The sequence below is a fragment of the Xiphophorus maculatus genome, chromosome 13 (genome assembly GCF_002775205.1).
Source record: "Xiphophorus maculatus strain JP 163 A chromosome 13, X_maculatus-5.0-male, whole genome shotgun sequence".
Classification (NCBI taxonomy): domain Eukaryota; kingdom Metazoa; phylum Chordata; class Actinopteri; order Cyprinodontiformes; family Poeciliidae; genus Xiphophorus; species Xiphophorus maculatus.
Window position 1 is genome coordinate 14,743,885 of NC_036455.1, and position 107,941 is coordinate 14,851,825.

Consider the following 107,941-nt stretch of genomic DNA (forward strand, 5'->3'; position numbering starts at 1 on the left):
CTTCAAAATAAAATAAATTGAACAAGCAAAAATGAAAGTCAATCATAAGAACAATCCGTAGTTTTGTCTAAACTTAAAAACAGAATCAAAATTTAATTTACTTTGGAAAGTAAACTGTGGAGGTCTGGAGAAAATTCCTCGGCATTAACAGGAGAGATTTATTGCATTAATTCAAAGAGCCGTTCTGTTTCACATCATTTTAAAACATTATGTCAAATGTTTCAAGATTATTAAAGTTATCGACTGTTTAACTTTTATTTAGTTTGTGTTTTCAATTTTACTTAATCATTAATTCAATTTTTCTTTTTTAATTTGATCATATTTTTTAAATTTATACATTAAATAATTTTTCAGTGGTAATTAAACTCACAAAATTACATTGTAGGTCATTTATTGATATAGATTTAATTTAGTTTCATGCTTTTTTATTTTGTCTACTTTATTATCTACTTTACTTTGTTTTACCGTTTTATTTTTATTCTATTTGATTTAATTTTGTTTCGTTTATTTTACTTTGATTTGCTTAATTGAATTATTATTAGTAATAATAATAATAATAATAGTGGCATTTGTTTTATTTTGAAGTCTGTGACCGGAAGTGTGACCTTCCTCATGGGAACTTGACCTCCTCGGTTTTCAGTCTCTCCGTGTAGATTCCTCAGTGTAGACCCTCACACCGCAGAACCGAACCGAACCGAACCTCTGTGTTTCAGAACTTACCTCGCGGTTCCGGTTCGGAGACGAGATTTGAACACTTTTTAGATTCCCGGCGTTGGTTCTATTCGGAACCGGTTCTTTCCCCCGCACCGTCCGTGGTTCCGTTCCTTCCTCTGTAGCTGGGTGTGTTAGGTAGAATTGGACCGGAGTTCGGCTCGTGTACCGCGCTGGTTCTGAGGAATGAACCCGTCTGGACCAGGTCTGGACCGACACCATGGATTTTAAAGAGCTGGGGGTTCGTCTGGAGGAGAAGCTGACCCTGACAGAGAAGAGTGAGTAACCAGAACCCGTCCTGACCCGGTCCGGTCCGCGGCACCGGTCCGGTTATCACGTCCATCAGCTGCAGAGAGTCAGCCAATCAGATCAGCCCGGTTGGAAGCTGCTCAGAGGCACTCCGGCAGCTCTGCTGGTTCTGCCCAGGGCGGTTCGGCTGGTCCAGAAGGAAAGTTCTGGTTCTGGTGGTCCAATTGAGGTAGATGGTGGTTGCAAGTTTGGTTCTGATGTTGTGGAGAATCTCCAGATGTTTCTGCTGGGTTCTGAGGTGGAACCGTCTCTGTGCGGGTCAGAACCTCCTGCTGGTTCTTCTGGATGTGTGATGGAGGCAGAGGACTGGACCAGCTGCAGGGGAAGGTTCTGTTCGCTGCATCAGAGGTTGGTACCGACGGTACCGCCATGATCTGGGTCAGAAGCCCGTTCTGAGTGGTTCTGCTGCAGAGGCGGGCCAAAGTTCATCTTCTGGACCGGGTTGGTTCTGAGATCTGCTGGGTTCTGGTTCTGGTCCAGCGGTCTCCAACCTGTGGCTCTTTGGTTCTTAGTAACTTTGGCTAAAAGTGATTTTAATAATTTATAATAATAAAGTTATTTTCTGTTTTATTTCTAAAATAATTAAATAAACAATAAAACATCATCGATCTATGAAGCTCTGGACCTGACTCCGGTTCTGGTTCTGTTGGTCCAGTTGATGACCAGTGGAACCAGCAGTTCACTGGGATTAGCACTTTGACTAGGACGTTCTCTGGTTCTGCTGGTCGGTTTAAACTGGGTCCAGAAACCTCATTCTGGTTCTGTGACAGGTTTATTCTAGAGCTGAATTGATTATTTGTGATTAATTGATTATCATTGTCAACTAATGTTATCGATTAATCGCTAACAGACTCTAAAAGAGAGAACAGAAAAATAAGTAAATATGAACATTTTGCATCTGAGATGAAGAAACTTTCTTCGTTGCTCGTCCTGTTCAGCCAGAGCTGCTCTAGCGGCAGGTTCACCTGGTTCACCTGGTTCACCTGGTTCCTATAAAAATATCCTACTAATCACCTTTATGTCCCGTTATTAATCAGTTAATCAATAATCAATAGAGCGGCTCAGTCTGCAGATTAATTATTTGCCACAAATGATCAAATGTTCACAACAAATCAAAGCTGTTATTGACTTTTATTTTTATATTTAAAAATAATTTATTTATTTGCATGTATATATTTTTTTAACATAGTATAAAATACATTTAAGAAAAATCTGCAGAACTTAAAAACAAACTGATTAATCGATTAATCGTCAGAATAATTGATTACTAAATGGTTTCCAGCTGCAGTTTGTTTGGTTCTGCTCAACTGAGGTCTGAAGTTTGCTGGTTAACCTGAAGCTGTGTGAGATGCTGTGCAGCCAGAACCAGAACCAGAACCAGAACCGGACCTGTGAGGTGAAAGTGGGATTACAGGAAAAGCTTTTTCTTCCTGGCCTCTGTAGCTCCGGTCGCTGAGAGTTTTCCGGAGCCTCTGGAAGGTTTTCGGTGTTCTGGATCTGCAGCCGGTTCAGGAATCGTTCAGGAATCGTTCAGGAATCGTCCGCGATCAGCTGGAATAAAGGCAGATTCCCGAACGGCCGGATGGTCCCAGAGGAGAACGGGCCATAGGCGCCATAACCGGGGGGCCGGGGGGCCACGGGCCCCCCACTTTACGGCCCTGCCCCAGCTGGTCCCAGACATTCACACAGACTGCACACGTCTCTGTGTTTATATACAGACAGAGAAAACCTGCAGCACTGAGCTCTGGACCAAAAGGCTCCAGATCATAACGGTTTACGGACCGGCGCCGCTCCGGGCCGGGTCAGGATCAGGAACCGCTGGGTAATGTCTGGACCAGTTTTGCCCAAAAATGAAATAAGAATTTTGTATTTGTGCCACATCTGGACCACATGCAGTATTTCTAGAACCGTGGCGATGTTTCCTTTCCAACCGGCGTTGGAGCGTTAGCTTCACCTGCAGCGGCGGCCATCTTGGCTCCGGGTGAGGCTGAAAGCTGCCGGACTCGGAGGAAGACGTCTGAGCCCAGCGACTCTTCATCGTCTGTCTGTGATTCACGGAGCAGCTGATGTTTACCAGCAGAGGCTCTGCGGCGTCATCTGACCCGGTTCACTGCTGACTCCCTCCTCTGACCAGACCAGCAGCTGACCTCTCATCTCACCAACACAAACCGGAACCTGCAACTTTTCTCTGTTCAGAAGTGAAACTCATGCAGTCACTTAAAAAAGCCCAACGTTCAGGACGTAACAGAAAATGATCCGCCAAGTCAGAGGAAACCTGCTGCATCCAAGCATATGAATGGAAAGTTGAGTGGATGGAAGAAAATCGGTGAAGAGTGAAGACAGCCAGAATCCACAGCTGCTGAGAGTCTGGTTCTGTTCGCTTTGGTTTGGATCAGTTCTGGGTTTCTGATCCGATTCTCGGCTCTCTGGGTTCTACCGGGTCTCTGGTCCAAATTCCACTGGTTCTGATCCGACTGGTTCCCCCTCAGTTCTGACGGATGCAACAGAATCAAACAGTTCTTCTGGTTCTGGTCCAGACCCAGAGCACCTTTCAGCTCCTCTGTCCTAAACATCTGGACCAGAACCAGAACAGAACCAGAACGAGAACCAGACCAGAACCAGACTGGTACCGCTGTGGGCGGACAGCCTGATCCGTCAGAAGAACCTGTGTGTTTCTGAACCCGGTCCAATTGGGCTCAGCTGGACCAGGTTTGGGTTTGAATGGGTTTAGAATCTGAAGAGTTCAGGAAGTGATGTCACGATGAGATCATGGAAAACAGGAAGTGAAAGTCAAGATGGATGTCTTGATTTCCTCCTTTTTCCCTTTGGCCTCCTTGGGCTGCTGGTTGCCGTGGCGACCAGGGAAGCAGGAAGTCGACTGTAAAGGAATCAGTTCTGGCCCGGTTCTGGTTTGGTTCTGGCTCAGTTTAGACTGGACCTAATCTCTAACTAACTAACTAGTTTCAGTTCAGAAGCAGATTTTTGTTTTGGATCAAACTTCAGTCAGAACCAGAGTCTGGACTTTGTTTTCCTCCCTGAGATCAGGAAAGGTTCTGGTCGGGTTCTGTCAGGATGCGTGCCGTCTGCTCCTCCTCGGTTCTGCTGGCTGTGAGGAGGAGCATGTGGGCCATGCTGCGACACAGACTGCAGCGCTTTGTTCCTGGAATGTGTTTCCTCTGCCGGGCGCCCCGCTGTCCCGCTGCGCTTCCGGCCCTGAGGGAGGCGGAGGAGGAGCGGGGGTCCGCTCCAGGACAAGGGGCTTTTCCAGGACAAATCCTGGGATTTCAGGAGAAATCCAGGTTTCTCCAGGTCTTCCTGTGTTGTCATCCTGCAGCAGCAGCTGGTCTGTGGTGTGTGTGAGGCGTCGGCTGCTCAGAAACATGCCACAGATTCCTGTGTTCGGCCTGACCCAGATCCAACATGTCCGCGCAGCCAGAATGTTTTCCTGTCAGAACCCTGAAAACGGGTCGGCCCGCTTCACTGAAACTCAGAACCCTTTCTGCTTTTTCTGACCTGTATATAATCTGATCCCAGTTAGATCATAATAAATCTTCAGTGGGACAGAAAGTGAAGTCTGAGCTGATTCGCTCTGTAAACAGACTTCCTGCTGCAGACGCTCTGCGGTCGGGTCGCCTCCCTGAGGAGCCCCGACAGCAGCCAGAACCTTTTATGGGCCACATTTTCTCCAGCTAATAATATCCTGCCGCAGGCGGAGGAGCTTTCTGGGAAATGGAGGCGTCATTAATGGCAGCATCGTGTGATGCTGCAGCCTGGAGGCCGTTAGCATCAGGCATCTGGCATATCTTCCATCCTCATTCATTTATTAACACTGGACTCTGCAGAGGGTCCAGCAGCTGCAGCTTCCAGGAGATTCATGAACCGGACCGGATCCAGAATGTCTCTAAACTGAAACACAGAACGGCCAGAGGATCTTCAGAGTCCTCCTGCTGCAAACCAGAACCGCAGCCCGACGTTCATTTACTGAAACATTAATCTGAGGACTAATCAGTTGTAAAATACATTCTGCAGTTTTTTTATTTAACCACGAAAGCCTTTCTTGAGAGAAATTTGGAGTCTTCAGCTAGCTCTGCGGCTAACTCTGTGGCTAACTCCGCGGCTAGCTCTGCGGCTAACTCTGTGGCTAACTCTGCGGCTAACTTTGTGGCTAACTCCGCGGCTAGCTCTGCGGCTAACTCTGTGGCTAACTCTGCGGCTAACTCCGCGGCTAGCTCTGCGGCTAACTCCGCGGCTAGCTCTGCGGCTAACTCCGCGGCTAACTCTGTGGCTAGCTCCACGGCTAACTCCGCGGCTAACTCTGTGACTAGTTCTGCGGCTAACTCTGCGGCAGCTTTTCCCTGCAGCAGCTTTTCCAAATCGAAACTGAATCTGCAGGAAAGATTCAGCAGGCTGCCAAGGTATTAGGTTTTATTTTAGTGTAATAATTTACATTTTGTACCAAGTTTCAAATACAAGACATTAAACTTGTTAATTTGTTTATAGTAACTTCAGCAGTTAAAATATGCCACAAATGTAAATTAAAGCATTTTGTTTGTTTGCTGTTCCTGTAAGATTAAAATCAACAACCATATTAACGTCAGGCTGATGGAAGCTAACCACAACTGACCATCAGAACCACAGACTCCATCAGAACCACATCAGAACCACAGACCCCATCAGAACCACATCAGAACCACAGACCCCATCGGACCTCAGAGTTAAATGAAATGATGAACGGTGTTCCAGAAACCAGCAGAGTGTTTTCGTTCCTCTGCAGGTTCTTCAGCTGCAGCTAGTTAAACTTTAAAGGCACCAACCCTGCAGTCTGGTCTCCTCTGCTTTCAGTGCATGTCAAGTTTTACCTCTGACCTGTCTTCTGTCCTGCAGCCCTGTCTCTGCCGTCAGACTCTCCGTCCCTCCAGAACCGAGACCAGAACCCAGAGAAAGACTTGCTGAGCCCGGACGACTCGGCCGTGTCAGATCTGTCCCCTAAAACAGACTCCAGGACAGAGGCCTCCCTGAAGACGGACGGCAGACCTCTGACCCCGGCCTCCAGCAGCTGCAGCCCGCAGCCCAAGAAAGGTACGGCGAGCGCTGCATGCTCCTGGGAAACCGTCCTGATGGTGGGTCAGCTTAAATAAAGATGAACTTAGTTTATGAAGCAAAATAAAGTAAAACTAGACAGAAAAACATCTGAAATGTGTTTCAGTCTGCTAAACACACACACACAGAGACACACTGAAACACACACACACCAACACACACACGCAATCACACTGAAACACTCTGAAACACACACACAATAACACACACAGGCAAACACACACCAACACACACACAGACACTCGCCCACACACAAACACACACATTCATTAGCCTCAGTTTACATAAACACATTAGTGCTACTCTCTTCCATATTTCTATGTATTGTAAAATTGACCTTTTGTTTTCTTTTAAATTGTATTAAATTTTGACTTTATCTCCTCATTTAACTTGTTCCATAATTTTACGCCGTGAATTGAAATACAAAAATTCGTTCTAGTTATTTAAGTACTTTCTTCCATCATCACTGTTATTGTTTTTATTTCTTATCAAAACAATAACAATGATGATCAAACTCTTTTAGGCGACGCCATGGTAACACGCCGCGGGTGTAACCATGGAAACAACATCTTTATCTGTTATCTATTCTTATATATTCTGTATAATCTGTGCATATAGCTCCCATATTTATATTTATACACAATATCTATATCTCTTGCTATAACCCCTTATAGTCCATACATACATAGTCTTGTACATCTGTAAATAAATATCTATATCTCGTAGAGCACTTCTGGATAGATGCAAACTACATCTTGTTGCTTGTACTTGTGACAGTGCAATGACAATAAAGTTGAATTCTATTCTATTCTATTCTATCTGCTGATGGAGTTAGGAGATGTTTTCATGTCCTGCTTCATACAATGGCTACCGGGTCAAACCGGGTCGCTCAGCCAGAACCAGGGTTCTTAATGAGCTACTGGTCCACTAAATATTAGTTTGAATTTTTTAAAGTTTTTGAAGGTTTCTGACGTTTCATGATGTTTTCGGGGCGTTTAGCTGCAGATAGCAGTGGCGTGTCAGAAGAAGGTTAAGCCACTTTAATGAGCAGAACCAGGACCGTCTGATCCGCTCTCAGCTGGGTTTCCTGCTGCAGACGGACCGGGACCAGTCTGTCCCTCCCAGTACCTGCTGCTACTGGAACCTGGTCGTTCTCCTGGTTCCTGAGCGACTCGGATGTGGAGACGAGGAGGCGATCTGTGTGGGACGCTCTCTGCAAGGCGGAGGGAGGGAGGGATGCAGGTTGCTATGGAGACAGAGCAGAGAAGTGCTGCATGGAGCTCTGATTGGTCAATAATGTTAACACACATGTACAGGACGAGAGGCCAAGCTCTCTACTTCCATAGATCTGCTGAGCGGGTTCTGGTTCTGGCTCTCCACTAGCAGTCAGTGTTGCAGTGTATCTGAAGAGGCCTCTGGCTGAGGACTGTTGCTGCCTCACATGCTAGCAGCTTAGCATCCAGGCAGCAGAGACGATATTCCACAGTAACTTCCTGGATGAGTGGATCTGCTGATCCACCTCATTTGCTTTTGCTGTTGCTGTTTAAATCTGTCTGTCTGGTTAGAAGGATGTTGGAGTAGGGGACCAAGCGTTCCTTAGAACGATGTAATACTCCAGCAGGGTGTTTGTTTGGACTGGAAGCTCATCCTGTTGGTTTGCCAAAGATCTGCTGCTCATCATGATTTGGGGTCATAGGTCAGGTATTATTGGAGCTTTTGAGATGGTAATCAGCTGAAAACACCTTGTTGCCATGGCTACGTATCAGGGCTGTTGGAAAGTGAAAAAGGTCTTCCAGACCTAGAGGGAATAATTATCTAAATCATTCAACCAGAAAATGATGAACTAAACGTCTGGAAACAGAACCAGCCTGCTGCCACCAGGCGGCGCTGTTCTGGATCATTTCAGCTCCAGCCTGCTGCCACCAGGCGGCGCTGTTCTGGATCATTTCAGCTCCAGCCTGCTGCCACCAGGCGGCGCTGTTCTGGATCATTTCAGCTCCAGCCTGCTGCCACCAGGCGGCGCTGTTCTGGATCATTTCAGCTGCAGCTAATTCGTCTTTTCATTGTTTTCCTTTCAGACTCCATGAACTCAGAGCAGCGGCAGAAACTGGCCAAGGAGCGCAGAGAGGAGCGCGCTCGCTACATCGGTAAGAACCGCCATCGCGGTAACCATGGTAACCACAGTAACCACGGTAACCTCCGACTCTCTGATGCATGAAGCCGGGTTCAGTCTGGAACTTACCTCAGTTTCTAACGTTTGTCATTGTTTTCCTGCTGTCAGAGCAACAGACCCAACTGCAAGGTAAGCTGCTACGCTAGCATCCAACCGTCCATCCAACCATCCATCCAACCATCCATCCAACCATCCATCCAACCATCCACTCCTCCTCCCCCTCCGCTTCCCTCTTGTTTCTGTTTAAAGTTCACCAAGGCTGACTCCAGCAGCAGCCAATCAGATCACGGTAAACTGAGGTCTTCAGCCAGACCAGATTGATTATTGATTGGTTAGCAGGTGCTCTGGGATCCGCCCCCTGACCTGATTGGCTGCTCTGGGATCCACCCCCTGACCTGATTGGCTTTCGTTCAGCCTGCATGTGGAATCGTCTCACCTGGCGCTCGGTGGCGGTTTCATGTTGAATATTTCATAATGAGGCAGTGAAGGCCTGACATCACTGGAACTGCAGATTAGCAATCAATTAATCATAATTAGTCAATTATTGAAATAATCATCAACTAATTTAGTAATAAATTAACCGCTAACAGGAGTAAACAGTACTTACTTTTTAGTGAAAGGTCATATTCAGGTCAGCAATGAAGCCAAAACTGAACAAAAACATAAACATTTAAATTAAGATGAAAACAAACATTTTTATCTGAAAATCTGTTTTACCCAGAATTCCTCTAGTGGCAGTTTTATCTTCACCTGAATCTATTAATCACCTTTTTCTATCCATTTATCAATCAGTTGACCAATAATCAATCAGCAGAACAGCCGTTCCCTGTATTGACGTTAGAATGACTTTTTTAAATAAAATGAAGTAAAGAAGGCAGATTGTTTTAGAGCAGAAACAGCAACAGGCTGCAGCATTAATGTTTCCAGTCAGTTACAACATGTTTTATTCTGAAAGGTCCACATTTAGAAGCCACTTCCTGGATGGATTTATGTCTGTGAATCATGGTTCTGGTTCTGCTGAGTCTGAAAAATCCTGCAAAAATTCCCTAAGAATGTAGAAACCAAACCAGATTATTTTAATGTGGAGGACGACAGGCGAGCGGCTCAGATCTGACCCTCAGGTGACTTCCTGTTTGTCATCGGCTGTGTGTGTGTGTGTGTGTGTGTGTGTGTGTGTGTGTGCCGACACTGCAGCTGCCAAGAAGGCCCAGTGGCTGGAGAAGGAGGAGAAGGCGCGGCGGCTGAGGGAGAGCCAGCTGGAGGAGCGGCGCAGGAAGCTGGAGGAGCAGCGGCTGAAGGCGGAGAAACGCCGCGCGCTGCTGGAGGAGAAGCAGCGGCAGAAACTGGAGAAGAACAAGGTGGAAGCTAACGACTCTCCAATAACCACTTAACAATTTCAACAAAGCAGCAACACTCTCAATTCAGAACCTTTTAACTGATAAATGATTGAATCAGAACCCGATAGCATATTTAGACATGTCATCTGTTCTATCCAGAGTTTCTCTGATCAGTCATGGAGCTTCTTTAGACAGTCACATTAGCATTAGCTGCTACATGTTTAGCATTCAGATGCTATTTTAGGCTAGCATAGCTTTGCTCATAGGCTAACTCCTTTTAGCACAACTTAAACACAACAAAAACTAAAAAAGGTTTAAACTGTCTGGCACGTTAAACTGGGCTGCTGGTTTCCATAGGAACGATACGAGGCGGCCATCAAGAGGTCGACGAAGAAAACGTGGGCGGAGATCCGGCAGCAGCGTTGGTCCTGGGCCGGCGGCCTCAACCAGACGTCCCGCAGAGAGAGTGAGTCTCAGAAACCCAACATCCTGCCAGTAACCTGACGCCTGGCGCTGCGGCCGATGCTGCAGCCGATGCTGATGCTGCAGCTGATGCTGCAGCTGATGCTACGCCAGGAAACAGCGCATCATGAGGGCGGTGTGCCAGAGTTGTTTCTCCTGCTAACTCTCAGAATCCCAGAATGTTTTGGGCATCAGCTGGTTGAGTCTGAGGTCAGTAGAGAGCAGAGAAGCCGACCTTCACCAGCTGCTGTCTGTCAGAGACGAATTCAGATTCTGAATTTGGTGAAATCAGGATTTTATACCCAACAACCCCAAACTTTCCCAAACTTTCCTCTAACTTCCATCCCAGCTTCCACAGCAGAGTCCAGAGTGGCTGAAACACGGCTGGGGTATCCGGACCCTGGCTGGAGGTGGGCCAGGTGTTCTGGCCCCGCCCCATGTGAACAGCTGTCTGTGTTGCGTTCTCTCCGGTGCAGGCAGATGCTCGGCCTCCACGGTCAACCTGCCCCGACAGGTGGAGCCTGTCATTAACAACAGGCTGTCCAAGTCCTCTGCCACCCTGTGGAACTCCCCCAACAGAAGTAAGGACGAGCCGACGTCAGCATCCACCAGGCCTTCCTCCTCTCCTCCTCCTCCTCATCCCCACCCTGACCCGGTCTCAGTGCTCGCTGTCGTCTGTGGTGGCCTGCCTGCCTGCCTGTGCTTGGTGACTGGTCATTTACCACCTGCTCCCTCTTGCTGTCACGCTCTCGGTCTCGTGTGCATCGTGGGTTTTACTTTGAGTTGGTGATTTGTCTTGATTTGAGTCCTTTGCATTTTTGATCACCTCTACATCTTTACTGGTGCGTCTGTCTCATGGGTTTATGAGCTCACATCCTGCTGCGCTCTGTGCTGGTGGTGGTGTTCAGTGTTCATACAGCACACTGTTTAACATGGTAGATATCATAATATGTTCCTGTTAGTTACTTCATGAGTTCAACTAACAGAGCATCATGTTTCAAAACAAAATCTAATAAAGATTTTGTTGTTTTATGAAACCCTTCCATTATATTAATGTTAATAGCTGGTGTAGGCTCCACTGTTCTCTGAGCGATGGATCATTTGCTCAAAGCAAAGTTTTACCATTTAAACAGCTGTGAACTTTTTAACTGAATCACTTTGAAAACAACAAGCCGGTTTTTTTCTGAGGTTTTATGGCTCTGGAGTACTTTAAAGTAAATGTTAATTGTTGTGGTATTTTTAACCACAACAAACTTCAAAATATCTTATATTGGCCATGTTTCTCATTCAGTTACGCACTTCATATGAAATGCAATATAACTTGGAATTAAACCAAGAAACGTGGCTTTTGGAGGTTCCTTCTGGCTCCGACTAGGAAAAACATTTTGAGCCAAAGGCCTTTCTAGCATGCTAAAGTAGTAGCATGCTAAGTAGGTATATACAGTTCAACCTTAGGCTCAAAGAAATGTTTTGAGCTTTAAGGTGTTTTAGAGTTAACAGTTTAACCAAATCACTTTAAAAACAAGAGGCTCTGCTACACACTGGAGTAAATGAAAGCATGGCAACATGTTTATTTCAAACCACTGTTGTAACAAAGTTAAACATATTTTACATGGGACATGGTGTGATTTAGGGTCAAAACGAGAGCTGCCTGTTGTAAGTCAGCTGGTAGAAACAACAAGCTTTGAGCTACTGCAGCATGCTAACAGGCTAGCTCTGAAAGCTATGAGCTGAATGTAAGGATCAATTCTTATCTCGTAAAAATTAATAGACGGTTGGTTGCAGTGCAGCTCCAGCAAACTGAGCTGGTACTCCTGACCCAGTGGAGGCCCGGCATCCTGCACACTCCAGTTCTGTCCTGGTTTAACTCACCTGGATCCAATGACGGCTCATTGGAGGAACTTTGACCTGCTGAGGAGGAAGTTACCACCAGCAGGGAGGAACTGGAACATGCAGGACCCAGTGCAGCTCCACTGACCTAAACTAGCATCTTACTACTGTCTATTTTATTTTTAATAGTTTTGAAGCTAATCGAGGATACTTTAAACTTCATAAACTCTGAAGGGCCAAGATGCTAAACCAGATCTGTAGTTCGACTTTAACAATTTTGGAAAAGTAGTCAGATTAAAAACTGAATTGGAAAAATAACATATTTTTATTCTGCAATCATATTATAAAAAGCTGCAAATTTACCATTAAAGCTTCTTCAATTTGGGCCAAAGGGTTTGTTAGTGATCTGTGTTTTAATCCAACTCATGGCAACTTTATGAGAATGATCTAAAACATTTACTCTACAATGTAAAAATGATTGGAATAAACTCATTTAATTATAGTTAAACAAGGGAATAATTACAGCTAAAATCCCATGTACAGTGTCACCTGAACCACACCTGGCTCAGGTGATCATTAACCATCAACCATTAGCTGCTTTGATTAGGCTGCTTCAGTTCAGCACTGGCTGCGTTGTTACCAGTTTTTACACTCAGATTTGTCTCATTTAGTCTCATTTGGCCTGAAATCATTGCTGAGTTTATGGAGCCGTTTGAACAGCACATAGGTCCAGCTACTTCTTCTGACCTTCAGTCTAAAAGCTGTTAAACTGTCAATTAGGCTCATTAATTCAGCACCTGAGTTGCTACATAAATTAGCAGCATCGTTTTTTTTATTTCAGTCTGTTTGGTTCTGACCAGCAGGTTAACGCTCAGTTCATAACTAGCATAGTTAGATCATCAGACGAAAAGGAAGGCGTTTCTCAAGGCCACACATTATCGCTTAATTATCCCTAGTTAATAATAATCAATAATATCAACATAAATCACCGTTAGTTTTACCAGTAGCGATTTTCAGACGTTTGTAAGTAGGGAGGGCTAAATGTTTATACCATATGTTAAAAAATAAAATCCGTTTTGGTTACTGAAATAATGTGAAACTGACGTTTGTAGTAAAAAACAAATAATTATTTTAAAAACAATGTTACTTAACTTGGCCTTGCAACAAAGCACTGTACCCTTCATTCTAATTTTGTGGTTGAACGTTTAAAGCGGCGCCTGCAGATGAGCGATTCTGTCAGATTTCTGCTGCTGCAACTAGTCAATCAGTGTTTGCTGCAGAATCGCCCACCTGGAGTCTGCAGATAAACTTCATCTCAGTACAGCTGCAGCAGAACTAATCACATGAAACAAAGAACCGTTGGTTCTGGAGATCATCAGACACTTCCTGCTATGGATGGATGATGGATGGATGGATGATGGATGGATGTACCTGCAGAAAGGTAAACAGTCGGTCAGCAGCTCTTCCTCGTCCTGCTGCATCGTTAGAGGAAGAGGAGGAGGAAGAGGGAAATGTCTGTATCCTAGCAACAGGAGGTAGTGAGGTCATCGGTTATAAAACCCGATGAAGAGCTGACTGTCGTCCTGCTGAGGCGGCTTGCCGGCTCGTTCTGTGTCTCCGGTTTAAAGACGTTTCCAGATCCTGGAGCTGCAGAGAAGAAAATAATCTGACTGTAAAAATCTCTGACGCGTTTCTGATCCTCAGACAGGAAGCAGCCGTCCATCAGCGCCGTTCTGTTTCCTGTTGCTGCTCTGCAGTCAGAAAAACTTTGAGTCAAGATTAGAACAGCTGATATATTCAACGGGGGTCTGATCATTAATCAGCCTCAGCTGCTCAAGTTTGAAAACTAACAAGATTTTATTCTATGTTCTAAATACTAATTTCAACCTGAAAGGAAACAATAGCAGCAAACAGGCTTACAGGAAAACTAATGGAGCCAGACTCAGAACCCGGCTTGGTTCTGGATTCTGGTTCTGGTCTCATCTGACATTAAGAAAGCAGATTTGATTTTTGGGATGTTTGTGAAAGGATGAATGTTTGGAAGCTGCAGACTCACATCAGAGATTCATCACCAACCTCATCATCCTGCTCAGAGGTTCATGTGTTCATGGACTTATAACACATGAAGGAAGCAGAAGCACATCAGTGTGTGTGTGTTTCTGTGTGTGTTTTTCTGTCTGTGTGTCTGTCATTGTGTGTGTGTGTGGTGCTGAGCAGTCAGTGACGGCGCCCTCTTGTGTCAGCCCGCAGCCTGCGCCTCAGCCCGTGGGAGAGCCGCATCGTGGAGCGGCTCATGACGCCGACGCTCTCCTTCCTGGCCCGCAGCCGCAGCGCCGCCACGCTGCTGAACAGCAGCGACTCTGGTGAGTGGTGAGACGACAGGGTTCTGGTTCTGGTTCTGTTTGTAAGACCTGCCGATTTTTCCCATTTACATCAGAAAAGTAGATATTAAACTAGAAATATTTCACAGTTTGTACTCATTTTAGTCAGAGGAAGAGCTGGGAGTGTGTGTGTTTCAGTGTGTGTGTTTCAGTGTGTGTGTTTCAGTGTCTGACCGTCCCGTTGCCTCCTCCAGCCTCTTTCAGCCCGTTCACCAGTTGCTCCCATCAGCACCGGAGCTCCGCTGAGCGTTGGAGGGTTTCGTCCGCCAGCACGCCGGACATCACGCAGAGGCAGCGGCGACGCAACTCCACGCCGGTGAGCCGGGGGTCAGAGGTCATTTCTGAAATGTTGAAAGTGCCTGTCGCTGCTGCTTGAATAATTAGTAGCTGCAACTTTCTGAGCGATTAACTCAGAACATGTTGAGCCAGCTGTTGCTATGGCCACACACAAATCGCCATTAAACCGCCGCACATTTACATCTGACTTGTCCCAATAAGATATTAATCAATTAACGCATGATAGTTTGAGATCAATCATTTCTATTTAATAGTTTTTGAAGGACATTTTTGCTAACAGAGATTTAATAATCTATTTTATTTCAGTTTGATTTTTATTTCAGTTTAATTTATTAGTTTTTTATTGTTTTATTTTGGATATATTTCAAATTCTTTCAGTATTAAAAGTTTATTTCAAAGTTAAAGTTTATTAGTCATATTTTACTGGAAAGGTTGAACCTGCATTATTATATCATTATCAATATATGAATCAAAAATGATCTCAAAAATCAAAATTATTGTTAATCACAATAATTACTGGGTCAGTTTATCCGTCCTCTCTGTGCGCGCTGCTGCCACCTGCAGGTGGACAAGAAGAAGAAGGAGAAGAAGGACAAGGAGAGAGAGAATGAGAAGGAGAAGAACGCGCTCGCCAAGGAGAGAGTGCAGAAGAAGAGACAGATGACATCATCAGCGAGCGCCAGCGTCTCCAGGTCCAGACCGGAGGCCAGGTACCGACCGGATCCGGAACGTCTTCCTTCATCCTCCTCTCTACTCCGTAGCGCCCCCCGGGCCAGGAACCGGCCCCCATCTCCGGCCCCCAGGAGCCGCCCGCTGTCCCCTCTGGTGCCGACCTCCAAGCTGCCCCCGGGCAAGAAGACGCCCTCGGCCGCCACCAAGCCCCGCCCCAAACGGGCCCAGACACCCGCCAGAGTGCAGCCGCAGGCCGTGGCCGCTGTTACCGTGGAAACCAGGGAGGAGACGCAGCGCACCGATGACTTGGCGGAGAAAAACAGTAGGTTGCCACGGCGATATACACTGTAAACACAGATAAGTTACCAGAACTCAAACTCAGAGTTTCTAAACTTAAAATCATAAGTTTGTTTAAATTAAATATTTTATTAAACATTAACATTTTTATTCCATTTTAAACATATTTCAATTACAACCATTTAAAGTTTTTAGATATATAAACTCAAACATTTTCATCTTTCAAGACTTCAGTTTTTTTCAACAGAACTCAAAAAAGTAATAATGATAAAATGTTTCTGTTGTTATTGTTTTAAGTAAAATATTCTGACTTTAATCAAAGTGCAAAATGTAACATAAAGTAAAAATGACGATTATAAAGACTGAGAAGCCAATCAGGGAGCTTCAGACAGACCCGATCAAAGGCTCACAGAGAGGAGCAGTTTTCCTCTGACATCATTTCCTGTGTTTCTCCTCAGGCTGCAGCGTCGTTCCCGCCATCGTGGTTTCCTCTGCCACGCTCACGCCTCCGTCCCTCGGCCCGCCCGTCGTAGCGCCGCAGCCCGCCGCTGCTGTCGGCGCTGCGTCATCCCCGGCTGCGGCGCCGCCCAGCAAGCCGTCGGCCGGCACCAACGACCCGGAGGAGGCGGCGCGCGCTCTGGCGGAAAAACGGCGTCAGGCGCGGGAGCAGCGGGAGCGGGAGGAGCGGGAACAGCTGGAGCAGGAGCGCCGCAACAGGTGAGGATGACATCACCAGGTCTGGACTGACCTGGGTGACGTTCATGTCTGGCTTCAGAAAACTTTGACTAGGACAGGAAAGGAAAACCATGTTAATGTTAAATTTACTGTTTATTAGCTCATGCTACTTTCAAATAGTTAAGATAATATGACACACTTCAATAACACTCTGCATTTCAAATCCAAATAGTTTTTAAAGTTTGCTGTTCCTGTAAGGTTAAAATCATAACAGCTGATATAATGTAAGCTAATTCCTAATGCTAGCGGCTATGCTACACATGCAGTAGCTCAGTAACGATGAAGCATCTGCTGTTGACTTGCTGTGATGGGGCCCAGATGAAAATCTGCCCAGGGCCCCAGAGCGGTTTGGGCCGGCCCTGTCAGACCGGAGATCAGGTTTTATCCCAGCGTTAGCCTGAAGCCGCTCTCTGCTCCTCAGGCTCCTGCGGGAGGAAGCGGCGGCCCGCGACGCCGAGGAGAGGAGGCGGCGCGAAGAGGAGGCGCGCTTCATGGAGGAGCAGCAGCGCCTCCGGGACGAAGCTCAGCGCGCCGAGGAAGAGGAGGAGGTGCAGAGGAAGGCCAAGGCCGAGCAGGAGGAGAACGAGAAGCTGCAGAGGCAGGTGGGTCACTGCCGAGGTGCTGCCCCCTGCTGGCTGTGGAAGCTAATGGAGTCTTTCAGGATGTTTTCCACCAAGAACCTCTAAAGACACTGAGAGCAACTTCCATCTTCACCAGATGGAAACTAAATGGAGGCGTCAGATTTCAGTGGTTGGAGGATTTCTCTTTAGTCTTTGGCTAAAGACCAGGAGACATTTCTCCTGTTAGCGCTAGGCTAACACGTTAGATGTGGGCAATCCAGGTCCTCAAGTCCTGCAACTCTTGGACGTCTCCCAGGTTGAACCCGCTTCAGTCAAGCAGCTGGATCACCTCCTGAGAGCAGTCAGGTTCTCCAGGTCATGCTAATGGCTCACATCTAAAGGTTGCAGGACTCGAGACCTGGAGTTGCTCACCCCTGAGCAAGCACTAGGCTAGCATGTTGGTTTAGTTGAATTTACCCAGAATGCTGAGGTTCGGAAGACCAGAGTTTGATTTCTCCATTTTAACCCGACTCCAGTCCGTTTGCCCAGAAAGTCCAGTTCGGTTGGTGAGGTGTGAACACTAGTTGACCTCTGACCTCTGGTCCTCCAAACCTCGGTCTGGGTTCAGTTGAAGTGAACTCTGGTTTGGTTTGAATGTGAACGCCAAGAGGACTGGAGACCGCTCCAAAAGCAGCAGGGCATTCTGGGTAAATACAGCCAAAGCTAACGTGCTAGCCTAGCGCTAGACTTTAGCCAAAGACTAAAGAGAAATCCTCCAACACTAAAATCATCAGGCATTGACTGAGGATTTAATCTCAGCAGGTTTTTTTGGGAACTTTTTAGAGTTTGTGTTTCTGACTCTTGTGGCCATTTATTCTAAATTTTTGTGGATTGTAATTTCTACCAATTTAGTTTTCTTCTTTGGGTAGTTAGAATACATCTAAGTTAATTTAGAACCAAAATTTGTAATTAATTTTTATATTTGGAATTATTCAGATTACGTTGTTAATTGTTAGACCCTCCATTGATTAGAGTAATTAAGATCTCCAGTGCTTGGTGGAGGTTTGTGGTTTGGTAAATGTCTGTTGTTTTTGACGGGAGGTTTTGTAAATGATTTTTTGACCACTTTTTAGAGCTTCAAACATCGAATTGAGATTAATTTTCGTTTTCAACTAAGTTGCAAGACATTTTTAGTAATTATTTTGTCTCTACTTTTGCAAGAAATAAATCATAAATATATACATTTTTACAAAACAATCAAGTCAGAAGTGCGTGCAAATCAAACCACCTGTTACCACAGCTACGCTGACCTTCAGCTCAGAGCTGCAGCGTCTGCTGCCCCCTGCTGGCTGCAGGTTGAGCTGGTCAGAGCGTCTCCTCTGGTTTGTGTCTCTGTCCTGCAGAGGGACAAGGCGGAGGCCAAGGCCCGCGAGGAGGCGGAGCGTCAGCGCGAGGAGAGGGAGAAGCACTTCCTGAAGGAGGAGCAGGAGCGGCTGGAGAGGAAGAAGGTGAGGGAAAGTTCATGTAGTCGGCGCGGCGCTGTGAGCGGTTAGCTGATGTGATCTGGTGTTGGCAGCGCCTGGAGGAGATCATGAAGCGGACCCGCAGGAGCGACGCCGGAGAAAAGGTTGGTGTGATCCGCCCCGAGTCGCCGCTTGTTGTTGAGGCGTAAAAACACAACGCTGCTGCTGTTCCGTCCTCAGAAGGACGTCAGAGCGCCGCCGCAGGTCAACGGCTCCGAGCCCAACCAAGGTCACGGTAAGGTCACCGCATGACACCGCGTTGCAGGAAGATTCCTCCTCGTTTGGTTTCCGAAACAAAAAACAACAAAACTGAACAAAGCAAATCAAAATTAACCTGGTAAAGATCAGCAGCTGGATGCAACAGAGCTGAAAGCAAACAGTATCTTACCTCCAAAAACTGGTAACAACTTCTCAGGATTCGATTAAATCCACAATAAAAACAGTAAAAATTATAAAAACGACCAAAAACGAAACACAATCAATCACAATATGTGATAGTTTGACTGAAAACCTAAACTTTAGTCTTAGATTTCCTGGATTTTTAAAAACTCACTAAAATTAACCAAAAACACAACATGCAGTAAATACAGAGAAATACTTTATTTAGTAAAAGTAATGGGAGCAAAATAAGATATTACTAACATAAAGAAACAAACAGTCATTTTATGGCAAGAAAAAAATAGATATATCAGTGTGATGTTTGGCAAGACGAGTTTATTTTTATATCACAGCAAAAATCAAAAACACAAAAACATTACAATAATTTTACAGTTGAAACTTTAAACAAGAAAACAGTGAAATATTCAGTCTGACATCATAAAGCAACTTTATTAAATGTTACACCTCATTTTAGGTGTTTCAGGTCAAATAGGAAATTTTCCGGCGTAAAAATACTTAATCTGAAGCTTTTCTCCTAGTTGTTGATAAAAATACATAAAATGCATATTTTCTATAAGTTTTTCCTTGAACTAAAGAGATTTTACTATTATTTTTTTATTTTAGTATATAAATTAGAGTTAATAATAATAAATGATAAAACATAAAAATAATGTATAAATAATAGTAAGAAATTATTTTATTAATGATAAAAGTATAATTATGAATAATTAATAGTAACAATAATAAATGATGTCTCTACAGCTGCTGCCCCCCTGCTGGGCCCCGGGCCCCCGGCCCCTGGACCCCCTCTGACCGGCCCTGTGACCGTTAATGGCGTCCAGCCCGTCTCGCATCAGAACGGCGTCTCGGCCAACAGCGAGCTGGAGCGCCGTGCCTTTGAGGGGGCGGAGCCTTACCTGAGGAAGGCGGGCGCCATGAAGCCGCAGCATGTGGCAGGTAGCCAATCAGAGCGCAGCTTTCACCAGATGAAAGAAAAAGTGAACAAACTCATCATCCTCTCTGCTGTCTACCTGCAGAGGTTCTGTGAATCACCATGGAGACCGCCTGGAGGCCACGCCCCTCTGAGGCCACACCCCTCAGACCAGCAGAGTGCCAAACATGGAGGAACTCAAACTTTAAAACTTTATGTCACTTCCTGTTCCAGCGCTGAACCCGGAAAGGTTTTCCATCCTGCTGCAGCCAAGACGGAACGGCTGCAGCTGATTGGCCGAAACCCGACTGAACGGCATCAGCTGATTGGCCGAAACCCGACTGAACGGCATCAGCTGATTGGCCGAAACCCGACTGAACGGCTGCAGCTGATTGGCCGGCTTGCCCCTCCTGCTCTGACCCTGGAGCAGCGGCAGTGGCTCCTGTTATTATTCTGCTGTTGTTCCTGTCTTCTTCAGTTCTACCGTGTGTGGGGGGCTGGGGGGAGTGTGTGTGTGTGTGTGCGTATGCGTGTGTGTGTGTTTCTGTTGTTATTTAAGCCGCCCCTGTAAATGTCAAACCGGCGGCTGCTTCCTGTTCGGGACAAATAAAGCTTTGAGGAAACAGAGCCAAGCTGCCTGCTTCTGTTCTCATCACGATGACGTCATCATGATGACGTCATCGTGATGACGTCATCAGGTTCCAGGTGGTTCTGAAGCGGAGCCGCTCGTTATTCTGACGGTCAGCAGGAAGCCCGGCTGGTCGAGGCGCTGCAGATCATGCACAGGGCGACAGTGGAGAGGAAAACAGGAAGAAACCTCCAGCAGAACCAGGATCAGAGTTTAGAGCGGACAGAACCAGAACCACAGAACCAGGTGCAGCTTCTTCAACTGAAGTGTTAAATATAGATATAATAATAAATTGGTTAATTGGCTAATGATGCTTCTTACTAACAAATTTAGCAGTTTTCAGTTTTTGCTGGAATAAATTAGTTGAATTTCCACAACAGAGCGAAGCAGGAAGAATCAGAAATATAACTTCAGATATTTTTATCAGGTTGAAAACAAACTTTTCTTTATTTTAAAACCCAAAAATAGAAATAGATCCAGCGGTTCTGGTCGGTTTTATTCAGCCGGACCAGAGAAGTTTCAGAATCCTGGACCACAGGGAGAACCTGAAGGCAGCAGCAGATCAGCTGATTGGCTCCTCCACGATGACGTCACTCTGATCATAAAACATTTCCCTATTTAAATACTTAAGATCGTTTTACATTCATGCTACTTAGCTGCAGTGTGACGAAACCTCCAGCAGGTGGCAGCACCAGCCTGTGTGTTGACAGTTTTTTCTACAGAGAAATCCTCCAGAACCAGATTGTCTTCAGTCAGAAGCTTCTTCAGAACTGCTGTGATGCAGACTGCTACAGGAGAGGTCCTTCCGTTGTGCAACAAAAACTCTTCACAGAAAATATGAATTACAGCAATATTTCAGTTAATCTCTCTTGGATCAGTTACATTTTTAAAAAATAGAATAGAAATGTGTTTATTGCCCCAGTGTGGGGTATTTCAGGGCAATAAGTGTTCATCAGTGCTTTGACACAAAACGCAAAGTTTGGGGAAGTTTAAGTTATAAAGTTTTATAATGCATTTATTAAGTCATAAATGCAGTAAAGGGTTTAGTTTTTATTGCTGAAATTATAATTTTGTTTGCAGACCAATAGAACCGAAAACATTCGACCCGAAAAGTCCAGAACCTGAATACAATTCTTTATTGAAGCAAAGAACCGAGACTCTGCAGCACCAACGTTAACTTATTTTACTACCGTTAATTTACAAAAATTAAATATTGACAAAGAAATTTGTGTTTTTAATTGACAAATAAAAATGAACGGATCCGACCAGAACCGGAGACGCTGCTTCCTGTTTAAACTGAGCTGTGTTTGCACCGTTCATGGAAATCCGTTGATCCCATCTTCACTCTGACAGGAAATATTTGCATGATTTTCAGGAATACGAGTCAATAAATTCTCAGAGTCCGTTCAGTCCAGAGCAGCTGGAAGAGAACAATTTACCATAAATAAATTCAGTTTATCATAAATAAATTCAGTTTATTATAAATAAATTCAATTTATTATAAATAAATTCAGTTTATTATAAATAAATTCAGGTTATTATGAATAACAAAGCAGTTTTAGTCGCTGATCTGACGTAACACTGGATGCGGTTTGTGATGTTTTCTCCTTTCAGGTTCTTGGTTGTGTACGGTGGCCGACAGGTGCAAATGCGCAGCAAAAGAGAAAACATGCAAACAAAAAAGAAGACACCTTTTTTTTTTTTTTTTTTTTTTTTTATTTTTTATTAAACAAACAGTATACAAAGACTCGTTGAGGTATACGAACATTGCAACATAGGTAGAAAAAATAAACAAAAAAACAAGGGGCTAAAAATAAAGACAAGCACAAACAGTAAGGCAAATGAATAATAATAGAGCAAGATTTTAAAACAAAAGAAAAGTAGAGATACTGGCAGTTACTTTTTTTGCAGAAATAGATTTCAAATGTTTCAATGAGGTGTAATACAATTTAAATTGGTTAAGAAAAAAATCAAAACAAGGTGTAGAACCTCTCCATTTACAGCAGTGTATATGATATTTAACAAGCAAGAAGACAATATTTACCATGTCAGATATTTGACTATCAAGGCCATCAACATAGTATAATATGTGGGTGATGGTTATCTCTGGGATGTCTTCAATTTTAAGGGACAACCAGTTTTTAATGTCTCTCCATAGTTTAAAAGAAAAGGGACAGGAAAAAAAAAGATGATTAAGGGATTCTTCTGGACATTCACAAAAGGCACAACATGTTGAATCAAATTTAAATCTTTTGTGCAAAAATTCAGCCACTGGGTAAAAATTGTGAGAGATTTTGAAGTGAGTTTCTTTAACCTTTGGTGAAATCGGCCATTTTACATACTTGGAGAACGCCTTCTTTACAATAGACAGATTGGTTGTTGTCAAGATACTATTGTTGTAATCATTAAATAATTTAGATTTGAAGGCCGTCACAAGCAGAACATTATTGCACTTTCTATCAGTCACACTATATTCTCCAATTTTCAGTTTGGGTAAAGATGAAATAACATTTGAATATCTTAAGGTGTTTTGGATGAGATGGATCAGAGCTACAGGAATAGCTTTGCATACTTTTAGATATTCATTACAAGTACAGTTCAGATCAAATTTGTTGGTAAAATCTCTATGATTTAACAAAACACCATTACTATCCATTAAGTCAGTTACAAATAAAATACCTTTTTCATACCAGTCAGTTTTAAAAATAGATTTTCTATTTATTAATATTGATCTGTTATTCCACACAACGGATCCATGTGGGGTAAAATTGTGGGTAAATATCATTTTCCAAAAATGTAAAACTTGCTTGTGAAAATTAGACAGTGCAATATTAATCTTGGTTAATTCAAAATCACATTTAAGCAAGAAATCCAAGCCACCGAGTTTATTAAATATAGATTTAGGGATATGAAACCACATTGAGTTGGAATGAGACAAATAGTTTTTCAGCCAATTTATTCTAAATGAACCAATCAGAGCCTCAAAATCCAAGGCTCTAATTCCTCCTTTATCATAATCTTTAATAAGATGAGATCGTCTTAAATAGTGAGTTTTGTTCCTCCAGATAAATTGAAAGATTATTGAATTAGCTTTCTTAATATTCTTGTCAGAGATAAAAGCAGAATGGCATGGATAAATTAACTTGGACACTCCTTCAGCTTTGGACAGAAGAGTTCGTCCAAAAATAGTCAGATCTCTAGTTAACCAAAGACTCTAGGATCTCTTCATGCCATCCAAGCAACTTCCAATGTTTTCCTCCTCTCTTCTAATAGTATTTTTTGAAATCAGTATTCCCAGATATTTAACTTCAGACTTAACTGTAATGGAAGCAATAGACGTCTCAGAGCTGGAATGGATCGGCAGAAGTTCACATTTATCAATATTGAGAGACAGACCAGATGCGCTGGAAAACATTAAAATAGAATTTAGAGCAATGTCTACCATAGTTTTATCTCTTAGAAAAATTGTTGTATCATCCGCAAACTGACTTATCTTGAATTCCTTATCAAAAATTTTGATACCGTGCAAATTAGAATTGTTCATAATTAGTAAGGTAAGCATTTGAGTTGTTAATATAAATAATGTAGGTGAAACTGGGCAGCCCTGCCTGATTCCTCTTGACATAGAGAAACTAGGGGTCATACTCGTTCCCAGGGAAACTGAGCTACTTATGTCAGTATACAATAGACTAATTATGTTACAAAATTTTTCCCCAAAGCCAAAATATTTTAGTGTTTTTATTATAAAGCAGTGTTCCAGTGAGTCAAATGCCATAAAGAAATCCAGGAATAAAATAAAACTGTCACCATCAATAAAGCTACGATAATCAATCATATCAAAAATCAGTCTAGTGTGATGACGGATATTTCTTTCTTTTAAAAACGCTGATTGGCATTCATTAATAATTGCTCCTAATCCACTGTTTAAGCGATTGGCATAAACAAGAGCTAAAATTTTATAATCTGTACATAAAAGAGTGATGGGTCTCCAATTGTTTAGTGATAAAGGATCTTTGTTGGCTTTGGGGATCAGAGTAATCAGACCTCGTTTCATGGTGGGAGAGAGACTATTGTTTGAAATGCAATCCAGCAGGGCCTCAAATAATAGTTTTCGTAAATCTTTCCAAAAGAAAGTATAAAATTCAGTGGTTAACCCATCGAGGCCTGGAGATTTACCCTTTGCCATTTGTTGTATTGCTACGTCCAGCTCTTCGATTCTTAAGTCATCTTCCATAAGGTCTTTAAAATCAAGATTAATTGTTACAACAGATTCCTGAATTTCATCAAAAAAATACTGGCAATTGGATTCTGAATACTTAGAACAATAAAGATCACTATAAAAATTTCTAATTGCTACATGTATTAAATCCAGGTCTTCAGTGATGCTGCCATTAATAATTAGTTTCTGAATCTTCTTTTTGGACTGTCTCTGCTTCTCAAGATTAAAAAAATATGAAGAGTTCTTTTCACCATCTTCAATCCATCGAGCCCTGGAGCGAATGAAAGCCCCCCTTGCTTTATCTAGAAAAACATCATCGAGTTGAGATTTGAAAACATCAAGCTGACTCAGCTCTTCAGACGTCAAAACTGATTTTGAACATAGAGAGTTAATATTGCTTATAATTTGGGATTGTTTCTGTCTCCTGAGCTTTGAAGCACTTTTGCCTGCCTTTATTGCTGTTGTCCTAACATTAAATTTAAACCACTCCCACTTACTTAAGGGCGACAGATCCATTACTGAAATATCTTCAATGAGGTCCAGGACTTCTGAACAGAAAGTTTTGTTATTCAGCAGATTACTATTAAACTTCCAAGCTATGTTTGAAGGTGGTTTAGATTTATTCAGAGAGAGAAACAAGGTAACTGAACAATGATCTGTTAGAGGAGCTGCTGAGATTTCACAACTTGAAATATTATTGACCAGATTATGAGGGATTAACCAGTAATCCAGCCTAGAGCATTGGCCATTTCCAGAAGGGTTGAACCAGGAGTATTGTCTGATATTAGGATTTCTAATTCTCCAGCAGTCTGTCAAATTTGTAGTAGAGATTAAATTTACAAAAATACCATCATAAATATGGTGCTGCCCCCTAGAGGGCAGGCGATCAATCGATCCATCTGGAGTTACATTAAAATCTCCTCCTAAGATAACCTGATCAGTGAAATATTTTATTTTCCATTGTTTTATCTTCACTCCGAGGTCAGTAAAAAATATACTATTCATCGCTTTATTATTATATCCATATAGACACACCAAAATGATCTTATTTCCATCAATCTCCACTATTACAGTTACCCAGTGGCCATTTGTATCACTGATATGCTCCAACAAAGAACCTGGGAATTTATAAAACATAATCATGACCCCAGCTGAATGCGACGTACCATGACTAAAATAAATTTGATCACCCCATTGAAGTTTCCAGAATTTGGCCTCCTCACTTGATGAGTGAGTTTCCTGCAGAAAAAAACAATTAGCCTTTTGCTCCTTGCAATAAAGAAAAGTAGCCTTACGTTTGACAATATTTTTTAAACCCCTAGTATTAAGTGAAAGTAAAGATAACATGAAATAAACACAGTAGTTGTGCAAAAACTAATCTCAGGAACGATGAGCAGGAATGAGATAACGTAGCCAATAACAGCTATATGAAATAGTGCAATAGCCCTTTAAACAAATACAGACATAATATACCGTACCAGTGGGAGTAAAGGAACATGGCGGTGTAATTAGTCAGGGTCCACTCTTCGATTATCGATCAGGGCGAAACCTTCCTTCAGGTATGCGCGTTTGCCTCTGCTCCTGGCTCCCTGAACCAGGGGCCACAGTTTAGCCCGGGCGAGCCTGTCCTCCTTAGAAAAGTCCTCCTTGAAGCTGATGTGCATTTCTTTACAAACTTTAGCATCTTTGGATTTCCTCCAGACCTCATCCCGCAGGGTTCGCATCCCGAACTGAATGATGAGGCTCTGGGACGGTTGTTGGCCGAAGCGGCTCCAGCTTTTTTCCCCAATCTGTGAACGGTGTCGACTGTATCACGCAGCCGATCCACGGAGACAGGAATGATCCTCGTGAGGATCCCGATGATGGATTCCCGTACGTCCTCGTCGTCTTTCTCGGGCAGTCCGGTCACCCTCAGGTTCCAGCGTCTCTTGTAACGAGCCTGGTCTTCACAGGAGATCCTCAGCGCTGCGTTTTCTTTTTTGAGAAGGTTAACCGTAGCTTGGAGCTCTGATATGCCTTTCTTATTTACCTCAATGGCGACAGTATTAGCTTCTATGCGTTTGTCAATGCTTTTTAAAATTTCAGTCTGATTGTCCATCTTTGTGTTAAGTTCTCCTATCGCACGGAGGATGGCGTTCGCTGTGTCCTCGTTACATTCAGACTCTTGTAGCTTCATTTTCTTCTTGCTTTTGTTTTTAATAGGTGTGTGATCCCAGTTCACCTTCTGTTCTTTACAAGAAGGATCAGACGTGGCCCCGACCAACTCAATGTCTTCAATAATATCTTCGTCGCAAGCCTCTTGGAGAGCCGACCGGTTGTAGTCTGACATGCTAACCTCCGTAGATAAATTCCCAGACGGCAAAAAAGAATAAGTAGGCTGAAATGGTTTCAAAAAGTTGTTAAACTAAGAATAAAAAAACCTACGATGTTTTAAAACAGGGGCTAAAGCACAAAATTTGGATTAAATCTAGGCTAAACAATAACTGTATACTAGAGCCTGCAAAAACAACAGCTCTCACTCCGCCATCTTGGGACCTCCATCAAAAAAAAAAAAAAGAAGACACCCCCGAATGAAATGCAGCAAATAAAAAGTGTTGAAAACGGAAGTGCTCCAGACCACTAGGGGGAGTCAAAGAAAATAGTATTCATTTCTATGGGACCAGATGCAAGATTCTTCTTCTTCTTCTTCTTCTTGGTATTTATTGGCGGTTGGCAACAAACTTACAGTAGCATTACCGCCACTTACCAGTATGGAGTGTGGTTCGAGATGGTCTATAAACTTTCACTTTCTACCTTTTCCCTCCATTAACTCCTGATTAAACATACCCCCACACATACACACCTGCTTATATTATCCAACTTGCTTATAACTTTATATATCCCTCTTTGATATTCTTTACACATTCACACCCAACTTGCTCTACTCATATCCTATGAAATAGCTTTGTTTTTTTAAGATACCGAATAATTATTTGAATATGTCTACTCCCGAAATCTCTCCTCAAAAATTCTATTAAATTAAACCTTTCTTTAATACCTACACACTCTCTCAGCATGCATCTTCTCTCTTCTTCATACTTACAACACTCTAAAATAACATGCTCTATTGTTTCAGACTTCTCACAATAATCACACTTTCCAGATGCAAGATTCAGAGAGATACCTTTACTTTCTTTCAAATTTCTTTCTCTGAATCTTGCATCTGGTCCCATAGAAATGAATACTATTTTCTTTGACTCCCCCTAGTGGTCTGGAGCACTTCCGTTTTCAACACTTTTTGTTTGCTGCATTTCATTCGGGGGTGTCTTCTTTTTTGTTTGCATGTTTTCTCTTTTGCTGCGCATTTGCACCTGTCGGCCACCGTAGGTTGTGTTTCCTGAAGCTGCAGCAGCTGCAGGATTCACTCGTCTTCCTCCTCCAGGTGAGGTCATGGTGACCTCTGACCTCATTCAGAACGCTGACGCTGCAGACGATTTAATGCTTGGCGGCAAACAGCTAAAAGCCTCACAGCTTCATTCAACACGGTGCTCAGTGAGGTTTCCCACAGAGGCTGCAGACAGATGTTAGTCATTCATTCAGAAATGTTGCTGTTTTGAACTAAAAGTTTAGTTAGCATGAAACATCTGTAATTTGAAGCTATGTATGTAGCTCCAACATATTTAGCAAGCAAGTTCATGCTAACGTATTATTTAGCTTGCTAGCTGAATATTTAATTAGTAAGCTACAGAGGTGTGACCAAGTCACTGTGTTGCAAGTCTCAAGTAAGTCTCAAGTCTTTGTCCTCAAGTCCGAGTCAAGTCTCAAGTAAAGACAGGCAAAAGTCGAGTCAAGTCTCAAGTCAGGAACCTTTAATTTCAAGTCATTTCGAGTCGTTTTTATTTTATTTTTATAATTTGCAATTATACATAAAATTCAAATAATAGACCATTTGTACGTTTTAAAATATGTATTTATCTCAAATGATAGAACATGTGTAGCTGAACACAAAGTATAAAAAACATTTTTAAATTGGACCACTTTATTGCCCAGTTCTGTTAAACTTGATATTCAATAAAAAAGACGAAAATGCTGACATTTCCACAGCACAATACAAAGAACCATAACAGCAGTTTTTTCCTCTTTTCTCTGACCTGTCAAAACAATATATTGTCAATATAATTTCCCAACGTAGATGTCTTCAAATACACCAACCATCCTTAGATGATACTAGACCCGGCTCATCATCATGATGGGACAGAGAGACTCTGTTCCCTGTGTTCAGGTCCAGAATCTGCTTTCTGTTCCGGAGCCCCGCTCACTATCCACCGGCTTCCTGAGCTAACACGGTGCACATTATTTGTGGAGGCATTTGAAGGACCGGATTTATGGTAAATAATCACCAATTTAACCCGGAGTACACATGCTAACACGAAGTTAGCTAAAGTCAACTATCTTACAGCAAAAGAAAAGCGCCACCTAGCGATCTTTGTGAAGCTTCAAATGCCGGACAAAGTTGGACGTCGTGGCATCTCCATCCGATATTCTCTTCTTGCATGTTTTACAAGTTGCAGTTCGTTTTTTAGTCGAAAGTTCATAACCTACGTAGCCAAAAGAAATTACTCGCGGAAGCATATTCCAGCGGTAATTTCGTATTTCGTTCCCTGAGCTCTGTAGCTTTGCCGCGTTTTTTTAAACGTCCAAATCCTGTTAATTTGATTGGTTGTGCTGCAGCTACGTACACATACATACATAAGGAGAGAGGAAACCATAGTGACGGTCTGCGCATATTGATACGGAATGAGTGACATTAATTAATGACGCAACTTTATAAATAATGTGTTTTAAATTTTAAGACTTTGAGTAAAAAATATCAAGTCTTTTCAAGTAAACAGCTTCAAGTCGAGTCAAGTCCCAAGTCAATGGCATGAAAGTCAAAGTCAAGTCCGAGTCTTTGAGCATTTTTTCAAGTCAAGTCTCAAGTCGTGATTTTAACGACTCGAGTCTGACTCGAGTCCAAGTCATGTGACTCGAGTCCCCACCTCTGGTAAGCTAAATATTTAGCTCCACCTAAATATTAAGTTAGCAAGTTTCAAGATAAATATTTAATTTCAGTATTTAACTTGCTAACTACATTTGTAGTTTGATACCCTGACAGCTGTAAGTGAATGAATATCACTGCGATAAATAAATCATATTGTTTTCTCTTATGACAGACTAAATAACCCAAGTCCTTCTTTAGTTTTTCACTGTAACCAGGCCGTTCCTCCCAGGCTCCAGCAGAGTCTTCCTCTCTGCGTAGTGAACAGACTTCAGACAAAATAAATCAGATCTTTACTTTCCTCCTTGCAGCCTCAGAAACGCTGCGGTGGAGGCGGATTTTCCTGATTTATGCAATGAAACCAGAGCTGGAGGAGATCTGATCATCAGTGTCTTTATTTCCACCGGTTGGAGCTGCGCTGCATTAATGCCTCATAAGATCCGCATGTGGCCTCGCATTGTGCTGGAAGGAGGATCTGCTGCAGTTAATTTAACCTCGGCATGAACAACTGGCTGCAGACGACAGCGGGAGGAGTTAAATGTTTCAGCAGAAGGTCAAAGGGCAGCTGGGGGCCGAGGCGGGACAATCCGGTGACAGATGTTCCTCTAAAGCTGCCACCATGTGAGGAAAGTTAAAGGAACGGGATTATGTGTCTTCCAGGCACACAGAGATATTTTATATTATAATCCAGTAACTATGTTACCTTCAGTTGTTACAAAATGCTATTTATATTAAATCGGACCTAAAAGAAATTTGACTTCCGGATTATTTTTTACCCCTCCAGGGGGTCTTTTGTGGCTCTAGTGTCTCTTATATGATAGCAGACTGACAGGAAACGGAGAAGGAGAGGAGGGAAGACATGCGGCAAATGTTGTCGGGTCTGGGAGTCGAACCCACGACGAAGACTCAAGGCCTCCAAATATGGGTCGCGCTAACCCCTACGCGACCACGGCACGCCCTTGACTTCCTGATTTAACTCCTTGAAATTGAAAGGAAGTGGTCCTAACATGGCTCAGCTATTAAACTTTAAAGTCTCTACCAGCTTTGCTCTGAGCAGCAGCTCCTATAATGAGCTCAGCAGCTTTTTGCTAATTGCTGCTGGCTAGTCTGAAGGAGCTGAGGGGGGAGGAGCTACGCCTCGAAGGCGGGGCTAGGTCCACCCAGGTGAATAGTTCCCATGGAAATTAAAGGATATCTCAAGCATGAAAGAATCAAAACAACACTGCAGGAAAAAACATGATTAAAAAACAGTTTATTTTACATGATACTGGCCCTTTAAAAGAAGGAGTGGGCGGGGCTTAGAGGGAGAACTGAGGAAACAGAAAAATCATTTGGAGGATTTCTTCCATAATCAGCTAAGATTTTCAGAGCAGATCCAGTTTGACATGAAAAGCTTCATCAAAATAATTCAAAGTAAAGATCTTCCTGACATGCAGGAAGATCTTAATAAATGCAATAAAGCTGATTAAAAAAATAAAAAATCAGTTAAATGTGAAATAGAAATCTCAGTATTTCTTTTGTTTTGATCTTTGCATTAATTTTGAGAGAATATGAGTAAACATTCAACTTTTAAATTAAAATTATGATTATATGAGGATAAAACAGAGTTTAAATGGTAAACCTGCAGGAAAATGATGCAGACTGTTTCAGGTGTTTCCATGGAGATGCAGGTCAATAACCTTTACTGTCTGCTTGAACAGAAACAATAATTACACTTTTATAGTTAATTATCAGTATCACTTTCAGAGATTAGCTCTTTTTTCAATATTTTAAATGAAATAATCAGAAATAATTTTAGATAGAAATTAATTTCTAAACGAGCCAAACTGACTGACAAACATTACCAGGCTGGTGAATCCTCCGTGTGTTACAGGTTGAAGCTGATGGAGACGTTGCTGGTGGATTTCTCTGGCATCGTCCTGCAGGTCTGTTGTTGGTTTCAGGATCACTTTAGCTGAAACTCTGAGCTCTCTGCAGGTTTCTGTCACTCTGTTAAAACAGAAAGATATAGTGAAACAGTAGAAAACAGCTTACATACAGTTTTTAAGTTTGTTATAAATGTGAAATAGTTACTCCTGCTGATCTAGGTTTTTGTCTTTGGATCTGAGCTTTTGAAAAACAAAAAGTTTATTCCCTTAATCAGGATTGAACTAAAATGATATTAAACGAGTCTCGGTTATTTTGACCTGTTCCTTTAAGAACAGACTGCTGCATCCCAGGCGCACAAAAGAGATTTATAGAAGATCCTTCCTCCCTGCAGCTGTCAGACTAGTCATCACAGCATTTTCACGACCCATTGTTCTGTTTTTGCTATATTTTTAAAACATAACATCTCTGCTGTTACTGAATATCTTTTTTTTGTAATGATATATTGTACTGTAAATAGCCTGTTGTCTCCTTAATGTTCAGTACACACACATTAAATATTTTAAAGTCACCCCGTCAGGATATTTTTTGTTTCTGTTAACTTAAGGGTATTTTTTCATTTATTATCTTTAACAATATAATTACCATTATTACTGTTAATCTTAATATTTTATCCCGTTTAACATTTTTAACACCTTTTTAATCTTTTGTCTATATATTTTGATGCTGCTGTTAAAGCTGAATTCCCCCAATGTAGAATAATAAAGGTTACGTCTATTCTACTTTAGTTTATTTTGACCTTACTGGCGTTTGTCAGACTAGTTTAGCTATGTGACCTCCGGGGTGTTTGGCACTAAAATGTCTCCGGTCTCTTTCTTCCCGCTCTGTTCGTGTTCCAGGCTGCGCTCACACAAAGTCTCGCGTGAATTGGCCAAACCGCCTGTTACCGTCAGCTAGCGTCAGCTCGCTGGTTCGGAGCCGTTGAACTTCGCTGCTACCAGAACCGAGCTTTTTGCTACAATTTCCCAGCAGAGACAACGTTTGGTTTATGTTTATGGGCCGGAACACAGCAGTGGACCTCCGGGTTTCCTGTTTTTACCTTCTGCTGTTTATTGGGGCTGCCAACGGCTAACCCGACAGCAGCTAGCCTATTAGCATCGTTAGCTTCGGCTGCTGAGGAACCAGGAAGGAGGCGGCGGAGCTGCAGGCGTTTGGGCCCGAACCTTCCGCGGCTCCCCAGAACTCTCATCCGGATCAACAGAACCAGAACATCTGCAGAAGGAGAAAGGTAGGGCGAGTCTATTTTCTAGCCGGGCGAGCAGCTAGTTAAATTCAGAACCTGGTTAACATTGATCGGTTTAACGGTTAAAGGTTTGGCCGCGGAGATGAACAGAACTCCCTGGGGTGGATTTGGTTCATTTAATCTGGATTTGCAGGGATTTCAGTTTTCATTGGGGCACATTTTCCAGACTTTACTTACTGTTTTAATGTGAAAAACTGGAAGTTTTAACTGGTTTCAGGTTCTGGATGATCAGACGTTTTAAAGCTGATTTCTGAGCCAGTTTAGGTTCCTGGATCAGAACCGAAAGTTTTGACCCAAAACTACTTACAAATTCTGGCCTGGGTCTATGAATATTCTGACATTTTTATAGTTGAGAACAAAGTCACTTAATCTGATAATCCTATTGTTCTGCCTAAACTTAATACATTAATGCGTTTTGCTTTATGTGTATGAACCGTTTATATGAAGACTTGCTGCCTTTAGCCTCGCTGGCTTCCAAATATGATCATCTTTGGTTAAAGCTAGTTGTAAATATTGACTTGCGGACTATCTGGTTCTGGTAAATGAAACAGTTTTGACCAAAATCTAAACAATAATCTACATGTCTGTCTGGAATGAAGGAAATAATGTTAAAGCTGATCAGGATCGCCCAACATGATCACAGTTTTATGGATCCCATAATCCAGAACTGGATCAGAATAGAAACAGATTGAAGGCGAGATTATATTTCTAATTCCTGTTCACCATTTGGTTGGATTATCTTAGTTTGATCTGGTTTAAAACTGATCAGAATATGAACATAGACTCTGAATCTGTTTGGAAAAGGAGGCAATTCAAGATGGCTTCCTGCCACAGATCACTGAGTGGAGCTCAGAGAGGCGGTTCTGTTGGTTCTGTTGGGTCGGGTGTCCGTCTGCAGACTCCAGGAGCCGCATGTTCTGATCATGAAGCCGTTTTAGATCCAACATGGCAGATCTGAGGATGAAATAGAAAAATCCTGCAGTGCTGCCTGTAAAACTGTGCAGCACTAACAAAGTCATTAATTTGTAGTTATTTTGTATTTTTAATCATAGAAGCTGACTCTGTTATTAGCAGATGTTTAAATTAGCATCATGTGACCTTTTATTTTCATGAAATTAAAACATCTTCCTTCCTCCTGTGTGCTGTATGTAAATATATGGTCTCAGGACTGATGGACAGAAACCATTATGACCGCCTGCTTGGTACATAGCAACTGTTACTAGGCAGACCTAAAACAGAGAAACAATGGAGGCGGAGGCTGGTTTATGGGTCACTAAGGAAGATGAAGCTGCAGCAGCAGTTTGGTGTCGTTCACAGGAGGAACGCTATTTCCTGTTACTTCCTGTTACTTCCTGCTACTTCCTGCTACTTCCTGTTACTTCCTGCTACTTCCTGTTACTTCCTGCTCTGGGTCGGATGTAGAGAGGTTTCTATTTGGTTTTTAAATATCACTAAAAAATGTTGAATGTGAAATGGCAGCTTGATGATTACATTGATTAAATAATTAATCTCATGAATCGATTATTGAAATTATTGTCAACGAATTGAGTCATTTATTAATTGTTAACTGGAATACACAATTATTTCTTTTACTTGGAAATTTAATTAAATTATTTTAGTTGCATTTTTTAATCTGCATAATGCCACTTTTTTATCCTAATAGATTTTTAATGAACATTTAACTGCAGCCTGAGATGGAAATAATCCTCCTTACTAGGAAATAAAATCATGATTCAGCATGTTTGGACCGGAATCAAACTGCTGATAGGACCAGCATGCAGCGCCGCATGCGGTGCAGCGCAGCATGCGGTGCAGCGCAGCATGCGGTGCAGCGCAGCATGCGGTGCAGCGCAGCATGTGATGCACATGTGCAGCATGCGGTGCAGCGCAGCATGCGGTGCAGCGCAGCATGTGATGCACATGTGCAGCATGCGGTGCAGCGCAGCATGCGGTGCAGCGCAGCATGTGATGCACATGTGCAGCATGCGGTGCAGCGCAGCATGTGATGCAGCATGTGATGCAGTGCAGCATGTGATGCAGCGCAGCATGTGATGCAGCATGTGATGCAGTGCAGCATGTGATGCAGTGCAGCATGTGATGCAGCATGTGATGCAGCAGTGCAGCCTGTGATGCAGCATGTGATGCAGTGCAGCATGTGATGCAGTGCAGCATGTGATGCAGTGCAGCATGTGATGCAGCATGTGATGCAGCAGTGCAGCCTGTGATGCAGCATGTGATGCAGTGCAGCATGTGATGCAGTGCAGCATGTGATGCAGCATGTGATGCAGCATGTGATGCAGCATGTGATGCAGTGCAGCATGTGATGCAGCATGTGATGCAGCAGTGCAGCCTGTGATGCAGCATGTGATGCAGCAGTGCAGCATGTGATGCATCATGTGATGCAGCAGTGCAGCATGTGATGCATCATGTGATGCAGTGCATCATGTGATGCAGTGCAGCATGTGATGCAGCAGTGCAGCCTGTGATGCAGCATGTGATGCAGTGCAGTATACGGTGCAGGTGCCTCTGATTCTCCATCAGCCTCAGATTTCTTTCCCTTCCAGCTCCATCTGAAGGTTCTGCTGTTGGACCGGGTTCTGGTTAAGGTCCACTCTGGTTCCTGCTCTTCTGACCAAGTTGGATCCCCCGGTGCCGGTACCGCCAGTATCGCTCTCACCCTGATGGCTGTGTTTGTGTTCCTCAGGACAGAATCAACCCAGTCTGACTGCAGACATGTCCAAGGTTCTGGATTCTCCGTCCCGACCCAGATCCCGGTCCAGATCCAGATCCAGGTCCTACTCCAGGTCCAGGTCTCGAAGCCACTCCCGCTCCAGATCCAGGAAGCGCCACTACAGGTAGAACCCGTTTACGGACCCGGTCTGAACCTCAGGACGGACCCACTGAGCTCCTACAGGCTCTGTACATGCCTCCATGTTGGCTCTAACGGGTTAAACAGATCTTCCCTCCTGCTGGTCAATGATTGGCCAAACTGCCTAGTTGCCCTTTGCCCTCTTATCTCCCCTGCTGTGGAGGAGGGGGGGTGGTTGGGGCCTTCATTGACCTTGTGACCTCATGTTTTTGGATAGTTTAGCAGTTAAACGTCTTGGTGCCGTCTGACCGGTCCAGCAGAATCGCAGCGGTTCTTTTGGGCCCGGTTGTAATTCTGAAAGCGGTTTAAAACCAGGAACGATGCTGCACTGTAAAACATCCAGCTGGCCAATGACTTTGACTCTTTAAACCAGGGGTCCCCAAACTTTCTCCTGTGAGGGCCACATAACTTGTCCCTTCTCTGATGGGGGCCGGGGTCAGTTTGTAACAGAAAAAGTGTGACGGTTGTAAGAGTGCTAAACATAAAAATGTATTGTTTTTCAGAAAGCACAATCAAATAACCTTTTCTGGATTCTTCAGAGAACAAAAGTTAGGAAATAACACTATTTATGAAATAAATAATAACCAAATAACACTGGGTTCTCCACATAAAAAAAAGGGTTAGGGTCAATTATATGCATGTATAAAATAGTTACTAACTAGTAGTTAATAATAAATAAAGTTCATTACTAAGGAACATTTTATTGCAAAAGTCCAACTTATCAAATAAAAATGCACATATATGAAAATACTCTGGTATTGTTCAGGGGGCCGGACCAAATGTGGAGGCGGGCCGCATCTGGCCCGCGGGCCGTAGTTTGGGGACCACTGGTTTAAACCAAAGAAATCTTCAAGTTTTAGATTTTAAACTTAAACATGAGTTTGTGAAAGATAAACTTACAGTAGTAAATTATTAACTTTTTCCAAATGAACTCCAAATGTTGAGTAAAAGAAGTTTTAATTTGAGTTAAAACTACAGAAAGAAGGACAAGGCTGGAGTAGAACTATTTCCCAGGATGCTTTGCGGCGGTGTTACACGGATCTGAATGTCATTCAATCAAATATTTTTATCATACAGCTGTCAGTGTGCAGATGTATGAATGTTTACTCCATTTTTCTGAACTTAAAATTATGACCTATTATAGCCTGATGAGTGAAAATATTACAGAAACATGATTGTTTATCTCGGTGAGGACTGTTTGACGTTAAGATTAATAACAATCTACAAAAATTTAGACAGATTATCTCTTGTTGTTAAATCAACTTGAACTTTAATTTCTGAGTTAAAATCAAAACCTTTTTCTAGTTGATGTTATTTTAATTTTCCAAGCAGCAGGTGAACCTTCAGTAAGTCAAACCAGATCTTTATTTATTCTTTTATTTGGATTTTTTTGTCTTTAAAATGAATGATTTTATTTTTGTGAGGTGACATTATGTGCCCTGAAAGCACCTTTTAAATAAAATATATAATAATTATTATAATAAATACTTATACTGCTACAAACAAGGCCGTTGCCATGGTTACTGCTTCATGTGGCGGCAGACCTCGGGGTATTTATACTAATTTACATTAAGATGTATTTATGGAGGTGACAGACGGACCAGCATCCGTTCTGCTTCCTGTAAATTAGGATGTATAAAGGAAAGGTGAGCAGCAAGGCTTTATACATTTGGCTTTTTTTGTGCGCCACACTTTTCTAAATTTGTCTGTACGCCAAGTTTTAGTGTGAAAACTGCGCAGTGTTTTATACATGAGGCCCATGATGTTTTACAGTGCACATTGCTGTGGTGGCGCCTCCAGCTGGTCAGAGCGCAGAACGATCAGAGTGATTAATGAGTTCCTCCTGAGCAGGCTGATGAAGGAGCAAAACTCACAGATTTATTTAGGAAGGAATTTTAAAATAAATTAACTTCGATCTTCCACTCAGAAAACGGCAGGAAGGTTTATTGTCCTGACGGGACAAACGTCCCCGCCTCTGCTGGTTGACGGGATTTGACACTTTTGTTCATCAGAGAAACTCTTCTGCCAGCTCTTACCGCCACGATTCGCTCCGCCACCCATTTTAATTTCCGGTTCTTCCGTAAAGCTTCGCCCGCAGTGTTCAGTCTATCGACTCACCTGTATAAATACTCCGCTGCGGTCGTCCCCGCCGTTCGCTCTGAGCACTGGCCACCAGGAAGCAGCTCTCGGCAGAGAAAGGCTGCCGTACTCCAGGCATTGCGCCAGTTATTTTAAGGATGCTTATTGTTCCCCTGAAAAACATGAAAAACCAAGACATTATCATCAATCAGTAAAATCCTCCCAGGCCAAAATTTAAAATTGGACGTTGTGCTGCTAATACTTGGCTTTCGTCAACAACTCATAGGCGGAAGTGGGAGCGCTGCACAAAGGAAATGACGACCCGGCTGGAACACGGTGTGCTAAACAATAAAACATAATTTAACAAAGCTTCGAGGCAGGTAAAGTTTCCTCGAGGTATTTTAATAATAGAGGTACTCGAATCACTTGAGGAATCGTTACAGCTCTACATTTGACCTGCTGGAGGGCTTTGATTGGTCCAATCAGCTGAAGCGTGTCCGGTTGGTCCTGACTGTCCGTCTCTCATCCCATTTCCAGCTCCCGGTCCCGTTCCCGCTCCCACTCCCCGGGCTACAGGAACTACCCGTCCCGGGACTACCAGGGCAACAACAGAGGCTTCCGGGGTTACAACCGCGGCTACCGTCGGCCGTACTACTACCGCGGCCGTAACCGTGGTTACTACCCACGCGGCCACTACCAGAACCGAGGAAGGGGAGGCTATGGCTACAAGTCCAACTGGCAGGGTGGCGGAGGCGGAGGCGGAGGCGGAGGCGGAGGCTGGCATGACCGGCAGGAGCACCACAGCCCCAGGAGGCCCTACTCGCGCTCCCGTACGCCCAAGAAGCGCTCAGGAAGCCGTAGCCGCTCCCGCTACTCCGACCGCTCATCCTCCGGCCGGTCCCGCCAGTCCCGCCACTCCAGCTACTCGTCCCGCTCCCGTTCCCGATCTTCATCCCGACGCCACGACAGCAAAAGTCGGAAGAAGTCCAAGGATTCTAAAGACAAGCAGCCGGAGAGCCAGCCAGAGAAATCGGCAACAGCCGCCGACGGCACCGTCATCGCCAAAACGTCTGGCGGGAAGTGGATCGACTATGATGCCAGCCCCAAGCAGCGCAGTCCGGACTCCAAAAAGGAGGACACCTTGGACCTGGAGGCCAAAGGCAGCGGCGGTCAGATGTGGAAGACTGTCGGCTCCGCCACGCCTCCAGGAAAGAGCCCCTCCAAGTCTGGACAGACGGCCTCCTTCAGCGGCTTCGGCTTCTTCTCCAAGGACGACACCAAACCTGGAGACAGCGCTGGGATCTCCGCAGCTTTTAAAAAGTATGTCCATTTCCAACATATTTTCATCCAATCAACTTCCTCCTGACTGTTGACCTCACCTGAGTCTCTGTTCCAGGTTCCTGGCTGAGAAGCAGCTGAAGAAGCAAGCAGCTGAGAAGGAGAGCAGCCGGGAGAAGGACGCAGACCCTGAGAAAAGCTCCAAGTCCTCCGACATATTCAGCATCTCCGCATCTCCATACGCTGATCCCAAAGACGACAAGACTCTGCCCTTCTTTGACCCGGGGGAGGAGGAGTTCCTGGAGTCGCAGGGCCTGAAGGACCGGATCATCAACGAAAACGCCGATGGCAAACCCGTCCTTACAGAGCGCGACATCTTTGGTAAATGGGGCGACGAGCCGAACTACTCCACATCCTATCAGTCGGCCAAAGAGAAAGGCCGCAGAGATGCAGAAGAAGAAGAGGCTGTTGATGAAGCAGAGGAAGAGCTGTACCGGAGTCGCAAACACTCATCCAAGAAGGAGGAGAAGTCCAAGAAGAAGGAGAAGAAGGAGAAAGAGAAGACCAAGAGGAGCCTGAGTCCTCCAACGACATCCAAGGAGAAGGAGCGGCCGCTGTTCCCCGGCGCGTTCCCCTCTCTGGAGCCATCTCCTCCGCATCGCCTGTCCGCCTCAAGGGAGGAGTTCGAGCTGAAGATGAGCTGCTTAGAGGAGACGGCCAGGTAACCTCTGCTGCCCCTGCAGGAGAACAGCAGCATTACAACACACTGAGACCAGACTCGCATCTAGTTTCCTGTACAGTTGACACAATTTAGAGCAGAAACAAGATAAAAATCACAGAATGCATCAGGGTTATGAAATATTTTATAAAGAACCTTAAAGGACAATCCGAATTACAAATATGTTTTTTTTAAAAAAGAATATTACATAAAAGTACAATATTTCTCTCCAATCATTTCAGAAAGTGACAGGTCATTTTTATAAATTCAACAGAGTAAAAGATTTCAATCTTTTATTTCTTGTAGTTTTGATGATTCCAGGTAAATTCTTAATTCAGTGTCTCACATTGACCACAATTAAAGAATAAATTAGGACAAAATTAAACTTAAATCAAAATCTACTTCCAAAGATGTTAGGTGCAAGCTGTCCAACATCTTCTGGTTTCCTTCTGTTGTCATGGTAACTTGGACCACATCTATTCAACTTGGAGCACCAAAATCTGCTTTTAATTGAATTTTCAGTTGGTTGGATACAGGAAGTGTTTTCAGATGAATACTGACCAACATCCTGTTTTTATTTGTAAGTTTAATCAGTTGGACCAGAATGATAAAAACTGGAAGCCTTTCATTAACACGGACAACCATTTGAAGTTTTGTGGTCCTGTTCCTACAAAACAAATCTGATTATTTAAATAGTTCATGCTTGGTTTATTGTTGAGTAGATAAAAAAAGATTTTGGTGATTTTAGTTTTTGAACATATTTTCTCTACTTGATTTTCCTGGTTTAAAGTTCAGCAGCTGAGGTGAGTTTCCATTAGAGACTCTGAATGTTGACTTTGATTTTCTGTCAACGACATGAAATAAATCACTGTGATGAGTTTCACGCTCTGAGTATGAATATTGTGATGTTTTGTTGTTACTAGTGAATCTGTTTCTTCTCAGCTCGTCTGTGTCGAAGGAGCGCCTGGCGCAGCGCGACCTGCTGCTTTCCTCCAAGAAGGATCCAGAGTTTCGCTCCATCTTCCAGCACATCCAGTCGGCCCAGCTGCGCCGCAGCCCATCCGAGCTTTTCGCCCAGCACATCGTCTCCATCGTTCACTACATCAAAGGTAGCGCTGGCGGCGGCTCGGCGGGGCGCTGGCTGGCGAGGCCCTGCGTCAGTGTGTGTGTGTGTCACTAACTGCTGTGTGTTTGCAGCTCAACACTTCCCCTCCTCAGACATGACTTTAAGTGAGCGCTTTGCCATGTACCAAAGAAAAGCTGCAGAGGCAGAAATGATGAAGCCAAGGAAGAGCCCAGAAATCCACAGGTACGGCTCCGCCCTCTCACCTTTGACCCCACCGCCACCCCCTGCTGACCGCTGCTCTTCCTCTCGCAGGAGAATCGATGTTTCCCCCAGTGCCTTTAAGAGGCACCCTCACCTGTTTGAGGAGGTGGACGAGTCGAGCTACAAGGTGACGAGCGTTTAGAAATTTGCCGTTGTTGGAGTCTGAGGCAGTCCTGAGCAGCAGTGTTCAGCTTTGTGCTTTTCTTTCAAAGGATGCATATTTCTATATCAAAAGAGCCCAAATGTGTTTAATAAGTGCCAAGAAAGCCCCAGCCTATGAGATATGGTAATTGATTGGGTTTAAACGAACCGAGCAAAGGCTTAAAGGAATTATGATCCAGATCAACATCAGTGCCTTTACCTTGTAAGTATTTTTCCTGTCAGAAAAACCATCCAGCCTCAAACTGACAGTGTCACTTTGTTTCCGAGCTACTGCATGTTTCTGCCTGACAACGTTCAGATTTACTGCATTCATGTGATTATCAGTCCCACTGCAGCCGCCGCTAACGGCTAACGGACAGCCTCTAACCGCTCTCCTCCCTGCAGGACAAACGGTTCAAAGGAGACATCATGGACCTGCGGCTGGATATTGAAAGACGAAAGAGGTTTGCTGGGAAGGAGCACGACTACAAACGGGACGGAGGCCGGAGCCCCACAGGCTCCCGGGGGCCCAGCCGCGAGCGCTCCGCCGACAAATCTGGGAAGCACCACAAAAAGTCCAAGTAGGTTCCGCTGCTTTGTTCTGCTGCTCCAGAACCAGAGCAGGATCTGGGTTCAGCTCAGATGCAGCAACCAGGAACGTTTGATTTCAGATCTGAAGATTTTCCAAAGCTTGGACGGTTCGGTCCGACCCAGGATCATCGGTCAGAACCAATCATGAATGTGATGCATTGTGTTTGGAGGGGAGGAGGCGTGTGTGTGTGTGTGTGTGTGTGTGTGTGTGTGTGTGTGTGAGTGAGTGAGTGAGAAAGAGGGATTAAATGTTCATAGTTCAGATTTTATTGTTAGCAGTGTGGTTAGCATTGTTACTATAGAATGGTTAGCATTACAGCAGTTAGCCTGGTTAGCATTCTTATAATAGAATTGTTAGCATTGCAGCAGTTAGCATTGTTAGCATAAAACACTGCGGTTTTATGCTAACTTTAAGGGAACTCTAATATGTCATCAGAAGTCGACCAATCAGCTCAGAGTCTGTTTTTTCAGGACTTTCGTAGAAGCGTTTTGCTCTCGGCGCCGACCCTAACCCAACTGGCCGCGAGTCTGCCGTCCTCCATTTTCATTTAGCGAAGCGTTCTCTCGGGTTTCAACCTCTGGACGTTTTTAGATATTTAATAATCTCTGTAGTTATTTAGGGTAAAGATTCCTCATGTCTCAGAGCGAATGGCACCATTAGAGGAGAAACATTCCTGGATAGAACTTCAAACTGACCAATCACACGACAACGTCAGCGTGAGCCGCCATTACTGCTTCCCGTTTGGATCAGAGGAGACGTCACACTGTGTGAGAGAGAGCTGGGTTTTAATGGATACTATGTTGAACTGGCTTAGATTTTAACACTAGCAGCTAATGTTAGCATCATGACACGGCAGGATGTTGATCCTTACTTTAACTGTTCCAAAGCGTTGCCAGTGTTCCCTGATAGCTGAAGGGAGACATGGAGGAGCGTAACCATGACGACAGCTGCTGGTTTGTTCTCACAGGAAGAGTAAGAAGAAGCGTGACCGCTCTCCGTCCTCCTCTTCCTCCTCCTCCTCTCCGTCGCCCTACCCCCCCCACTACAGAGGGAAGGAGTACCTGGCGGAGGGGGCGGAGCATCTGGAGGAGGGCTACGGCCCCCCGCGCTACGCGCCGCGGGACTACGGCGGCCCCGCCGACCGGGGGCCGCGGGACTACGAGGGCCACTTCCCAGACAGAGGAAGAGGCCGAGGATTTGTAAGTTTCTCGGCTCTTCCTCCTGATGATGATGAAGATGAGTCAGGTTGAGCTGAAGATGATGATGATGATGATGACGACGACCTTTTTCTCCTTTCAGTTTCCCAGGATGAGAGGAAGAGGCTGGAGCAGAGGGAATTATCCCGGGAACAGCAACGGAAACCCGGCCAACCTGAACGCTCCGGTGCGCCCCCCGGAGGAGGACTGGGACCCCGAGTACACGCCCAAGAGCAGGAAGTACTACCTGGTGGGTTTCCTGTTTCTACAGCGTGCTTTCTGTGGCGGCCAGCAGAGGGCAGCAGAGCTTTAATCAGGAACCACAGAAACAGAAGAAACATTTCTGTTTGTTTTGCTTCTTATGGTTTAATTAAATGACTCTGCATCAGACATACAAACATTTATGAACCAAACAGATTTAAAACCAGGTAGCTTCAGAAAATAGAACAATTTGCAGCGAAGCTCTTTACTCTGTTTATATGTGAGAAGAAGCTACGCCCTCCACCTCAGATACCCGTCAGGCTCTAGGGTCAAAGGTCAGGGCTGCAAGGACGGGCTGAATCGTTTGGGAGGTTTTGTAAAGTTAGTCAAAAAGTAACAGCAATACTTTGTGTTATTTATAAACGTCAGTTTGAAGCTAAAGCTACGTGTTTATTTGCTTATGACAGCAACTATTCAGGTTTGAGATCGACACGTAGCTCTGAGCTAGCTGAATATTTAGCCTGATAATTAAATGCTTAGTTTGAAACTGACATTTCTAATGAATGTTCAACATGGTTAAAATTTGACTGACAGGAAAAATAACCCAATTATTGGTGTAAAGGTTTTGATTGTTTAACTTTTTAATCCGGTGATCTTCCTCACCTCCTCCTCCTCCTCTTCCAGCACGACGATCGTGACGGAGAAAAGACCTGGGTGGAGAGCCGGGGCCGGGGGCGGGGCTCCTTCCCGGCACGTCGCGGCCGCTTCGTGTACCGTAAGGGCGGCGGCGGCGGCGGCAGCCCGAAGTGGGCCCATGACATGTTCCAGGGCGGCGAGGAGGGCGAGCTGCCGGACGACGCCATGGAGGCGGAGCACAAGGAGCCCAAGGCCTCCGGCGACGGGACCCCCAAGTAGAGGAGCCATCTTCCAGCTAACGGTTGACATGTTTCTGTTTTTATGTCTTTTTAAGGGAGAACTTTAAGCTTCATGTTCTGCAGCAAATCAAAGCGTTTTTGTGCCTTAGAGGAGAATAAAAGCTGCTGACAAGTGAAAACGCAGTTCATGATTCTGTTAGCACGGCGCCGCTCAGCGGGACCAATCAGCAGCGACCCGGGCGCCGCCGACACCTCTCTGTGGTAAAACTGGCCCAGATCCACATAGCAATTTATCTGCTGTAGAGATTTAGCTTAAAGTTCTGGTGAGATCCTGTTTCAGGCTGTTTGGACCCGACCTGCATGTTCTGAACCAACTGTCTGACATCTGCTTCAGCCTGAACCTTTTTTACTTTAAACTCATTTGTTTTATTTTCAATAAATGTTCCTTTGAGTCGGGACATTTCTGGGTTTCCTGGTCTTTTCTAGAACTTCAGCTGCAGGAGGAAAATCTGGATTCGATCTGGATTCACACTGTCGGGTCAGATCACATTTAAACCCAGAAAATGTTCCTGGAATAAAAAATCATCTTTATTTCTGTAAACCTGTTGATTCACGTAGAAGTTTGATTTCTGGAAACTTTTTATTAGAGAAAATTCAGAAAAATAAAATAAAACCTGGAAAATTCTGTTCTGAGCGATAATTGTTTTTTTTTCCTGTTATCTCTGTTGTGCACGCTCACATGCACGCTCCTGCAGCTTTTCATGATGGACAGGAAGCTGCAGGTTGGTTTGAATGAGGAAAGAGTTTCTGACAGAACCGAGTTCAGAACCTTCTCAGTCTGGAAAACTAGTTCTGGTTCCAGATCTCCTTCTGCTCCGTTCGGGTTCTGTCTTTATCCTGGTTTTCAAAAATTAGAGTAAACTAAAATTTGCAAAAGCTGAAGGAACCTGGAAAGCTGTTCTGTGAGGGGGGCGTTTATGAAAACTGAACAGAAATAATCTGGATTATCAGCCTGTCAGAGAAAACTGGGGCTTAAATTCTGACTCGCCTAATATTTTCTGCTAGCCAATTAAATATTTAGTTTAAAAATTAAGCTACAACTACTAAACTAAATATTTGAAGTTTGAAGCTAACTAATTAGCTTGATAGCTAAATATTATTTCTCCATGCTAAATATTTAGCTTGCTAATTAAATATTTAGTTGAAACTGACACATTTATAAATGAATGAGAAACGGTGAAAATATGATCCTCCATTTCCTGGATCTTTGCTCTGAGACACAGGAGGGTCCTGAGAAACATCCGGCCCAGTCTGGGCCCCGGAGGCCCCAGAGGGCCCGGTCAGAACTGGAACACAGGAAGTGATGCAGTAAACAAGCTGGGAAAAGAAAAACAAACAGTAGTCAGAAAGTTGTTTACTCCCAATGATTCCCAGGAAGCAGTTTCAGTCTCACTGCAGCAGAAGAAGAAAATCATTCTGGACCCTGGGGGTTCTGCAGAACTTCATCTCCAGAACAGAACAGTGGCAATTTTACTCCTCCAATCGTCCAGGTTAGCATTAGCGTTAGCATCGTTTTTGTTCCGGTTAGCGTTAGCGGAACGTTAGCGGTAATAGACCCGTCTGGTCGTTTTTGTCCCGGTTAGTGGTAATGGACCCGGCCAATGGTTCCTGTCCCGGTCACTATGACGTCCGGCTGTCCGTTCCTCCAGATCTCGCGGACGATCCGCTCCCGCTCCTCCAGGCGCCGGGCCTTCTCCAGCTCCTCTGCGGATGTGAAGACGTCGAGGCTCCTCAGGGTCCCGTTGGACCGGCTGCTGCGGTCACTCAAGGGCCCCAGGGCCACCTTCCCCTCGGACTCCGCCCGGTCTTCCTCAAACATGCTCTCTTCCTCCTCTTCCTCCTCTTCGTCGCTGGACTCTTTGAGGTGCCGCCTGTCGGGGGCCGGAGGAACCCTGCGGTGGCGCCGGGACCTGCAGGCGATGGCGGCCACCAGGAGGCAGAGCGCCACGAAGAGTCCGAACGAGACGCCCATCATGAAGTAAAGAGCAAAACTCTCTGGATTGGCTGAAACACAGAGGAGACGACAGGTAACCATTCGGATCAGAACCTGTTCTGTTCTCAGATACCGTCTCTTTAAGAACTGCCCACTCTGCTCTGATTGGTCAGACATGCTGATGTCATAATGGTCAGGAAGTAACGATGAGAAGTTTCTGCTCCAGAGAAAATGATCCAGTCTTTTCAGAACCTGCACAACGTTTCTAGACTCTGGAGTTCTGTAGATGTTTCACATCTAGAAGCTGACAGTAACTCTGAGCAAAAGAAAATTAAAACAGTAAAAACTTTAAAGGTTCATCCAGTAACAGAAACTTTAACTCCATTCTGGAGCAGAGAGACATCCAGCTGCAAAGCTACAGCCAAAAACTGACTTACTGGAATCATTTAGGAGGAAAATATGACATTTTCAAAGCCATGTTTTTATGTTATTCATGGAATAATGTCAGAGCTTCAAACTAATTATTTTAATAAGCTAAATATCTGGCCGCAAGTTAAATATTTAGCTTATGTAGCATGCTAACTACTGAGTTGATTGATTAAATAGTTATGTTGCTAAATGAACATTTAGTTTAAATATTGAAACAAAATATTTAGTTGGAAATGTTAGTTTAATTATGCTAGTTTTAATGCTATTTAACTTTAGCACATGTTGAAATATTAGAAGGATTATGATTGTTTAGAGTCGACATCAGTTTAGGTTAGATTTAGACTCATGGTTTAATCAATACATCATTTAATCAATAGAACATTTTCCTAGATATAATTATCATGGTTTGATTAAAATTAGTCTAATCAGTAGGTTTTTTTTATAGTAAATTACATTCCTAATAGTGTATAAATCATAAATTTATCTGAAAATGTTTTAGTTCATTATAATCAAACGAGTAGAAAACTAATCAGAAAATGTTGAGTGTAACAGATGTTTTGGTATTGGAATAAGCTCATGTCTGCTTTATAAGAGTTTGAAGATTTTAAATGAAACATGCTAATTTTTAGAATCAAATCTGCTGTTTGACGCCCTGGGTCAGAGGTCAGAGGTCAGCAGAACTCTGTGGGTTCAGGAACCAGTTTGAAATAAAAAATACAGGCAGCTGATAAACTTTGGTCCCACTTTCTTGAGTAAAATGTTTCTGTATGAAATAAACATTATTGTTGGTTTGCTGGAGGATCAGGAGGATTCACCTTGACCTCAGTAACACATGCATGACCTCTGGCTGCAAACAGCAACACCTCATTACGGCTGGTTGAGTTCACCTCTAAACGCTACGTTAGAGCCTCACACAGTAGAAACTGTGTGATGCCATTACTTGATATATAAGTAAACAGCCAATCAGATCACTGGGTGGAACTGTCTGAACTCAGTGGTCTCTGAAGGAGCGTCTTCATATTTTGCTTTTTTTTCACAGGTAATTAATGTTTCCTTCTTGGCCTTGGTATCTGACGACCATGTTGAGCTGTCGGTGTGATTTTATCGTTGACAGTGACTGCTGACTTTGTGGTTTTGCATTAACACCTGAGGAGACCAGAGAACGACGAGCAGCAGGTAGAAAATGTCTCGTTTCTCAACACAAACCAAAATTTGCTAGCATGCTAAATGAAGCTAAACTAAATGCTAACAATAAATTCAGACTAAATACTTAGCTTGTACATGTTTAGCTTATTTAGCATGCTAACTATTTGGTTGATGGACTGAGTTACCATCAGCCTGAATGAATATTCAGTTTCTCTCTGACCTTTGATGTGAGCGTAGGCGGCCATGCTGTTGCTCAGCAGCTCCATGTCCGCCTTCACCGGATCCATCCGGGTTCCCAGCCGGTCAAAAACCAGAACCTGGAAGAGTGCAGAGATCAGTGCATGTAGGTCCAGAACCTGCTGCTGGTTCTGATGGGTACCATCCAGACCCAGTCCTGTTTGGACTTCCAAACCTTCCAGAACTGAGTCCAACACAGGAACAGGAAGCTGGGTCCGACCTGGTCATCATTCTGATCCACTTTCCAGTTTTTCCACAATCCTAGTTTAACTTCCTGGTTTCTGACCAATCAGAGAGCAGAGCTCATCTCTGATTGGTTCTGGAGAAACTGGACCTTAAGATCCACTGAGATGGTTCTGATGTTCCCTGATTAGGAACATGTTAAGAACATGTTCTGTGACTCAAGCTGAAGTTCTGGATCAGAACCGAACCGAAGCTGAGCTCTTTGTCGGGATGTTTGGGCCAACCGGGCCTTCGGGTTCTGATGGTTAAAGCCGCTCCCTGGAAACATGATGACGTTGTTTCCCACGTTGGTTCTGTTCGGGTTCTGGTTCCAGCAGTGGGGAGCGTGGGAGCTGAATGTTTTCCTTTCTGATGCTGTCTCCCTGGAGATGACCCCCGACCTCTCTGCCCCTCCCTCCCCCCCTGACGTCCCTCAGACCCTCGGCGCTTTAAACTTTGGTTTGTTTGTTTTTGATGATAAGGCTGTGGGAGCCGCCATGATGGGAACCAGTCAGCCCAGCGGAACCAGTCTGCACGGCCCATTAACACGGCCCAGACCCAACATCGTCAGTGAGTTCAGACGGCTGCTTCAATCCATTAGAGGCTGAAAACTTCCAGCAAGTTCTGCTGGGAACCAGAACCATCAGAACCAGGTTCTGGACCGGATAAACTTCTGGATCAGTGATATCACCCGGAGCCTGGATGTTCTGGGCGGATACCATCAGGAGACCCGGCTAAAACCCGGCAATCTAAGGGGGCTAAATCTGCTAACGTGCTAATAGCTTAGCGCTTCAGTGTTTTTGCTAACTTTTAAAGCGTTTAGCTTCCCCTAAATAAAATGTTCTGGATAAATTCTGAATAAAGTTAAACTTCTGCATTGAAGTTTTGGTCAAGAATCCTTAAAGCAGATGGAGTTTATATTCATGCTTTTATTTTGAAGTGTCTGAATACAGTTTCCGCAGCAGTTATACTTTTCTTCTCTTTTTTTTCACCAAAAACATTTCAAACCCAAAACATACAGGAACAAAAGAAGCGGACATTAGAGAACAAAACATTACTGAGCAAATGATATTTAAGTTACTGCCCATTATGAAACCATTAGTGTTTTAGCTAATTATTGTCATAATTAGCGCGCTAGGCTTAGCGCAGTGAACTGCGTAGTTAGTGGTTTGAACCAGTGCTGTTATAATTAAATGTGATAAATGTAACAAAAAGGCCCAATTAAATTATTACATGTTCCTCTAATAATGAATTTAAATAATCATCATGTAATTTAAAGTAAACCTGGCCCAGTCCAGCGGGGAACCAGCGTTCTCAAACTGACCCGATTCAAGCAGAACAGCAGAAATTAGACTTTAAATTACCATAAGACCAGGTTCTGTTAACGGACCGGACCGACCGGACCGGCTGGGAAATCAACAGGAGACAGACGGGAAACATTTTTGCTGATATCTGGGAAGATGTTTAAAGTGTCCAGAGGTTAGAAACCGGGCCAGACGGAACCGGGCCGGATGGAAGCAAGTTTTAGAGCAAATTACAGAGTAGAAATAGACAGAACCAGAACCAGAACCCGAACCCGGTCAGTTAAAGCTGCAACACATGCCTTATCTGAACTCTCTACAGGTTCGGTTCATTTTTATCATCTGATCCGGTTCTGGCCCAGTCAGGTTCTGTTTAAACCAGCTGGTTCCTTTGGGTCTCCAATGAGTTGACTGGAGCTCCAGTAGAACCCAACCGGACCTCTTCTCAGTCCTGGAGAACTAAAGAACCAGAACCTGTTGGTCCATGTGGACCAACAGAGAAGCCAACTCCAGATCTTCACTGTAGCTGTTCTTCAGCGGTACCGACCTGTAGCCCGTCTCGAGGCTCTGAATGGGGAATGTCGCCTGAGCCAGAAAGTTTTGGTCGTTGAACATGTCGAGAGGTCCAGTTGTGTTCTGGGTGACTGAGCCGGTTCCTCTAAGGTTCTGGACCGATCTGAAGTTCTTCAGGTTTGGATTAAAGCTCGGGATGTTTCCAGAACCACATGAGCCCAGTCAGGGTGGAACCAACCCAGATCGCTCCTTCTCACTCACCTGGTTCTGATGGAGGTCCAGTCCGGTTCTGACCCGTCCGCTTAGGAAAGAGAACCGGGTCCAGAACTGCAGAGAAAAGTTTCTCCTGGTTGTCAAACTGAGCAGACCCTTCAAAATAAAAGCTTCAAACTGTAGGCTGAGCAGAGAGGCGATCCCAGTCAGACCAGTCTGATCCCAGTCTGTTCCCAGTGCCGCTGCTCTGCTCGGGTCTTTGGGTGGGACAGGAAATAACTGGGCGGCTGCTGAATTTTCTCTCTGTTTTATTTAGACAGAAATAAATGCTTAGCAGTGGCGTCTGACAGGAGGGGCAGAGGGGGCCACGGCCCCTCCTGAAAATACGGAGGGTCATAAATTATAGTCATAAATGTAAAACAGAGAAAATACATTTTTAAAATTACCATATGCACACATATATATTCATTTATCTGTTTTTTATTGTTGTTCCACCTTAAAACTCCATTTTTCTGGACCATCACCGGCTACAGATGGATGGGAATTCATTTACAAAATTAAAAAATGGTTAGACGGTAACTGATTATTCCTAAATGTTGGTAAAATAAAGTTTATGATGTTTTTGTAGCAATAAAAATGTGCTGAAAAGAGATAATAAAAATACATTTTTGGGAGTTCTTATGAATGAATATTTGTTGTATATAGAAGAGATAAAATATCCTAAAGTATTAGTGTTTTAAATACGGTAAAAAGTCCTGCATGTTCTTTTTAACTCACTGTATTACTTAAAACATTTAGAAATATTTTAAATGTTTTCAAGCTGTTAGTTATTGGTGGGAGCAGATCACACAAATATGAAACTATCTTATAAGACGTACGCACAGATTTATAAGATGAGAAAAAATATATTTAAAAAGGAACTGAAATATCAGATAAGTTTACTCATCTTTCTAATTATTCATATAATTATATAATCGTTCCCGCCGCGGCGCTCCGACCGCTTCCTCCCGGCACAAACAGCCGGATTCCTGACATTCCCAGCTACGTCCGGAGCAACAAACCAAACACAGCCGTGTTTTCCTGACTCATTACTCAACAGCAATCAGAACCGAACCCAAATGGGTCAGAATCACCCAAATGCCACTTTTAATTAGAAAAATCACTTTAATCGTTTCACATTTAAAGGGCCAGTACGGTTTTCCAGGCACATTGGGCCATTTTTTTTGTTTTCCATTTTTTTCTCCAAAGAGTTTTTGCGGCGCTAGCGGCTCGTATTTTTTCTACAGTAGGCAGACAGGAAGGAGGGTGAGGAGAGGGGGGAAGACATGCGGTAAAGGTCATTGGGACCGGGAGTTGAACCCGCGACGTCCGCGTCGGGACTAAGGCCTCCAAACGTGGGGCATGCTAACCCCCCGCGCCACCACAGCACGCCCCACATTGGGCCATTTTAATAGAATAATCCAGTAACTATGTTACATTCAATTGTTACAAAAATGCTGCATATATAAAATGTGACTTAAGACATTTGACTTTGTAATTCAACTCCTTGAAATTGGGCCTCTGTCTCTTTAAAAGCTCCTGCTCTTTCTGAAGCTCCGCCTCCAGGAAGTAGTCCCAACATGGCTCCTCTATTAACCCTTTAGCGTTTTTACCAGCGTTGCTCTGAGCAGCAGCTCCTATAATGAGATCAGCAGCTGTTTGCTAATTGCTGCTGGCTAGTCTGAAGGAGCTGAGTGGGGGAGGAAGAGCCCTTGAAGGCGGGGCTAGGTTCACCCGGGTGTTTATCAGCTGAATGGTTGCCATGGAGATTGAAGGATTTCTCAAACATGAAAGAATCAAAGCAATATGCCATGGAAAAACATGAAAACGTGATGGAAACATAAAAATGGTTGATTCTACACGATACTGGCCCTTTAAAAGACAAAGAAACGGGTTATGATATGCTGGAGTTAAACGTTCTGCATCAAACAGTGTGACTCGGTTCTATTAGAACCAGAACCACCTCCAGCTGCTGTGGTTCCGAGTCAAACCAACCTGTTCCCCTCCTGGCCTGTGGGGGCGCTGCACCAAGAACCACTGAAGGAAACGACACAAAAACCTCTGAAGACACTGAGAGCAACTTCCTTCTTCACCAGATGGAAACAAGATGGAGGCGTCAGATTTTAGTGTTGGAGGATTTCTCTTTAGTCTTTGGCTGAAGACCAGGAGCCATTTCTGCTGCTAGCGCTAGGCTAACACGTTAGCGTTGGTTGTATTTACCCAGAATGCCCTGCACTGTAGTCCACTTCCTGCTTTTGGAGCGGTCTCTGGTCCGCTTGGTGTTCACATTCAAACCGAACCAGAGGTCAGAGGTCAGAGGTCAGAGGTCGATAAGCGTTCACCTCACCAACCGGACTTTGACTAGACAAACGGACTGGAGTTGAGTCAGTGAAAATCTGGATTTTTGGACAATTTTATTATCAATAACAGTAAAAAAAACAGTCAGTTTTTAATCAGAACCTGGTTCTGAATCCTTCCAAAAGTTCTGGTTTTGGTCCAATGAGAACCAAGGATGAATAGTCTCCAAGTCTGAACCGGGTCACCTGGTAGAACCGGGTCTATAGTGAAACCGGGTCAATTGGTGTTCTTGCAGAACTCTCTCCTCCCGCCGCCTTGGCTGGCGAAGTTCCGGACCCTGTGGATCCGGGCCAGCTGGTTCTGGACGGTCTGCAGGATGTCCACGCGGTCGGGTACGTGCACGTAGCGCACGTTGCGCCCCGTGACAAAGAGCTGCTGCAGACGCAGGGCGCGGCCCCGCCGGTCCCGGAAGACAACGTCCTCCAGCCGGACGTTCATGAAGGCGTCCACGCTGAGGACGCGTCCGACCGCCGTCGACTCGTCCCGCAGCTCCACCGTGGTCACATGACCCTGCAGGCCCTGCAGCAGAACCACCAGGCTGTTCTCCGCGATGGTCCGCTCCCGGATGGAGCCCGCCGCGTCGCCACACGGGCTGGGGTCGCCGGGGTTCATGGAGGGACACAGAGGTCAGAGTTCAGGAGGATGACCTGGTTCTGGATGGAAATCTTTCGACCTTTCAGGATAAAAACCAGAAAGATCTGAACAGGTTTGGTGCCAGATTTTACTTTGACATTCCAGCTGCAGTGTTTAACTTGAATAAAATGTTTTTACAGGTTAATCTAATGTGTCATGTTCAGTTTATGAGACAGATCATCTGAACAGGTTGACCTCCTCCCTGAGCTGCTGTTGCTGTCTGAAGAAATGCACCAAAAACAACCAATCAGAGCCAGGAGCCGGGGCTTAGTGTTGTCAATAAACCTCCTGTAACCACTGCTAAATGTGCTAATGGTGGAGAAACAACTTACTGTTACAGGAAAACTGTTTCTCCACTGAAATCAATATCAATGCTAACTCACATTAGCATTAACAACAGGCTGTGCTAGCTGCAGACACAGAGAATGATTAACAGTACTAAGCCTCTATATATATATATATATATATATATATATATATATATATATATATATATATATATATATATTGCTTAACAGCTTAATACTGTTACGCAAAGTGATTAAAATAAACTAATATATATATATATCTGATTACTGGCAGGGCATAAACACCAGAGCAATAGAGGCCCAGATCTACCACACCAGACAAGACCCAAGGTGCAGGTTGTGCAAGGAGGCCCCTGAGACAGTCCAGCACATAACAGCAGGGTGCAAGATACTGGCAGGGAAAGCGTACATGGAACGACATAACCAAGTTGCAGGCATAGTGTACAGAAACATCTGTGCAGAATATGGACTGGAAACCCCGAGATCAAAGTGGGAAACACCCCCAAAGGTGGCGGAGAACGCCAGAGCTAAGATCCTGTGGGACTTCCAGATCCAGACAGACAAAATGGTAATGGCGAACCAACCAGACATTGTCGTAGTGGATAAACAACAGAGGAAAGCCGTTGTGGTAGATGTAGCAATACCAAGCGACTGCAACATCAGGAAAAAGGAGCACGAGAAACTAGAGAAATACCAGGGCCTCAGGGAGGAACTGGAGAGGACCTGGAAGGTGAAGACCACAGTGGTGCCTGTGGTCATCGGGGCCCTCGGGGCAGTCACCCCCAAACTGGACCAATGGCTACAACAGATCCCAGGAACAACATCAGACATCTCAGTCCAGAAATGTGCAGTCCTTGGCACAGCCAAGATACTGGGCAGAACCCTCAAGCTCCCAGGCCTCTGGTAGAGGACCCGAGCTCAGAGGATAAGAACCACCCGCCGTGGGTGAGAAGGGAATTTTTAAAAATTTTTTTAATATATATATAGCCGGAGAGGCTGATGTATGAAACAGCTCCTGTCATGATCCCAGACATTGTGACTCCATAGCTGCAGAGTAAGAGACAATAACAGCAAGCTAGCCGTGGAGCTAGCCTTGGAGCTAGCCATATAGCAAAGTGCAGCTATATATTTATAGTTTTCTCCTCTTACACAACCATCACTTATTAATAATGGCGAAATGTGTTTGACTTGTGACACAGTTGTTGTTTTTTTACCCCTCCAGGGTCTTTTGTGGCTCTAGTGTCTCTTATATGACAGTAGACTGACAGGAAACAGGGAAGGAGAGGGAGGAAGACATGCGGCCGGGTCCAGGAGTCGAACCAGCGACGGCAGCGTCGAGGACTGAAGGCCTCCAAATATGGGTCGCGTTAACCGCCACGGCACGCCCTATTTTTTGTTTTTAAGCATATGCACTGACTGATGGCACTTTTTTAATTTCGTTGTTCAATAAAGATTTATCTTATTTTATCTTATGAAATAAACATTAAGCCTAAAACCAAACTACTGCAACATCAGGCTACTGAATGTTCTGCTCTTTGTGTGGGAAATATCTGAGTGGTTTTTTTGTTGTTTTATTTTCTGTGATGTTGTCAGTTGCTATGGCAACGAGTCTGCGCTGCGCTGATACAGAGAGCGAGAAAGACGTGGTTTTGAGTTGCGCCTGAACGATCAGTTTTTTTGCTGTGGAGCACAGCACGAAATTAATCATATCTACATGTCCAAGTTTGATTGAAGTAACGGAATTATTCTACGGCGGCAGATTGTATGCATGACGTCGTCTTTTTGCCCTCCAGCTTTGTCCGCATGCGTGAAATTTCCCTAAGTAAACAATAACATGCAGGGAGTCTATATTGGTAAATCTGATTATGATTAAGTCAGAGCCTCATCAGCTATGAATCTCACCGCACGCCACTGATTATATATATATTTATATTTTTTAATTGTTTTTTTTTTTTTTGCAAAAACGTGAAAAAGTGTGACAACTTCGCCGAAACACGTTGTTTGAGCTTTCCCGGTGTCCGTAGTTCTCTAGATCAGCGCTGAAAAAGCGCGTGCTTGTTACGCGCTCATAACGCAGTCGGAACCGTATCTGATGGGGAAACGGGGACCGACGTAACACCGGAACCTGTCCGGTACCGTAGAGGCTGGTTCTGACCAGCAGCTCTGGGCTCCTCCTCAGAACCCAGAACCGGATCGCTGAAGGTTCTAGTTCTTCTGGACCTTGTTCAGAAACTGGTTCCTGGTCCAGAACCAGGGCCTCAGCGGTTCCGACAAGATTCAGTTCTGACTGCAGTTTTTACATTTGGATCAGAACCAAGCAGAACTTTTAATGATCCTGGTTTCTGCTGAGACGGGTTTTCTGCCTGTCTCGGTTCTGATCCAGATCAGAGCTGAAACCAGTTCGAACTCCTACCTGAACTGGTGGTTCTTCTTCTGGTTCTACTGGACCTTCTTCTCTTCAGTCACTTTGTATCATATTTAAATTCCTCTCATCGATCCTCTGCCGCCGCAAACAACAAACGACGCACAGCGTGATGACGTAAGATCCTGTTATTTATCCGGTCCTTGAGGTGTACTACCGCCCCCTCGTGGTGTAACGGCAAACTGCAGTCTCTTTATTTTAGTTTAAAAGGCTGAAATGGTTCGGCTGTTCGGTACCGAACACATCCAGGAATAATCTCCAGCTGTCCCCATGTTTTCTACATCCCATAATAAAAATTATAATCCTCCTGTCTGATTCCAGAACCTTCAGGATGGAGTGATTATAGATTATTCAGCTGTGGCGGTTTTTTAATTAACTGATTAACTGATTAACTGCTACCTGATCACATGATCAACTGGATTTCACTGAATGACTAGAATTAAATATAAATCTATAATTAATTGGATTTGATGTTTCTTACTCTCTGGTGGAGGCGGATGCTTTTTGTCCTCTGCTCCTTTCCTTTCCATCTTCGCCCTGCTTGCTCTGCTGTGTCTTCTGTTTTTGTTCTGCTGTTTTGGAGCCTCTCTTTGCACGTCCCCCAAATCTACAAATTATGGATCTTAGGGGCCAAGGTTAACTGGTCCCTAAGTAATGCTATTAATCAAATTTTCCCAACAAGAAGACTGGGCACAGGAAAGCCCACTTGCCCGCAGGGACCCACCTGGTGGAATACATCCTGGATTTACTTGGATTCGTGATAACAGGATTTCTGCTGTTTGGAGCTTGCAGATACCTGGCATATTGACAAATTTGTGACGGATTGGGCCGACTAGCTTACTCAGACTGACATGGTGTGGGACAGAGGCGCAGGCTGGAGACAAACTTTGGATGCTAAAATACACAAACAGGATGGAATCCATCTTGGAGAAGTTGCTAGTTTTGGCCCGGTGGAAACAACCACGCTAATTTGGATGACTGGAATTAACAGAGATGTACGGGTTGAGACGGTAGGGCAGATGGAAATGTTAAGTCTGCACCATCTAAACAAAATTGTTTATTCTGAATCTGGCACCTCTGACTGGGTTTATCAAATTTCCTGGAGTTTAGGTAAACAGCTGCTCCCTCCCTGGAGTCACCCGTGGACCATATGACTAAACTCTCCAAGGACTTGCTCTTAGATAATGCCATCTTATCAGGCTGTAACAAGACGCTCATGCATGGCTACTGACAAAACACCCCCTGATCTCACCGCCTGTCATTGGATTAAAATCCAATGATTAGTTACAATCTAATTATAATCCACTAATTGCAAAAACCATGAAAAAGTGTGATTACTACCATAATTATAATCCAATTAGTTACCGACTGTATTAATATTCCATTTATTCTCATGTCTTTGTAATGTCTGAAATTTGCTACATGTGCATAATTTATCCTGATATGTAATTTCAGCCAGTCTGTCTCTCTAGCCTTGCTTTATTTTATTACTTTCAGAAATTGTGGAGTACTCACTATTTGACCAATATTATACTTTTTAGATTATAATGCAGAGAAACTCCTATTAGTTTTTCCTACTTCTAGCTTCTAAATGATAAATTATGGAGTACTTATAATTATCTTGCAACCCATAAAAGGAATTAGAACAAACTTAGAATCCAGAGGAACTCACCTTGGATCAACATGATCAGAACAGGAACCCAGAGAAACCCCTAAATAAGTAATGCATAAATCATGCATTACTTATTCTTAAACATGAGGAACTAATACTTTAGACTTTTTCTTCTTTTGCTCTTTCCTTTGGTTTGTTATTTAATTTCCTTCTAATTCATGTAAAGTACTTTGAATTGCCTTGTTGCTGAAAATGTGCTTCAGAAATAAAATGACCTCAATATGAATCTGGATTGTTCTGTTTATTAGTTACCGTCTGTATTCATATTCCATTTACTCTCATTTATTTTAGACTAGTTCTAGTTTAAACTAACTTTGTTGCATTTTTAAAGCAACAAAAACACATTTCAGCCTTAAAGGAAGAAATTCTCCAAAATTATAGAAATCACTAATAAGTTCAGATTTTATTGGAAACATCCAGTTGAAGTTAAAATAATTAAAATGTTTCTGATTCAGACAAACTTCCATTTTCACTTCATATTTTATTGGTTTTCCGTGTTTTAAAGGAGATAATATGTTCAGAGGTCAGAGGTCATCCATCATGGCCAGCAGGTCATCTCCTTTACTGCCTCTGGGATTCTCCAGCTCCGCCTCTTCATCAGTAAACTGTCCGGCGATCCGGGCCAGCGCCGATGCCGCCTCTTCATCCTGGATCAAACAGAACCCGGGCCGGTCAGATCAGAACACCGGGACTTCTGACCCGACCGGATTCATCCCAGAACTCAGACGCTAGTTTCTATTTGTGTGAAGGTTTGATGAAACTGGTTTCCATTTGAAACTTTTCCAGCTGATTTACTGAAGCTAAACGTTCCTCAGTCTCTGTTTTATGCAGAAACATTAAAAATACTTTAAAATGTTTTCTGTTGTGGTTCTGGTTCAGAAATGATCCAGCCCACTGAACATTTTTAAATATTGTAATGTATTAAAATGATATTTAAAGGAAAAGTCCACCAAGCTGAGCGGAGAGCAGCCAGCAGGGGGCGATAAACCCAATCAGAACCAGTAAATGTTCCGGTCCAAACGGGCCTCAGTGGAGCAGAAGCAGCCAATCAGAGCTCAGCCGTGTTGACCCACCTGCACAGCCTGGATGTTGATCACCTGGAAGATGGCCGCCTGCCCTGCTGGAGCGCCGCTGGGCAACAGACACAACGCCAGTCAGCGGGAACAACTCCAGATTTACCGGGAACTGAAGAGGAAGAACTCACCCCTCCTCATCCTCCTCCGGGTCCGAGGGGAACAGGCTGATCTGGAACCGCGGCGCCGCGGCGGGAACGGACCCGGCCTTCATACAGCCCATGAGCCGGGCCAGCAGGTTCAGCTCCTCCTTGGCCAGCGGGTTGGTTCTGTCCGGCTGCAGGACGGAGAACGGACAGCAGGGTTCAACCAGAACCAAACAGAACCAGAACCGCCTGGTCTGGACCAGCTCAGACCGGTTACCTGGGCTCCAGGTGTTCTGGACGTCTGGGTCTCCTCCGGACGCTCGGCCTGGTACCTGGAACAGGAAGCGGGGTCAGGCGGAGCGGGGTGCGGCCGCAGTATGTTACCGGCTCAGGGTTCTTACAGATTCTGGCCCAGCTTGAGAACTCTGTCTCCGCTCAGCTCAAACGATCCTTCACCAACAGAACCGCTGTAGGTTCCTCCAGGCAGGAACTCGCTCCGACCCACTTCCCTCCCTCTGGGGTCAAAGGTCCTGGAACGACGACAGCTCATCAGATGGGTTATATTTTACTCAGGCATTCAAATGTCACAGTTTCAAACGTAATGTTTAATTTGCAAGCAAAATATTTACCTTGAAATTCATTTTTAGTGAACAAACTAATTTAGATCCAATTTAGCTCTGAGCTAGCTAAATATTTAGGTCACAAACTACATATTTAGCTAGCTCAAGCTAAATGTTTAGCTGATGTACAAATCCATTTACCAATAAGCAGAAGTGGACTATCAAAATAAAAGCTTGGTAAATTGTAGATCCGTTTAGCCTTTAAACATTAATTGTTTGTTTTAAGCTGAAATGTTCAAGAAAACAAACAAAGATGAAGAGACGAGATGAAACGGAAGACCCAGCTTTTATTTTGATAGTCCACTTCCGCTTATAGTTACCTCTGAGCTAATTACTTGGCTTCGAACAAATATTTTGCTTATTAACTAAATATATAACTTTCCAGATTTTTTTATTAGCTGTATGATTAATATTTAGTTTAAATGTTTCGTTAGTTAAGATTTATCTTGCTAGTTAATATTTAATAAGGTTTAGTTTCTCTTATAACAGACTAAATAACTCAGATTATTGCTGCTCATTTTTGACAGATCGTTATTCTGACGGGTCAAACAGAACCTGCAGGTCCAGTTTCTCCTGATCCAATCAGAGGAGAGATCTACTGGGAGAGAGTGGGCGTGTCTCTGCTCTCTGATTGGACAGAAATCAGGAAGTCCTCCAGCAGTGGGCGTTAGAGACAGACCCCACATGCACAATCAGAACGTTCTGGGTTCTAACCGGACCTGCTGCAGAACCAAAGTCCAACATCTGAGGAACAAACTAGACTTTTAAAAATTATTTTATTGTGGAAAAAACTAAAAAGCATAAAAATCCTGTTTGAGTCGGGTAAAACCCAACAAGCTTTAAATGATGGTTCTGATGGACCGGAGGAGATGTGGAGGTCCATACAGAACCGGGTTCAGGTTGTTTTCATTCTAAAGGTCCCAGCAGAACCGAGCCGTGTCGGTCCAAACGGTTCTGTAAGGCCGGTTCACCTGCAGGTCAGGAATAATAATCATAACTTATGAAGACAGAACCGGTACCAGCCTCACCTGATCAGTCCCGGTACCTCTACTCCAGTGGGAACCGGACCGGACGTCATCAGGACAAACCGGCCGCTGGGGTTCTGGATCTGGTTCTTCAGGAAAACAGAAACCTGAAAACAAACATTGGTCAGGAGCTGGGCGGTTCTGACCCGGGTGGTTCTGACCCATTTACTGACTCGGGAGGTTCTGACCCATTTACTGACCCGGGAGGTTCTGACTCTTTTACTGACCCGGGTGGTTCTGACCCGGTACTGACCCGGGTGTGCACGTCCTGCAGGAAAGTGAGCAGCGTCTGTCTGAGCAGCTGGAATTCTCCGTCTGATAATCTGGAGTAAACCTGCAGGAGGAGACAGCAGGAATCACTCAGAGTTCACCGGGCCAGACAGAACCAGAACCAGCTGCGCACCTCGATGATCTTCCTGTGCGTCTCGTCCACCTGGTTGAGGACAGCCGGCGTGTCTCTGACGAAGGCCCTGGCGGCGTCCAGGTGGTTGTAGGAGACAAGCAGCAGGTCTCTGGGCCGCGGGCTGAGCAGAACCTGGTACTTGAAGGCCATGATCATCAGCTCATACAGCTGCAGGCCAGCAGGAAAAACAGTTTCTGGGTCAGAACCACGGACCCGGTGGCACAGAGAAACCTGCAGACTTTATTAAAAATAGAGCTGATAACAGATCTGATTGTATAACCTGGATATGGAACCAGAACTGCAACAACAGCAGGAACATAAATAAAACTTCTCTTCACTGGTCCTTCACTTTGTCTGCTAGAAACTGTGCTGCCCCCTGGTGGCCAGATTGACGACATTTTTTTAAACATCAGGCCCCGCTAGCTGAAAAGTTAGCTGGACTAGCTCCATAAACATTAGGTCTGCTAAGGCTAAAGAGCTTTACCAAAATGGCATTCAGCATAAACTAAAGCTAAATGCTATAGCAACATGGCGCTTAGCAAAGCTAATGCTAATGCTCTACAGCCATGGTGACACCTGCCATGTGTCAAGGTGAGACTCAGAGCATTTCAGGTAAGTGGATTTTTTTTAATGTGTTTGTTTAATTAACACTCCTGGTTGTTTATTAATGTTTTCTTACAGTCATATTAATACTAACTGCCGTTTGTTCAATAAAGTTTCTTGAAGAAAAAAAAGGAGAATGTGAGGAGAGGAAACAGAACTACTGTGTAGACATACTTCAAAATAAGAGCATGAATATAACAACTAACTATTTGAATAACTCTTAACAGTTAATAACCAAAACTTCAACACTGACATCAAACTTTATTCAACTGAAAGTTTACAAAACAGCTGAGTAAATTGGCTCTTTAGAATTTATCCAGAATAATTCATTTAAACAATTTGAAAGTTAAAAAACATTAGCTCAGCTGTTAGCGCATTAGCTGAAGTGTGCCTACCACTGTAATACGTTCCTTTTTTAAATTTAGCAGAAAAAAGTTTTATTGATTTACTTTGACAGCTGCTGTTTTTGTCCTACCCTGTCCATGCTGGCCGGGTTCAGCCTCATGATGGAGGAGTGGGCCAACCGGGTCAGAACCGTCTTCATGGTCCGGTGGGAATACAGCTGCTGAGGCTTCAGGAGTTCATCCATGAAGGATTTACTGAACATGGTGCCGACCACGTCGTTCAGAACTGAGCCACCCGGAAACACAGGAAGTCCAGCAGCAACATTAGAGGAACTAAACAGGAAGTTCTGTTCTAGGCCAAACTGCGACTTCCTCTAGGAGGCGGGAGCTAAACAGGAAGTTCTGTTCTAGGCCGAACTGCGACTTCCTCTAGGAGGCGGGAGCTAAACAGGAAGTTCTGTTCTAGGCCAAACTGCGACTTCCTCTAGGAGGCGGGAGCTAAACAGGAAGTTCTGTTCTAGGCCGAACTGCGACTTCCTCTAGGAGGCGGGAGCTAAACAGGAAGTTCTGGTACCTCGTTTCCTGTCTCGTTCTGACCAAACTCCTGCGGAGCGCGAACGGTTCCCATGAAACAGAGGAAGACAGAGCAGTTACTGAAGAGGCTGTGGCCCCACCCACCACACCTGCCAGGTACGCCCACCTGTCTCTGATTGGTCCTCAGATGTGTTGAGCGCTCGTAGGCGCTGGTCCAGGATGTAGAGCATTTCTCCTCCCAGGTTAATGAAGACCAGGGGCAGCGTCCTCGCCGACATCCTTCTGGTCCCGACCCACTTCCCGGAGCAGAGGTCAGAGGTCAGAGGCAGCTGGGAGTTGCTGGCTGTTCCTGCTGGGAATCGCCGCCATGTTTGTATCTGAACTGATCCAGATCCTGCAGCTTCCCTCCAAGAGGCGACAGCTGGTGAGCAAGAGGATTAGAGGAGCGGCTCAAGCCGATTGGACGGGATAAAGACGCTGGAGTGACGCAGCAGGTTGAGCACGGAGGTGGAGCCAAACTGGGGCCAAACTGGGGCCAAACTGGGGCCAAAAACATATAGAAACACACCACCATGACATCTAGAGAAAAAATAAATTAAAATGTGGTTTATTTAGCATTTATATCATAAGAATGGTTTTGTAGTTCCCATAAACACCTGAAGTTTGACCTTTGGCCTCCTCCAACTTTGTTGGACTGTTGATCAGATCTAAACATCAAAGCTCATATTCACAAATAGTCCTGACACTAAAAGAAGCTCCACTTTGGTCAAAGTTTTCATAAATAATTGTTTTTAATTACACAGTGAACCCTCGTTTTTCGTGGGGTTTGCGTTCCGAAAAGAACCAGTGATAGGTGAAATCCGTGAAGTAGTTACCTTTATTTTTTACAATTATCATAAAGCATAATTAAATACTCTACATTGAAACCAAAGAACAAAACCTGTTTTCAGGACCAAGCTTTTTTTTAACAAATAGAAAGTTTTCTTACAAATAACTACGGTAAATAATCATTTTAATCATCAATATGAAGAACAGTAGGACAAATTGTGACTGGCGTATTTCTCTGTTCCTCTGACTGTGACTCCGCCCTCTACTGGCTTTTTCTTCTGAAGCCTGAGGTGCAGGTGAGTTTTTTCTGGAGAAGAACGTAGTTATCAGTAGTTGTTGTTGCCCTGTTTTCTTCTGGGCAAAAATATTAGCCAAAATTTGCCAAGCTGTATTACTATATTTAAATACCGTAACATTTTTGGCACGTTACGGGTTATAGAGAAGAAGCGCGGAGACTGTTTAGCCAATCAGGACGCAGAACACAATGCACTGTGAAAGAAAACTGGACAAAAAACTCGGTGAAGCAGCGAGGCCGTAAAAGGTGAACCGCGTTACAGCGAGGGTTCACTGTATTAAACTGAGTTTTTGTGTGTATGGAATCCAAAACATACCAAAATGTATTTGTTCCCTAAATATCCATCTACATCATATCTGATATTCAGTTTTTCCTCCTATTTGTGTTTCTGCTTATCTTACAGGAAACTCGAACCGTCCCAAAGGAATCGTTCGTTAGCGTCTCTGCTTGACCTGAAAACAAAACATGACAAGTTTTGCTACTGATGCTAAAATCTGAGCCTATAATTCATCTCAAACAATGTTATTAAACATTCATCAACTTAAAACTTTAGGAGCTCAGACTCTGCAGACCTCAAGTAGCAGGTTAAAGGTTAAAGGTCGTGACCCTGAATCAGTATGGCTGCTTGGAAGGGTTGAAGGAGAAAGACTCTTCTCTCCAAAAACAAGATGGCCGTTCGTCAACGTTTAGCAGAGCTGCATCTGACGGAGGACGAGACTACTGGGACAATGTCCTCTGGACATGTTGGACCAGGATGGAGGAAATCTAACACAACAGACCAGCAGAAATGTCCAATGCAAATGGGTTTGGAAATCTTTCAGTCACTGAGTGGACCAGGTTGTCCTCTGACCAGGTTGTCCTCTGACCAGGTTGTCCTCTGACCAGGTTGTCCTCTGTAGACCAAGGTATTCTAGAGTCAGATCTGAGTCCAACTGTGTCCTCCCCCCGGCCGCTGAGACACATTTTACTATCCAAACGGAGCCGTCCCTTTAGGACGTCCGTCTCTGTCCTCCACGCTTAGAAGACTAGATTAGAGTAAATCATGCAAATGTTCGTTTATCTCCCAGAGCAGCTGCCCGCTCAGCAGACAATTACCTTTGTGAGACAATTCAGTCACTAGTGACTGCTGCCAACACAATGTGAGGACATCGAGAAGACGAACCCAGACAAATCCTGACTTTAACGGTTTAACCACAGAAACCAGCATGGAGAGCCAGCTCTACCTCTGGCTCTTCTCTCTGTAAGTCTTCATCTTCATTTTACCTTCCAGATCCAGCAGGAACTCAGCAACTACAGGAGAATTTTACTGCCAAAAATCAAAAGTTTATATGTTCAGTTTGAGAGTAGGATTTTATATCTTTGTCCTCAAAACTTGCAATGCTTGCACTCAAAATTTCTCTCTTTCAAATATTTTCTGTTCTCCTTTAGATCTTAGTGTTTACATTCAGATTTGGGTGCATGCATTACAAGTTTTGAGAGCAATGAGTTGAAATCCTGCTTTTAAATAGAAAACTTAAGCTCTTGACTTGTGGCAGTAAAATTCCCTCAGTCAAGAATTTACGTTTTCAATTTGAGAACATAATTTAATATATTTGCTCTCAGAACTTCTGCTCTCTTTCACATATTTTCAAATATTGAGTCCCCTGCTCTCACATAGAAAATGTACGCTCTTGACTTGTGGCAGTAACCATCTTCCAACCGTTGCCTCCTCCAGATTGCCCTCCTGTGTTTACACAGGGGTCGGTTTCAACGACAAGTCGGACCTGGACTCTGGTCTCCTCAACAGGAAGTGGATGGCGTCCATCCCTGATGCGACTCCGGTCTCCGCCATCGCGGTTCCTGGAACCCATGAGAGCCTGACGCTGAGCGGAGGGCCGCTCGCGGTGACTCAGGTATGGACTCTGGAAAAGCAGCTGAACGTCGGGATCCGCTATCTGGACATCCACGCTGGGATCTGGTTTCCCACCGACAAGCAGGTCGGCATCCGAGACGCCAACTGGCTCTTCTCCCAGGGCGTCACCTTTACCGCGGTGGTAGAGAAGGTTCTGGCGTTCCTGGACGAGAACGGGGGCGAGGCGGTGCTGATGAAGGTGACGCTACACGGCCTATACCAAGACCGAGCGGCGCGGCTGGTGGAGCAGCAGCTGCAGAGGTTTGAGGGCAAAATCTGGAGGAAGGTGTCGGTACCAGAACTGGGCCAGGTCCGAGGGAAGATCGTCTTTCTGCAGAACAAGAAGTTCCCCCTGGGAACGGAGAACCACCGTTCCTACTTCTTTGAGTCCAACCAGCTGAAAGCCGTAGAAGAGAAACTCAGAGACGTCCGGTGGCATCTCTGCGGCCATTACATCCTGCTGACCCAAACCGCCGCCACCGCGATGCAGAGGCCCAAGGCGCTGGCCCGGTCCGTCAACCGCCAGCTCAGCGACCTGGTCCGCCGCCGCAGGGCCGGCGCCGGCTGTCTGGGCGTCATCAGCATGGACTTCCCCAGCGCCCAGCTGATCCGCAACATCATCCGGCTGGAAACCTGCGGCTGCGGGCCGACCGCGGGCCGGCCGGCAGGACCGGAGGGACCGGGAACAACAGAACCAGGAGAACCGGAACCAGTAGAACCAACAGAACCAGAACCAGGAGAACAAACTGAACCAGGAGAACAAACTGAACCAGAACCAGGAGGAAAAACAGAACCAGTAGAACCAATAGAACCTGAACCTGGAGAACCAGGAGAACCTGGGCCAGAACCAGTAGAACCAACAAAACCAGGAGAACCAACAGAACCAGTAAAACCAACAGAACCTGGGCCTGGAGAACCAGGAGAACCTGGACCAGAACCAGGAGTACCAACAGAACCTGGAGAACCAACAGAACAAGAACCAGGAAAACCAACACAACATACAGAACCTGGACCTGGAGAACCAGGAGAACCTGAAACAGAACCAGTAAAACCAACAGAACCTGAACCAGGAGAACCAAAAGAACCTGGAACAGAAACAAGAGAACCAGAACCAGGGGAACCAACTGAACAAGAACCAGGAGGAAAAACAGAACCAGTAGAACCAATAGAACCTGAACCTGGAGAACCAGGAGAACCTGGGCCAGAACCAGTAGAACCAACAAAACCAGGAGAACCAACAGAACCAGTAAAACCAACAGAACCTGGGCCTGGAGAACCAGGAGAACCTGGACCAGAACCAGGAGTACCAACAGAACCTGGAGAACCAACAGAACGAGAACCAGGAAAACCAACAGAACATACAGAACCTGGACCTGGAGAACCAGGAGAACCTGAAACAGAACCAGTAAAACCAACAGAACCTGAACCAGGAAAACCAAAAGAACCTGGAACAGAAACAAGAGAACCAGAACCAGGGGAACCAACTGAAAAAGAACCAGGAGGAAAAACGGAACCAGTAGAACCAACAGAACCTGAAGCTGGAGAACCAGGAGAACCTGGAACAGAACCAAGAGAACCAGAACCAGGAGAACCAACTGAAAAAGAACCAGGAGGAAAAACAGAACCAGTAGAACCAATAGAACCTGGGCCTGGAGAACCAGCAGAACAAACAGAACCAGAACCTGGAGAACCAGGAGAACCTGGAACAGAACCAAGAGAACCAGGAGAACCAACTGAAAAAGAACCAGGAGGAAAAACAGAACCAGTAGAACCAATAGAACCTGGACCTGGAGAACCAGGAGAACCAAAAGAACCTGAACATGGAGAACCAACAGAACCTGGACCTGGAGAATCAGGAGAACCTGGAACAGAAACAAGAGAACCAGAACCAGGAGAACCAACTGAAAAAGAACCAGGAGGAAAAACAGAACCAGTAGAACCAATAGAACATGGGCCTGGAGAACCAGCAGAACAAACAGAACCAGAACCAGGAGAACCAACTGAAAAAGAAACAGGAGGAAAAACGGAACCAGTAGAACCAATAGAACCTGGACCTGGAGAACCAGGAGCACCTGGAACAGAACCAAGAGAACCAGAACCAGGAGAACCAACCGAAAAAGAACCAGGAGGAAAAACAGAACCAGTAGAACCAATAGAACCTGGGCCTGGAGAACCAGCAGAACAAACAGAACCAGAACCTGGAGAACCAGGAGAACCTGAACATGGAGAACCAACAGAACCTGGACCTGGAGAGCCAGGAGAACCAAAAGAACCTGAACATGGAGAACCAACAGAACCTGGACCTGGAGAACCAACGGAACCAGTAAAACCAACAGAACCTGGACCTGGAGAACCAGGAGAACCTGGAACAGAACCAAGAAAACCAGAACCAGGAGAACCAACTGAAAAAGAACCAGGAGGAAAAACGGAACCAGTAGAACCAACAGAACCTGAACCTGGAGAACCAACGGAACCAGTAAAACCAACAGAACCTGGACCTGGAGAACCAGGAGAACCAGAATCAGGAGAACCAACAGAACCTGAACCTGGAGAACCAACGGAACCAGTAGAACCAATAGAACCTGGACCTGGAGAACCAGGAGAACCAAAAGAACCTGAACATGGAGAACCAACAGAACCTGGACCTGGAGAATCAGGAGAACCAACTGAAAAAGAACCAGGAGGAAAAACAGAACCAGTAGAACCAATAGAACATGGGCCTGGAGAACCAGCAGAACAAACAGAACCTGAAGCTGGAGAACCAGGAGAACCTGGAACAGAACCAAGAGAACCAGGAGAACCAACTGAAAAAGAACCAGGAGGAAAAACGGAACCAGTAGAACCAACAGAACCTGAAGCTGGAGAACCAGGAGAACCTGGAACAGAACCAAGAGAACCAGAACCAGGAGAACCAACTGAAAAAGAACCAGGAGGAAAAACGGAACCAGTAGAACCAACAGAACCTGAAGCTGGAGAACCTGGAACAGAACCAAGAGAACCAGTACCAGGAGAACCAACTGAAAAAGAACCAGGAGGAAAAACAGAACCAGTAGAACCAATAGAACCTGGGCCTGGAGAACCAGCAGAACAAACAGAACCTGGAGAACCAGGAGAACCTGAACATGGAGAACCAACAGAACCTGGACCTGGAGAACCAGGAGAACCAAAAGAACCTGAACATGGAGAACCAACAGAACCTGGACCTGGAGAACCAACGGAACCAGTAAAACCAACAGAACCTGGACCTGGAGAACCAGGAGAACCTGGAACAGAACCAAGAAAACCAGAACCAGGAGAACCAACTGAAAAAGAACCAGGAGGAAAAACGGAACCAGTAGAACCAACAGAACCTGAAGCTGGAGAACCAGGAGAACCTGGAACAGAACCAAGAGAACCAGGAGAACCAACTGAAAAAGAACCAGGAGGAAAAACGGAACCAGTAGAACCAACAGAACCTGAAGCTGGAGAACCAGGAGAACCTGGAACAGAACCAAGAGAACCAGAACCAGGAGAACCAACTGAAAAAGAACCAGGAGGAAAAACGGAACCAGTAGAACCAACAGAACCTGAAGCTGGAGAACCTGGAACAGAACCAAGAGAACCAGTACCAGGAGAACCAACTGAAAAAGAACCAGGAGGAAAAACAGAACCAGTAGAACCAATAGAACCTGGGCCTGGAGAACCAGCAGAACAAACAGAACCTGGAGAACCAGGAGAACCTGAACATGGAGAACCAACAGAACCTGGACCTGGAGAACCAGGAGAACCAAAAGAACCTGAACATGGAGAACCAACAGAACCTGGACCTGGAGAACCAACGGAACCAGTAAAACCAACAGAACCTGGACCTGGAGAACCAGGAGAACCTGGAACAGAACCAAGAAAACCAGAACCAGGAGAACCAACTGAAAAAGAACCAGGAGGAAAAACGGAACCAGTAGAACCAACAGAACCTGAACCTGGAGAACCAACGGAACCAGTAAAACCAACAGAACCTGGACCTGGAGAACCAGGAGAACCAGAATCAGGAGAACCAACAGAACCTGAACCTGGAGAACCAACGGAACCAGTCAAACCAACAGAACCTGAACCTGGAGAACCAACGGAACCAGTAAAACCAACAGAACCTGGACCTGGAGAACCAACAGAACCAGGAGAACCAACTGAAAAAGAACCAGGAGGAAAAACAGAACCAGTAGAACCAATAGAACCTGGGCCTGGAGAACCAGCAGAACAAACAGAACATGAAGCTGGAGAACCAGGAGAACCTGGAACAGAACCAAGGGAAACAGAACCAGGAGAACCAACTGAAAAAGAACCAGGAGGAAAAACGGAACCAGTAGAACCAACAGAACCTGAACCTGGAGAACCAATGGAACCAGTAAAACCAACAGAACCTGGACCTGGAGAACCAGGAGAACCAGAATCAGGAGAACCAACAGAACCTGAACCTGGAGAACCAACGGAACCAGTAAAACCAACAGAACCTGAACCTGGAGAACCAACAGAACCAGGAGAACCAACTGAAAAAGAACCAGGAGGAAAAACGGAACCAGTAGAACCAACAGAACCTGAACCTGGAGAACCAACGGAACCAGTAAAACCAACAGAACCTGGACCTGGAGAACCAGGAGAACCAGAATCAGGAGAACCAACAGAACCTGAACCTGGAGAACCAACGGAACCAGTAAAACCAACAGAACCTGAACCTGGAGAACCAACGGAGCCAGTAAAACCAACAGAACCTGGACCTGGAGAACCAACAGAACCAGGAGAACCAACTGAAAAAGAACCAGGAGGAAAAACAGAACCAGTAGAACCAATAGAACCTGGGCCTGGAGAACCAGCAGAACAAACAGAACATGAAGCTGGAGAACCAGGAGAACCTGGAACAGAACCAAGGGAAACAGAACCAGGAGAACCAACTGAAAAAGAACCAGGAGGAAAAACGGAACCAGTAGAACCAACAGAACCTGAACCTGGAGAACCAACGGAACCAGTAAAACCAACAGAACCTGGACCTGGAGAACCAGGAGAACCAGAATCAGGAGAACCAACAGAACCTGAACCTGGAGAACCAACGGAACCAGTAAAACCAACAGAACCTGAACCTGGAGAACCAACAGAACCAGGAGAACCAACTGAAAAAGAACCAGGAGGAAAAACAGAACCAGTAGAACCAATACAACCTGGACCTGGAGAACCAGCAGATCAAACAGAACATGAAGCTGGAGAACCAGGAGAACCTGGAACAGAACCAAGGGAAACAGAACCAGGAGAACCAACTGAAAAAGAACCAGGAGGAAAAACGGAACCAGTAGAACCAACAGAACCTGAACCTGGAGAACCAACGGAACCAGTAAAACCAACAGAACCTGGACCTGGAGAACCAACGGAACCAGTAAAACCAACAGAACCTGGACCTGGAGAACCAACAGAACCAGGAGAACCAACTGAAAAAGAACCAGGAGGAAAAACAGAACCAGTAGAACCAATACAACCTGGACCTGGAGAACCAAGAGAACCAGAACCAACAGAACCTGAACCTGGAGAACCTGGACCAGAACCAACGGAACCAGGAGGACCAACTGAACCTGGAGAACCAACAGAACCAGGAGAACCAACAGAACATGGAGAAAAAACAGAACCAGAACCAGGAGAACCAACAGAACCTGGACCTGGAGAACCAACAGAACCAGAACAAGGAGAACCAACAGAACCAGAACAAGGAGAACCAACAGAACCTGGAGAAAAAACAGAACCAGGAGAACCAACAGAACCTGGAGAAAAAACAGAACCAGGAGAACCAACAGAACCTGGACTTGGAGAACCTGGACCAGAACCAGGAGAACCAATGGAACCTGGAGAACCAACAGAACCAGGCAAACCAACAGAACCTGGAGAACCAACAGAACCTGAACCAGTAGAACCAACAGAACCAAAACCCGGAGAACCAAATGAACCGGAACCTACAGAACCAGAACCTGGAAAACCAACAGAACCTGGAGAACCAAAGGAACCAGAAACTGGAGAACCTTCAGAACCGACAGAACCCGGAGGAGCAACAAAACCAGAACCTGGAGAACCAACAGAACCTGGAAAACCAATAGAGCCAGAACCAGGAGAACCAATAGAACCAACAAAACCAGAACCTGGAGAACCAACAGAACCTCCAGAACCAGTAAAACCTTCAGAACCAACAGAACCCGTTGGTTTTACTGAACCAGTAAAACCAACTGAACCAGAACCAGGAGAACCCAGATCAGGACCTGGACCTGGAGTTCTGGGCCCCCACCCAGTGGTTCTGCCTGGAATCCCTTTCAAAATAAAACACAAACAGGAACCAGCATGGAGAGTTCGGAACTGCCACCGGGGGCGCTGACGCCTCCTGTCAGCAGCAGAACCGCCATCTTTGATCCGCAGAATGAGAATTAATAAAAGATTAAAATCGGTGTTGTTGTCATTTTATAATCTGATGTGAATCAAATTAGGATTATTTTAATCTCAAATTCCTAATCTGGAGATCTGTCATATGATTAACATTTATCACTAATTATACTTTAATCTGGAAACATTTTAATAACTCTTAAAAACAGAAAAGGCACCACTGCCACAAAACGGCTCAGATTATTACACAGAAAAGTCTGATAATTTAACTGATTAGCAAAACTTCGTACTGAAAAATGTTCTGAAAATATGTAAAAATCCAGTAGAAACATTAGACAGTAGTAATAAAAACATCATATTTGTCTGCATTAATTAAATGTTTCTTTAGTAAACTTGAGTATGATTTATAATTACTCAAATATTTTTAATAGTTTGAACCCAAAAACATGAAATTACTTCAAGCAACTGGCGCGCCACCTAGTGGCCACAGTCATTACAACAGGTACCGCTTTTCAACACACCACAACTAAAGCGGATCAGGCCGGAGGGCAGCAGAACATGATCAACCCGGCGCCATGACGGCACATCTGCAGATGAAACTCCAAAACAAACACAAAATAAACGGCGTTGAGGCCCGAACTTCAGACCGGTCCACCGGGATTTGTCCCGAACATCCCGGTTAGCCAATCCGGACCTTCTGCGGACATAAAGCGCTGCACCAACACGGAATTGGAACCAACAGACAATAAACCGACTGACGTCACTTCAGATTATATCTGACTTTGAAAAAACCCTCAGCACCAATTTAATTTTCCATAAGCAATCTTCACCCACTTCAAAATGGGAACATGAAAGCAAATTTCTACATCTTGGTCGATAACCAAACTGCAACACAGATGTTGAACATTATTGGATTTTTAAAAAAATTTTATTTAAATTATTTTTAAACTTTTTATACACAAGTCAAAAAAGAAATAAACATCCAGTGCTGAAAAACAATTGCAGAAATAAATAAACAACATTTAATTTTCTGTCAATGGCAAAAACCAAACTGTTGAGCAGGAGGAGTTTAGTTAGGAGGACAAGCCACAGCTCAGATATCCTAAAGATATCGTCCAGAAATTTCAGCTGAATCTGTAGACAAACACATAAAATAAACATAGTCAAACCTTACTGCATTTGTTTTTTTTTTTTAAGTTTTTCTACAGTTTTTAAAATTTGAAGAGTGAAAAACAGTTTTTAATACTTTATTTTTATCATTTTAGCAGTTTCAGAGATACACATACATACATTGAACAGCTAGACCCTCTAACAAAAATTACAGAGCAACTAGTTTGACAGGAGCAGTTGAGTAATAAGCAACAAAAAAATATGTAATTACATTAATTATACCGCTGGTGTCAGATGACTGATCCATTTCTTCCAGTATTTATTGTATTTCTAAGTGGCAAGTCTTAATGAAAAGGTCAGTCTCTCCATTGCATGAATTTCCTCAATTATGTCCTTCCAGTCCAAACATGACGGTGGTTCCACATCAAGCCACCTGCGAGTTCCAGCCTTCTTTGCACCTGCTAATAATATTAACAGGAGATATCTATCAGATTTCTTCAGTTCCTGGGTAAATTACCCAGGAAAACCACAGTAAAGTCACAGCGTAAATTTAAGTCCATTTTAGTGTTGATTTCTTTTATCACTTCTGACCAATAGGGTGCGATCTTAATGCATTCCCAGAAAATGTCCTGCAGACACATTCCCACAGTTCCTCCAACATTTTGCCTTTTCAGTATCGTTACAATATTTACTTTTAATATCAGGTGTAACAAAAAAACGCACCAGGCATTTCCAGGAAAATTCCTTCCACAGGCCAGAACTTGACATGTGAATCACAGAGTTGCATATATTTAACCAAACATGGTCAGTTATTGTTATTTTGGCCTCTTTTCCCCATTTAACCTTAATATATGTTGTATTACATTTTCTCTCTGTTTGTAGACATAAGTATAGTTTGGATATTGTTTTTTTGGGAGATCTTTTGTTCCTCGAATCTAATAGGATTTTATTATTTCATATATTCTGTATGTAATAAGTGCTGCTCTAAAATATCCCATAACAACCTGGCATGCAAGGAGAGACAATTTGAATGTTGGGCAATAATTTAACTACCCTGGACGTTTCCTTTGATGCGAGAGCGCATTTATGTCCTGTATATTATTGGAAACATTGTTGAAAAATCAATAAAGATAATGTTGGGGGGAAAAAGAACACATGGTCTATTATTTACATTTAACATAATCGGAACTTTGTTTAAAAAAAAAAAACGACTCAAAAGGACTTGGAATTCCAAGCTCCCGACTTGAGACTTGACTCAGACTTGAGGACCAAGACTTGAGCCTTACTTGAGACTTGCAACACAGTGACTTGGTCCGACCTCTGGTTTCGAAATGTTGATGTGAGAGAATACTGCAGAGTTCAGGTTGGACCGGTCCGAAGACTTTAGAAAAAAATGTTAAAGATTTCTCAGAGACTAAAGCAATATCAATCAATCAATCAATCAATCAATCAATCAATCAATCAATCAATCAATCAATCAATCAATCAATCAAATGTTATTTGTATGGCACATTTCAGCAACAAGGCAGTTCAAAGTGCTTTACATCATAAAAATACAAAGTCATAAAACACACAGTTACATTTAGTCAAGTTAAATGTTTCATTTATTAAATGTTCCAAAAGCAGCTCTAACCAGCTGGTTTTACTCTGGATTTAAATTAACTCAGTGTTTCGGGTGTTTTTCAATTTTCTGGAGGTTTATTCTTTTCTGCATCAGAACCAGAACCAGCAGGTTGATCCAGCAGCAGCAAATCTTTAATCCGTTCAGTGATTTATAAACTACCAGCAGTTTAAAGTCTCTCACTGAAGGACTGTAGAACCAGGTGGTGTAGAACCGGGTGGTGTAGAACCGGATGGTGTAGAACCGGATGGTGTAGAACCAGGTGGTGTAGAACTGGGTGGTGTAGAACCGGATGGTGTAGAATCAGGTGGTGTAGAACCGGATGGTGTAGAACCGGATGGTGTAGAACCAGGTGGTGTAGAACCGGGTGGTGTAGAACCGGATGGTGTAGAATCAGGTGGTGTAGAACCGAGTGGTGTCTCTATCCTCCTGGTTCTAGTCAGAACTCCAGCAGCAGCGTTCTGGACCGTTGGGTTGTCAATCAGACCTGTGAAGACGCTGCTGCAGGAATCAAAGCCTGGATGAGTTTCTCTGATCTGAGACTTTAGTCTCTGGTCCTGGAAATGTTCTGCAGCTGGAGAAGAACCACTGTGGAACCGGCTTTATGTGGATCTGGAGGGGCAGGTCAGAGGTCATCACAATAGTTGCATCTTGAGTCAGAGATGAACTTTCCTCTCATCAGTCGCCTGCAGTAGAAACCTGCTGAGAATCCTCAGAGCCGTCAGATTGTTTTATGTAGAAACTCTTGGCCAGTTCCTCCATCCTCCTGTTGCTGTGAGGCGGTTCGTTGGAATCAGGTCCAAGGTTTTTAAAACATTTACTAAAACCGGGCAACAGATAGAAGAGATAGAAGATGATTTTCATAGAGGAGATGAGTTGTTTTTGTTTCTTCACACACATCCACTTAGTTGGCTGGAGATGAGTGAAGAAACTCATCTTCTCCTTCTTCTTGTCTTCTTCCAGCTTCTTTTCCTCCACATCTGGATGGACGCCATAAAAATAAATCCCCTTCCAAAACAACCCAATGACATAAAAAGCGGGCACACTTCCAGCAAAGACTGCAATGTGCAAAGATGAGATCTGTAAGTGAAGCGGATTTGAGCCAATTCCACAGTACCACAACCCACAGAGGACCCAGATGTCCACCAGCATGTAGAGGTGGTAGAACAGCATCAGTTTGCTGGTCCTCCTCCTCACCACGCCACTGAACCAGCTGAAGTACCAGATGAGGGCCACAGTGCCTCGGAACAGCCACTTCTCACCGACAGACTTCCTGAAGACCGAGTCTTCTTGTTTCGTCTCGATGTAAGAGGCAACGAAGAACAGGAGCAGCCAGGAGCAGACGAAGTGGGTGAAGATGTAGCAGGGCTCCACGGAGGCGAAGAGGGCGAGGGCAACAAGGCGACTCAACACCAAGAGCAGCTTCCAGAGGAAGAAGAGCGCCAACCGCATCACAGTCGTACAAGAGCAGCACCAGAATTGGTCGGTCTCACTGAGGCAGGAGATGACTGACTTGTAGTACTTGGCCTCAGAGAAGATGATGCTCACAAATGAGACCAGGATCTTATGCACTGAGGAGAAACAGAGACCATAACACTGAGAAAGGAGATGAAGCTAACGGTACGACACCAAAAACCCAACAATCTGTTGGCGTCTGATAGCCACTGAAAAAATTTGAGACTGACAAAAGTAATAACATTTACTGAAAATTATTCAATAAAAGTCAGATATTGCTTTTGAAATATGGCTCAGTAAAATATTTTTTTTTTAAATAAATGAATGAAACAGCTTCTAGATCTTGCGCTCTGAGGAGGATCTGTACCTGTGAGGACAGCCGGTGTCCAGCCATCGTCACTCAGGACGATGCTGAGCAGGAGGACGACCTGAGGAGCGCTGTCCAAGTACGCCTCAAAGATCCCCAGAATTCTCTGATCGTGTTTACGGTACTTTATTATTTTCTTCAGCTCCTCGGACTGAAAGCGGAGGTTTTCCATTGAAGCCGTTGCTATGGCTGCATGTCTGGAACAGACACAGCGACACTAAGGTAAGGACACGCCGATGTTTAGGTCAGAACAGGAAGAAACCTGGTTTAACGTCCTCAGACCAGGAAACTTTAAATGTTTCTGTCTAAAAGCGTTACAGTTAGAATGAATGAAGGCGACTTAAACAGGTTTGGACTAAAAGACTGAGGAACCCAGTCCTGCCTGCATTGGACCCACCTGGTGTAGATTCCTAAATGGAAGATGTGCAGAAATCCAAGGTTGGGATACAGGATCCTCTCCAGGTTGGTCATCATGGCAAACTCATCATCCTTGTACCAGAGCCAGCTGAAAGTGTGTGTGAGCACGGCCGAGCCCATGAGCAGAACCAGCAGAACAGCGAGGTGCCCATACTCTCTATTCATGCCAAACATCACCAGAGTCTTGAAGTCCAAAACAACATCAAGAACAAACAATGCAAGACCCAGCACATCGAGGAAAAATGACCAAATGCTCTTGGGCTTTCCCATAATAAAACTACATCCAATAGGGGAGGAAGACTCTTCGTCTTCGTCTTGACTCTCCTCACTATGGGAAGGAGGCCTGTCGTCTGAAAGCTCCTCACTCGACAAAGAAGGCCTGGCCTCCGCCATTGCAGCAGCTGAAATGCCAGAACAACTGACGGTAAAAGGTGAGGTTTCTGCAGAAACTCCACCCACTCCTGGTCCAACTTGTCAGACTGGAGGCCGGCTCCCTTCAGGCCTACAGGAGGTTTAACTCTGCTGCTCACCTGAATATCTGAACCATCTGCAGCAAATGTTCTGCTTCTGGTCTCTTCCTGTCTCTACCGACCCCCTAAACCAACCAATCCCACAAAGTGGGGATGAAACTTGAGAAGGAGATCCGTTTTCCTAAAGGAGCAGTGGAATCCAGCTCGATCAGTCGTGTCTGAACTTGAGTAAACCATGATAAAACCTCTTTATCCAAAAGAATATTTACTCTAAAGGGAAATTAAGCCAGCTTTCTCCAGAGTTGTGTAGATGCTGTGGGCAGGAAGCATCTCCTGTAGAGGTCAGTGTTACGGTGAGTATTAGGAAGCCTGTCTGAAGAATGAAGAACATTCCCACAGTTGTCTCTATTATTCTTCATTTTCTGAAGAATCCTTCTTTGATCAGCTTGTGGATCTTTTTGAAGTCAGTGGTTCTGATGCTGCAGAAGAGATTAGTCTCCACAACAGACTGATAGAAGATCTGAAGCATCACATCGAACTGCTTTCATCATACTCCGGTTTGGTTCTGGCAACGCTTGGAGCTCATCTATTTAGTTTGCCAGAGATCTCAGGTTATGATCGATGGAGGAGAAGGTTTAACTTCCTTCTCTCTGCTCTGCATGAAAGTCTCAACTCTTCTGGTATTATCGTAGTCGATGATACCAAGTGTAAAAACACCTTGTTTCTATGTTTGTACATCATAACTGTCTAAAGGTAGAAAAACAAAAATCCTCTCAGCTGGACGGCATCCAGTACCAGATGAGGTAAACGCCTGAAAAAACAATCTTGAAAAGAAACAGTTTTATGGATTTTAGTTCCATTTTATAGAACAATCTAGTATTTATGTTACTGCTCACTGTCTTAACTTTGATATTTATTTTAACGACTGTATTGCGTTTTATATATTGTTCAGTTCCTACTGCTAGCTATTTTTAGCCTGGTTAGCTTAAACGCTACTGCTGGGTGATGTCATCATTCTGCCTTTACTTACAGAGCCCCCTAGGGGACATGGGGGATTTTTTTTCTTTTGCGTTCCCTCGCAATACTTTTGCCTTACCTTGCAAAACTTATGCAGCATAATTGAATCCTGTAGCCTTTCCTACAGTGGGCGCCGTACTTTCTGCTTTAATATAAGGTTATGTGAGGTTTTTCCATGAATGTTAGAATCTTTTAGTGAAATATCTGAAGTTTTATATCTTTCTTTAGGATAGAAAGGCGCCACAAACCTACGATATAAACAGAAACTTTCCGTAAGTAGGAAAGAAATAAAAACACATTATAATTTGGACTATTTCTGAGTTATTATAGCGGGTAATAAATCATCTGACAGTTTTGATTGTGTCTCTGTTGTTCTAGTCTGAATGGTTTAAAGAGCTGCTTTCAGTGCCATCTTAGCCTTAACAGACATAAACATGCAGGAAAAAATAAATCGATTTTCAATCAGTGTTTTGCACCAAACAGTTAATAATAATAGACAAGTTTTCACTGAGGCTCTGTAGGAACAATATGAATGAAATCAGTAATTATTGATATGACAGGAGCAGGAGGCTTTGACACTTAGGTGTGTCGATGTGGGCGTGACGTCACCAGGTGTGAATGGAAGGATACTGACCTGCTGGCTTTGTGTGTATGAGGAAGCGGTGAGCGGGGCGGTCAGTCCTGGCAAAGTTTAAAGCCTGATCATCAAAATGGAATAAATTGATAATTGTGACAGAACAAAGAAAAGGTTTGGAGTTGATTGATAAACGGACAGGTTAGATTCCCCGAGTTAACTCAGAGTTAATCCCTTTACCATCATTAGTTTGTCGTGTTTTTAATAATAAAAACTTGTTAATAATAAAAACTGTTTGGTGCAAAACACTGATTGAAAATCGATTTATTTTTTACTGTATGTTTATGTCTGTTAAGGCTAAGATGGAGCAGCACTGAAAGTACGGCGCCCACCGTAAGAAAGGCTTACAGGATTCAATTATGCTGCATAACTGACCAGTAAAGTTTTGCAAGGGAACGCAAGAAAAAAATTCCCCATGTCCCCTAGAGCAGTGGTTCTCAAACTTTTTTCAGTGATGTACCCCCTTAAAAATATATTTTTAGTCAAGTACCCCCTGACACGGGCAAAACATTTTTGGAATTAAAAAGAGGTACAGTGCTGTAAAATCACTGTCTGATTTATTAAAGCCAAACAACTTATATCAGTGAACCTGACAAATACATCCATATTGCAAACCTTGCATGGTTAAACAAAAGAGAAAAACAGAAGACGGTGACCACCAGGAAGGTATAAAACCAGTCAAGCCGTTTTATTTTAAAGGATATTGAAACTAAATACTGAATATAAAATTCAGTGCATGAACACACATTTATATTTTATCGAACTTTTTACAAAATAATTTTTCCCAAGACTTATTATGAGGAGCCTACTGATTTTTTAAAGATATTTTGAAAAGCTTCACGTACCCCCTGCAGTACCTCCATGTACCCCCAGGGGTACACGTACCCCCATTTGAGAACCACTGCCCTAGAGGGCTCCGTACTCACTAACTTAAATTGGATGAACTAGTTTTTGTGAACAGCCATAGAACGCCCTCTGGTGGTTGTTTTGAGACAATGTTTGGTTGAGCTGAAAAACTAAACTAGAAAATGGAGAAAATGCGGTCGGATCCAAGATGGTGGAACGGAATGGCGGAGAGTTCCTAAATGAAACTGATGCCAACGTTGATGCGTTGCTGTTTTGGACGAGATTTGTCCGTAAGTATTGGTTAACGAGGAAATGTATAATTATCTATTTGTTTTGTGTAACAGTAGTGTGAAAATTAGTTTCAGTCATTTATGAAAATGTATTTTTACTTTAGCTTGCATCTGGCTAGTTTGCAGTGTTAGCTAATACTTTATATTTCAGTTGGTCAGAGGCCATGCTCCAATAAATCAGTAAAAAGAAAGAAGTCTGTTTATTGGAGCATCGTTATCTCGCTGGTGAAAACTAGAAAACTCGGTTGAGGAGAACACAGCTCGACATCACCATGTCTCCTGGTGACCTTTGACCCATTAATGAAGGTTTTAACTGAGCTTTAGATATAAAGTCATAAAGGAGAATTTCCTTCAATAAATCAGAACCAAACTGGAGGGAAAATCTGAAAACGGATCGGACTCAGATTCGGTTGAAACAGAAGTTTCATAATCCAGATTAAAATATTTAATCTCCAGCTGGATGGACAAATCCTTCAGAATCTCTGGGTCAGCAGGGATCAGAACCGGGAGTTCTGCTGCTGTCAGCCGTGTTCTGGAGTGGAGGCGTCCGACCCATCAGAACCATCAGCTGGACTCAGTAGAACCTCAAGGAACCGTTCTGATTGAGGCTGATTGGTTTTGATAAAAAATACTCAGTTTGAGGATTTTTGTAGAAATCTCTAAATTTCTTTAGGACTTTGCTGCGTTCAGGAACTGTGGGAATTGTTAACTTTTCTTGACTTCATTGATTCTCCAGGAATTTCCTAGATTAACTCAGACTTCAGTTCTCTGCATGTCGGGTCCAGATTCTGCCTCCATTATTGGGTTTTATTCAGACCGTTTTCTAAAGCTTCAGAATTTTTCTCCAGAATGAACCAATAAACAATCTGGACGGTTTTTATCGACGTCAGTCGTGAATTTGGACATGAACCACCGTGAACTGAATGTGTAAGAAATCAGAAACTTGAGACAGAAAAGGTTTAAAATGTATTTACAGTCCGGACGTTTCCAGAACCGGAGCGGTCCGAGTTTCCAGAACCACATTCTGGTTCTGCTCGGCTCCGAAGTGAGATGAACAGAAAGAAGCGCTGAGGAGGAAACGGACCAGCGGGTCAATCAGAACCGCTGCTTCTTCAGAACTGATGCACGACTCGAACCGAGCTGGGTCAGAACCGGGACCAAGTTCAGAACTGGGCCTGAGGTCAGAACCGGGACCAAGTTCAGAACCAATATGGGTCAGAACCAGGATCAAGTTCAGAACTGGGATGGGTCAGAACCGGACCTGAGGTCAGAACCAGGACGGGCCAGAACAGGGCCTGAGGTCCGACTGGTTTCCATGGATTTCAGGTGATTTCCTGTCAACCTCCAGGTTCTGACCAAAATGTCTCAAAGTTCTCCAGAACCGGAGGTTCTGTCGTGATTTCCTGCCGAGTCGCTGCAGTTTTCCAGCAGTAACCTGACCTGTGATTGTCGCAGCAACTGAGCGACGCTCCTGGAGCGTCTGGTGAGATGAACCGAAACACGGAGAGACTTTATCCAAGCCGTGTTCGTGTCGGCGCCGGACGGAGAGCCTCCGGGTCTCAGTGCAGGCAGAACAGGAAATGAAGAAGCGTCTGAATGGAAAAATAACACTTTGATACGAAGAATCTGCAGATACACGAGCGACGCTTAAAGGCACAGGATATAAATACGCTGAGTCAGCAAACACACCGGGTCCACGTTCCTCACGGTCCAATCAGAACATTTGCTCCGCTTCCGCTTCCTGTTGGTCTCTGAAGGACAAATTTGTCTGGTTCGGTCCGGTCTGCAGCAGCTGGAGCTCAGGTACCGGTTCTGGTTGCCATGGTGAAGTTCTGATAATGTTCTGGTGCGCTGAGGGAAAGCGGACGTTGGAATCCGGACCTTCACAGGGATTTTAGGAGTTGTTCAGGTTCTTTGTGATTAAAGACAACCTGAGTGTTCATCATCTCGGTTCGGATCGGGTCGGAGCATGCAGGACCGGTTCGCAGAGCACAGCGGTCCAGAACCAGAACTTTCTGGGTCCAGACTAAAACACAATGAACCGAATGGACGTCTCCAGGACTGAAAGTCCTCTGCGGACGTCCAGATGGAGACGGGGGAAGTGAAGCGTGAGTCAGTCTGAGCGGCGGCGAGTTTAGCTGCCATAGAGGGCGAGGCGAACTCAGACTCCGCCCCCAAACATGGCCGCCAGGCGCAGGACGTCTACAGGAAGTCCAGCTCCAGCGCCTGGTGGAGGGAGACGAGGTCGCCGTGGGTGGAGATCCTCCAGAAAGGCATGTTGTGCTGCAGGAGGAGACGCCATGTTAGCTCAGAGATTAGCTTGCCCTGCCTGCCCCTTTTGCCTGTTTTCCCTGTCAAAGCTGAATAATCCATTTTAATTATTGCTGTTTTGTTTGTTTATTCTGGATATTTAAAATGTCTTCCAGTTCCAGGGTTAAATATTCTTTAGAAGTTAACATACTTCCATTATTATTATTATTATTATTATTATTATTGTTTACTGCAGTAATTTCTGGGACAATTGATCCTCCAGTAAAGTTTGTTATGACAGGATTACAGTTTAAGCTGTGAAACTGCGCCGCCTGCTGACAAAACCGGTAACTACACTGTAACCTGGAGCCATTAAAAGGAACAAGTTATACAAAATCCACTTTTTTAGCCCATAAATATTTTATTTTACCCTTTATATGTGAATAGTTATCTGACATGCATGGGCTGTAGTTAAACTACGCTCCATATTGTAGCTAGTTGGTGTGGATGCAGAGTAAATCCAGTCACACCATCACTGCCAAGCCTTCATGTGAATGTGTGGTTCTGCAGGTTCTGCTGCTGTTTTCTATGGATTTACTGGAGGTCAAAGGTTAAATAAAGCGGCTGGAGGGAGACGGACGGTTAATGAAACGTAGCGAAAAACAATTGGTTCCTTTTCCATCACTATCTGGACCTGGAAACTGTCTCCAGAACATCTCCAGAACCTCGTACCTGCTTTGCTGCGAACTCCTCGTCTCGCCCGTCTCCGATCACCACATAGGTCACCTTCTTCCCAAAGCGAGAGACGATCCTCTCAAAGCAGCTCTCCTTCCCTGGGAGGAGAGGAGACCGTGAGGCTGGGCGAGTCTGGACCGGGTCCACCATGCCGGGTCATACCCACCGATCTTTGTGGCGCTGTAGATGTTCTCGATGGGGAAGACGTCTCCCAGGCCATACAGCAGAACCTTGGCCAGCGCTGGGACCAGCTGGGTCGTGGTCACCAACACGTTCATGCACTTCCCTCTGCAGAACAGAAAAACAACGTGAGCGGGAAGACCGGAACCGGGTCTGGGTCGAGCGGATCTGGGTCGGACCTGGACTGGATGAGCAGCAGGGACTTGAGAGCGGTGGTGAGCCACGAGTCTGTGACGTTCTCGATCTCAGACTGCAGCCGCAGCAGCAGCTCCCTCTTTATGGGGTTCAGGAGGCCTGCAGCGAGACGACAGCACAGGGTCCAGATTCTGGTTCCAGGCCCGGGTTCACAAACAAGCCTGAAGTAGCTCTTAGTGATGCCAATTTATGAAAAATCTCTGAATATTTCCCTCGATAAGATAAAAGTTATTCACCAAGTATCTCAGGCCTGCAGAGAGGCGCTAACACGGCTAAACGTTCAGATCCTCAGAGTCTGACAGTCAACCTAGCAACACACCTAGCAACGGGGTCAACCACACCTAGCAACAGGGTCAGCCACAGTTTGTCGTCTCCTCTGAAGCTGAGTGACTTCCTGTCAGGACGTTTTGTCTCCAGCGTTCCCCGTGAACTCTGGAAACGCTCTGTGGTCCAAACTCACCCCCCACGTTCCCCTTGTAGCTGCTGTAGATCTCTTTTAGGCGTCGGTACCGGAAGGCCAGCTTCCGCATCCACTCCACCCCCCCCTGGACCCCCGTGGTGGCCCCCGCCGCTCCGCCGGCGCCGCCCGAACCGTTGAAGCCGTCGGCCATGAAGTTGTAGTTACTGAGGAGGAAAAACACGGAGAGACTTCAGACGAGGGAAACCGGGCCGACGGTTCTGGGTGAATGACTGAACTGACCTCAGGTCCTGGCCGTTATCATCAGACGCCACGTCCTCGATATGGACCTGATCACATTCCTAGAAGAAACCAGGAGAAACATCCTTTACAAAAAGAACTAATCTGGTTGGTTACCTGAGGTTCTGTTGGACCTTACCTCCAGGTCGTTGAAGAACAGGTGAGTGTCAGCCAGCTCGAAGATCAGCTCCTCCATCTGCAGGCCGAGGTTCAGCATGGTCGCCGGGTCCTAAGCAACCAGAACCATGTTAAAATTATGGTTCTGGTCCGAAACCGGAGCTTTGGGTCAGAACCTCACCTTGCCGAACTTCTGTGCATATGTTCCGGTGAGCAGAGAGTGGAAGATGATGATGGTCTCATCCAGATCCCACAGGAAGACGCGCTGGAAGCAGCAGAGGTGAACATTGAGGCTCCGCCCCTTCCTGCAGGTGAGCTGCAGCAGCAGGTGAGCTGCAGCAGCAGGTGAGCTGCAGCAGCAGGTGAGCTGCAGCAGCAGGTGAGCTTACCTCCAGGTCGCTGCTGGCGGGCGGCGAGCCGTCGGACTTCTTGGCCTTGGCTTTGGACTTTCCCACTGAGTTCCTGCGGCAGACCTCGTCCTGATCTCTGGCGCCCCCCGCTGGCGGGTTCTCAGGCGGCGATGCATCTGCAGCAGAACAGGTAAACAGATCGATGATACTGACCCAGCCCGGTCCAGACAGCCAGGGTTCTGACTGCAGCATCTGGGTCAGGAAGTTTTGCAGAACCTCCAGATGAACAGAACCAGCACCTGTGGGCGGTCCGGCTGGGGCGGCTTCTTCGGACTTCACTGCTGAATACCCGACTGCGCCGGCGCCGGAGCCGTGCTCGTCAGCGCTGGGCGGTGCAACGGGCGTGTAGTTGGGAGGAAGGTGGTAGTACTGGGAGAACTGGTTCTGTCCCAGTGAGCTGTAGCTGCTGAACTCCTGGAGGAAGGAAGAAGGAAGAGGTTGACTAGGGAGACTGGACCGGGTCAGACACCAGAACCTGGTACCAGGTTACTAAATACATTAAAAAGAAACCACCATAATCCTGATCACATGATCAATGAGCTGTCCTCTGATTGGTGGATGAAACCTGGTATGAACTGATGATTGACCTTTGACCCAGAGGTAAGTTTGGTTTGTTTCGCCGTTTAAAATGTTTGGTTTGCGGCGCTGCTGCTGTGAGACTCCATTAGAAAAAGTTTAATTAAATTTTCATAATGAAATGTAATCTGGACAACATGAACTCATTAGCAAACATTTTCTGTGGCATTCGGGTATCAATTATTAAGTCTTTATTTTATTTTTACTCGCTTTGTGACAAATATGCTAACTGGAAGTAGCATTTTCTAATAGGAAGTCTGGTTCTGGTCCCACAGGGAACCAGAACCCAACATGTTCTGCAGGGATTCTGGTTCTGGACAGAAGCGACAGGTCCAGATGCTCGTTTTGGCCTCACCTGTGGTCCGGCGGCAGCGGCGGCGCTGCTGACAGCGGTTGAGGAGGGGATGTTGGAGTAAACGCTGGACGTGGTGAAGCTGGAGGCTGAAGGCAGAAACAGCATCATTTCACCTCAGAGAGAGGGAGGGTGTGACTCTGTGTGTGTGTGTGTGTGTGTGTGTGTGTGTGTGTGTGTGTGTAGGAGCGTGCGCAGCTAGCCTTGGCTGGGGTAGGAGTAGTGCAGCTGGCCCGGCTGGGTGGAGGTGTAGGCTGTGCTGAAGCTGAGGAACCCCGTCTGGCCACCGGGGGGCGCCTCAGGAAGCCCTGTCTCCGTCTTCACACCTGGCCACAGCGCACCTGCAGGGGGGGGCAGGGTCAGAGCACGGCGGAGGCATACAGAGGCATGATGCTGTGGGAGGAAGGGGCGGGGCTAACCGAAGGGCGGGAGGCCGTAGGTCTGACCGCTCTGAGGGAAGGAGGAGTAGACAGCAGACTGGAACGCCACCTGGCTGCTGAAGGACGTCACTGCAGGGCTGGAGCAGCATCGCCATGGCAACACAGAGGACAGCACAGTCAGATCAGCCTGAAGGAGACAAACTCTCCATGGCAACCAGTCGCAGGCGCCACCCCCTGCTGGACAGGAGCTCTGAAATCAAACTACACATTTCTCCTCAAGGGGGCGACCTCGAGTGACGCTCTGGCCCGGCTGCGACCAGAATCCGACCAGAACCACCTGAGCAGGGATAAACTGTGACTGATTAAAATGATTTAGTTATTAATCTAAATTCTCCCATCAAACATAAAATATTTTCTCAGAAGCTTCACTTTTACTTCATCACTTATTTATTTCAATCCTCTGCGGTCATATCAGGATGAACTGATCGATATGATCGATAACCGATATATTGACCTCTACTGTTTCGGTTAAACATCCCACAATCCTTTGTTGCATCACTGTCACATGACCAAACAAACAGCAGCCGATTCATTCATCCTGATGTTCAGAAAGCAAGGTGTGATTGCTAAACGTTAGCATGAACTTCCAGGACCGGTGTGGGCCTCCAGAATCGGGCCGGTTCTGTCAGAATCTCACCTGGCCTCCTGGTAGACCTGCTGGCTGTAGTCGGACTGGGCCGAGTCGCCATCTGGAAGACAGAACAGGTTCTGAGTGAGTCCGATCCAGACACGCACGCTTCCTCAGCGCCGGCGCCGTACCTGGATGGGAGAACGAGTCGACGGAGTCGCCGATCGGCCGGTCCGATTCTCCTCTGGCGCCGCTCGGCTGGTCCTGCTCACCTGCAGGGAAAACAAAAACATGCAGGCGTCTTTACACGCTGCAGCAACATGCTAACTACAGGAGGCTCAGAGAAAACAGCTGGAGAACAGGAAGGAAGGAGGTTCTGGTTCTGCTCACCTGGGTCCAGCCGGGCCACAGACAGAGCGGAGAAGGAGCCGTCCTCCTCCGATGAAGCCAGAGCAGCAGCTGGAGTCCTGTCTGAACTCAGACTCCTGAGAGCAGAGAAACTTCATCTGAGTTACAGATTAATGCTAATCTGAGGAGAAATGATGATAATCCAACCTGAGCTCCGACTCCTGCTCCCCGTCGGCCTCCAGCTTCGCCTTCTTCACCTGAATAAACCGAACAAGCCAAGTCTCAGTGTTGGAAAGAAAACGTTTGTTTTTACGATCTTTCAGATTAACTGGAGATTACAGATTATTTATTGTTTTCCAACTACTATAAACCAGTTCAGATGGGAAACCGCCTCATCGCATCTCCAGAGTAAAAGCATGAATGAATCTTTGTGTCACCGGCTGCATTTCAAGCTGAACACCAAACAGTCAAACCAGATTTAGTCAGATTAAAGCTACGTTTGAAGGCTGACGCTGCGACTCACCGGCAGCTCCTGCGGGTCGTCCATCTCTGCGGCGGGGCGCGCCGCCACGTCTCCAGGCTCAGCTACGCTCTGCAGTGGGACCGCCGCTCTGGACCCTGCTTCACACAAACACCGGCGCTGTGAGGCGGCTCCGCTCCTCCCGCCCCATAAATACCCATCAGCGCCCCCGCCCCGCCCGGCGCCACAGGAAGTGCGGCGCCTCGCTCTGATCCGCAGCACGAGACCTGCAGGTGAGGCACGTGTGGACCTGGCGTTGACCAGCGTCTCCATCACGGCGGTGATCTGTGGATTAGGGGAGCGGGCCGCCTTACACGAGGCATAACCTACATTCAGGGAAAACATCTCCGCCCAGCATTATGAGCCCAGGTGCAGCAACACTCGCCTGGCCGGATAAGATCTAACCTGGATTTGTCCATCGGCCACAGCTGGAGGCGCCCAGCCGTTATCTCCCTGACATAATGCCGAGAGAGGCCCAAAGTGGGTCAGACGGCTAATTTAAAACCGCCAGACGTGTCGGCCGGCTCTTCGCCGAACACGTTCTGGGAGAGAAACGTGCCGCGTGAATCCGTCCACTCAGCCGCAATAACTACTTACACAAGCTTTAGATAACGGCATCACTAAACTGTCACAATAGCGAGGAAAGGAGGCCAGAGCGGAAAAACCAACTAAAAAAAGATTCACAAAGTTCAGCAGGGTTCAAGACAGCAAAGCAACCAGTTCAACAGAACCAGAACTAGACCAGGACCAGGTGACTGGGAAGAACTGGGCTGATCCTTCCAGGCTTTAGAACCTCCTGGAACCAGGAAGAAAATTGGCAGAACGTCTCCAACCTCCAAAACCCAACGCCAAGAAGGAAAGACATCAGCAATGACCTCAGAGAAAACTACTTCCTGTTTGAGATCAGGACTGATGGAGACAGACTGATGCATCCATCCAGTCTAAATGTAACCCGTCAGGAATCAGACAGACGGACTGGGTTGCTCTGTGCCAGCCCTGCGGTTCACAGGTTCTGGTGTGGAAATGTTTGGGTTCCCTCCTGGTACTCCGCCGTCCCTCCACCATCCAGTAACGTTGGTTTTTAGGGTAACTGGGCCCTGATCAGTGTCTCTGAATCACTGTAATAAAAGCCCAATAAGGGCGGCGGGTTCTGCTGCCCCAGATGGTTCCAGATGTTTGTGCTCAAAAAAGTTTTAATAACGGAGTTTTGGTGAAAATGTTTCAGAAGATTTGAGAAAACCAAACAAATAATGAATAAGTCTGCTGAGGTCATTAATGGTGGACTGAGGAGAGGAGTGGAGGTGTTATCGGCTCAGTAGATAGAGAGCAGAACCGGTACCGGGTCCAGTCTGGTGTGAGTCACAGTTGGTGGTTCTGACTGAGTGTTGGACTGGATCGGAACCAGGTCTCCGCAGAACTGGATGATGTGAGGGAATCTGACTCAGGTGTTGAGCAGGGATGGAGGTTCTGGACCCGGCTCTTCCCGAATCTGTTTCAGCCCGGAACCGGCTCTGTTTACCTGGCGGCAGGTAAACATCCTGCTGCTGCTGTTAGACAGCTGACTCCAGGAAATACACCCCACCGAGCTCACCGTGAGAGTGAAGCCGTGAACCCGGCTACTTCCTGGAGGGAAGCAACTCATCTCTGAGGAAACCGGACCGACACATGGATCTGGACCGGAACACTGCAGACCGCGCCAGGAGTTAGTCTGTACCCAGCAACGGGAACGCAAAGTCCTGACGTTAGCCAGCTGAAGCTAACTTCCTTTCTGACTCCTTCTGTCGGGTTAAGCTGCGCCGTTAGCGGCGGCCCGACACTTCATTACTGGGAATAATTCAGGCGGAACCACACAATATTCCGGCGGAACCAGGGTGGGAAAGTTTTCTGCTCCAGGGATTAGTCGGTCCCACCAGGCATCGTGTGCCAGATACTGAACCCCGGAGCAGCAAACAGCCCCCCCCCCCTCCGGCTCCCAGGCAGCCCTCTGCCCGGACACCGCAGCCCGCAGACCGGCCTTACCATGGAAGGGGATCCGGGAGCGCCTCGATCCACTCTCTCCCCGGGAATCCACGCAGGAAAGCTTTGTCTGTTGTTAGGGAGCACTATCTGGCAGGAAGGAGCTCCTACGGGATCCGCGGCGCATGCGCAGAACGCTCACATCGCTGAGGTCGCTGGCGCAATGAGGGTTGACAGGTGAGAGGGAACAGGAGCGGGGTCAGAGGTCAAATCCTGCCAGAAGGAAGCAACTGGAAGCAACTGCTGCTGCTCATCAAGACTTCCGTTGGTTCCCAGATGTTCAGGAGACTCGAAGTAAAGAAATGGTGTTGGATTATTCTAAAAATGAACAAGAGAAACCAAACATGAGCAGTTTGAGATGTTTTATCGCTGGGATCAGGATCCTGTTGATGGATTTACAACCATGGGGCCCCTGGGCCTGAAACCCATTTGGGGCCCGATCCACTAAAGGGAAGTTATTTTGCTAACACAGCAGGGTCATTCTCTGAATTCGGAGCATTTTGAGTCTCACAAGTTTATCTCAAAGATTTTCATATAATGCAAATCACATTTTTTGAGAAAATCAATAAATGGAAATATCCATGTGTCTTCGTAATATAACATGCAAATATATTTTAAAAATTATGTTTGAATAGACCTTAATCCTCCTTGGCAAGGTCTATTCAGGAGTTCTGGAGAGGAGGGTCAGTTGGATAGTTGAACCTCAGATTCAGGAAGAGCAGTGTGGTTCTGGTTCTGGTCGTGGAACACTGGACCAGCTCTACTCCCTCGGCAGGGTCCTGGAGGGTTCTGGGAGTTCGCCCAACCAGTCTACATGTGTTTTGTGGACTTGGAGAAGGCGTTCGACCGTGTCCCTCGGGGAGCCCTGTGGGGGTTCTCCAGGAGTATGGGGTACCGGGCCCTTTGATATGGGCTGTCAGGTCCCTGTATGACCGGTGTCAGAGTCTGGTCCGCATTGCCGGCAGTACGTTGGGCTCATTTCCGGTGAGAGTTGGACTCAGCCAGGGCTGCCCTTTGTCACCGATTCTGTTCATCACTTTCATGGACAGAATCTCTAGACCAGCCACGGTGTTGAGGGGATCCGTTTTGGTGGCCTTAGGATCTCATCTCTGCTTTTTGCGGATGATGTGGTCCTTTTGGCTTCATCGGGCCGTGATCTGCAGCTCTCGCTATAACGGCTCGCAGCCAAGTGTGAAGCGGCCGGGATGGGGATCAGTGCCTCCAAATCCGAGGCCATGGTCTTGAGCTGGAAAAGGGTAGAGTGCCTTCTCCGGGTCGGGGGGGTGTCCTGCCCCAAGTGGAGGAGTTCAAGTATCTCGGGATCTTGTTCACAAATGGGGGAAGAAGGGAGCGGGAGATCCACAGGTGGATTGGCACAGCATCTGCCGTCAAGCGGCGTTGTACCGGTCTGTCGTGGTGAAGAGAGAGCTGAGCCAAAAAGCGAAGCTCTCGATTTACCTGTCGATCTACGTTCCCACCCTCATCTATGGTCATGAGCTTTGGGTCATGACCGAAAGAACGAGATCGCGGATACAAGCGGCCGAAATGGGTTTTCTCCGCAGGGTGTCTGGGCTCTCCCTTAGAGAGAAGCTCAGTCATCCAGGAGGGACTCAGAGTAGAGCCGCTGCTCCTTCACATCGAGAGGAGCCAGTTGAGGGGCATCTGGTCAGGACGCCTCCTGGACGCCTCCCTGGTGAGGAGTTCAGGTCCCACCAGGAGGAGGGGAAAACCCAGGACACACTGGAGGGACGATGTTCCTCTACTGGCCTGGGAACGCCTCGGGATTCCCTGGAGGATCTGGAACAAGAGGCTGGAGAGGGAAGACTGGGCCTCCCTTCTGAAGCTGCTACCCTGCAACCCGACCCCGGATAAAACGGAAGAAAATGGATGGATGGATGGATGTTTTGAAAAGGTTTATGGGTTGTTGAAGCGTAGAGGTCAGCCAAATGAGCATGAACCCACTGACCACTGTTCATTTTTCACTGTCTTTGATTTTGCATAAAACATTTGAATTATGTGGAAAAACTTTCTTTAAACTCCATGTATTTGGATTTTAAAAATAATGGATTTATGTGATAACAGTAGCCTTATTTTTAAGGCTCATGTTTGTTAGAAAAAACACATGAATTTGTTTTGAAACTAGTTTTCCAACATTCCCACACTTTAGCACAAAACATGGAAGTTTTGTAAACTGTAAATAGGGCATTTTAAGTAAGCAAATCTGTATTTATGTGTAAAATATGCACTGTTTTAGAAAGTTTTACTGCCGTGTTTACAACATACTGCCTCTATGTTAGTCTGAAATCAGTCATGACTCCTAGAAACTTGGTATAAAACTCTTTTAATTACAGCTCCGTTTATTTGACGGTTTTTTAGCTTCGGAAACCATAAATCTGAAGAATATCTATTAATAACCCCAGAAACACATCTCATCAGCCCACATCACCAACAAATGCGTCACTTGTTTTTGTTTTTTTGGGACACTAACCGTCTTTTTGTGTGACGTCATTCCCGTCGGCAGCCTACGTCACTCCGTGTGACAAACGGTGCGGAGCAACAAATATAAATAATGACTAAAACAGCCCAAGTTAATGTTTGTAGCTTAGCTATTCTCTATTTCTAAAGCATTTAAAAGATGTAATAAACATGAGATAACTCGATATTTTAATTTTGCTGAGATGAGGCTGAACATGCAGCTGTGGAGCCCCCTGGCGGCCAGGTGGAAGAAACGCCTCTGAACTGAAGCGTGAACATGACTCCATCTATGACTGAACTATTGATTGAACACTTTCATTTTATCAGCAGTCAGGTTGTTATGCATGCCTCTGGCTTTTAGTTGTTGATGAACGTCGGCATCTAGTGAAGTTGGAAAATAATTTCTGTGCGACTATTTTCATTCCCTCTGGGATGACAGGAACGGTGTTTTCTGTGGGATTAAAGGAAACAGTCAGGTTGAGTTTGAAATGTTTTATTTAGCATTTCTGATCCAGGTCTCAGCTCAGAGTTTCACCTCAAGGAGCCAATTTTCTGCTTTACATGAAAATAAAAACACAGAAAAACAAACAAACTTCCAAATATGGAAGAACTTCAGGACCGTTTCCATTCCGGGAACATTTCCTCTCCAATCCAATCAGGAACAACCTTCCGCATCCAGATCAGGAGATATTCTATGGGAACTTTTTATTGCACTTTCCAGAACCGGGCCGAGCCGGATCCGGCCTGCGGTTCCTGTCCAACCAAACAAAGCACTTCTTTAAGACTGAAGTTCTAGAAGGTTCTGGAGGGACGGAGATATGTTTCAACATGGATCAGGCACAAGACAACACAGTTCTGCTCTACATGATGCATAAACACAGACGCTACGGTGGTGGTGGACAGTACCGAACGGTACCGGGTTACCGCTGGTTCTGACCCGACATGAGTCCATCAGAACTAGCTGGGAATATCCTCCGATATGTACAGGTGGAAGAGCTGCAGGTCGTTTGCAGGTTTCCTCCTCAGGTCGAGGACAAACGGGTCGAAGGAAGTGTCGCTTTGGTCCCGGAACCGGAAGCAGAGACGTTTGGACCCTTCGGTTCCGAAGCTGCTCGGCTTCTCTTTGACCCTCGTTTCCTCGAGTGCAATTCAGCTTCTGCGTGAAAACACGAATAGGACGAGCAGAACCGAACGGGTCCGGTAACGAAGGCGTCTCTTCCGAGGTCCAAACGGCGACACAGCTTCATTCCCAACGTCAGGCACTTCCTGTCACGTCACCAGCGGCTCCAGAACCGGCCCAAACACGCCTCAGGTCCGGAAACGCCTCTATTTGGCACATGCTCTCCTGTCGGGTCGGTTCGGCCCGTCGGCGCTGCAACACGAGTCCCTCCAGAGCTGCTCGTGTCCGGACCGGTCCGGTCACATGAAGGCGTGGTCGGACGGGGGTCCGTAGGAAAAGCCCGGGAAGGCTCCGGCCGCCTCCCGGACGCTGCCGGTCACCGCGGCCGAGTCGCTGCAGAGGGAGGCGGACACCGGCAGGTGGGTGAACTCCGGGTCGAAGTGCCGCAGGTCGGTGGGACCGGACTGGAGAACAGAGCGGACCGGACGTCAGAACCGGGGCTAGCAATTCAAATTTATTAGCCTAACATAAAAATAATGGTTTATTTTTTAATGTCATGTATAAATATCAGGTTCAAATGAATTAATTAGTTAACATCCTAGATATTTAGCTCCAAACATGATAATCTGAAGCAAATTGTTTAGTTAGTAAGTTAAATATTTAGTTAGCTGGTATTTAGCTTGTAGTTAACCTAAATATTTTTGCTTCAGATTAAATATGTAAACTAAATGTCTAAATATTTAGTTTGGAGCTACATATTTAATTTCAGATAAACATTTAGCTTGCTAAATGAATATTTAGTTTGAAACTGACATTTATAAACATGATGAAAATATGACTACAAAATGGACCTCTATTTTTCACTCTTAAAACTAAATAAACTAAATTATGATCTTTTTTATGGCTTTCTACTTAAAGACAGACTGAATCATTCACTGCTCAACATTTAGCTGCTGGTTCTGATCCGGGTTCTGGGCTGGATCAGAACCAGCATCGGTTGGTGTGACCGTACCACGGAGGGGACGAAGGGAGGCGCCACCTTCTTGGCCATCAGGTCGTCCCAGTTGATGGGGGAGAAGAAGGAGTGATACTTGAGCTCCAGCTGCAGGGAAACACCAACACTATGAGGTCCGGTCCCTGTCGGGACGGCGCCGCGGCGGTTCAGGCAGACTTACGAAGTCGTCGTTGGCCCCCAGCCGGCTGCAGCGCTCCTTCTGCAGCAGCCCCTCCAGCAGCTCCCTGCCGGCGTTGGACACATTGGGCTTCAGCACCGGCGCCTTGTGCAGGATGTTGTTGTACATCTCCGCCGTGTTGCGGCTGTAGAACGGCGGCTGAGGGAGACGGTTAGCCGGTTAGCGGCCGGTTCAACAGAGAAGAGCAGAAAGCAGCAAAAGAGGGACAGAGTGAGACTCACGAGTCCGTAGAGCATCTCGTACAGAACCGAGCCCAGACACCACCAGTCCACGGTCCGGTCGTACGCCTGCTTCTGCAGAACCTCTGGAGCCAGGTACTGGGAAACCAAACCGTCACAAACAGTCACAAACCTCCAGCAGCGTCAGACGCTTTACTACCAACAAATTAAAAAACATATATACACCTGCATATAAAGACATACACTGCAAAAACACTTATTTCAAATTATTTTTGCCCAGTTTATAGAGAAAATGTCTCAGTAAACTTGAAATAAGACAAAACTAACTGACAAGTAACATTTCTCCAAGATATAAGAACTTTATGTAAATAATTCCTTAATATTGATTTTTTGTAAATGATTAGTTTCACTGTTGGATTCTGTCATTTATATGGCAAAAAAAAATCACTATTAAGGATTTATTTACATAAAATAAGCTCCTGTTTGTTTACTGAAAACAAACTTATTAGTTTTGTCTGATTTCAAGTGAAATGAGATTTTTGCACAAGAAACTAAACAAAACTACAGAGTAAGATTTTGAGTTTTTACAGTGTCCAAAACAACAACAATGTGTAAGATGAGAATCATTTCAGCTACTGGTTTATTCAAATAGTGAGAAGAAGTTTACACTTGTTTAATCTGGTTTATTCTTGAATATACCCTTATGTCAAAATGTATTTTATCAATCACTAGAAAACATAATTTTATGCTACATATATCTGAATAGTCTAAGAATATTCTGTATTATTTTACGGTTTATGTGTATATTCCATCTTCCTTATAACCATCTAAAAGCTTTTTTTGGACTCGTTTATGATTTTACATTTATTCATTTCTTTATCCATGCAGCTTCATAAAGTCACTCCACACGTCGTTCTTATTTTATGGTTTTTAAAATTTATATCTTCTCTTTCTGAAAGCATTTTTGAATATTTCTGTTGATGGATTCTGTTATTACTTTGAGTTTAACCGGATCCAGACGTAATAACTGTAATTTAAAAAGTAATAACTGTAGTTTAAATGTTTTCTGGAGTTTACCTCCGGCGTCCCGCAGAAGGTGGACGTGGTTCCGTTGGGCTCCAGGCCTTCCTTGCAGAGTCCGAAGTCGGTCAGGACGATGTGGCCCTGCGAGTCCAGCAGGATGTTCTCAGGCTTCAGGTCCCTGAGGAACACCGGACAGCAGGCGGCATTAAAACCTAGGACCCCCAGCGGCCAGCGGGGGGCGCTGCAGGATCAGCCTCACCTGTATACGATGTGCAGAGAGTGAAGGTAGCCCAGAGCGCTGGCGATCTCCGCCGCGTAGAACCGGGCCCTGGGCTCCAGGAAGACCCGCTCCCTCTGCAGGTGGTAGAAGAGCTGCAGGGAACAGACGGAGTCAACATCCGGACCGGACCGAACCGAACAGAACCGGTCCCTACCGGCTGCACACTGACCTCTCCTCCGTTGACATAGTCCAGGACGAAGTAGAGCTTGTCGGTGGTCTGGAAGCTGTAGTGCAGCCCGACCAGGAAGGGGTGCTGGACGTTCTTCATCAACACGCTGCGCTCCGCCATGATGTGCTTTTGCTGGATCAGAACCGGACCAAAACCGTTACACTCTGTCCCACCAGGAGCCGCTCACCTGCTGCCGCCGCTGACTCACCTCCTTCTTCTTCAGGATGATCTTCTTCTGCAGAACCTTGACGGCGTAGTACCTGGTAGTCTCCTTGTGCCGGGCCAGCAGAACCTGAGCAGAACCGGGTCCAGAACAGTCAGAGGATAAACGAAAACGATGCTAGGAGCAAAGCGGAGATCACTCACCTTCCCAAAGCTGCCTTTCCCAATGATCTTGAGGTAGTCGAAGTCACACGGCTTGATCCTGAGAGACACAATAAATCAGCTTCCTGTCTGATCGCCGACTTCAGTTCATAAAACAGGAAATGAGCAGAAACTCACTGAGTGTCCTCGGCCAGCGACGAGCGCGGACTCAGGTACATCTGAAAGACGAGCAGGAAAAAACAGAAACTCAGAACCAGCAGATCGTCTCAGCGGCTCACACTGATCCAGAACTGCCAGTGGATCAGAACCATCAGGTCTGATGACGCCAACTCCCACCTGCAGGTGGCAGCACTTCTTCAGAGAATAAAAATGTTTCTGTTCATTCTGTCCAATAGTTATTGGATTTTTAGATGTGGATTTTTTGGAAGAGTTTAAACGAGGAAAAAAAATATTGTTTTTACAGCAGATCAAAAAATCAGTAGTCTAACAGCAAAATCTGCTAAATACAACCAATCTAAAATATGAATATTAATACCAGATCAATACTTTAGTTTCAGATTCCCTCTTGATATTTAACTATATTTTCAAAGTTATTATAGTTTCTGAACTCTTCCTCAAAGAGTTTTTTTCACACTTTATTTGGGAACAATGAACAGATTAGTTCTGTTTTTCTACTTCTTTCTGTTTATTGTATAAATATGTTACTGACATATTTTGTAGACACTCTAAGCTTTGTCCAAGTTTTAACAATAAGATTCGAAGGAAATAAAACACCAAAAGGTCAGGAGTTTGATAACATATCAAACTTAAACTATAGATAGCATAAGTATGTCAGACTGAAACCAGATTATTGATTATGATTTATTTTAAATAAAAGGTGGAAAGTGAAGAGATGAACTTACTGGACTTCCATCTTCAGCTTCGTTCTGATTCTCATCGATCGTCAGGAAGTTGTTCACCTCAGAGCTGCAGCACAAAAACAGAGAAACATTAAAAAAATAAACATTAAAATGTTCTTTCTGATCAGACCACAGGAGGTGCAGGTCAGGGGTCAGCAGGTGACCTCTGACTGTCCCTCAGACTCTGAGGATCGGCTTAGAGCCGCCCAGCATGTCTGACTTTCTCCCGCAGGCGGCAGCAGCGGTGCAGTGAGTCACGGAGTAATCCCAACCAGATTTACCTCCAGGAACATCAGGGATTAGACTATTCTGGCTTCCTGGAGGCAGATTAGCAGCGGGGGCAGGAAGCCTGTACTGGGGCAGTTATGGACCAGTTTTACCCCCTGACCCGGGGCAGTTATGGACCAGTTTTACCCCCTGACCCGGGGCAGTTATGGACCAGTTTTACCCCCTGACCCGGGGCAGTTATGGACCAGTTTTACCCCCTGACCCGGGGCAGTTGTACCGCCTTTGCCCCCTCAGATACTCACTGCTGGCAGATGTGCGGGGTCGCCGCCAGCTTCTGGATGAAATCGTTCAGACCCATTTTCCTCTCCTTGATAAAAGCTGCAGAGAGAGAGAAAAAAAGAACCAGTCTGATTAAGAACGATCCGAACTGTGATCTGGACATCTGAACGTTCCTTCTGCGGTCAGTTGTTGCGTGATTGTTAAAGATTTGTGCAAAGCTGCGGCTTATTAGTTACGCAACCAGCCGGGTTTCCATTCATGCAGAGCCCAGCGGCTTTTTCCATTCAGCCCGTCACACAGTCCTACTGCGCAGGCGCACTGGCTCCGCTATTTAAATTTAAACCGCATTTCCGTGAAAACAGACTAAAGTTCGGGTTAGAGTGCTGGTGTGTGGTGAAGGCGCCGGGTTCGGGCCTGGTACCGGTACCGGTACCGGCTCCGGTAGAGTGCGGGTTGCTGTGAGGCTCACCGGTCAGAACCGCAACGATCCCCCGCATCTTGCAGTAGGTCAGGTCGCATCCCGCCTCGGTCACCGCCATGTTGAGCGCTGCGCAGCGGGAAGCCAGTTCGGACGGGAATCAGAACCGAATCTCCAAACGCAGAAAATAAACAAGAATCCTCCCTCGGTTCGGTTCCGACTCGGTTCCGACGGTCCAGTGGATCTCCTCTGAAGCGGCGCGAGACTGCTGCTGCGCGAGCCCGACGCGCCGCTTTATAAGGGACACGTGGTGCCGGCAGACCCCGCCCCCTGCTGCGTCACCGGTAACCACAGCAACTGGGCCGTGACGTCACGGGATTCCGCTGCAGCGGCAGGGATGACGGTGATGAAAAGGAGGAAGATGAAGAGTTTCTGTCCTTCCTCCTCTTCCTCAGGCTGCGCCATCACGCGCTGCAACATCTGCAACCTTTGACCCCGGAACCAGAGGCCCAGATGTTCCGACGGTTCTGACCCAGAGCGGCTTATGGACCAGCGGTTACGTAAAGCCGGAGCTGTGACGTCACGCAGCAGTCCAGCTGCTCCACTAACCAGCAGTTACATAACTGAGTCCGCAGCATCCGGAACCGGTCCAGTTCAGTTCGGAACCTGTGCCAGCAGAACCTCCTCCAACCTCGCAGCCCAAAATCTAATTATGACGTCACTGATCACGTTTCATTTCATATCGTTTCAGTTTCAGTCTGAAACTGGAAATATGAACCATTTTCTCCTTCGGCGGATTAAATTACTCTAATTATCGCTGTTAATTTTTTTACTGTGTAACAAATTGTTGCCATGGAGACCAGCAGCAGTCTCCATGTTGGACAGGTTCATCGGTTCTTTAAAGAACCTTCAGGAACCTTCCCTGGTTCTACTTCCTGTTTCTGTTTTGGTCTGAGATGTTCTTCTGGGTCAGAGGTTCTGATCCGCTGAGAGGGAAACTCTGGGTTATAACAGCCAACCTCCTTCAGGGGAACCAGAACCAGAACCATCAGCAGAACCGGTTCAACCGGTCCGATACTTGAGCCCAGACTCGGCGCCGGCTCTGTTTTCACTGCGGCTCTGATTGCATGAGTCCGGCTCGTCTCCCAGGTTCTGTTCAGGCCCGATTCCAACCTCACCTGCTGTTAGAGTGAATAATTCATGTTCTGCTCTGCGGTCAAACCGGGTCAGAACCAGAACCTGACTGAGGTTCTCCCAGCGACAGATTAAAACTAAACTGTCTGAGTTCACAGTTTGTTCAGGTTTTGTTCTGTTTGCAGCATTAAACTGCAGAACTGTTCTGGTTCTGGTCCAGATAAACCAGCAGACGGTTTGGACCTGCAGTCTCTGATTGGACCATGAAGTGTTCCAGAGTCTAATGTGAACCAAACCGGGTCATCATCAGAACCATGATCCAAACCCAGCAGCAGATCTGCAACAGGAGAGTCAAGGTTCTGCAATGGCCTAGTCAAAGTCCAGACTGATCGAAATGCTGTGGAGGAGCCGAGCAGAACCGCAAGGAACTAAAGGAACGCCGGGAAGATCGGAGCAAAGTTCCTCCTCTGGATCAGGTTCTGGAGGTTCTGGACTAAACACCGTTGTGGTGACTCAGCAATTTCTACCGTCTGTGGAAGGAAAGCAGATCGTACCGATGAAGGATCGCTTCCCGCTCTTCATGTCCAGAGGATCCAGAGGATCCAGAGGATCTGATCCTCGTCTGCAGAACGTCCAGCTGATGCATGCGCCGCATGGTAGCTGCAGCTCTATCTGAACACTTCTAACTTTCCTCTCAGCTCTGACTCACCTGTCACGCCCCTCCCCTCCACCAGGGGAGCTGATCAGCAGGTGTCTGGTTGCAGCTCCTCCCCATGGAGTTGGTCTCCATGACGATGGATCCACCGGGGGAGGCAGCGGAGGCTCCTGATTGGCTGGTAGCAACAAGGCTCTGAACATGCTGATCTGGTTGCTGATCCCTCGGAGGATTCCTGATGCCCTCGCTGCGTTAGCTGCGTTAGCTGCGTTAGCTGCGTTAGCTCGACGTTTGAACCTGAGCGCAGCGTTTCAGAGGAACCTCAGGAGAAGCTCAAGAAGTTTCTCTTCCTGATGATCACAAAATATAAAATATTAATATTTATTCTTAAACTCAAACAGGCGTCACTCTGAGCCTCTTCAGTTTGTTTCTATTTAGACCTTTACTGTTAAATCTTCCCACTTTATTTCTTGTGTTAGTCTTGTTTGGGATTTTAAAAAAATTAGATTTAATATTTATTTCTGTTACTGGCGATGTTTCCATCCTACTGTCATGAAAATTTAAGCAAACTTTTAAAAAGTGAGTTAGTTGTGTTTCTGTCTTTTAGTTTGGAGGGAATCAACCAGGCGACGCAGAGCCTGATGTCATCAGATGTTGACGCTCCACATGGGATAAACAGGAAGCACAGGCTGCTAACAGGAAGCACAGGCTGCTAACAGGAAGCACAGGCTGCTAACAGGAAGCACAGGCTGCTAACAGGAAGTACAGGCTGCTAACAGGAAGCACAGAGCTCAGAGCCAGCAGTGGGTGGGAGCGTCCGCTACATGTTGCCTTTGCTCTGTTAGCGCGCTAACTGCTTATCTGAAAAGCTAAAAACTGTGAAGTTTCTTCAAGGAAATTATTTCAAATTTTGCTGCTTCCATCCTTTGTTAGCTTCCTACCTGCTCCAAATGAGTTCAGTCAGTTTTTAATCTGAATTTATAGTTTTGGTTTTCCTGTCAGACAGTTTTAATAAACTCCCAGACTGCAGGAGGATCCAACATGTCCTCCAGCCGGCCCAGCAGGGGTCAGGGGTCAGGGATTGGGATCAGTCCGTCTGTACAGTGGGTCACTCTGTGAACAGCCTCCTGCTGCTTTAACAGGATTAGCAGCCGGCAGGCTAAATATGGAGCCGTGCGTCTCCATGGCAACTACTCACCTAAAGGAATAACTGAATGAACCACAGAGGCTCTGGAGGTTCTGGTGTTTGGATCAGAACCAGCAGCCAGGAGCGGTCACAGAGGATCTGGGGCCCCGGGGACCGGAGGGCCCGGAGGGGCCGGAGGGACTTGGCGCTCTGCTGACTCTCAGCAGCTTTTCAATCTCGGCTGCAGAAATAGAAACTGGAAAGTCGGTTCTTAGAGGTTCTGATCCTCTAAGAACCGTGGGATCCTCATCATTGAGTCACTGTTGGCATGGAAACGGCCACAAACCCAGATCAGTTTCAGGCTCGGGTGGAAAAGGAAGATCAGCTCAGTTTTATCTCCATTAGGGGTTTTAGAACCAGAACCAGACGGGCTGATCCCAGAACTACAGAACTTTTTTCTCTTTTCTTCTTGTATTTTCAGACTTTTTCCTGGTAAACTTTGTTCTGACTTTATTCTCCTGTTTTAACTCCCAGCCTGGTCCCTGAATATGGATCAGAGGTCTGTGATGTTTGTTCTTACCGTCCGTCTGTCTGTCCAAGTCTTTAACTTTTCTGACTATTCTGACCAGAAAAGTATTTAATTAGACTTTAACACATTAATTTCCACTAATTTACTGATTTTAGCAGAATTAATCTCTTTTATGTTTCACATGAAAAGGTTTTGTTCAGAACCTTTGTATTAGCTCGTTTCTGGTCCACCCATAAACAAGCTAGCAGTGGCTGCTGACCGTCTAATTGCTAGCAGCAACCTCTAGCAGTTGCTGCTAGCGGTTGCTGCTTCTCTTTTCTGGGGTTCATCTCGGCTTCTAGTCGATCTGATGGAAAACACTGCTGCATATTCAAGTCCTGCTAAAAGGAGTTAGCATCTCAATTCTAAACATACTGCTTATCTGGACCAGAACCAGAACAGTTCTGCAGTTTAATGCTGCAAACAGAACAAAACCTGAACAAACTGTGAACTCAGACGTTTTAGTTCTGCGCAGCGTTTTTATCCTGAGGTCCAGATTAGACGGTCATGAAGCTGCAGGTTACGTCACCATGGAGACGGCTGATGGAGAGAAGACACTTCGCCGCTCATCAGAACGTTTACATAACGCTCTGACACGTTCCCTTCGTTCCAATAGAGGCAGGAAGCTTCACACAGGAGGGGACGGTGGTGGCAGCAGCATGCTGCGGGAAGAACTGGAGCAGGAGAACAACTTCCTGTTGGCTGGAGAGCAATGATTGGTTGGACTGTTAGATGGACTGTTGGATGGATGGATGGTGTTAAAAAAGAGAGGTAATTTAACGTTAACTTTGGACAAAGCGTTTGGCTCTTTCCTCTTTTAATCTTCCCGGGGATCCTCGGCGAGTGATGTTCTCCGCTAGTGACGCTCTCAGTGGGCGACGTGCAGCGACAAGGAAACCACAACACTGCGTGTTGACGTCACAGATCACAGAGTTTAATCTCATACAAAGCAATCAACAACAAAGCTGCAGAGGAACAGAGACATGCATTTTTCTCATAAAATAAAGACAGACAAGGGGAGACAGACAAACACAAAACAAAGACAAAACAAAAAGCAAAGACGTCTTTGGAGAGAGAGCCGATGCAAAAAGGCAAAATGGTGGCCGCTCTCTGCATTTTCTCTCCTAACACGAAATCTTATAGTAAAGAGGTGTTTCTCTATTTAATTTATGCACTCAAGGCGTTCCTCTTTTTAACCAACTGGAAACTCCCTTAAGCAGTCAGAGAAACTTGGAAACTCCCCCTGATCTACGCAAAGATCAAAGGACCATCTGCCTTCTACCGAGACAAAGAAGCAAACCGCTGCGCCCTGACCCCCCGTGGCTCCCTCGGTCATTCTGAGTACAGAACGATCCTGAGATAAGACCTTACAGATACCTGTGAAATCTAAAGTCTCTGTCTCCCAAGGAAAATGCTAATTTTATGGCCTCGCCTGTGGCCCGGCCTCACAGTGGGGGTCCCATTGAGAGATCTCCCTTAATCTGCATTTGGTTCCTGTGTCTCTGAATGCTAACCCATCTGGTTTAGTTTTAAATGTTTAACACAAACTTGTTCAAAATAAGAGTGTTCCATATATCTTTTAAGATTAACTGTATCAAGCACTATATATAATCATATTTCCTTAACAATGGATGGATGGATGGATGGATGGATGGATGGATGGATGGATGGATGGATGGTAGGATGGATGGATGGATGGATGGATGGATGGATGGATGGATGGATGGATGGATGGTAGGATGGATGGATGGATGGATGGATGGATGGATGGATGGTAGGATGGATGGATGGATGGTAGGATGGATGGATGGATGGATGTTTGGTTGGATGGATGGATGGATGGTAGGATGGATGGATGGATGGATGGATGGTAGGATGGATGGATGGATGGATGTTTGGTTGGATGGATGGATGGATGGTAGGATGGATGGATGGATGGATGGATGGTAGGATGGATGGATGGATGGTAGGATGGATGGATGGATGGATGGATGGATGGTAGGATGGATGGATGGATGGATGGATGGATGGATGGTAGGATGGATGGATGGATGGATGGATGGATGGATGGATGGATGGGTGGATGGATGGATGGATGGATGGATGGATGGATGGATGGATGGATGGATGGATGGATGGATGGATGGATGGATGGTAGGATGGATGGATGGTAGGATGGATGGATGGTGTCTGAAGCCCTCAGGAGAAAAACCCGGTTTATAATAGAGCAAACAAACTGGGTCAACCAGTGACTGTATGCAAAGCAGCTTCTGACCCACATGGACCCGTCCAGAACCAGCTGCTGTATGCAAAGCGGGTCGACTTATCAGTGAGTCGCCTGGAAACCAGAGATTTGAATATGACATCAGAGAAAAACCTTTCAGAGCCGCCAGCTGGAAACAAAGCAGCTTCTGACCCAAACGGACCCGTCCAGAACCAGGAGGGTTTGTTCCTGCAGCATCACCATGAAAAGCCTGGATGATGATGATGATGATGATGATGATGATGATGATGATGATGATGATGATGGTTCAGATCAACATGGCGGCTGTGACAACAGCCAATCAGATCGCTGTCTGGTTTAAGAGAGATGAATTATTATTAAAACTTTCAGTTCTTCACACAGACGTTTCCCAGTTAAACCAGTTAAACATCCTGACTAAACTCAGTCTGACTGGGAAGAGACGTTTTGGTTCTGGTTCTGAACCATGGAAGAACCGTCTAGAAGAAATCATCCAGATCTGAACTTCTCCAGTTTAACCAGTTAAATAAACGATTAAACTGGGATTGCTCACAGTAGAAACTGGACTGAGACGGCAGGTTCTGTTGGACCCGCTGGGCTCAGCAAAGTGTCACAGTGGAAGGTGTAGCAGAACCTGGATCTGCTCAGAACCTCAGGAGGAAAAGTAATTTACTGGCTAGAATCTGAGCCGGATCAGAACTGCAGGTGGAAACATGAGAATGTTGAGTCGGAGCGACGGTGACCTCTGAGTGACCTGTGGGTCGCGGCTCTGACGGCGCCAAGATGATTTCAGATCAGAGACTTCAAACCTCCCTGGAGGCCAACGCTGCAGTTTGACCTCATCGGGTCGACGGTGGGTCGTTCGGTCACCATGGAGACAGCGCTGAGGGCTGAGGGTTGCTGGTTGCTAGCAGAGGGTTGCTGGCTGGGGGTTGCTGGTTGCTGGTTGAGGGTTGCTGGTTGTGGGTTGCGGGTTGCTGGTTGAGGGTTACTGGTTGCTGGCTGGGGGTTGCTGGTTGAGGGTTGCTGGTTGCTGGCTGGGGGTTGCTGGTTGAGGGTTGCTGGTTGCTGGCTGGGGGTTGCTGGTTGCTGGTTGAGGGTTGCTGGTTGCTGGCTGGGGGTTGCTGGTTGAGGGTTACTGGTTGAGGGTTACTGGTTGCTGGTTGAGGGTTACTGGTTGCTGGCTGGGGGTTGCTGGTTGCTGGTTGAGGGTTGCTGGTTGCTGGCTGGGGGTTGCTGGTTGAGGGTTACTGGTTGAGGGTTACTGGTTACTGGTTGAGGGTTACTGGTTGCTGGTTGAGGGTTGCTGGTTGCTGGCTGGGGGTTGCTGGTTGCTGGTTGAGGGTTGCTGGTTGCTGGCTGGGGGTTGCTGGTTGCTGGTTGAGGGTTGCTGGTTGCTGGCTGGGGGTTGCTGGTTGCTGGCTGGGGGTTGCTGGTTGCTGGTTGAGGGTTACTGGTTGAGGGTTACTGGTTGCTGGTTGAGGGTTGCTGGTTGCTGGTTGAGGGTTGCTGGTTGCTGGCTGGGGGTTGCTGGTTGCTGGTTGAGGGTTGCTGGTTGCTGGCTGGGGGTTGCTGGTTGCTGGTTGAGGGTTGCTGGTTGCTGGCTGGGGGTTGCTGGTTGCTGGTTGAGGGTTGCTGGTTGCTGGTTGAGGGTTGCTGGTTGCTGGTTGAGGGTTGCTGGTTGCTGGTTGAGGGTTGCTGGTTGCTGGTTGAGGGTTGCTGGTTGCTGGCTGGGGGTTGCTGGTTGCTGGTTGAGGGTTGCTGGTTGCTGGCTGGGGGTTGCTGGTTGCGGCTGCAGTTCAGGGTTTTTCTGGGTTGATGCAACCGGACTGAAACCGAGTTGCAGCGGATCTGAGCGCTGCGACTCTTCCTGTCCGGTTCTGACCCGGCGCTCCGACTGAGTCAGGAATAAATGTGAGGCTCTAAATCCGGCTGAGGATTAAAGTTGTTCTGACGTCACAAACAGAAACTGAGGAGCTGAAGATAAAAATCTCAGATTCTTATTCAGCAGGGAAAGAAAAAAAACTATTTCTGAGTTTTCTAATTATTTTAATTTGTTTTCATCCAAAACAGGAAAAGAAAAACTTTTAGTTTTCACAGAATTGTTTTTTCATTTTCCCTTCAGTGAGAAAAAACAAGAGACTTAAAAACTTTTTTTTCCAGTCTGTAGAAATGAATTCCAGTCTGCGGTGTAGGTGGTGGTGAGGCAGACGCTTGAGACCCGGGTCAGATGATGACAGTTTAATGGTGACAGTGCAAGATCCAAAACACCAGGCAGCACGAAACCAGGCCTCAACGCCGGTAGCAACTGATACGACTGGACACACGAAGGACTGAGGGCACATTAGACAAGACGCCAAATGAGACGAGGACCCGACAAAGACACAGACACACAGGTGACACTAAATACACAGGAGGGAATTATGGGGACGAGAAACACCTGGGGACGAGAAACACCTGGGGACGAGAAACACCTGGGGACGAGAAACACCTGGGGACGAGAAACACCTGGGGACGAGAAACACCTGGGGACGAGAAACACCTGGGGACGAGAAACACCTGGGGACGAGAAACACAGGACAGCATGGAAACTCAGAAACACAGAAACTGGAAATAAATACACAGAAAAACAGAACATGACAGAAAGAAATATAGATTTATAGTCATGAATACACAACTGATCATTTTTGCACATCATATTTATTTACACTCACCTAAAGAAAAACATGTTTAACAAGAAAATAAAAACTTCAATATTTCAATCTAGTTTTTTTTATAATGGATTAAAATTATTGGCCGGATCCAGATGTGAAAAAGTTCTGTGTGTTTCCTGCTGAACGTTTGTTTCTCTCAGAGCTCTGCTGCTTATGTAACTGTTCCAACACTGTAATTAAGTCATCTGACGGTACCGCGGGCCGGGCCGGGCCGGTGTCCAGAACTCCCAGCTTCCTGTCATGATTTACCTCATTGACCTCCAGGTGGCGCTGGACTCATCCGTTATTCATGCAGAAAAGATCACAGAGCAGAGGACCGGTTCTGGTTCTGGTTCTGATCCGGCTGTAGACTGAAGAAAGATCCTGTTTACATCTGCAGAACCTGAAGGTCCAATTTAGAACCGGTTCTATAGTCAGAGAGAATCGTTTGTGAGACATTTAAAAAAGATCGAATGTTTTTTAAAATCAGAAAATTAAAATCTTTAGAGAACCTGGAGAACCACGGAGGAACCGACAGAAAATACCGACGACCAGGAGAGGAGCTGCAGCCACAGATCGGAGCGAAGTCTGACACAAGACGCAACGTAAGGAAACGGATCAGAACCAAGAACCAGTCAACTGAAAATAATAAACCAATGATGATCAAAACAGAAACAAAATGAAGCTAAAAGCTCCAAACTGACAAACGAAGAAGTTCTGATCTAGAGAAGATTTCTACGCTACACTGATGTCAGCTTTGTATTGCTAAATTAGCATTTTCCAAAGGTCAAGGGTCAACCAGCTGCCCCGGTTTTATTAAGAATGTGATCATTGTAAAGAGGTCAAAGTTGAACAGGGGGAACAGAGACCTGTAGTGTTTCCCTCCAGGAGAGTGCAGAGTGACGCTGTGAGTCCAGCAGACAGGAAGTACCTGCTCCGGTACTTCCTGTCTGCTGGTGTTCCAGGAAGCGTCTTCCTCTGCGTCCAGATGTTTGAACTGGTGTTTTTCCAGGTTCAAAGTGAAACATGAAGTGATGTGACTCAGACTCACCTGTGTGTCCCTGCAGGTGTGTCTCCTCCACCTGCTCCAGTTTTCCCAGAATCCTTTGTTTCATAACCAGCTTTCATCCATTCACAAAATCTTTGTCACTGTTTGGATTCCAAACCTGAAGTAAAGTTTGGGATGAAAACATCCTGCAGCTCGTTTCACTGCTGATGTCAAATAACGGGAAATGGTTCAGGAAGGGAGACGTTTCATGGAGGTCGGCATGGAAACAAAACCTCACCTGTTTTCGTCTCACCTGGTTTCCCAGAATCTGACCAACTGATCACATTTAAAGGGACAGTTCAGGATTTCTCTCTCCTGTTTGGTCTCTTTATTCAGAATAAATCCAGTTTGACTGGGGGGCTGAAACTGCTGAACATTTAATTGACTCTCACACAGAAACTGATGAGGATTAACAGGAAATGGAGGCTGGAGGCAGTGCAACACCAACAGTCCTCCTGTGTGAAACACAGACTGAGGGAGCAATATGGAAACCAGCAGTGGAACGCCATGAAAATGTTTAATGAAGTTAACTGCAGGGTCTGTAACCAAACATGCTGACAAAATCAGCAACATTTTCAATTCAAAAACATTTTTGTTGCTAAATTATTGAATCAATAACATCAAATATTTATGTTTTAATCTGACCTTCAACCATCAGATTGGAGCAAAGAGTTCAT

General features: G+C 45.4%; 9 protein-coding genes and 1 long non-coding RNA gene across 20 annotated transcripts; 3 read left to right on the plus strand and 7 right to left on the minus strand.

Annotated features, from left to right (window-relative positions):
* Window positions 1-550: 550 nt before the first annotated feature.
* Window positions 551-20,323, plus strand: LOC102216540 (MAP7 domain-containing protein 1-like). 5 transcript variants are annotated; one of them, XM_023344843.1, is made up of 18 exons: window positions 552-989; window positions 5,905-6,099; window positions 8,199-8,267; window positions 8,402-8,422; window positions 9,488-9,651; window positions 9,988-10,096; window positions 10,569-10,673; window positions 14,166-14,285; window positions 14,498-14,619; window positions 15,165-15,292; window positions 15,362-15,594; window positions 16,028-16,286; window positions 16,726-16,906; window positions 18,268-18,372; window positions 18,441-18,491; window positions 18,568-18,622; window positions 19,528-19,722; window positions 19,803-20,323. In XM_023344843.1, exons 1-18 carry the CDS (start codon window positions 932-934, stop codon window positions 19,811-19,813), a joined length of 2,181 nt encoding a protein of 726 aa, XP_023200611.1. In that variant the 5' UTR covers window positions 552-931; the 3' UTR covers window positions 19,814-20,323. The 5 variants fall into 5 exon arrangements, with proteins under 5 accessions (XP_023200609.1, XP_023200612.1, XP_023200610.1 ...); XM_023344841.1 differs by having other exon boundaries at window positions 551-989; window positions 15,165-15,594; XM_023344844.1 differs by lacking the exon at window positions 10,569-10,673 and having other exon boundaries at window positions 551-989; window positions 15,165-15,594.
* Window positions 8,429-14,159, minus strand: LOC111610509. The gene is made up of 3 exons (XR_002753672.1): window positions 13,354-14,159; window positions 8,901-8,943; window positions 8,429-8,798 (listed from the first exon to the last, which is right to left on the minus strand). It is a non-coding gene; the product is annotated as an uncharacterized LOC111610509 (long non-coding RNA).
* A 12,033-nt stretch (window positions 20,324-32,356) lies between the features above and the next one.
* Window positions 32,357-44,690, plus strand: thrap3 (thyroid hormone receptor associated protein 3). Of its 4 annotated transcripts, none has more exons than XM_023345089.1 (11): window positions 32,357-32,714; window positions 35,434-35,584; window positions 38,215-38,997; window positions 39,074-39,676; window positions 40,616-40,782; window positions 40,871-40,982; window positions 41,052-41,127; window positions 41,547-41,722; window positions 42,701-42,932; window positions 43,033-43,179; window positions 43,815-44,690. In XM_023345089.1, exons 2-11 carry the CDS (start codon window positions 35,463-35,465, stop codon window positions 44,043-44,045), a joined length of 2,649 nt encoding a protein of 882 aa, XP_023200857.1. In that variant the 5' UTR covers window positions 32,357-32,714; window positions 35,434-35,462; the 3' UTR covers window positions 44,046-44,690. The 4 variants fall into 4 exon arrangements, 3 of the variants coding, with proteins under 3 accessions (XP_023200857.1, XP_023200858.1, XP_023200859.1); XM_023345090.1 differs by having other exon boundaries at window positions 35,439-35,584; XR_002753705.1 differs by lacking the exons at window positions 43,033-43,179; window positions 43,815-44,690 and adding an exon at window positions 41,813-42,500 and having other exon boundaries at window positions 42,701-42,791.
* On the minus strand, window positions 44,563-55,898 carry LOC102235860 (protein eva-1 homolog B-like). Of its 2 annotated transcripts, none has more exons than XM_023345094.1 (3): window positions 55,811-55,898; window positions 47,794-47,890; window positions 44,563-46,069 (listed from the first exon to the last, which is right to left on the minus strand). In XM_023345094.1, the coding sequence occupies exons 2-3, from the start codon at window positions 47,858-47,860 to the stop codon at window positions 45,645-45,647; spliced, it is 492 nt and encodes a 163-aa protein (XP_023200862.1). In that variant the 5' UTR covers window positions 47,861-47,890; window positions 55,811-55,898; the 3' UTR covers window positions 44,563-45,644. The 2 variants fall into 2 exon arrangements, with proteins under 2 accessions (XP_023200862.1, XP_023200861.1); XM_023345093.1 differs by lacking the exon at window positions 55,811-55,898 and adding an exon at window positions 50,108-51,276.
* On the minus strand, window positions 52,496-55,898 carry lsm10 (LSM10, U7 small nuclear RNA associated). The gene is made up of 2 exons (XM_023345095.1): window positions 55,811-55,898; window positions 52,496-53,129 (listed from the first exon to the last, which is right to left on the minus strand). The coding sequence occupies exon 2, from the start codon at window positions 53,066-53,068 to the stop codon at window positions 52,673-52,675; it is 396 nt and encodes a 131-aa protein (XP_023200863.1). The 5' UTR covers window positions 53,069-53,129; window positions 55,811-55,898; the 3' UTR covers window positions 52,496-52,672.
* A 2,055-nt stretch (window positions 55,899-57,953) lies between these two features.
* LOC102234493 (protein OSCP1-like) lies at window positions 57,954-62,268 on the minus strand. Its single transcript, XM_023345092.1, has 10 exons — window positions 62,220-62,268; window positions 61,777-61,931; window positions 60,699-60,866; window positions 60,549-60,629; window positions 60,299-60,402; window positions 59,052-59,180; window positions 58,928-58,982; window positions 58,696-58,841; window positions 58,565-58,622; window positions 57,954-58,138 (listed from the first exon to the last, which is right to left on the minus strand). The coding sequence occupies exons 2-10, from the start codon at window positions 61,906-61,908 to the stop codon at window positions 58,016-58,018; spliced, it is 996 nt and encodes a 331-aa protein (XP_023200860.1). The 5' UTR covers window positions 61,909-61,931; window positions 62,220-62,268; the 3' UTR covers window positions 57,954-58,015.
* A 321-nt stretch (window positions 62,269-62,589) lies between these two features.
* LOC111610632 (1-phosphatidylinositol phosphodiesterase-like) lies at window positions 62,590-71,628 on the plus strand. Its single transcript, XM_023345346.1, has 4 exons — window positions 62,590-62,673; window positions 63,706-64,542; window positions 65,017-65,945; window positions 71,534-71,628. The coding sequence occupies exons 2-4, from the start codon at window positions 64,508-64,510 to the stop codon at window positions 71,626-71,628; spliced, it is 1,059 nt and encodes a 352-aa protein (XP_023201114.1). The 5' UTR covers window positions 62,590-62,673; window positions 63,706-64,507.
* Window positions 71,629-74,810: 3,182 nt separating this feature from the next.
* LOC111610411 (XK-related protein 8-like) lies at window positions 74,811-77,125 on the minus strand. The gene is made up of 3 exons (XM_023344574.1): window positions 76,531-77,125; window positions 76,134-76,330; window positions 74,811-75,882 (listed from the first exon to the last, which is right to left on the minus strand). Exons 1-3 carry the CDS (start codon window positions 76,941-76,943, stop codon window positions 74,990-74,992), a joined length of 1,503 nt encoding a protein of 500 aa, XP_023200342.1. The 5' UTR covers window positions 76,944-77,125; the 3' UTR covers window positions 74,811-74,989.
* Window positions 77,126-80,760: 3,635 nt separating this feature from the next.
* Window positions 80,761-89,350, minus strand: eya3 (EYA transcriptional coactivator and phosphatase 3). Of its 3 annotated transcripts, XR_002753712.1 has the most exons (20): window positions 89,215-89,350; window positions 87,199-87,293; window positions 86,883-86,932; window positions 86,718-86,812; window positions 86,519-86,599; window positions 86,397-86,448; window positions 85,739-85,836; window positions 85,523-85,660; window positions 85,323-85,408; window positions 84,631-84,805; window positions 84,371-84,507; window positions 84,163-84,246; window positions 84,004-84,093; window positions 83,868-83,926; window positions 83,628-83,791; window positions 83,152-83,266; window positions 82,959-83,080; window positions 82,790-82,890; window positions 81,497-82,090; window positions 80,761-81,399 (listed from the first exon to the last, which is right to left on the minus strand). XR_002753712.1 is itself a non-coding variant. In XM_014474426.2 (19 exons), exons 2-19 carry the CDS (start codon window positions 87,220-87,222, stop codon window positions 82,010-82,012), a joined length of 1,752 nt encoding a protein of 583 aa, XP_014329912.1. In that variant the 5' UTR covers window positions 87,223-87,293; window positions 89,215-89,350; the 3' UTR covers window positions 80,761-82,009. The 3 variants fall into 3 exon arrangements, 2 of the variants coding, with proteins under 2 accessions (XP_014329912.1, XP_023200918.1); XM_014474426.2 differs by having other exon boundaries at window positions 80,761-82,090; XM_023345150.1 differs by having other exon boundaries at window positions 80,761-82,090; window positions 87,199-87,296.
* Window positions 89,351-92,163: 2,813 nt separating this feature from the next.
* LOC102236366 (serine/threonine-protein kinase Sgk1-like) lies at window positions 92,164-98,077 on the minus strand. Its single transcript, XM_005813764.3, has 13 exons — window positions 97,850-98,077; window positions 97,404-97,479; window positions 96,877-96,940; window positions 96,152-96,192; window positions 96,017-96,074; window positions 95,859-95,942; window positions 95,651-95,782; window positions 95,461-95,573; window positions 95,256-95,379; window positions 94,221-94,316; window positions 93,982-94,137; window positions 93,819-93,908; window positions 92,164-93,270 (listed from the first exon to the last, which is right to left on the minus strand). Exons 1-13 carry the CDS (start codon window positions 97,917-97,919, stop codon window positions 93,106-93,108), a joined length of 1,269 nt encoding a protein of 422 aa, XP_005813821.1. The 5' UTR covers window positions 97,920-98,077; the 3' UTR covers window positions 92,164-93,105.
* Window positions 98,078-107,941: the final 9,864 nt, after the last annotated feature.

What these genes read in the sequence shown, in the direction of transcription:
- LOC102216540 (XM_023344841.1), top strand. Translation starts at nt 932, where the DNA reads ATGGATTTTAAAGAGCTGGGGGTTCGTCTGGAGGAGAAGCTGACCCTG. An exon ending in GAGCAGGAGCGCCGCAACAG is followed by an intron (nt 16,287 to 16,725) that starts GTGAGGATGACA and finishes TCTGCTCCTCAG; the next exon opens with GCTCCTGCGGGAGGAAGCGG. An exon ending in AGCGGCTGGAGAGGAAGAAG is followed by an intron (nt 18,373 to 18,440) that starts GTGAGGGAAAGT and finishes TGGTGTTGGCAG; the next exon opens with CGCCTGGAGGAGATCATGAA.
- thrap3 (XM_023345089.1), top strand. Translation starts at nt 35,463, where the DNA reads ATGTCCAAGGTTCTGGATTCTCCGTCCCGACCCAGATCCCGGTCCAGA. An exon ending in AAGCACCACAAAAAGTCCAA is followed by an intron (nt 41,723 to 42,700) that starts GTAGGTTCCGCT and finishes TTGTTCTCACAG; the next exon opens with GAAGAGTAAGAAGAAGCGTG. An exon ending in GAGGAAGAGGCCGAGGATTT is followed by an intron (nt 42,933 to 43,032) that starts GTAAGTTTCTCG and finishes TTCTCCTTTCAG; the next exon opens with TTTCCCAGGATGAGAGGAAG.
- LOC102235860 (XM_023345094.1), bottom strand. Translation starts at nt 47,860, where the DNA reads ATGGATCCGGTGAAGGCGGACATGGAGCTGCTGAGCAACAGCATGGCC. An exon ending in CGCCTACGCTCACATCAAAG is followed by an intron (nt 46,070 to 47,793) that starts GTCAGAGAGAAA and finishes TCTGTGTTTCAG; the next exon opens with CCAATCCAGAGAGTTTTGCT.
- lsm10 (XM_023345095.1), bottom strand. Translation starts at nt 53,068, where the DNA reads ATGAACCCCGGCGACCCCAGCCCGTGTGGCGACGCGGCGGGCTCCATC.
- LOC102234493 (XM_023345092.1), bottom strand. Translation starts at nt 61,908, where the DNA reads ATGTTCAGTAAATCCTTCATGGATGAACTCCTGAAGCCTCAGCAGCTG. An exon ending in CGCACAGGAAGATCATCGAG is followed by an intron (nt 60,630 to 60,698) that starts GTGCGCAGCTGG and finishes CTCCTCCTGCAG; the next exon opens with GTTTACTCCAGATTATCAGA. An exon ending in TGCAGGACGTGCACACCCGG is followed by an intron (nt 60,403 to 60,548) that starts GTCAGTACCGGG and finishes GTTTGTTTTCAG; the next exon opens with GTTTCTGTTTTCCTGAAGAA.
- LOC111610632 (XM_023345346.1), top strand. Translation starts at nt 64,508, where the DNA reads ATGGAGAGCCAGCTCTACCTCTGGCTCTTCTCTCT. An exon ending in TACCTCTGGCTCTTCTCTCT is followed by an intron (nt 64,543 to 65,016) that starts GTAAGTCTTCAT and finishes TGCCTCCTCCAG; the next exon opens with ATTGCCCTCCTGTGTTTACA. An exon ending in ACCAGGAGAACAAACTGAAC is followed by an intron (nt 65,946 to 71,533) that starts CAGGAGAACAAA and finishes AAACACAAACAG; the next exon opens with GAACCAGCATGGAGAGTTCG.
- LOC111610411 (XM_023344574.1), bottom strand. Translation starts at nt 76,943, where the DNA reads ATGGCGGAGGCCAGGCCTTCTTTGTCGAGTGAGGAGCTTTCAGACGAC. An exon ending in CATTTAGGAATCTACACCAG is followed by an intron (nt 76,331 to 76,530) that starts GTGGGTCCAATG and finishes TGTCTGTTCCAG; the next exon opens with ACATGCAGCCATAGCAACGG. An exon ending in GACACCGGCTGTCCTCACAG is followed by an intron (nt 75,883 to 76,133) that starts GTACAGATCCTC and finishes GTTTCTCCTCAG; the next exon opens with TGCATAAGATCCTGGTCTCA.
- eya3 (XM_014474426.2), bottom strand. Translation starts at nt 87,222, where the DNA reads ATGGACGACCCGCAGGAGCTGCCG. An exon ending in GAGCAGGAGTCGGAGCTCAG is followed by an intron (nt 86,813 to 86,882) that starts GTTGGATTATCA and finishes CTCTGCTCTCAG; the next exon opens with GAGTCTGAGTTCAGACAGGA. An exon ending in CTACAAGGGGAACGTGGGGG is followed by an intron (nt 83,267 to 83,627) that starts GTGAGTTTGGAC and finishes GTCTCGCTGCAG; the next exon opens with GCCTCCTGAACCCCATAAAG.
- LOC102236366 (XM_005813764.3), bottom strand. Translation starts at nt 97,919, where the DNA reads ATGGCGGTGACCGAGGCGGGATGCGACCTGACCTACTGCAAGATGCGG. An exon ending in TCGCTGGCCGAGGACACTCA is followed by an intron (nt 96,075 to 96,151) that starts GTGAGTTTCTGC and finishes TGTGTCTCTCAG; the next exon opens with GATCAAGCCGTGTGACTTCG. An exon ending in GGAAAGGCAGCTTTGGGAAG is followed by an intron (nt 95,943 to 96,016) that starts GTGAGTGATCTC and finishes GGTTCTGCTCAG; the next exon opens with GTTCTGCTGGCCCGGCACAA.